The sequence below is a fragment of the Falco biarmicus genome, chromosome 15, assembly GCF_023638135.1.
Source record: "Falco biarmicus isolate bFalBia1 chromosome 15, bFalBia1.pri, whole genome shotgun sequence".
Lineage (NCBI taxonomy): Eukaryota > Metazoa > Chordata > Aves > Falconiformes > Falconidae > Falco > Falco biarmicus.
Genome location: NC_079302.1, coordinates 23,919,884 through 24,046,524, shown reverse-complemented (window position 1 = coordinate 24,046,524; position 126,641 = coordinate 23,919,884). Strand labels below are relative to the sequence as shown.

Here is a 126,641-nt window from a genome sequence, read left to right as displayed (position 1 = left end):
TCCACCAACAGGGCCGGCTGCAGTACCCAATTATATTTCGCTAGATGGCAGCAGCGCTCCACCAACAGGGCCGGCTGCAGTACCCATTTTTATTTCGCTAGGTGGCAGCAGCGATCCACCAACAGGGCCAACTGCAGTACCCAAATATATTTCGCTAGGTGGCAGCAGCGCTCCACCAACAGGGCCGGCTGCAGTACCCAAATATATTTCGCTAGAGGGCAGCAGCGCTCCACCAACAGGGCCGGCTGCAGTACCCATTTATATTTCGCTAGGTGGCAGCAGCGATCCACCAACAGGGCCGGCTGCAGTACCCAAATATATTTCGCTAGAGGGCAGCAGAGATCCACCAACCGGGCCGGCAGCAGTACCCTTTTATATTTCGCTAGATGGCAGCAGCGCTCCACCAACAGGGCCGGCTGCAGTACCCATTTTTATTTCGCTAGGTGGCAGCAGCGATCCACCAACAGGGCCGGCTGCAGTACCCATTTTTATTTCGCTAGGTGGCAGCAGCGCTCCACCAACAGGGCCGGCTGCAGTACCCAATTAAGTTTCGCTAGGTGGCAGCAGCGCTCCACCAACCGGGTGGCTGCAGTACCCAAATGTATTTCGCTAGATGGCAGCAGCGATCCACCCACAGGGCCGGCTGCAGTACCCATTTATATTTCGCTAGGTGGCAGAAGCGATCCACCAACAGGGCCGGCTGCAGTACCCAATTATATTTCGCTAGGTGGCAGCAGCGCTCCACCAACAGGGCCGGCTGCAGTACCCAAATATATTTCGCTAGATGGCAGCAGCGATCCACCAACCGGGCCGGCTGCAGTACCCGTTTTTATTTCGCTAGGTGGCAGCAGCGATCCACCAATCGGGCCGGCTGCAGTACCCAAATATATTTCGCTAGATGGCAGCAGAGATCCACCAACCGGGCCGGCTGCAGTACCCAAATATCTTTCGCTAGATGGCAGCAGCGCTCCACCAACAGGGCCGGCTGCAGTACCCATTTTTATTTCGCTAGGTGGCAGCAGCGCTCCACCAACAGGGCCGGCTGCAGTACCCAAATATATTTCGCTAGGTGGCAGCAGCGCTGCACGAACAGGGCCGGCTGCAGTACCCAATTAAGTTTCGCTAGGTGGCAGCAGCGCTCCACCAACCGGGTGGCTGCAGTACCCAAATATATTTCGCTAGGTGGCAGCAGCGCTCCACCAACAGGGCCGGCTGCAGTACCCATTTTTATTTCGCTAGATGGCAGCAGCGCTGCACCAACAGGGCCGGCTGCAGTACCCAATTAAGTTTCGCTAGGTGGCAGCAGCGCTCCACCAACCGGGCGGCTGCAGTACCCAATTATATTTCGCTAGATGGCAGCAGCGCTCCACCAACAGGGCCGGCTGCAGTACCCATTTATATTTCGCTAGATGGCAGCAGCGCTCCAACTATCGGGCAGCGCATGCGCAGAAACGACGTGACGCCAAAGGGGCGGGGCTTCCGGCCTCGTACGTATGGGCTACGCATACGGCCCCGGAAGGTGGGTTCATTTCCGGCCCGCGCGGCGCGCTGGAGTGGCTGTGGGGGTGCGGAGCCTTCGCCGGGAACCTGGAAGAGTTTCGGGCCGGGACGTGCGGCGGCGCGCTGGGTGAGCGCTCGGGCTGAAGGGCGGCCGGGGGCCGGCGGGCAGCGGCCGAGTCGGGGGGATGTGGCGGCCCGGCGCTCGGCCGCGGCAGGGAGCGCCTGGTGCCGGCGGCGGGCGGGCTGAGGCAGGCGGGCGGCCCGGCCCGGGACCGGCGGGGCTGCCGCCGGTTCTCGTCTCCCCGGCAGGGACGGTGGTCAGCGGGCTCCTCACGGGGCTGCCCTTTTTTGGGTGGTTTTTTTTTTTTTTTTTTTTGTCTCTCGGAGCCGCGCCGCTACCTCGGCGAGGAGCGGCGGCGGGGCGGCCCCGGTGCTCGCTCGTGGCGGCGGCGCCCGGGAGAGGGGTCGGCCCGCGCCGCCCCGCCGCCCCCCCCGCCGCCGCCTGCGGGCTGCCCGGGCAGCCGCCGCAGCCCTGCGCGGGGCTTTGTCTTTCCCCCAGCCGCTGGCCTGAGCCGTGGCAGCCGGCTGGGGCTGCCGGCCCCCGCGGGCCGCAGAGAGGCTGCCTCGGGGCCTGCGGGTAACGCTGTCGCGGGGGGGGGGGTGGTGGGGGGTGGTGGGGGGGGGTGGGGGGGGGGGGGGCGGGTGTGTGTGGCTCAGGAGCCTCTTCCCGCCCCTGCGAGCGGGGCCAGAGCAAGAAAAGGCAGCCGGCAGCGGAATCCCCAGCCGTCGCCCCCGACTGCTGCTTTCTCCGCAAGCCTTTTAACCGCCGGGGAGGGCTGGGAGGCAGCGGCAGCTCAGGTGTCTGGCTGATCTTGTGTCGTGACAGTCAGCTCCGGGGCCGGAGCAGCCGAGGGGAAGAGGCCTTTTGATTTGCTTCCCAGTGAAACGGGGGTCTTTTGTTTTTCCTTTGTCCCTAGGTTCGTCTGGAATTGTACATTGACAAATCAAGGGGAGCGGAACCGAAGGTCAGTCGAGATGTTACTTTTCCCCGTGTGCCTTGTGCTTGTGAGTCGGACTGCTGACTACGGAGGGATAACCTTTGTACTTGCCGAGGGCCCGCGAGGCTCCGTGTGCCCGCTGCTTCCGAGTGCTGCGCTGCGGCTCGGGCAACGGCGGGGAGGCATTGTCGGTCCCTCGTGGTTACGCAGCCAGGCCTGCTAGGCGCTTGAAGCAGCGCGTCCGGTCAGGCAGTATTATTTTTCTAGATTGTAAATGAGCCCGAGGTATAAACCCGCTTACGTTTCTGTATGGCGGTGTACTTTGTCAGAGAGCTCAGATGTACTGATGGAGCTGGCACAGAGTTCCCTTGGGACTCCAGATTTGACCGTCTTGTTGAAAGGCTCCAGAGCCTGCTTTGAAAGTCGCTTGACAAAGCACAGCTTTGCGTGATTTTTATACTGGAATTCCGACTGTAATGCCCATGCCACGTGTTAGCCTTTCTCCAGCAGCTATTAAAAGCAGAATGAGCGTTAAGAATCTGATTGCCTTTTAACTAAATTCAAAACAAAGCTGCGGGGTGAAGCGACTGGAAGCGTCCTGCCAGTCTGACGTGGGTATCGCTGCCGTGCGTGTTTTCTGCCTGTCTGCTGATGGCCCCTGCCTCTTGTTGTGCCCCGGTAATTCCTCTGGGGAAGGCGTTGGGCTCTGACTGCAGCGCACCCCGACTCCCTCCTGACCCCTGCGAGACGTGATCGGTGTTTGCCTTCCTCCCCTTTCACAGGGCCTCGGCTGTTGCGTGCAGAGAAGCTGTCAGCCTTGTGAGAGAGCATGCAGCCGGCAAGCGCATCGTGGTGCTTCGGTACCGAGCTGAGGCCGCAGGCGTCCGTCTTTTGTTTGCGAAAAGGGATCGCGAGGAAAGGTGCTGACATTGGAGGGGGAAAGGTGGCGGGAGAACAGGTAGGAGGCAGCTCTTTCAACCGGTTTTAGGCTTAACTCCTGTGTTCCTGAGCAAGGTTCTGGGCTTCGAGGGGTTTGCTTTTGGCTTTTTGCCTTCAGCGCGTCCTCCGTCACCGCTGTCGGCGTGCGCTGAGCTGCTGCTTAGGGAACTGTGGCGATACAGACCGTGTGCGTGCCAACCGTCCTCCAGGCTATAGCTGTATTCTACCCTAAAAAAAGCTTTCCGTAATACTATGCTTCCGTTAGGACGCAATTTTCTCGAGTTCCCCCCACCTCAGGGTGATTTTCCCACACCCCTAACCCCAACCCCTAAGCCCACCTGCAACACCCCGTTTTCTCCTAGGCTTTTAGGAGTGGCCTGAGAGGTGCTTGCAGGGTATTCCATTTTGCCTTAGACAGCTTAGGAGACCAACCACATGCCTGGAGATCTGTATCTATCCTTAGGCTCCTAGTGGGATTCACACAAAACCAGTATGTGTGGGCACGTTCTCCTAGCAGCTCGGTGTCTTTTTGCTGTTGCAGAGGTGATTTCCAGGCGGAGCTGACCAGTGGGGTTCTCTGGCTGAGGGGAAGACCAGCAGTCAGCTGGTGGATGTGCTTCTGGAAGAAATAGCAACGGGAGCTCTAAGAGAGGGAAATGGCTTCCCTGCATGGGTATGTGGAAGCTTTCTTCACTGCTTGTTTCCACTGAGATTAATTGGTAATAAATACCCATTAGGAAGGTGGGAGAATTACTTTCGTGGCCGGTGTCTTCAAGATTCACCTTCTTCCTAGTGTAAACACTGATAACTTTAAAGCCAGGGAAACTCAGGTGCACTAGAAAAGCTGAAACGGTGAGCATACTGAAGACATAGCTGAAGTAGCCACACTTTACAATGATGCCACGTGAACCACCGGACATGCAGGTATTTCTAGTGGGCTCGAGCCCCTGCTAATGCTGCGCTATACGGCCAAGCCAAAGTAACAGCTTCCTGCTGCTGAAAAGCCTCATCCTCCTCCCCTCTCCCTGCCCCGGTACTGGTGGCCGTGACCGGGAAGTGTCCAGCAGAGCAGTATTTGGGTTTTCCCGGGTTACTTCTCTGCTGACGAGATTAATGCAGACAAGCGCCAGAATGACTAAGTAGCAAGACTACATTGTAAGGAATGACTGCTTCTTGTGGCATGAGGAAGTTCATTCAACTCACAATGTCCCATTGCACCGTACCCCAGCACATGGGGGAAGCAGGCAATGATACAGGGACAAGGAAGCGTTGCAAGAATTCTTCACGTCATACTAAGCACGACTGTATCCAGAGGTTCTCTCTGGGATAGAGTAGCATTTCTTTGATCCTTCGACATCTTTTCCTCAGCCTTTCCAGAAGCTTGAGCCGGTTTCCCTGCCATTCCTGAAAGGTATTTCCAAGGAAGATCTTTCCTTTTCTGGTTTTGTTGGGCAGAACCTCTCAGAGAGTCCCATTTTTTTTCCACCCTGGAGCACTCGAGACAAGTTGCAAAGGTGCTGACAGATGTGTTTTGTAGTACTGCGAGACCCACACAAAAGACCTATCCCTAATATAATCCCTAAATCCCTAAAACAAATGTAATCGTTAATTAAATCTCTAATCCCTAAAACCTAAGTAACGTCAGTTTAATTCTTTGCATAAGGATAAGTTGTCAATGAGGTCTTCAGTGCTGTACCTGCTTGCATCAACTAGTTCTTGGATTGGCTCTTTCCTTTTCAGGAGAATGGGATTAAATTAGGGATTAAATTAGTTTTATAAGACTAGCTAGGTTTATCAGACTAACAAAGCTGGAGTGCCCACCACAAGCTCTAACACCTGAAGGCCCTCTGCAGACAATGGCAGTGCAAGCTTGTGCCTTTTCTGTGATGGGAGTTTTTCCCATATTCTTTCTCTCTATTTCCACTTTTCACGTGGAAATTCCATTTCTCGGAGAGCCGCGTTATTTTCGTGCACGTTGAGAGGCAGCTCCTGTGCAGACCGGAACACATGTTCGGTGCTAACACAGCTGTAATTTCTTTCAGGAGGAGGCGGGGAGCGCTGAAGCTTTCGTGGCCAAGCCCCGGAGCCAGGATGTCAGGGGGAAGCAGGAGTATCTGAGCCAGCTGAAGAACAAGCTGGGAGATCTACTGTAAGTATGGAGGGAAGGGGCTGATGGGGACAGTAGCTCAGGACCGCGCGTGCAGAGGGAACCCCGCAGTGGACGCAGTGTGCGTGGCCAGCGCAGGCCTCCCTGCGCTACAGGGCTGTGCCCGTTGCAGTGAATGCCGAGACCTGGCTGAGCCCGGCTCTGCGGAACACTGCGAGCAGCAGTCCCCGACCCAAAGAACTTTGGCGTGGCAGACAGCGAGCAGAGATCAGTTGTACCACTAATCCCCTTCGGTACAGTGCTCCTCTGTCGCGACGGAGGGAAGACACAGTCAATCAATATGAGTGATCAGCAGACTTCGTTTATTGTGCCTTACAGTCACCTTTTATGCCTTGTTATAATTAGCTCATACGTATTACAAAAGTTAAGCTCATTATTGGTGAGTTGCCTAAATATCAAGCCCACCCCTAGTTTCTCTTCTGTAGTTATCTGTTCCCACCTGCAACATTCTTTTCCCACCGAAATCTTCCTGTTATTGTGTAACAAGAACAGCCAAAGGCAGCGTATTTGTGCTTTACTTCAGATAAGCTGAGAGCGATGCGCATTTTTGTCCAGCCAGCTAGACTATGTTTATGTGAACTTTTCCAGCTAGCCAGTTATCCACACTCCTCAGCTCTCCAAAAATAGCGGTAAAATCCTGTACGTCTTCAGAGACTGGTTCTGAGGAGTGGGAAGAGCAAATAGGACTGACAACGGGTGCAAATCTGAGAAATAATTCCACCTCAAAACAAGAGGCAATTACTGCATTGAAAAAAAGTCTGGTGCCACACCGAGCACCGAGGAGAACGCCAGAGGTGGGCAGGTGCCTGTGAAGTGAAATCCTGTCCAACGTGGGCGCTGGATTAGCGAGAAGTACAGTTCTGTAATAAGGGATATCAATGCACAATAGAGTGAAATTAAGGTCTTCCCAGGTTATCATCAATCTAAGATTTCTTAACTTCCGGTCAGTCTGACGTTTAGCATTCACCAGTCTTTATTGCACATGTGTTTAACAACGGGATGCTAGTAGAGGCAGAGATGACTGTATCAAAAGACATCTCTGCTCTGCATTTCGGGCAACATGGATTCTCAGTGTGACACAAGTAAGTAAATGTTCTTTTCACATACCACAACGTAATGGTGACTGTGTTGTTTTGGAACAGAGGGGGGAAGGCAGATGATCTGAAGACTGCTTTCTGTGCGATTGATCCCGGTATCGACGATCAGACGCTAGATACCTACGTTGACCTGCCGGATCAAGAAGATGTGCCTGTGGAAACTGCACTCGAGAGGCTGCTTGCTGGATATGCGAGACGAGTAGGGCCCTCGCCCAGGGAGGGAAGCACGACAGGCTTTGGAGGGGAGGAAGGAGACTTCCAATAATAAGAATAAATGGACTGCTTGATCTACGGGTTTGGGTGCCAAGCCGAGAGTTGGAGTTACTGCGTTAAATACTTCTTCCCATGGCATATGGAGGTACAGCTCGTAAGAGCTGAGTGGGCGGGCTAGCTTGAGCTATCGGAAGCACTTTCATCTTAAGCAGCACAGCACTCCGAGACAATTTTACAGCCTCTGCAGAGTCATTTTAGCTCAGCAAGACCTGTGGTGGGAGGCTGCCTGATCCCCAGAGAGAGGCTTCACACCCCCGGGGCGCCGAGGCACTTCAGGGTGTCAGGCGCTCTGCTTGGTGACACAAGAGCTGTGCTCCACAGCCATTGCTGGAACCTGAGAAGCCACCGTCAGGCTCCAGGCTGCAGCGTGGCTGCTTTGGCCCTTGGCCCTTACGGTCCCTTGTCTCAAAGAAAGAGGGTTTCAAAGATTCCTTTGCAAAATAAGGTGCCGGTTGCAAGCAAAAGGTGAGGTCAGCCCACACGAAGTCTGCTATCGTGTCTGTCCCCGAGGAGACTTTTGTCTGGGTGTGGCTGCTGTTGTCCAGTATGGAATCACTCAACAGACGTTCAAGTGCTGCCCCACGAGTAGATTTAACCAAACTCTGAGCTGCAAAAGTCATCCAAGCGTAGAAAAACTGAAATCAGTCCCTTGCTGCGAGGAAGGCACCACGGGCCCTTTGGTAACTTTACTCAGTCGTCCCTACTCATAGTGTCCGCTTTGCCCTGCACATAGCCCTCTCTAGGGAGGGGAGGGAGGATTCTGGAAACAAAAAAGACTGTAGGAAAACAGCTCTGCTGTGGTCATGCCTGAATTGCCGAGTAACTGGAGCAAACCTGAGAAGCAAAACCCTTTCTTTTTCTTGCGATGTAGGCATATGAAAAGTAGAAAGGGGTAAGCTGAAATCCAAAGACACCTTCCTGATAAAGCACTAGTTTTGTAAACTTGCCAAAACTGATTGCATTTGTAAAGCAGGAAGGCACCGTAGCTGGTGTGACACAGCATGTACCACCCAGAGGTACGAGGCCCTGGGGCTTTCTGCCTTAATACTCGAACCTGGTGCCAGGCACTTCCAACACAAGTCACAAAATAGCAGGAAAGGACCTCCACCAACCGGGCGGCTGCAGTACCCAATTATATTTCGCTAGATGGCAGCAGCGCTCCACCAACAGGGCCGGCTGCAGTACCTATTTATATTTCGCTAGATGGCAGCAGCGCTCCAACTATCGGGCAGCGCATGCGCAGAAACGACGTGACGCCAAAGGGGCGGGGCTTCCGGCCTCGTACGTATGGGCTACGCATACGGCCCCGGAAGGTGGGTTCATTTCCGGCCCGCGCGGCGCGCTGGAGTGGCTGTGGGGGTGCGGAGCCTTCGCCGGGAACCTGGAAGAGTTTCGGGCCGGGACGTGCGGCGGCGCGCTGGGTGAGCGCTCGGGCTGAAGGGCGGCCGGGGGCCGGCGGGCAGCGGCCGAGTCGGGGGGATGTGGCGGCCCGGCGCTCGGCCGCGGCAGGGAGCGCCTGGTGCCGGCGGCGGGCGGGCTGAGGCAGGCGGGCGGCCCGGCCCGGGACCGGCGGGGCTGCCGCCGGTTCTCGTCTCCCCGGCAGGGACGGTGGTCAGCGGGCTCCTCACGGGGCTGCCCTTTTTTGGGTGGTTTTTTTTTTTTTTTTTTTTGTCTCTCGGAGCCGCGCCGCTACCTCGGCGAGGAGCGGCGGCGGGGCGGCCCCGGTGCTCGCTCGTGGCGGCGGCGCCCGGGAGAGGGGTCGGCCCGCGCCGCCCCGCCGCCCCCCCGCCGCCGCCTGCGGGCTGCCCGGGCAGCCGCCGCAGCCCTGCGCGGGGCTTTGTCTTTCCCCCAGCCGCTGGCCTGAGCCGTGGCAGCCGGGTGGGGCTGCCGGCCCCCGCGGGCCGCAGAGAGGCTGCCTCGGGGCCTGCGGTAACGCTGTCGCGGGGGGGGGGGGTGGTGGGGGGTGGTGGGGGGGGGTGGGGGGGGGGGCGGGTGTGTGTGGCTCAGGAGCCTCTTCCCGCCCCTGCGAGCGGGCCAGAGCAAGAAAAGGCAGCCGGCAGCGGAATCCCCAGCCGTCGCCCCCGACTGCTGCTTTCTCCGCAAGCCTTTTAACCGCCGGGGAGGGCTGGGAGGCAGCGGCAGCTCAGGTGTCTGGCTGATCTTGTGTCGTGACAGTCAGCTCCGGGGCCGGAGCAGCCGAGGGGAAGAGGCCTTTTGATTTGCTTCCCAGTGAAACGGGGGTCTTTTGTTTTTCCTTTGTCCCTAGGTTCGTCTGGAATTGTACATTGACAAATCAAGGGGAGCGGAACCGAAGGTCAGTCGAGATGTTACTTTTCCCCGTGTGCCTTGTGCTTGTGAGTCGGACTGCTGACTACGGAGGGATAACCTTTGTACTTGCCGAGGGCCCGCGAGGCTCCGTGTGCCCGCTGCTTCCGAGTGCTGCGCTGCGGCTCGGGCAACGGCCGGGGAGGCATTGTCGGTCCCTCGTGGTTACGCAGCCAGGCCTGCTAGGCGCTTGAAGCAGCGCGTCCGGTCAGGCAGTATTATTTTTCTAGATTGTAAATGAGCCCGAGGTATAAACCCGCTTACGTTTCTGTATGGCGGTGTACTTTGTCAGAGAGCTCAGATGTACTGATGGAGCTGGCACAGAGTTCCCTTGGGACTCCAGATTTGACCGTCTTGTTGAAAGGCTCCAGAGCCTGCTTTGAAAGTCGCTTGACAAAGCACAGCTTTGCCGTGATTTTTATACTGGAATTCCGACTGTAATGCCCATGCCACGTGTTAGCCTTTCTCCAGCAGCTATTAAAAGCAGAATGAGCGTTAAGAATCTGATTGCCTTTTAACTAAATTCAAAACAAAGCTGCGGGGTGAAGCGACTGGAAGCGTCCTGCCAGTCTGACGTGGGTATCGCTGCCGTGCGTGTTTTCTGCCTGTCTGCTGATGGCCCCTGCCTCTTGTTGTGCCCCGGTAATTCCTCTGGGGAAGGCGTTGGGCTCTGACTGCAGCGCACCCCGACTCCCTCCTGACCCCTGCGAGACGTGATCGGTGTTTGCCTTCCTCCCCTTTCACAGGGCCTCGGCTGTTGCGTGCAGAGAAGCTGTCAGCCTTGTGAGAGAGCATGCAGCCGGCAAGCGCATCGTGGTGCTTCGGTACCGAGCTGAGGCCGCAGGCGTCCGTCTTTTGTTTGCGAAAAGGGATCGCGAGGAAAGGTGCTGACATTGGAGGGGGAAAGGTGGCGGGGAGAACAGGTAGGAGGCAGCTCTTTCAACCGGTTTTAGGCTTAACTCCTGTGTTCCTGAGCAAGGTTCTGGGCTTCGAGGGGTTTGCTTTTGGCTTTTTGCCTTCAGCGCGTCCTCCGTCACCGCTGTCGGCGTGCGCTGAGCTGCTGCTTAGGGAACTGTGGCGATACAGACCGTGTGCGTGCCAACCGTCCTCCAGGCTATAGCTGTATTCTACCCTAAAAAAAGCTTTCCGTAATACTATGCTTCCGTTAGGACGCAATTTTCTCGAGTTCCCCCCACCTCAGGGTGATTTTCCCACACCCCTAACCCCAACCCCTAAGCCCACCTGCAACACCCCGTTTTCTCCTAGGCTTTTAGGAGTGGCCTGAGAGGTGCTTGCAGGGTATTCCATTTTGCCTTAGACAGCTTAGGAGACCAACCACATGCCTGGAGATCTGTATCTATCCTTAGGCTCCTAGTGGGATTCACACAAAACCAGTATGTGTGGGCACGTTCTCCTAGCAGCTCGGTGTCTTTTTGCTGTTGCAGAGGTGATTTCCAGGCGGAGCTGACCAGTGGGGTTCTCTGGCTGAGGGGAAGACCAGCAGTCAGCTGGTGGATGTGCTTCTGGAAGAAATAGCAACGGGAGCTCTAAGAGAGGGAAATGGCTTCCCTGCATGGGTATGTGGAAGCTTTCTTCACTGCTTGTTTCCACTGAGATTAATTGGTAATAAATACCCATTAGGAAGGTGGGAGAATTACTTTCGTGGCCGGTGTCTTCAAGATTCACCTTCTTCCTAGTGTAAACACTGATAACTTTAAAGCCAGGGAAACTCAGGTGCACTAGAAAAGCTGAAACGGTGAGCATACTGAAGACATAGCTGAAGTAGCCACACTTTACAATGATGCCACGTGAACCACCGGACATGCAGGTATTTCTAGTGGGCTCGAGCCCCTGCTAATGCTGCGCTCTACGGCCAAGCCAAAGTAACAGCTTCCTGCTGCTGAAAAGCCTCATCCTCCTCCCCTCTCCCTGCCCCGGTACTGGTGGCCGTGACCGGGAAGTGTCCAGCAGAGCAGTATTTGGGTTTTCCCGGGTTACTTCTCTGCTGACGAGATTAATGCAGACAAGCGCCAGAATGACTAAGTAGCAAGACTACATTGTAAGGAATGACTGCTTCTTGTGGCATGAGGAAGTTCATTCAACTCACAATGTCCCATTGCACCGTACCCCAGCACATGGGGGAAGCAGGCAATGATACAGGGACAAGGAAGCGTTGCAAGAATTCTTCACGTCATACTAAGCACGACTGTATCCAGAGGTTCTCTCTGGGATAGAGTAGCATTTCTTTGATCCTTCGACATCTTTTCCTCAGCCTTTCCAGAAGCTTGAGCCGGTTTCCCTGCCATTCCTGAAAGGTATTTCCAAGGAAGATCTTTCCTTTTCTGGTTTTGTTGGGCAGAACCTCTCAGAGAGTCCCATTTTTTTTCCACCCTGGAGCACTCGAGACAAGTTGCAAAGGTGCTGACAGATGTGTTTTGTAGTACTGCGAGACCCACACAAAAGACCTATCCCTAATATAATCCCTAAATCCCTAAAACAAATGTAATCGTTAATTAAATCTCTAATCCCTAAAACCTAAGTAACGTCAGTTTAATTCTTTGCATAAGGATAAGTTGTCAATGAGGTCTTCAGTGCTGTACCTGCTTGCATCAACTAGTTCTTGGATTGGCTCTTTCCTTTTCAGGAGAATGGGATTAAATTAGGGATTAAATTAGTTTTATAAGACTAGCTAGGTTTATCAGACTAACAAAGCTGGAGTGCCCACCACAAGCTCTAACACCTGAAGGCCCTCTGCAGACAATGGCAGTGCAAGCTTGTGCCTTTTCTGTGATGGGAGTTTTTCCCATATTCTTTCTCTCTATTTCCACTTTTCACGTGGAAATTCCATTTCTCGGAGAGCCGCGTTATTTTCGTGCACGTTGAGAGGCAGCTCCTGTGCAGACCGGAACACATGTTCGGTGCTAACACAGCTGTAATTTCTTTCAGGAGGAGGCGGGGAGCGCTGAAGCTTTCGTGGCCAAGCCCCGGAGCCAGGATGTCAGGGGGAAGCAGGAGTATCTGAGCCAGCTGAAGAACAAGCTGGGAGATCTACTGTAAGTATGGAGGGAAGGGGCTGATGGGGACAGTAGCTCAGGACCGCGCGTGCAGAGGGAACCCCGCAGTGGACGCAGTGTGCGTGGCCAGCGCAGGCCTCCCTGCGCTACAGGGCTGTGCCCGTTGCAGTGAATGCCGAGACCTGGCTGAGCCCGGCTCTGCGGAACACTGCGAGCAGCAGTCCCCGACCCAAAGAACTTTGGCGTGGCAGACAGCGAGCAGAGATCAGTTGTACCACTAATCCCCTTCGGTACAGTGCTCCTCTGTCGCGACGGAGGGAAGACACAGTCAATCAATATGAGTGATCAGCAGACTTCGTTTATTGTGCCTTACAGTCACCTTTTATGCCTTGTTATAATTAGCTCATACGTATTACAAAAGTTAAGCTCATTATTGGTGAGTTGCCTAAATATCAAGCCCACCCCTAGTTTCTCTTCTGTAGTTATCTGTTCCCACCTGCAACATTCTTTTCCCACCGAAATCTTCCTGTTGTTGTGTAACAAGAACAGCCAAAGGCAGCGTATTTGTGCTTTACTTCAGATAAGCTGAGAGCGATGCGCATTTTTGTCCAGCCAGCTAGACTATGTTTATGTGAACTTTTCCAGCTAGCCAGTTATCCACACTCCTCAGCTCTCCAAAAATAGCGGTAAAATCCTGTACGTCTTCAGAGACTGGTTCTGAGGAGTGGGAAGAGCAAATAGGACTGACAACGGGTGCAAATCTGAGAAATAATTCCACCTCAAAACAAGAGGCAATTACTGCATTGAAAAAAAGTCTGGTGCCACACCGAGCACCGAGGAGAACGCCAGAGGTGGGCAGGTGCCTGTGAAGTGAAATCCTGTCCAACGTGGGCGCTGGATTAGCGAGAAGTACAGTTCTGTAATAAGGGATATCAATGCACAATAGAGTGAAATTAAGGTCTTCCCAGGTTATCATCAATCTAAGATTTCTTAACTTCCGGTCAGTCTGACGTTTAGCATTCACCAGTCTTTATTGCACATGTGTTTAACAACGGGATGCTAGTAGAGGCAGAGATGACTGTATCAAAAGACATCTCTGCTCTGCATTTCGGGCAACATGGATTCTCAGTGTGACACAAGTAAGTAAATGTTCTTTTCACATACCACAACGTAATGGTGACTGTGTTGTTTTGGAACAGAGGGGGGAAGGCAGATGATCTGAAGACTGCTTTCTGTGCGATTGATCCCGGTATCGACGATCAGACGCTAGATACCTACGTTGACCTGCCGGATCAAGAAGATGTGCCTGTGGAAACTGCACTCGAGAGGCTGCTTGCTGGATATGCGAGACGAGTAGGGCCCTCGCCCAGGGAGGGAAGCACGACAGGCTTTGGAGGGGAGGAAGGAGACTTCCAATAATAAGAACAAATGGACTGTTTGATCTACGGGTTTGGGTGCCAAGCCGAGAGTTGGAGTTACTGCGTTAAGTACTTCTTCCCATGGCATATGGAGGTACAGCTCGTAAGAGCTGAGTGGGCGGGCTAGCTTGAGCTATCGGAAGCACTTTCATCTTAAGCAGCACAGCACTCCGAGACAATTTTACAGCCTCTGCAGAGTCATTTTAGCTCAGCAAGACCTGTGGTGGGAGGCTGCCTGATCCCCAGAGAGAGGCTTCACACCCCCGGGGCGCCGAGGCACTTCAGGGTGTCAGGCGCTCTGCTTGGTGACACAAGAGCTGTGCTCCACAGCCATTGCTGGAACCTGAGAAGCCACCGTCAGGCTCCAGGCTGCAGCGTGGCTGCTTTGGCCCTTGGCCCTTACGGTCCCTTGTCTCAAAGAAAGAGGGTTTCAAAGATTCCTTTGCAAAATAAGGTGCCGGTTGCAAGCAAAAGGTGAGGTCAGCCCACACGAAGTCTGCTATCGTGTCTGTCCCCGAGGAGACTTTTGTCTGGGTGTGGCTGCTGTTGTCCAGTATGGAATCACTCAACAGACGTTCAAGTGCTGCCCCACGAGTAGATTTAACCAAACTCTGAGCTGCAAAAGTCATCCAAGCGTAGAAAAACTGAAATCAGTCCCTTGCTGCGAGGAAGGCACCACGGGCCCTTTGGTAACTTTACTCAGTCGTCCCTACTCATAGTGTCCGCTTTGCCCTGCACATAGCCCTCTCTAGGGAGGGGAGGGAGGATTCTGGAAACAAAAAAGACTGTAGGAAAACAGCTCTGCTGTGGTCATGCCTGAATTGCCGAGTAACTGGAGCAAACCTGAGAAGCAAAACCCTTTCTTTTTCTTGCGATGTAGGCATATGAAAAGTAGAAAGGGGTAAGCTGAAATCCAAAGACACCTTCCTGATAAAGCACTAGTTTTGTAAACTTGCCAAAACTGATTGCATTTGTAAAGCAGGAAGGCACCGTAGCTGGTGTGACACAGCATGTACCACCCAGAGGTACGAGGCCCTGGGGCTTTCTGCCTTAATACTCGAACCTGGTGCCAGGCACTTCCAACACAAGTCACAAAATAGCAGGAAAGGACCTCCACCAACCGGGCGGCTGCAGTACCCAATTATATTTCGCTAGATGGCAGCAGCGCTCCACCAACAGGGCCGGCTGCAGTACCTATTTATATTTCGCTAGATGGCAGCAGCGCTCCAACTATCGGGCAGCGCATGCGCAGAAACGACGTGACGCCAAAGGGGCGGGGCTTCCGGCCTCGTACGTATGGGCTACGCATACGGCCCCGGAAGGTGGGTTCATTTCCGGCCCGCGCGGCGCGCTGGAGTGGCTGTGGGGGTGCGGAGCCTTCGCCGGGAACCTGGAAGAGTTTCGGGCCGGGACGTGCGGCGGCGCGCTGGGTGAGCGCTCGGGCTGAAGGGCGGCCGGGGGCCGGCGGGCAGCGGCCGAGTCGGGGGGATGTGGCGGCCCGGCGCTCGGCCGCGGCAGGGAGCGCCTGGTGCCGGCGGCGGGCGGGCTGAGGCAGGCGGGCGGCCCGGCCCGGGACCGGCGGGGCTGCCGCCGGTTCTCGTCTCCCCGGCAGGGACGGTGGTCAGCGGGCTCCTCACGGGGCTGCCCTTTTTTGGGTGGTTTTTTTTTTTTTTTTTTTGTCTCTCGGAGCCGCGCCGCTACCTCGGCGAGGAGCGGCGGCGGGGCGGCCCCGGTGCTCGCTCGTGGCGGCGGCGCCCGGGAGAGGGGTCGGCCCGCGCCGCCCCGCCGCCCCCCCGCCGCCGCCTGCGGGCTGCCCGGGCAGCCGCCGCAGCCCTGCGCGGGGCTTTGTCTTTCCCCCAGCCGCTGGCCTGAGCCGTGGCAGCCGGCTGGGGCTGCCGGCCCCCGCGGGCCGCAGAGAGGCTGCCTCGGGGCCTGCGGTAACGCTGTCGCGGGGGGGGGGGGTGGTGGGGGGGGGGTGGGGGGGGGGTGGGGGGGGGGGGCGGGTGTGTGTGGCTCAGGAGCCTCTTCCCGCCCCTGCGAGCGGGCCAGAGCAAGAAAAGGCAGCCGGCAGCGGAATCCCCAGCCGTCGCCCCCGACTGCTGCTTTCTCCGCAAGCCTTTTAACCGCCGGGGAGGGCTGGGAGGCAGCGGCAGCTCAGGTGTCTGGCTGATCTTGTGTCGTGACAGTCAGCTCCGGGGCCGGAGCAGCCGAGGGGAAGAGGCCTTTTGATTTGCTTCCCAGTGAAACGGGGGTCTTTTGTTTTTCCTTTGTCCCTAGGTTCGTCTGGAATTGTACATTGACAAATCAAGGGGAGCGGAACCGAAGGTCAGTCGAGATGTTACTTTTCCCCGTGTGCCTTGTGCTTGTGAGTCGGACTGCTGACTACGGAGGGATAACCTTTGTACTTGCCGAGGGCCCGCGAGGCTCCGTGTGCCCGCTGCTTCCGAGTGCTGCGCTGCGGCTCGGGCAACGGCCGGGGAGGCATTGTCGGTCCCTCGTGGTTACGCAGCCAGGCCTGCTAGGCGCTTGAAGCAGCGCGTCCGGTCAGGCAGTATTATTTTTCTAGATTGTAAATGAGCCCGAGGTATAAACCCGCTTACGTTTCTGTATGGCGGTGTACTTTGTCAGAGAGCTCAGATGTACTGATGGAGCTGGCACAGAGTTCCCTTGGGACTCCAGATTTGACCGTCTTGTTGAAAGGCTCCAGAGCCTGCTTTGAAAGTCGCTTGACAAAGCACAGCTTTGCCGTGATTTTTATACTGGAATTCCGACTGTAATGCCCATGCCACGTGTTAGCCTTTCTCCAGCAGCTATTAAAAGCAGAATGAGCGTTAAGAATCTGATTGCCTTTTAACTAAATTCAAAACAAAGCTGCGGGGTGAAGCAACTGGAAGCGTCCTGCCAGTCTGACGTGGGTATCGCTGCCGTGCGTGTTTTCTGCCTGTCTGCTGATGGCCCCTGCCTCTTGTTGTGCCCCGGTAATTCCTCTGGGGAAGGCGTTGGGCTCTGACTGCAGCGCACCCCGACTCCCTCCTGACCCCTGCGAGACGTGATCGGTGTTTGCCTTCCTCCCCTTTCACAGGGCCTCGGCTGTTGCGTGCAGAGAAGCTGTCAGCCTTGTGAGAGAGCATGCAGCCGGCAAGCGCATCGTGGTGCTTCGGTACCGAGCTGAGGCCGCAGGCGTCCGTCTTTTGTTTGCGAAAAGGGATCGCGAGGAAAGGTGCTGACATTGGAGGGGGAAAGGTGGCGGGAGAACAGGTAGGAGGCAGCTCTTTCAACCGGTTTTAGGCTTAACTCCTGTGTTCCTGAGCAAGGTTCTGGGCTTCGAGGGGTTTGCTTTTGGCTTTTTGCCTTCAGCGCGTCCTCCGTCACCGCTGTCGGCGTGCGCTGAGCTGCTGCTTAGGGAACTGTGGCGATACAGACCGTGTGCGTGCCAACCGTCCTCCAGGCTATAGCTGTATTCTACCCTAAAAAAAGCTTTCCGTAATACTATGCTTCCGTTAGGACGCAATTTTCTCGAGTTCCCCCCACCTCAGGGTGATTTTCCCACACCCCTAACCCCAACCCCTAAGCCCACCTGCAACACCCCGTTTTCTCCTAGGCTTTTAGGAGTGGCCTGAGAGGTGCTTGCAGGGTATTCCATTTTGCCTTAGACAGCTTAGGAGACCAACCACATGCCTGGAGATCTGTATCTATCCTTAGGCTCCTAGTGGGATTCACACAAAACCAGTATGTGTGGGCACGTTCTCCTAGCAGCTCGGTGTCTTTTTGCTGTTGCAGAGGTGATTTCCAGGCGGAGCTGACCAGTGGGGTTCTCTGGCTGAGGGGAAGACCAGCAGTCAGCTGGTGGATGTGCTTCTGGAAGAAATAGCAACGGGAGCTCTAAGAGAGGGAAATGGCTTCCCTGCATGGGTATGTGGAAGCTTTCTTCACTGCTTGTTTCCACTGAGATTAATTGGTAATAAATACCCATTAGGAAGGTGGGAGAATTACTTTCGTGGCCGGTGTCTTCAAGATTCACCTTCTTCCTAGTGTAAACACTGATAACTTTAAAGCCAGGGAAACTCAGGTGCACTAGAAAAGCTGAAACGGTGAGCATACTGAAGACATAGCTGAAGTAGCCACACTTTACAATGATGCCACGTGAACCACCGGACATGCAGGTATTTCTAGTGGGCTCGAGCCCCTGCTAATGCTGCGCTCTACGGCCAAGCCAAAGTAACAGCTTCCTGCTGCTGAAAAGCCTCATCCTCCTCCCCTCTCCCTGCCCCGGTACTGGTGGCCGTGACCGGGAAGTGTCCAGCAGAGCAGTATTTGGGTTTTCCCGGGTTACTTCTCTGCTGACGAGATTAATGCAGACAAGCGCCAGAATGACTAAGTAGCAAGACTACATTGTAAGGAATGACTGCTTCTTGTGGCATGAGGAAGTTCATTCAACTCACAATGTCCCATTGCACCGTACCCCAGCACATGGGGGAAGCAGGCAATGATACAGGGACAAGGAAGCGTTGCAAGAATTCTTCACGTCATACTAAGCACGACTGTATCCAGAGGTTCTCTCTGGGATAGAGTAGCATTTCTTTGATCCTTCGACATCTTTTCCTCAGCCTTTCCAGAAGCTTGAGCCGGTTTCCCTGCCATTCCTGAAAGGTATTTCCAAGGAAGATCTTTCCTTTTCTGGTTTTGTTGGGCAGAACCTCTCAGAGAGTCCCATTTTTTTTCCACCCTGGAGCACTCGAGACAAGTTGCAAAGGTGCTGACAGATGTGTTTTGTAGTACTGCGAGACCCACACAAAAGACCTATCCCTAATATAATCCCTAAATCCCTAAAACAAATGTAATCGTTAATTAAATCTCTAATCCCTAAAACCTAAGTAACGTCAGTTTAATTCTTTGCATAAGGATAAGTTGTCAATGAGGTCTTCAGTGCTGTACCTGCTTGCATCAACTAGTTCTTGGATTGGCTCTTTCCTTTTCAGGAGAATGGGATTAAATTAGGGATTAAATTAGTTTTATAAGACTAGCTAGGTTTATCAGACTAACAAAGCTGGAGTGCCCACCACAAGCTCTAACACCTGAAGGCCCTCTGCAGACAATGGCAGTGCAAGCTTGTGCCTTTTCTGTGATGGGAGTTTTTCCCATATTCTTTCTCTCTATTTCCACTTTTCACGTGGAAATTCCATTTCTCGGAGAGCCGCGTTATTTTCGTGCACGTTGAGAGGCAGCTCCTGTGCAGACCGGAACACATGTTCGGTGCTAACACAGCTGTAATTTCTTTCAGGAGGAGGCGGGGAGCGCTGAAGCTTTCGTGGCCAAGCCCCGGAGCCAGGATGTCAGGGGGAAGCAGGAGTATCTGAGCCAGCTGAAGAACAAGCTGGGAGATCTACTGTAAGTATGGAGGGAAGGGGCTGATGGGGACAGTAGCTCAGGACCGCGCGTGCAGAGGGAACCCCGCAGTGGACGCAGTGTGCGTGGCCAGCGCAGGCCTCCCTGCGCTACAGGGCTGTGCCCGTTGCAGTGAATGCCGAGACCTGGCTGAGCCCGGCTCTGCGGAACACTGCGAGCAGCAGTCCCCGACCCAAAGAACTTTGGCGTGGCAGACAGCGAGCAGAGATCAGTTGTACCACTAATCCCCTTCGGTACAGTGCTCCTCTGTCGCGACGGAGGGAAGACACAGTCAATCAATATGAGTGATCAGCAGACTTCGTTTATTGTGCCTTACAGTCACCTTTTATGCCTTGTTATAATTAGCTCATACGTATTACAAAAGTTAAGCTCATTATTGGTGAGTTGCCTAAATATCAAGCCCACCCCTAGTTTCTCTTCTGTAGTTATCTGTTCCCACCTGCAACATTCTTTTCCCACCGAAATCTTCCTGTTGTTGTGTAACAAGAACAGCCAAAGGCAGCGTATTTGTGCTTTACTTCAGATAAGCTGAGAGCGATGCGCATTTTTGTCCAGCCAGCTAGACTATGTTTATGTGAACTTTTCCAGCTAGCCAGTTATCCACACTCCTCAGCTCTCCAAAAATAGCGGTAAAATCCTGTACGTCTTCAGAGACTGGTTCTGAGGAGTGGGAAGAGCAAATAGGACTGACAACGGGTGCAAATCTGAGAAATAATTCCACCTCAAAACAAGAGGCAATTACTGCATTGAAAAAAAGTCTGGTGCCACACCGAGCACCGAGGAGAACGCCAGAGGTGGGCAGGTGCCTGTGAAGTGAAATCCTGTCCAACGTGGGCGCTGGATTAGCGAGAAGTACAGTTCTGTAATAAGGGATATCAATGCACAATAGAGTGAAATTAAGGTCTTCCCAGGTTATCATCAATCTAAGATTTCTTAACTTCCGGTCAGTCTGACGTTTAGCATTCACCAGTCTTTATTGCACATGTGTTTAACAACGGGATGCTAGTAGAGGCAGAGATGACTGTATCAAAAGACATCTCTGCTCTGCATTTCGGGCAACATGGATTCTCAGTGTGACACAAGTAAGTAAATGTTCTTTTCACATACCACAACGTAATGGTGACTGTGTTGTTTTGGAACAGAGGGGGGAAGGCAGATGATCTGAAGACTGCTTTCTGTGCGATTGATCCCGGTATCGACGATCAGACGCTAGATACCTACGTTGACCTGCCGGATCAAGAAGATGTGCCTGTGGAAACTGCACTCGAGAGGCTGCTTGCTGGATATGCGAGACGAGTAGGGCCCTCGCCCAGGGAGGGAAGCACGACAGGCTTTGGAGGGGAGGAAGGAGACTTCCAATAATAAGAACAAATGGACTGTTTGATCTACGGGTTTGGGTGCCAAGCCGAGAGTTGGAGTTACTGCGTTAAGTACTTCTTCCCATGGCATATGGAGGTACAGCTCGTAAGAGCTGAGTGGGCGGGCTAGCTTGAGCTATCGGAAGCACTTTCATCTTAAGCAGCACAGCACTCCGAGACAATTTTACAGCCTCTGCAGAGTCATTTTAGCTCAGCAAGACCTGTGGTGGGAGGCTGCCTGATCCCCAGAGAGAGGCTTCACACCCCCGGGGCGCCGAGGCACTTCAGGGTGTCAGGCGCTCTGCTTGGTGACACAAGAGCTGTGCTCCACAGCCATTGCTGGAACCTGAGAAGCCACCGTCAGGCTCCAGGCTGCAGCGTGGCTGCTTTGGCCCTTGGCCCTTACGGTCCCTTGTCTCAAAGAAAGAGGGTTTCAAAGATTCCTTTGCAAAATAAGGTGCCGGTTGCAAGCAAAAGGTGAGGTCAGCCCACACGAAGTCTGCTATCGTGTCTGTCCCCGAGGAGACTTTTGTCTGGGTGTGGCTGCTGTTGTCCAGTATGGAATCACTCAACAGACGTTCAAGTGCTGCCCCACGAGTAGATTTAACCAAACTCTGAGCTGCAAAAGTCATCCAAGCGTAGAAAAACTGAAATCAGTCCCTTGCTGCGAGGAAGGCACCACGGGCCCTTTGGTAACTTTACTCAGTCGTCCCTACTCATAGTGTCCGCTTTGCCCTGCACATAGCCCTCTCTAGGGAGGGGAGGGAGGATTCTGGAAACAAAAAAGACTGTAGGAAAACAGCTCTGCTGTGGTCATGCCTGAATTGCCGAGTAACTGGAGCAAACCTGAGAAGCAAAACCCTTTCTTTTTCTTGCGATGTAGGCATATGAAAAGTAGAAAGGGGTAAGCTGAAATCCAAAGACACCTTCCTGATAAAGCACTAGTTTTGTAAACTTGCCAAAACTGATTGCATTTGTAAAGCAGGAAGGCACCGTAGCTGGTGTGACACAGCATGTACCACCCAGAGGTACGAGGCCCTGGGGCTTTCTGCCTTAATACTCGAACCTGGTGCCAGGCACTTCCAACACAAGTCACAAAATAGCAGGAAAGGACCTCCACCAACCGGGCGGCTGCAGTACCCAATTATATTTCGCTAGATGGCAGCAGCGCTCCACCAACAGGGCCGGCTGCAGTACCCATTTATATTTCGCTAGATGGCAGCAGCGCTCCAACAATCGGGCAGCGCATGCGCAGAAACGACGTGACGCCAAAGGGGCGGGGCTTCCGGCCTCGTACGTATGGGCTACGCATACGGCCCCGGAAGGTGGGTTCATTTCCGGCCCGCGCGGCGCGCTGGAGTGGCTGTGGGGGTGCGGAGCCTTCGCCGGGAACCTGGAAGAGTTTCGGGCCGGGACGTGCGGCGGCGCGCTGGGTGAGCGCTCGGGCTGAAGGGCGGCCGGGGGCCGGCGGGCAGCGGCCGAGTCGGGGGGATGTGGCGGCCCGGCGCTCGGCCGCGGCAGGGAGCGCCTGGTGCCGGCGGCGGGCGGGCTGAGGCAGGCGGGCGGCCCGGCCCGGGACCGGCGGGGCTGCCGCCGGTTCTCGTCTCCCCGGCAGGGACGGTGGTCAGCGGGCTCCTCACGGGGCTGCCCTTTTTTGGGTGGTTTTTTTTTTTTTTTTTTTTTGTCTCTCGGAGCCGCGCCGCTACCTCGGCGAGGAGCGGCGGCGGGGCGGCCCCGGTGCTCGCTCGTGGCGGCGGCGCCCGGGAGAGGGGTCGGCCCGCGCCGCCCCGCCGCCCCCCCGCCGCCGCCTGCGGGCTGCCCGGGCAGCCGCCGCAGCCCTGCGCGGGGCTTTGTCTTTCCCCCAGCCGCTGGCCTGAGCCGTGGCAGCCGGCTGGGGCTGCCGGCCCCCGCGGGCCGCAGAGAGGCTGCCTCGGGGCCTGCGGTAACGCTGTCGCGGGGGGTGGGGGGGTGGGGGGCGGTGTGTGTGGCTCAGGAGCCTCTTCCCGCCCCTGCGAGCGGGCCAGAGCAAGAAAAGGCAGCCGGCAGCGGAATCCCCAGCCGTCGCCCCCGACTGCTGCTTTCTCCGCAAGCCTTTTAACTGCCGGGGAGGGCTGGGAGGCAGCGGCAGCTCAGGTGTCTGGCTGATCTTGTGTCGTGACAGTCAGCTCCGGGGCCGGAGCAGCCGAGGGGAAGAGGCCTTTTGGTTTGCTTCCCCGCGAAACCGGGGCCTTTTGTTTTCCCTTTGTCCCTAGGTTCGTCCGGAAGCGTCCGTCGACAAGTCAAGGGGAGCGGAACCGAAGGTCGCTCGAGATGTTACTTCGCCACGCGTGCCTCGTGCTTGCGAGTCGGACTGCTGACTACGGAGGGATCCCTTTTGTAGCCGCCGAGGGCCCGCGAGGCTCCGTGTGCCCGCCGCTTCCGAGTGCTGCGCTGCGGCTCGGGCAACGGCCGGGGAGGAATTGTCGGTCCCTCGTGGTAACGCAGCCGGGCCTGCTAGGCGCTTAGAGCCGCGCGTCCGGCCGGGCAGTATTGTTTTCCGAGGCTGTAAAGGAGCCCGAGGTATAAACCCGCTTGACGTTTCCGTACGGCGGTGCGCTTTGTCGGAGAGCTGGGCCCTACTGACGGAGCTGGCACAGGGTTCCCGCGGGACTCCGGCTTTGCCCGTCTCGTGGAAAGGCTCCAGAGCCTGCTTGGGAAGCCGCTTGACAAGGCACGGCTTTGCCGTGATTTTTACGCCGGAATTCCGACGGTAACGCCAATGCCACGTGTTAGCCTTTCTCCAGCAGCTCCTCAAAGCAGAGTGAGCCTTAAGAATCGGATTGCCTTTTAACGAAATTCGAAACAAAGCGGCGGGGTGAAGCGGCTGGAAGCGTCCTGCCAGTCTGCCGTGGGTATCGCTGCCGTGCGTGTTACCTGCCTGTCTGCCGATCGCTCCTGCCTCTTGTGGTGCCCCGGTAATTCCTCTGGGGAAGGCGTTGGGCTCTGACCGCAGCGCACCCCGACTCCCTCCTGACCCCGGCGAGACGTGATGGGTGTTTGCCTTCCTCCCCTTTCACAGGGCCTCGGCTGTTGCGTGCAGAGAAGCTGTCAGCCTCGTGAGAGAGCACGCCGCCGGCAAGCGCATCGTGGTGCTTCGGTACCGAGCTGAGGCTGCAGGCGTCCGTCTTTTGTTTGCGAAAAGGGATCGCGAGGAAAGGTGCTGGCCTCGGAGGGGGAGAGGTGGCGGGGGAACAGGTAGGAGGCAGCTCTTTCAACCGGTTTTAGGCTTAACTCCCGGGTGCCTGAGCACGGTTCTGGGCTTCGGGGGGGTTGGCTTTCGGCTTTTCGCCTTCAGCGCGTCCTCCGTCACCGCTGTCGGCGCGCGCTGAGCTGCGGCTCAGGGGACTGCGGCGATACAGGCCGTGTGCGTGCCAGCCGTCCTCGAGGCTAGAGCTGTATTCTGCTTGTTACCCTGATGAAAGCGTTTCTTTTTTTCTAGGGGGCGTTCCCACAAGGCAGTGGTGTGGAGCCGAAGGGGACTGCGATGGAACGGTGACGGAGCCGTTTGGACCGAGTCTTGAAGATAGATCGCTCGGGTTTTTGTCCGAGGAAACTTCGTCTCGAGACGGTCCTATCGCTCGCTGGCAACGTGGTAGGAAACTGCTTTGTTGATCTTGACGGCGCAGTGTGTTGGGAGTATTAAGATTCCTCGAGAGATCAGAAGCGAGTAGGTTGTTTCTCTAAGGGAAAGGGGAATAGGCCTGTATCGTTAAAGGAAAGACTCAGAGTGGGTTTTGTTTCTCTCAAGTACAAAGCGCCCCATCTCAAGGGATTGCAAAGTCTGAAACGATGGTTCAAAAGCAGACTTGTGCTGTTTGCAAAGCGTCTGTTGCACTGCTCAAAGACAAAAGACGCTCACCCGAGAAAGTTTTTGGAAACCGATGTCCGATAGGCACGGGGAAAGAGCTGCAGAGGTTTACGTATCGTCTGTCGAATTCTGTTCTCTTTCGTGCCCTTCCATTTTACGATAAAAACTTTCGTGACCCCTTTTCCCGTTCAGGCACTGTTGCTAGTGTTTTTATAAGGGGGGAAAAAAAAGCGTAAGCCTGGTCTCTCGAGTGATTTTTTTTTTTTTTTTTTTTTTTTTTTTTTTTTTTTTTCTTTTTCGCTAGACTAGTGGAATCGAGAATGTTCGCTGCCAGAACTTCATCCACCGAGATGGGACGCCAGGCAACTTCCTAACGGGCCGTGGGCAGAGTTCCCCTCTTGATGCCGTGCCTATATAATAAACTGTGCAGTCCGTTAGCTAGACGGGCTGCAGTACCCAATTTTTTTCGCCAGGAAGGAGCTAGAAAAGGATTGAAAGGGAGATGCATCGTCTGGCTAGAAATCAAATGGCCTAACTGCGGGTATCTCTAGGAGTACTCTGAAAGGAGCAGGTGGAATACAGCACAATTCAGTGTATCTAAAAAGGACAGGGCACTGAACCACCACAGAAGTGTTTGGTAGGTGAACATCAAATCTGCAAAGCTTTTCAAGCAAGCCTGTGATGGGGAGGCAGAGAAGGCAGTGGGCTACGGACAGCAGAGCCACTCGTTCTGCTTCACCCAGAGGACTTTAGATGCCAAAAGTTCACAGCTGTTCACTGTGCAGGCATCTCTTTCTTTTGCCCTTCCAGTTAACGTTAGGACTTGAACAATGTGTCCCTAAAAGTCTTGAGTCTGGTTAATCCTGACTTCAGTGCAGCTAGAAGCTGAACACATCTCGGGAGAAGACAAAGACCAGGTGGGGAGTCTCACCTCCCTCAGCACTCCCAGCTCTCAAAGCCCCTTCGTCCACCTTCATCTGGAAGCCAAGCAGGGCAGGACCCTGGCCACCAACATGTGTCCCAGCAGCACGGCTGCAGGAGGTGGTGGCAACAACGGAGGGAGAAGAGGAAACCAGCAGTTTCCTGGGAAGTTCTCTCCTTAGGAAGCGCAGGTTCTCAGGGTGCTTCAGCGACAGAGAAAAGGAGGTGCAAACTTCATTACTACTTCAGATCAACATTTTCAAACTCAGGCATGCAAAGCCTCGAGGACACACTTGAAATATCCCATAGTATCCAAAAATGTATTTTAAAAAGTACAAATTTTGCAGCATGTTTGTCCCAAACAACAAAGCCATTTCCTTTGGGGAAGGAGGGGGGGGGGGGGGCGGGAATACCCTTTGTTGTGGAATTCTGGTTTTTAAAAAAATACTTGAAAAATGACTGACCTTCGTATTGGTATGGCCTGCCAAAGAGGTTTTAACTGTGTTGGCCATCATTTCCTTCAGTGTTGTGCAAAACCCGCGTAACTTGCAAGTGTTGCTGCCAAGAGCTGGGCTGGATTTCCAGGGGTCCTTATGAACAGCGCCACTTGGCCCTTTGTGCCATCATGGTTTTAGGAACCTGCACCGTGCGCGCAGCTTAGTCCAGAGACAAGTGTCCATATCGTAGTGGGATTTAGGACAGGGCTATGATGGGGAAAAGCAGCAACTGGAGGCTGGCAGGCGTGCTGTGTGACCAGCCGCCCGGCTGCACCGATGGTCCTGCCTCGGAGCCTTGGAAGAGGCAGCAGCAGGATGATGTTTGCGCAGAGCTCCGAGTTACCCCAATGGGGCGTGCCGCCCATGCTCGGCCCTGCTCTGCCTGACCGAGGGAGGCTGCAGAGCTGCAGCCTTGAGCTGTCCCTTCTGCACAGACATCTGGAAATTAATCAATCCATTTGAATTTGAATCCATTTGACTCAAGTCTAAGTCAAATTAATCAATTTAAAGGATCAAGGTTTTTCATCTTCAAGACAAGAGATCGCAAGAATCAGGAGAAAAAATAACATTAATTTTTCTCAGAAATTAAGCATCATGTCTCTCCTTGGAAATAACAGACTAGCTAAATAAAAGGAAACCGCGCTAGTGTGTTAGGCTGCCCCCCCTGGAAAGACAGCAGAGAAAGCACGCCGATGAAGAGCGCGCAAGTGGAGGTCTGATATCTGCATCCGTCCCTCCGAATGTGGAACATGTGATCGTTGTCATTCCTTCCTTACCAGCTTCTGAAGGGTTTTCCAAAGTCACAGTCCTTTGCACCCAAAGTCTTTGCTGTGGCTGACCTTGTTCCTGGCATGGTTTAGGTTCGCTGTAAGCAGTAAAATCACACACAACAATTTTGCTTTAATCATTGCCCTACTTGAGGGACATGAGGGAGCACAGCACGGAGCAGCTCCTCTGTGCAGCAACTGCTGTATGAAAGCGTGGGTGGGAAGCTGAGCGGCACCATGGCTCATGGCGGGCGCAGAGTGGCAGAAACCACCCAGGTGCATCAAATGCACAGAGGGTTCATTTCCACTTGTCACTAGCAGAGTCACTGTGTGGGTCTCACAGCTTTGGATCATGACACGGGACACTACTGCACCCACGGAGTGCAACCAGACCTCGCTTCACAGGGAGCTGGTGGTCACCCGCCGTCTTGGTGGCACCGCCAGGCAGGAGGTGGCTTCCCGGATACATTTCTGTACCTGGAGCTGGGGGCAGCACCAGGGCTGGCAGGAAACAGCTGGGGAAGCCCAAGGTGGTGGTTTAGCCACAGCTGGCGGCCAGTCACCCACCCAGCTGCTCTTGCCCTCCTCAACAGGATGACGGGAAAAAATTAGATGGAAAAATCTTACGGGTTGAGATGAAGGCAGGGAGATCGGTCAGTGGGTATCGTCACAGGCAACATAGGCTTGACTTGGGCATGATCAGTTTAATTTATTGCCAATTAAGAATCAAGTAGGACAGTAAGAAACAAAACTAAAAGGATCTTCCCCCCACCCCTCCTTCCCAGGCTCAGCTCCTCGCTGCCAAGCGGGGCAGAGGGGATGTGGAACCACAGCTGTCAGTCAGCCCCTCGTCTCTGCTGCCCTCTCCTCACACTCTCCCCGTGGGGTCCCTTCCATGGGACACAATCCTTCAGGAGCCATTCCGGCACGGGTCCCCAGGGTCCCTGCCAGCAAACCTGCACAGGCTCCAGCCTCCTACAGGGCAGGTCTGCCTGCTGGCACGGGGTCCTGGTGGGCTGCAGGGAGCCACCCCACTTCCCCACCATGCCACGGGCCACAGCAGGGTCTCCACCCCAGCACCTCCTCCCCGCAGCCTCGGTGCTGCAGGGTTGTTTCTCTCTGTTTTCTCCTGACTCCTCCCTCCGACAGCTGCTATGCAGCATTTTTGCCCTTTCTTAGACAACCCCCCCAACCCACTACCACAGCCTGGGCACAAAACCCAGCACAGTGGCAACTCCAGCTGAGTCAGTCCCTCCCAGTCTGCCTACCACGCGGTACACCAGAGCACTTCATCTCTCAAACAGTTTTAAATTACTGCTTGCTAATTCCCCGTAAGTTTTAGTTACATATATAAATTAAGTATAAAGTGTATTGTGCCGTTTCAGTTTACCTCAGCAAACAGCTGTGGTCACAGGGGGACTATGACCGGCTCCTGGTACAGGAGACCAGACCTATGCAGGGGGCCAAAGCCCCTGCCCTAGAAAAAAACACAGCTGTAACAAGGATCTGCTCCTTTCTGGAAGGTAGCACATAGCTCTTCTTTGAGCAAACAACTAATTGGTACAAAGAGCACCACCACAGCTGAGTGTCTGTTAGGAACACTCTGAACACCACAATGCAGCACCAGGGAATACAGAATTCCTCAGAATATATACAATACTTTATTTATCAGAGCTGTACAAGTATTCAGTGGTAATATAAAAAAAGTCAGGGTGGTCAAAATTACTTGTAATAACGGTTGGTGAGACCCAGCAGGCGGGTGTGAGAGCCACAGCCCAGCCTGCACTGGTTCAAGATGACGTCAACCACTTATCGCCCCACTAGTTACTCGTATGAAACCACCACAGGGAGCAATTCCATGGAATAACCCACAGGCAGCCTTGGCCAGGAGAGTGGCCTCACACCCATGGGGGCCATCCCCACCAGAGGGGCATGTTCATTTGCTGGGGATCACTTTATTTCCACTCGCAGCAACTGGAATCAGGAGCTTCCTGTACTCCAGGGGGAAGTAACGCTCGATCAGCACATGCAGCGGCATCTTGTCTGTCACTAGCCCTTGTCTGGTCATAAAGGGGAGAGCAGAGAACAAACACAGCTGTTAATGAAAAGTGTTTGCACTCAAACTTGCCATCAGGGTAATGTTTTTTGTTTTCTTGCAGGGACATTTTTGCATTTAACAGCTGAAACGCTGTGGCTGCTTGTGACAGAAGAGCTGCAGACTTCTATTTGCAGGCAGCCCCCTTGGGTGACACATTTGGTTCTGTGCGGCGCGGGCACCAGGCTTGCCTACAGGTGAAAGCTGAGCAGGAGGGTTACAGCAGAGCAGCCCCCCACGGAGGCAAGTGCTTATCACAGCGAGAGTCCCCACACCAACCTAGACCAAAGTATATACTCGCTGCTTTTTAAATTCACAAGCCACCTGCCATGGGATACATTTTACCATGTAAAGACACACGCAGAATAATGCAACAGAAGCAAATAGCTCATTACTCGGCAGATTTTTTACATTCACAGTTCAGAGGTGGCTGGCATTATCCAATGCAGTTTTCTAGTACACCATGTAGCTGATGGCCCCGAAAACATCAGCATCTCCTAGCCTTGTAGGGAGACAAAAAAAAAAAAAAAAAAAAAGCAGGACCGATTCATGCTTTCCTCACAGAAGGAACAGAAATACTGTTATTCACAAACCAGCAACAATTACTGATCCCTTTATGAGGCTGTGGAAAGGCATAAGGACATCTAGAAAAAGGTAAAGTGAGCATACAGAATCCTCAGACCCGGCCAACTAAACCATCGTGCCTCTCAGCCTGTTCACACCAACTTCAGCCCACACCTGTCAGGTAGGAAAATGCAAATCTCTGGCTCGAGACAGCAACAGATTCTTAAGCAGCAGCACCAGCTCCACCTACACGAAGCCCATGCAAAACCTGTGCCTTTAATCAGGTGTGCCTGCACAATCCCTCCAATGCCTTTAACATCACACCTGGAACTCTGCCAGTGGAAAGAGACAAGGAGTAACAACCCAGAGCACTGACTCTCAACAAGGAGTGATGAATTTGTTTCAGGCCCCACAGAGTTTTACAGAGGACTCCCAAGCCAAGAACAAATCCCTTGTGTTCTGGTCACGGGCCAAATTAAATTCAGGCACCAGATGGGGCAGCTGAGGGAGCCCACAGGAAAGACCAGCAATGAGAAGACTCTGAGAACAGTTCAGCCAGGCTGCTGGCGAGCAGAAAACCGTTGTTAGAAGCCAGCCCTGGCCTGTCAGGCTGGAGGCTCCTTCTCCTGCTCTGGAGAGGAACTGTCAGCTTGAACCCCAAGTCCCAGCTTCCGCAGAAGCAGGAAGAATATTGCAGGAAGAGTATTTTATTTGGAAGAGTAAGGAATCAAAACAGACCACAAAGCATGTGAAAATGCTCATGCTATTTCAGTTGCAAGTGCTTTTAGCAAAGAGAGATTGCTCCGGGATGCAAATGGTGCAGCCTAGCCTTGTGACCATTACTCTGCTTCTACTGACGCTACTCATTTCCCAGTCATAACTGCTTCACACCTTCCTCTTGGACCTCCACCACCGTCATCATGGAGTATAAAACCCCAAGCCCACAAATGCCCTCCTGCGATAGAAGGCCAAGTGGCATCATGCCAAGTAAATCACAAGACACCACACTTACTGCAGAAGTATTGCTAGTGCACACCCTGACGGCGCATCTTACCAGGCTGTCAATGCCCCACTGGACATTAACTACACAGGTTAATAAAAACCCTCCCTTTACCTTCTCATGAGGACTTCCAGGTCCTCCATCTCCACTGTCTTCCTGCCCGCATGGTGGATGTAAGCTTCCAGATCGTTGCTTAGCTGCATGAAATATTTCTCTGAGCTGAAGGAGGATTGAAGAGGGAAATAAAATCAGACTGTGGAGTGGGCAAACACCAGCTTCTCGCCCGCTTCTGTAGGGCAAGCTGCACTAGAGCTGCTCACTGTGCAGGTCACAGCCTGCCAGCAAAAAACATGGGAGAAGAAACTCCCCAGCCCACAAACAAAGTCTGGCTTCTCAGCCTGGGCTCCCAGGAACTTCACAGTCAAGGCAGCTGTGGAACAGCTGCACAGCTGACAAGCAAAACCTTTCCCAAACTTCCCACACATGCAAGAACAGGGGTTGGCACCAGCAAAAAATCAACACTGAGGCTTAGACTATCGTGACACTGTTCCAACAATCCACGGATTTCACTCGTGAAGGTAACATGGGTCTACAGATTCAGGAGGCTGAGAATCCTGGATTCAGAGGTAACACTGCCCAGCTGGAACACCTGCACCCTGCCCAGCACAACCACCATTCTCCCGAGCCGTCCTGCTCACAGGGAATGCTAGTGATGAGGAGACTGTGAGTGGTGCAATTTGTACTGGCCCGGGAGCACCTAGCATGTTTCTGTCCTAGTTTCAATCAGACCTCCTGTGACTCTCCCCAGCTGAACAGGGAGGGCTGTCAGCTTGCAGCAAGTGCTCCTGACAGGTTTGTTATTTCAGGAGAGAAAAGAAAGGAAAAAAAAGACTAAATAGAGCAGGGAGAATCATAGAATCATAGGAAGAGGAGCAGTTTGTTGCTGCTTACCATTTCTGAACAATTTTGAGGGCATCTCTGGCCACTGGCATTTTCACATAATGGCTAAATATCTTCTTTATCAAACTGCTTGCTATTTCAGGCTCACTTGTTTTCCTCTGTGACACACCCGAGCCCTTTGGAACACGGTTAGCCTGCAGCGGCTGCTGGGGAGACCTTTGAGGAAAAAAATGAAAATTCACACATCAAATGAACGCCCACAAGGAAAGCCAGAGACCACCAGGCTGAATCTGGGCAAACCTTACACCAAATTACAAGAGGCAAGAACTACCTCAAGCTCTAATTCTTTCTCCCTCACAATTCTTCAAAACCCTCACACCTATGAAGTGCAGTCTGCAAACAGTTCACATGGCATCATGGGAGAAGCAATCCAGGCTCGTTTCCTTGAGAGAAGCATGCTAGCTAGCATCACAAGTAGTCAACAAGGTCTAGTTCTCTCCAACACATAAATGGAATTTTCCCTGCATCCCTGTAGTACTTGCTCTCCAGGAGTCCACAGACTTTGAGACATCCACAGGTCACCTCTGTATCTGCAGACAGAAGAGTCTGGTCTGCAGCACAGACTTTTACGCTATTACAAACATTTTGTTTAGCAGGTGTTTTTTGTGGGTTTTGGGTTTTAGTTGGTTGTTTTGTTGGTGAGTTATTGTGGGGTCTTTTTTCCTCAAACAAGACTGTGAGCCTCTGTTTTCCATTCTAAAAAGGGAAAATCATAATATAAAAAAAGGGAAGTGAAAGCCCTGGATTCACTCATAGACAAGTGGAAAATATCTAGAATCTCAGGCCAACGCATGCAAAGCCTACAGAGGGGGTGCATGTATCATTCAGTTCCCCCTGCAGCCCACCTGCATGTTTTCCTGTTAGAACCTCAGGGGCAGGCCAAAGAGGTCAGCCCCAGAGAGGAAGTACGTGTTGCAATGAGACAAAACAATCATGATTTGAGTCATCTTGGCTACAGCTTCTGTGCCTCCCTTTACCTGTTTGTGAATGATTCTATACAGGAATGTTCAGTTTGCAGAATCAGGGCAAAACCTTTGAAGTTTAGCAACTTCAGTGCTGGGCTCCCCAGTTCACGAGAGACAGGGAACTGCTGGAGGGGGGCAGGGGAGGCTACAAAGATGATGAGGGGACAGGAGAATCTCCCTGATGAGGAAAGGCTGAGAGAGCTGGGGCTGTTCAGCCTGGGGAAGAGAAGGCTGAGAGGGGACCTCATCAATGCCTGCAAATATCTCAAGGGCCAGTGTCAGGAGGACGGGGCCAGGCTCTTTTCAGTGGCACCCAGCGACAGGACAAGGGGCAGCGGGCACAAACGGCAACACAAGAAGTTCCTTCTGAATAAGAGGAAGAAGAACTTTACCTTGAGGGTGATGGAGCCCTGGCACAGGCTGCCCAGAGAGGCTGTGCCGTCTCCTTCTCTGGAGATATTCAAACTTGCCTGGATGCAGCTCTGGAGAACTGCTTCAGCAGGGGCTAGGCTGGGGGGGGGGCTCCAGGGGTCCCTTCCAGCCCCCACCATGCTGTGATTCTACGTGACTGTATGAGACTTCGGTGTTTCTAAATGAAAATTTCTGTGGCACTAATCTGGTACAGTTGATCACAGTAGAATTGTACCAGCATAGATTATTTTATAGCAAGATGCCTTAACTGTAGGTCTCTCACAGTTATGGCTCCACTAAATAACCTAGAGTATTCCTTTAACCCAAGTACTGCTATCTCAGGAAGCAAGCAGGCCAAGTCAGAGCCAGACTGTATTCCATAAAGCACTAAAAAACATGGACTTGTGCAATGGCATCCTTTAATTGAGGCTCTGAACCTGTAATTATGACCATCTGTTGCCTCAGCACAGCTTGAAAACCTGAAAAATCTGTCAGTCCAGAAATTCCTGTACAGCGCATGCATCCAAATACATGGACTTCTTTTGCCAACGAGGACTAGCACTCTCTACAGAGCAATTAGTATTCAGACATTCCCTATATATGAAGGGCACATCCCAGTGCAAAATCCCAAAACAAATCCACATTCCCTCAGTTATAACACCGCTCCACTTCGGCAGAGTTATTAGAGACTCCTGTTTCTATTTTATAAATGTATTTTACTATTCATGATGACAGCAATCATCCAGCACCTTCTGTTTACAGCAGTAAAGGGCACAAGAATTTGGTTTTATTGTTTATTCCTTCATCTAGAGTCATGGGCTAGAAAAATTCCTTCTGTTCCCTAGGACCCCCTGTTAGTGGTTCTGACAAAGCTTCACCAAATTTCTAGTTAAGAGGGTGACAACTGTTAATTAATTTGGAATACTGCAGGGGACTGGTTCACTTTCTGCCTCTAGACGAACTTCATTTTATACTCAGCACATGGCAACTGCATACAGCTTTAGGCTTCTAAAATCAGCGCAAATATGCCATTTCGTAAGATCAGTGTAACATAATCCATCAATCCCCCTCTTCCGTGAGGGCCTCTGCATCCCATGCTGCAGTCTATGGGTCCAGAGTAGCTTACCAGTTTAAAAACTCCTAGGAAAAGATTTTGGCCTTCAGCACAAGAAACTATTACAAGAATGCTCATTGGAAAGACTTGAGGCATCACATCTGCTCTGGGAGAGTACTGACATCCACTTGATAGAACTCTTTATTCAGCTGCTAAGGCAGTGAACTAACTAAAGGCTTCAGGGCTGCTTACTGCCCGCTACAGCTGACAAAGCACAAAACAGCCGACAAAGCTGGGCTCGGCTCCCTCCCCTACACTTACACCCCAGGTACGCCACCAGGCCGCTGCTGAAGGTGCCTTACACTTACCTGGCAGCAGCAGGTTTTGCAGGACGTGGAGCTGACAACTTGGGAGCAGCAGGTTTTGCAGGATGTGGAGTTGACAGTAGTGGCTTGTAGGCTACAGCACGGACAAATGTGGGTGTCTTCATGGAATCCCCTAGGGGAAAAAAGAAAGGTACGTGAGGAACTGAGCTCTGTTTTCAGAGTTCTTGCAGCAAGCAGCGCTGTAGCACAGACAGAAGCCCAGCCAGCTTTTTGCATCTGTCTGGTGCCGCAGTGCCGGTGCTCAGGCTGTGGCTCCAAGGCACCCTGAGCCAGCACGACTGCTGGCTGTGCCATCCCACCCTCCACACCTCCTGCCACAATGGCTGGTGGCTTCCCTTGAGCCCTGTGCTGGGCCAGCAGGCTGGGCAGGGTGTAGGAACACACACCCGGGGCCGGGCTGGGGCTGACAGCTGGGTTGACTTAGGCTGCAGCCTCTTTTCCCAGAAAGAACTTCAAAGTCTGCAAGATACCTTATTGCCATCCTGCTAAATCAGTGGCAAATTCTCCTGAACACAGGGACAAGTAGAGCAACAGAATCACAAGACCAGCACCAATCAATGTGCATCTCCCGTATTCACAGATTTTTCATAAACTCCCTCCAGCTAAGGCTCAGGCTCACCTCTTCTCTGCTGTAAACTAACCATAGCAGTTTCCTCCAAGTCTAATCTGCATCTTCTAACTCTACTCTTGAACTTTTAAAGTTCTTAACAAGCGAGTCCAGGAAAGAAAAGAATGTTAACAGAACTGAAATACTGAGCAGCACCCTGTCTAGAAGAGGAGTGGTCATGGAGGGCTTCCTGCCTGCCAGCTTCCCTTGCAAGCCAAGGACAGAGCAAGAACCCAGCATATCTGGTAATGGTGTCAACTTTGCAACCCCCCCCGTAAGAACCAGGCCATCCGCCCTGTTACAGAAGACAAGCCCAGCTACCAGAGGCCTCGGGTACTGAGAGTTAAACTCCACAACTGAGAGGGTCAGGGGTCTCTCAAACAAAGCAGGGCTGGGTGAACTACCATGGTCCCTCGCATTAGCTTCTTCTGAGGAAGCATTTCTGTGCACTGGAGGAACTGGGAGCATGATGCAGGGGAAGAGATTAGTTATGCTGAGGTTTCTGAGATAAGTTTTATGACTTATGAAGAGTGCATAATTTCTCATCTTCCAGCTTTTTCTTCTTCTCTTTGTCCAACAAGACCTGTGAGATGCTACTCTTACTGCTCTACCCTATCAGCAGAGATCTCTTCATCAACATCTTTCCATTTCTTCTTCATACAGCTGTGGTAAAGATAAGCACACTGACACACTACTGTTGACACTATAAGAACACCTACAAATTTCCTCATGGCAAAAGTGTACCAGATCATGTGTCACCTTTCGCCCTTCCACACTGCAGAAATACATACAGGCATTGGTGTTTTCACTACAGGTGAATTTCCCCACAAAGCCTCAAATCCTGGCAACGGGATTCTTTTAGGATGCCCTTAGTTCACCTTTTTATTTCAGGGTGTATCGTACGTCACAGAACTGTTAAGATCAGACCCAAAAGACGCCACTAAAACACACTCCGAGCATTCTCAAATGTGGCCTTGATCAAAGAGAACTCAGTCTGATGTATACATTCTTCCAAAAGGCTTAAGCACTCTTGGGGAAACAGAGCAGACTGATCCAGCATCTGAAGACCTGTTCAGAAACAGACACTTCCTCCTGGCTTTCTGGAAAACCAGCCTATGCTTTTGGTTAACTGGGAAGTTAAGTTTGTAACTACAAAATAGGGGTTCTAAATTAGGTTTCAAGTCTGGAGTCATATACATGGCTGTGTAAAGAGAAGTTAAACGTTAAGACATTAAAAAGTCTGCATGAAGTTAGAAGTCAAGCAGGAAGGAAGAATAAAATGAAGGATATCCCTATGTCACTGCGTAAAAACAGTTTTGCCTATTTGTGTGCTTCCATTACCTTCACCTCAAAAGTATGAGATGATCTAGGTCCCTGAAGCACCTGATGAGCCAGTAAGAATCTGGCCCTAGGAAGTGCAGCCAACAGCTTCCCCTCCACTGACATACTAAATAGTTAACAACATTATTAACCTACATTGTTCCTCAATCAAGATGTAACAGGGAAAAATTTCTCCAACTGCTTTCTGCTACTTCTGCAATAGTTTTCTTACCTTCACTCTCAGGGTCTTCAGCTTCATCCTCAGTGGGCCCTTCTTCCATACCATCCAATTCTATCTTGATAGCCTGGTCCTCTAGCTCATCTGCTTGTTCAACAGCTTCCTTCAATAACTTCATCCCAGATTTTTCAGAGGAGGAAGTGTGGGAATGCCTGTCCAGACTTTCGCCTCCAACACTTTTGGTGATCTCATGTTCTAGATTTCCAAAACAGGACAGACACATCACTGAAACAAGTATCACAGCCAAAGTTTCAGAGCACTCATAAGAAAAAAAACCATCTTTCCATTCCTGGCAACATTGCCACTTATCATATTCCTGTCTTCAAGGATTAGGGTGTCCATACACTAAGCCAGATAAACTAAAGTACTGATGACTTCTCAACTTTTCCCTCTGTTACATCTAGGCATGCAGAGGTCCCACAAAAAAAAAAAAAAAAAAAAAAAAAAAAAGCACTTGGTAGAAGCCCAGGAAGTTTGAGTAAAATGTTTATCTGAGCTCCTTTTAAATGAGCTTCCTTTCATAAGTATTTTTATCTCAAAAGAAGTCTTACCAAAGCCTTATGCAGCATGTTGAACACAGAAGACCTAGCAATTCAGGAAAAGTAACTTAAGAGATGCCAACTCGCCAACATAATCAGAGGGTCTCCAATTTTATCAATTGATAAAATTGGCCAATATTTTATCAACTGCTAAAACTGATTTGATTCTAGAACTTCCATTACTAAATTTTAATTAAAGATGCCTTCTGCAATTATATATTTCTAAACACTACTGCCAATGCAATTTTAGTTTCCGTTTGCACAGAACACAGTCCTTTCAGCTTAATATGCCAAATTTAGTCTGTTTTCCCAGTATTTAGCCCAGATTCCAGAATGCAAAGAGAGTTAACAAGTCCCTCTCCCAGCACTGATGCCAATAATGCAGCTTGAGAGGCCTCTGGCATTAGAGACACTCTGTAGTATTAGAGGTTGTCCTCACCAGCTTTGGGAGAGCCTGGGTGTTCAACACTGCCTTCTGCTATTCCCCCTTCTTCTGAAGAGGACACTTCTGGTTCAGCTCTGGCATCCTGTGCCACAGTTATCTGCAATTCTCCTTTCTCCCTCAGTGTCTTCTCCAAATCTTCAGAATATCCAGCATTTGCATGATGCTCTGCAGCTAAAATAGGAAATTCTATCATCGACCTTAGCTATAAAAAAACCCTCTCAATCAACCACCTGCATACAGTTTAAAAGACGTTGAAACTGACTCATGATAAGCAAATGGCGACAACCATAAGCTATAAGGGAAGCAGATGCAGTTCCCAAAAGTTTACAGCTAAGAAATGCACAACTTCTCCAGCATCTACTCTACAGCCACCTAACTAGCGTGCACATTAGATCCCAGCGCAGGAATTTTACTTTTCAGTAAGCAGAGCTTCTCCAGATCCGTCATCTCTACATCTATTCTCACTCTTGGCAATTGTGCAAAAGAGCAATTTCTTTTCCTTTAGGTCTAGCAATATGCTGAGTTTGTGCTCAGCTTCTCCTCCCCATTTCCTCGGCTTTTCTGAATAAACCATTTTATTCAGCCTTTCTGAATAAACCATGCAGAGATACACTGCAGTATAAAGACGAGAGCGCCCAGCAGTGGTTTTAGCCATCCCAGACAAGCCTCTGGCAGGAAGAATGAGGAGAAATAAATGGATACACAATTTGCATGTCTTTAGATGACTTCAGCTACCAAAGTAGCTACTTACTGAAGAGTACTTCAGTACTCCTTTTCCCTGCGTACTAAGTCTATAGTCTGCATGTCTGTTACCATGTAGCTCAATTCCAGCAGAAACCCACACAGGTAATTATTTGGAGAAATCTTACTGGGAACTCTCATAGTACTGTTGCTTGCTGACAGGTTTGGAAATCTTGGCTGAATCCAGAACCAGAAGCTGTAAAAGTGGATTTTTACCACCCCCTCCAGTGACTGGGAGTTTTCACACTCAAAAGTACAAGTGTCAAAGTCTTGCAAGCCCCAAGCCCCAGTGAAGGGGACAAGGAAGTCTGGCCAAAGGTGGTGCAAAAGATCAGTAATACCAATCTCACTAACCAGAACATAGGGCTCGCTACACCAATGCAGGGCAGTATCTTGCCTAGTTACATGAAATATTAACTAGCTTTGTGAGGGGAAGACAAAAGCTCAACTCAACACTAAGTCTGCCTAAGGCAGACAGGCACCAGTGCTTCTCCCACAATACTGCATCACTGCTGGGATCCAGTACTCCATCAGTAGCATCTGGTACTCCACTGTTACATTCAAGCATGATTTTTACCGATTTCTTTACTTGTTGCTAGTAGCAATACCTCCTGTAGTTTGGTATAACCTGCCAGCCTTTAGTGCCAGTTGCTCCTCTCGAATTTCTGCGCTGACAGACCAGGAAGCTGCTTGGCTGAATCATCTCCTTCAATGCTGCCCATGGCTTTTCTTTTTAAACCTCTTGTATTTCACTACCACTGTCCTTTTTCCGGGCTGAGCAGTTCTTAGCTTTAGTTATCCAAGACTGCAGACACTACTCCACATATTTGATTATTGCTAATGGTAAAACTGTTTTTCTCTGCACCTTCTTTCTCCAGTTCTGTTAAATCTATTTAGAGATGGAGAGGTTAGAACTGCATGCAGTATTCGAAAGGTGAGCATGACAATTATTTCAGCAGTGGCACGGTGACGTTTCATCATCTTCCTTTCATAAGAATTTTTACATGTTACTTGCTTTCCTGACCATCCCCCCCAAGCTCTGAGCTGGTGTTCACAGAACTAACAATACTGAGGTGACTTTCATCAGTCTCAAGAGTCACAGCCCATTTAAACTCCACAGGTGCACCCAAGTAAAACTGTAACAGGACAACAGATTCAAGAAAGATTACAGGATGCCAAGCTTACACAACTGTAAATTTAGAACTGAAGAATATCTGCTGCCTTAATGAACTACTCTCAAAGAACTGTTTAGAACAAAAGGCTGTATCTTCATAATAAAAAAACATAACTAATTTTGCTGATACACCTGGTATGTGCAAGCAATTACTTATGGGCACTGCAAGTATTCAGTTTCAAATTCTAATAACAAAACTGTTGGTGCTACAGTGTGTTCAGTTTCCATACTGACATAAGGTAATTCATACGAAGCTTTAGACATAGTTAAGCCCCAGGCAAGTTAAACTGCATGACAATGGTCTTCTCATTTCCGGACACTGTCAAAGGAACACTGGGAAAGACTTAAAAAGGATCCTAAACTGGAGTCTGGAAAGTGAAATTCAACAAAACACGCAACTTTTGTCCACATATACCCAAAGCTTTATGTAATGACTGGGTAACACCTGCCACCCTCAGCATCCATGCAGAGCTTTTACCATACTTTTCCCTTGCAACACGGAAAGCACTTCTTACCCTCTCTGAAAATCCCCTCCTGTTACGCTTTGTTCATTGCATTAGCCACCTCTTCTTCTGTATTGCTTACATCTAGGTCTTCAGTTATATGGGACACAACTTCCTTCAAAGATAGGCTGAAAGATCTCTCAGGCTTTAGAGTGACTGAGGATCCCAAACATTTACTTCAACTTCTGGACGGCAAAGAGCAGCTCTGGAGAGGACTTGTCAGAAGAGGACTAATCTTTTTCTGTTGATCTCTTCCCTTATCCTTTCCAAACAACTGTTCCCACCAAGCTTGCCACAGACAACACTCTAGAAGCAGAGTATGGTGCAACAGTCCACCAGGCTTTAATTAATTTCAAAGCTTTCTACAGCAAGAACTCTTCTCCTGACCTGAGCAGTACTGAATACACCAACCATTCTTTAAATACAGTTTCTGTGGCCCTTCTGACATAGGATCATATAAAATCCTGAATGAAAAAGAAACAGTAGTTGTTCATACTTCATGGCAAGCATTGGGAGTTTTGATATAAGAACTGCATGAAGCTATTTACTACAGCAGATCCTATCCTGGCTAGCCGCCTCAGGTCACTAAGCAGAAAATTTTAGGGTTACAACTGTGCCTCGGGACCTGGTCTATGCAATATGAAGAAAATGTGATCCTATTTACAGGGAAATAAATGCAGAAGAGAGATACCAGGCACCTGAGAAAAACTGGCAAGTGACAGGGCTTGCAAAGCATTGCTACAGTGACCAGGGACGTGATTAACTCTGTCCAAGGGATTTTTAAAGCCCTGGAGGCAACAAGGCAGTTAGCTGTGAAATATAAATGACCGTATCAGGGTAAAAGTTTAGATTAGTAACCTCCTGACACTCCAAACTGTCAACAATTCCTACATTTTATCTCCTTATCTCACCATATTTGTGACCAATTTACGGCGTCCACTTCTGGGCTCCCCAGTACAAGAGAGAGATGGACGTACTGGAGAGTGTCCAGCAAAGGGCCATGAGAAACTTAAGGGACTGGAGCACCTCTCATAGGAGGAAAGGCTGAAGGAGCCAGACTGTTCAGCCCGGAGAAGAGAAGGCTCAGGGAAGATCTCACCAATATAGGCAGGTACCTGGGGGAAGGGTGTCAAGCAGATGGAGCCAGGCTCTTTTAGTGGTGTCCAGTGCCAGGAGAAGAGGCAACGGGCACAGACTAGAAGACAGGAGGCTCTGTCTGAACATAAGGAAACTCTTTTCACTGTGAGGGTGACTGAGCACTGGCAAAGGTGGCCCAGGGTTTGCAGTCTCCATCCTTGGAGACACGTAAAAGCTGCCTGGATGCAGCCCTGGGGAATCTGCTCCAGGTGGCCCTGCTTGAGCAGAGGGGCTGGAGAAGATGGCCTCCCAAGGTCCTTTCTTACCTCAACCCTTCTGTGATTTCAGGTAATACCTGCTAAGCCCCAAGCCCTAACCCATAGTACTCACTGCCAACTGCCACCTCTTCTGAAACAGAAAGCTGTTTCATTGGGTTACTCTGCTGGGAATGACTGTGCTTATCTTCTTGCTGGTTTGCAGGTGTTCCTGGAGAAAGAGGAGTCATTCTGCCAGCATGCTCATGATCAAGGATTAAGTTCTCAGAATTTCTTGGTGTCCTTCTTGTATCTGTGCCCACCAGCCTTGTTTCCTCTTGAGCAGCATCAGAAATCTTGCTTCTCTGTGCTGAAGTTTTTGAATTCAATAGCTGTGGTTCAAGAACAGAAAGCTTATTTTGGCTCTGATCATCAAACTGAGGCTGAACAAAGAGCTCTGTGTTACTCAGCATGATTTCCACGTCACTGGTCAGCACGGTGGTTTGAATCTCAGATGCTGTTTGTGAGTCCACAAGATACTTCTGTGCTGTTTAGGAAGTTTTAAAACAAATTCTATGTGAAAAACTGTTCAAGGCCACAGGGACACACATTTATTACCAGGACTTGCATAATTCAACCAAATTTTATTCTTCCTCCAGAGATCAAACACTGAAACCGTATCACCACACTTCGGTGCCCCTAACTTTCTCTACAAACCATCTCCCCCATACCCAGTTATGAACACCATCCCAAACGATTCCTGTAGTATAAATCACCAAACTGGGCAGGGCGCACATTTAAGTGCATAGAATCAAAGCAACCACAGATGCAGAACCTCATTCTAATCTTGCATCCCAAATTACACTGGACTTCTGTGAACGTGCTAGTAGCATTCAAATCGTACAATACAGACCACTACTTCTAAAAGCCACCTTATATAAGGCCCACCCTCCCAAAACAGGTAGTAACACAAAAGAAACCTTTTCTTTTCAGCATGTTCTGTTCCACTCCACCTTCAAAAGCTTCTATGTCAATAGCTCTGCGATTTTTTGGCCTCCGGAGCAAGCCTCTCTTTTCAACAGTGTCTGGTGGGATCACGGTACCAAGAGACATGCTAAGAGACCTGTAAAAAAAGAGAAGGAAAGAAATGATTTTCCAAACTTACACACTCCTCTTTTACCCTCAAATTACAGACACAGTGCCACTAACAGACATTTCACAAATCCCTTCACTAGGAGGAATTTCCCAAAAATACCTTTGAAGAATGCATGCCAGTCTACTTTAAACAAATAGTTTAATTTCATGATACCACCTAACATCAGGATATGTATAACAGAGATCAGGAAACAGACATTTTATAGCCTCCTACCTCAAGAGTGCTGCAACAATATCTGTCAAAAGGTTCAGAAATTTTAAACATTTTAAATAGCAAAAAAAGAAAAAGGAAAATAAAACATTTCAGAGTAAAGACATCCTCTAGATGACAGCAGGGTGGTAGGAGGACTTCAGAACAAGTCTAAGAAGCTGCTTAGTATCAGTATTCACAGCAAAGTACAGCTACCAACACCCTGTTAACTTCTTTGAGATGGGAGCTAAGACAGCAACAGGCAAAGTACAGGAAAAAATGTATCTCATTGTATGTATTTTGCATCCTAAAGAGACTGGCCATGCTCAGCTACCTCCTGTCACTCTCCCTAGGCAGTCTGATCAAAAAAGGGGGTTCAAAGGATTCAGGGATAGGAAGTACAGAACGCAGCCCTATGAATCACCTTGCTTGGCACTGCAGGCAAGGGCTGCAGTAAGAAAGGTGAAATAAATTGCTCACCATGGCTAAGATCAATAGCAAATTATACAGGCAACACAGGAAAATAAGTTCTTTGACTTGCTAAAAAACTTTTAAAGTCCAAGAAAGTTGGACTAAAGACTGTGTAGATGCAACTGATGTGATGGGTCAAATAACAGGCAGAGGTAATAGTCTAAGGTATATTGTGTACTGATTTATTGCTGGAAACATTAGAATGAAAGGAAAAAGAGAACAATCCTAGTAAGTAAAGAGGAGCAACAGTAGCGATACCAGCTAGACCAAACTGGGCATACAGAGCCACATTTTCTGAAAACCACAAGGTTTAACATCTTCAAATTCCATCACCAGAGTGGGAGACGATTGCGTTCGTAATAACACAAGTCTTTATCCTGAACCTAGGTATCTGGGTTCTTCACACTACAGAGGTGATGAATCAAGGCAGCTATAGTTAGGACAGCAAGAATTTAAGACGTTTTAGTTCAAACTCACCGAGCCAAAGCGGTGCTGCTGTCCAGCGTTGACCGAGCTAGAAAAAGTTGGTGACGCATTAGCTGAGAACTTACCCTCTACACAGCAGGCGACAACAATACCTCAATGTATCTTCCTCTTTCTAGAATCAGTTATACTACAATCCTCAAAAGTAACATTTTGGTGAGAACAAAATTAAGGTGACAGGTTTGCTTTGCAATTGCTTGTCTGTGTTTCAGAACTGCATATTAGAATTCTAATAAGCGATTTCTGAAAGGGTAATAAAACAGTTATTTCGAAGAAAATTTGATATGGTACATGCCCTCATACTCAGTAATACTAATCTTACCACGTTAATAGCAAGATGCTAGACTAGGGCCTCAGTCACAACCACCCTTCAGCAATCCAAGTCAAACATTAAAGCATCTGGAAGCTTTAGAAGTACAGATAATTGCTCCACAGACTGTTGGTGAAACTGGAACTCAAACCTTGCTTACTCACAAAATCGCAAAAATCCAAAAGCAGATCTGGAGAGCAGGGACATAATCATGCTCATATTAGAAAATACTAGAGCATGCACCTTCTGGTTTTGCAGAGCTGCCCGCAGCTTATCAGAAGATATTCAGATTGGGTACCAGGCTAAAAAAAAGACAAGTTGATTTCTTGACCAGAAGTGAGGCCAGGTGGGATCCAACTCCAGATTAAACCATCCGAACACAGCTGTCTATATTCCCATTAGTCAAGCACAATTAATCCAATGTAGGCATCTGCTTTAGGGTGAGCTGAATCGCCCTCCATACTCCACCAACTAGATCACCCCTGAACTTCAGCAGGACTTCAGTTGCACGTACACACAGACCCAGAGCATCTATAACTCGGAGCTGAGGTACTGGTGTGTGTAATCTGGAGCTGAATCCCACCCTTGAAATGTACTCCAGTTGCTACTGCCAATAGGATATGGAAACCAAGGTGAGGTGTTTTAACTGCCTCTGTTAAACTGCAACTAAAATGAAAGTTGTATTTACCAAATTTGCAAATTTATGTTTAAAGGGAAGACTTACTGCAATACTACATTATTCCTTTCATAAAACTGCAAGACACTTTTTTCCTCAAGCAAGAACTTTATAACTTATTTGATATAATTGCAATGAAAAGTATGCAGCCTGTTGTATTTTCAAGTTTCTGCGATTGAGGGGAAGACAGAGATTGCTTCTTTTGGAGACACTCCAAAACTCAAAGAGTATCAAGTTGCAAAAATATTCCAGAAGGTATATACGGTTAAGGGAGAGCCTGTAACTTGGCTCAAAAAGGCTTATTTTAATTTGATAGGAGGAGCTTTTACCTCCTCCGCTAACGCCTTCACAAAAAACAGTGCAATCTTACTTCCAAACATGCAACTGCCCAGCTGAGAAGCTACTAAGAACTAAACTGCAGCAGATGAAAATTAGTTGACAGCAAACACAGAGCTGAACAAGGTGATTTTTTACTGCAGCCTTGCCTTGGTTCTGGGGAAGCCGTTCATCTGCTGCTCTCTCAAATTCAGAAACGCTGATTTTCCTTCTCTTCTTAGTCATACGGAATGTGGCAATAGATGCATCCTCAGGAACAAGGTCTGGCAGTTGCATTTCCCCCCTACCAATACAAAGCAAGCCTTTAACAAAGGACAGCATTATTCCTTAGCTACCTTTGAAAGGTCCCTGTAACATCACTGAAAAGCAAATTAAAATTATTTGACCTTGCTGCAGCAGAAGTAAGGAACTAATCCGTGATTAGCTCAGCAAAGCAAGAACGTGTGTCATTCCCTCCTACTAAATCAAAGTAAATGCTCAAAAGAGAATCAAAACTTGAGTGGTTATTCAGAACAACAGGGCTGAGAAAGGTCAGACTAAGAGTAAAAGCTTGGACTTCCAAGAAGCTCCATCCATAGCTCTCCTTCTAACACCACACAGGGGCTATTAGGCTTGCCAATCATTACAATGTAAATAAAGTCATCATCACCATGAAACATTACGTACCACCAAGCGCACTGGCACATAGAACAGGCACATAATACCCCAGTCAGGCACCGGGATCAGTATCAGAAAGCGAGTTTCTGAGTTGTTTTCCCCTCACTGAGCACTTCCAAGAATCCCCTCTAATCAACGTCACATTCAGGCAGCAAGCTGCTGCCTGCACGCCACACCACGTCCCACAGAACTAGAGCAGAGCGTCCCTCCCAACAGCCAGGACCTGCATGCAGCAGATGCAGCATTCTGTATCCTTTTGGTACAAACAAGGTGGCTTCAAGATAGCAAGAACTGTAAGGGACTCCCTGTTTACAGGTCTTTTCCCCTTACAAAATAGGTTTTTTACTACTCACAAATGCAGCTAGGTTTTGTTTCTTACCATGAGTATAATGTAAGCCTAAGCATTAGAATTAACTGGCTTGTAATGGGGAACAAATGTAAAGCAGTGGGGAAGGGGAAAAAAAAAAAAATTTGCTCATTTTTTCACATCTGTCCTGGAACATGCTATTACAACCAGGGAAAGCAGTGACTTCCCAAATTCAAGAAAGTTCACGTCAACTAAAAGGCGGCTGTGAGGAAGGTTTTGAAACAAGTCTACACCTGTTTACAGCTAGCTAACGTATGGAATATAAAACCCTGCAAAGACCCAACCGTCTTGTCTTTTCATTTAAGAAAGGTTGATGAGAAGCACAAAAACCTTCAAGAACTACAAAAAGAAAAATCAATAAAGAATTAAAATAACATTACTCATCTAGTCTGAATTAAAAAAACACACAAATAAACAAGCCGCCCCACTTAACAGAAAACTCAGATGTCTACTCCTCTACTAAAAAAAATGTGAAAGACAGAAGTTTGCTTAATATTTTATATGGTCTGTTTAAGGCTACTTACAGTCAATGCAAAAGGTTTAGCTATAAAATCACATTATTTGGAAGTCTATTTTGCAGTACACAAAAACAAGCCCTACCACTTCCTTCTATTTCATAACAAAGTGGAAGTAAATGAACCACACTTCAGCCTCTCCAGTCCAGTCAGGCCTATAAAATATTAATGGCCGCTAAACACAAATAAGAGCATCTGAGCCTCAGGCAAACCTCACCTCTGAGCTACCCTACAGGAAGGAAGTTAAACCACGCACCCCAAAACAAGGACAACCAAGAAGTAGTAATACCATGAAAAGCTGCAGCAGCCTGTGTTTTAAATACAAAACACAGCCATCACTCATTTATGCCCCTGCATTGTCAGTACATGGCCTGTAGCCTTGGGGAAATCCAAGAATTTCTGTCTTAGTCTCTGTCACAGACAGCTAAGAAAAGTATGCTTCCATCAGGAGCCTTACTTTAATCAGCACTTCTGCCACAACAATTTTATTAAAAGCCTGCATTTAAGAAAGGGGACAAGCAAATACTTGCAGTATTTCCTATTTGGTCCCTCAGTCCCAGTGATTCCTATGTGACTTTTAAAGCTGGAAAATTATTTTTGAAAATCCCACCTGACAGAATGTAATTCTGATCACTGAAACAGCAGTAGAGAAATCCTGCTCCCCAATCCCATTGTAGGAACTGCACTGTACCTGGTAGTGTAAAAAACAGGAAGTAAAAATGAAAATTTAAAAAAAGTACTTACATGTTGGAAATCCTCTTAGCTGGGAGTTCCCATACAGGTCCTTCTGTTTCTTCATGTTTAGATATCCTAAGTGCCAGAGGTGAAACTTGTGGCTCTGCCAACAAATGAAAACATTTCCTTTCCACAATTCAATCCAGCAAGAATGCCAAAACGCAGCAGACTGTCAGATCTACGCTACATTTTGTAACTTACATTTACTAATCGGTTAAAATACTGACTTGGTAAAAACTATTTGGGTTCTAACTCCCAGGAAGGCTGGCATGTACAGTGACAAAGCCAGCAGTACAGACAAACGGCAGCACGGCGGTTCCACGAGCCACAGCAGACCTGAGCTGAAGTTCACAACAGCACGTGCCTCTAATTACACTGTCCTTCTGTTCTCTGCTTTCCTGAAAAACAGTACTTACGGGTCTGGATGATTCTCTTGAGCATATTCCGTGGGGTGTCATTGTCAAGATCAGGGAACACAGCTGGTCTCTGCTTCACCAAGGTGCTTCTGCCAGAATTCTTGTCCTTTCCTGAACCAGGTATGTTCTGAAGAGAGAAATCACAGAGACACATAGTTCCAAACTTGTACCTTCCATCATTACAAAGCAACCTTGACATCAAAAGCATTCATCATCTGTCTCCTAATAAAAATCTAAGCTAGCTAACACAAAACATTTTCGAAATACACTTTCTAAAAAGAAATCATGCACGTGCACTGCACACTTTGGTTTTGGACAGAAGACAATTCACAACAGTGTATCGTTGAGGCGGGTTTCAGTGAGCAACTCAGGCAAAAGCCTGAGGGACTTGAAAGCACAGCCCCCAGCCCTGCTGCACCTCACGGCCCTCCAACCCTCACAGCCCCCCGGCCGCCCCCCTCACGGCTCCTCCGGCCCCGTCTAGTCTCCAACCTAAAGCAACCCAAAACTGCGCAACGGAGCCGCCCAGCCGAGGCGCGGGGCGGTAAGGGCCCTGGCTGCGGGGCGAGCACCGAACTGCGCGGTTTGGGCCCACGCCCCGGTTTAACGGCAAACGAGAACAAGGCAGCGTCCGCCGGCTAGCCCCAAGGGCCGCGCCCCGCCGCGGCCCCCCCGCCGCGGAACCGCCGGGCCCTGCCCGCCACCTTGGCCGCTGCCCGCGCCGTGAGGTGGCCACTGCGGCGGGCCCGAGGGGGCCTGTCGGCCATCGCTGGGTAACGGCCGCGCCGTCCGGCCGTGCCACCTCTCGCGAGATCAGGGCGGGGCGGGGCGGGGCGGTGCCTCCGGGAGCGGTGGGCGGCGGGGGCGGGGGCGCAGCGCAGTGTGGGGCGAGTAGTTCCGGCGCCGTGCCGCCGCCGCGGTGCATTGTGGTCCGCGTAGTTCCGGTGCGGCCGCGGCGGGCGGCGTTGGCGGGCGGCGAGAGGCCGCCGTTGGCCTTGTGGGATCTGTAGTTCCGCGGGGGCCCCCCGCGCCCGCTCTCCCCGCCGCCGGGGCTGCCCAGGGGTCCCCCCGGCAGCTCGGGAGGCCGCCCCGCCATGCCGGGCTTCACCTGCTGCGTGCCGGGCTGCTACAACAACTCGCACCGCGACAAGGCGCTGCACTTCTACACCTTCCCCAAGGACGAGGAGCTGCGGCGCCTCTGGCTGAAGAACGTCTCCCGGGCGGGCGTCAGCGGCTGCTTCAGCACCTTCCAGCCCACCACGGGCCACCGCGTCTGCAGCGAGCACTTCCAGGGCGGCCGCAAGTCCTACCTGGTGCGGGTCCCCACCATATTCCCGCTGCGCGGCGTCAACGAGCGCAAGGCGCAGCGGGCCGCCCGCCGCCCCCGCCCCGCCGCCGCTGCTGCTGCCACCGCCGCCCAGGGCCCCGGTGCTGCCGCCCCCACCGAGGCCCCGGCAGGGGGCGCGGCCGAAGATGTGAAGCCCATCGACCTGACGGTGCAGGTGGAGCTCGGGTCCGGGGCGACCGCTGGGCCCGGCCCCGGGAGGCTCCCGGCGGCGGTGGGGGAGGAGGGCCCGGTGGAGGGCGGCCCCCCGGACCACTCGTACTCGCTGTCGTCGGGCACCACGTCGGAGGAGCTGCTGAGGAAGTTGAATGAGCAGCGCGACATCATTGCGCTGCTGGAGGTGAAGATGAAGGAGATGAAGGGCAGCATCCGCCGCCTGCGCCTGGCCGAGGCCCAGCTCCGTGAGGAGATTCGCGAGAAGGACCGGCTGCTCCATGCCGCCAGCGCTGGCACCCGCAAGCGCCACGGCCTCTGAGGGCTGCCGGGGCCCGGCCTGGCCCAGGGCTCCCCACCTCCGAGCCCCTGCCGCCCTCTGCCAGGTTCCCGGACAGAACGGAGATGGGGCCCCTGGCTCGCGCTGCCCGCTCCCTCTTGCCCCATCAAAGCAGCCCACCGCTGGGCCAGCCCGTGCCACTGGATTTCCCTGCCTAGATGGGGCGGCCACTGTCAGCTCAGTGCTGAGCCCCTTTATCAATCCGACGTTACCCCAGAGCTAGTGCTGCTGGCACCCTGTCCCTGCCGGACCTAGCAGCGCTCCCCCCATGCCAGCAGTGGCAGAAAGCGCTTCTCTCAGTGTGGATGGGACCCGTGTCACCACTAAGCGGACGCAGGGTACCGGTTTTCAGCAAGTAAACTTGCTCTGCGTTACATAAAGTAGAGGCAACACTACCCCCTGGAGAAGGCGTGTTGGGAAGCGCAGTTGGCACCGTACCCTTCCTAGGATCGAACAACGATGCCGCACATGGCCTCGCTTAGCAGAGGCACGAGGAAAGCTTTAGAAACCCTCTCAGGGTAATGTGTTTCTTCAGTAAATTACTGATGCCATAAAAGACTGCTGTTTCTAGCGTGAAAGAATCCTCAGATTAAAGTAGTACTTGTACTGTGTAGTTTCTGCTTTCTTCGCAGTACATACGTATTTGTTACAGATGTCTCGATGCTCTCAACACTAGTAAGGATTACAATCTGGTACAAAGAACTCGGTGGCATTTGACAGCTGTAGTTTATCTCATTGGCTTAAGAACTCTCTCTAATGAAACGGAGGCTTTGTAACACGTTGGAATTTAAATCCTTGGCTTTCTTTCAGAGAACTGGGATGAAACAGAAGCGAAGCAAGTTTCTCTGCAGTGGTTGCAAACCCTTGCTGTCTAATCCTAAACTAGTTGGCATGACTAATAATCTGTACATTAGGCAAGACCTTACTGAAACATGTTTGCGTGTTCTAAACCAAGATTTTTAAGAATATTGTAACAAATTATGTGGAATGATTGTGTAGTTTCTATTTCTAGCCAGCATTAGTCCCCTTACTTTTCAGGAACAGGAAACCAAATCAGTGTTGGCTGGAAAGAGGGTTGGAGTGAGGGCAGCAAGGCTACTAATTTGGCTTGAATATGTACTTCCAGGTTAGCCAGTGGAGCAGATACATCCACTTTGGTATCTGGCGCTTTGGAGGAGGAGGAGGAAGAGGAGGGTATCTGGTGCACCTGCATAGTAGCTATATGGCGATGTGTACTTAGCGGGTACAGCTTCAGGAGTGATGGAGGTGGAAAACAAAAGGCAGTTCACCACGATGTGCCCGTAATTACATTCAAGGGAGGAATGCCCAGGTGTCTTCTGGGTCTCTGAGAGCTTTCTCCTGTAATCAGAGTGCGTTGCAGTCAGTAGATCAGGATGTCAGTTTTACTGAATTTTATAGAAGTTATTTTCTAAATGTAGAAAGTATCTTTAGTTTGAAAATAATGTAATCTTTGTAACACTGGCTAATGTAGCTTTACAACTGTAAGTTTCGTACTCTGTATAACGGAACAAAAGGGCACAGCGCAATTTGGTAGCTGCAGGTTTATCGATCTTGTAGCCCGTTCAGCTAAAGGCATTGGTTGTCACAGCCTGCTGTGTGATGCATGGGTCATTTTTCTATTAACGTGTGTACTGAGTTGGATGGTTGACTGTAAGGATACTACAGGTCTATTCATGTACTAAGTATTTCTCATTATTTCATTTTAATTTATTTGCTCCAGTCTAGATACGTAGCTTTTCACTTCAGCTCCATGGTATACTGATTTTCCTGCGAGTCAAGTAAGCAGCAATTTTTTTTTTTCTTGGTTGGTTGGTTGGTTTGATTTTTCTTTTTTTGTAGGGAAGGCAGGTACCTGCTACACCATCTGATTTAACATATGTAATTGGTCCAGCAGATCTATAGGCTCCCATCAAGACAATAGGCAGCACAACATCCCTCCTCACAAATGAGACTGGTTGTGCGTCCTAGCTTCTTGAGAATGTGCGTGTCGTAACAGTCGTGGTACTTTTTCTACCATTGGAATGCACTTCAGGATGTTCAGCCATTTGGCCTGCTGGACTGGTTAACTGCTGGACTGTTCAGCTTCTCCAGGTTACACTGAGGTGCTAACATGCTTAATTTTAATAAAGTATATTTTGTTTTGTTATGTTTCCTGCTTCCGTGCTGTGTATGTGTATATATATTTCTGAAAGGTCAGTGGCTGTAGCTTGTCTTCTCTTTTGCACCATTTGTTTATTCTTCATGAATTCCACAGCTGTAACAGCACAAATATCTTTACATTCCTGTAGGGTGAGGAAGAGAAGTTAGAGTTCTGTTCAGGGTGTTACATTCCTGCCCACACAGGGGTTACACACACAGGAGTTACAGCTGTTCCTATGAGCAAAGGGCTGTTAGGACAGGATTTCTATCTAAATAGCCAGGAGGAATTTGAGCAGTGAAAACCAGGCTTCCCTTCCTTCCGCTGGAGGGACAACAGGACTCTCCCACATTATGTGTAGTGGAGGAAGGAGAAGGGACAGCCTCTGTGAAGCAGCCTAGCGCAGGGAAGAGCTAGCACATAGTATCTCTGAATTTGTAACTCCACTTCTCAGAGTTCCTAATTTCAGATTGTTTTAGAGCTATTAGTCTTGAACAATCGTAAGCAGCAAAAAAATTCAGCTGGGCCTCAAGCATCACATTTTCAGGTTGAACTGGGAATATTACGTGAAGCAGTGTGGCAAAAGCAAACACTTTTTCTCATGCACACTTCCCTGTTTGCCACTAAATTAAGGCAAGCGAGTAATGGTACTGGCAGTGAATTAAGAGGCTAATTCTGTAGGAAAGCTTCTTAGTATGCTAACAGACTGCATTACTGCTCTATGCAAATGCTTTTTCTGCCACTTCAGCTCCTCACCTTTCTGCATCCTGTATTCTAATCTTACCTATATCCTTGCCATATTTTTCTTCTACCAGCTTCAGCTATTGTTGGTTGCCACATTCCTCTGTGTGTATATTATCAAACGTTAGCCCTCCAAGGGGAGTTGAAGAATCTTTAAAATAGCTTTTATGGTTCTAAGGGAAAACCTTGATTTCATGTTTATAACAGTCAATCACTCCTAAAGATTAATAGTAATGTCCTTTCTGGGTTCTGTGCCTATTTTTAATTTTTTCTGTAGTAACAGGGTAGCCTTTAACCTAGAGGGTTAATAATTTTATTTTACTTAAGACGATGCATTCTTGCTCATCGTCCTCAAGCTGTAGGGCTCAAGTGCTAAACAAGTCACATGTTCCCTAAGTAGCCTGTATCCAGTGTCATGATACAAGCTCACCAACCAGTTCAGCTTTCCAGTTACACAAGAAATCTAGAAATATAACTCCATCTATGGCACATTTGGCCACGCACTCCTAAACTCCTGACAGCATGGATGAGGCTAACGCAGGATGCCTATAATGGGGAGAGCTGCTAGTCAGGCTATCAGCTGGCTGATGGCATTTTCGACATCTGTAGAAAGTTTCTGGTTGTTCCTTCCCTGGTTTCCCAAACCAGCTGACAAAATCACACCATGACTGGTTGAAGCTCAGGCTAGACTGAGTAAAAACAGCATTCTAACATTCACAGTCTTCACCTAATGGCTCTATGCATGTATGCAAGCTATGCGATCCAAACGTCCAGATTAAACAGAAGAACTGTTTTTCCAAAGGTGGCGTTACCTCATCACCTGGCTCTACCTGAAGCATTTGCACTTCCAAGGACTAAGGTTTTTGAACTTTAATAAGGTAAAAATCAGACTTTGTGAGAACGGAGGATAAAAAGAGTTTTGGCGATGGGGCCCTGTGAGAGCAAGGTGGTGAGCTGTAGCCTGAGCTCTGTGTTAAGTTCTTCATGATCAGATATGGATGGGAAAGGACAGAGGGGCTCTTATGTGACAAGAAAAGTTAACAAGCTGAACCAAATGGGAGAAAGACAGAGAAGCTTCTCTCCAATGCAAACCACTCTTCTGTAGGTGAAATCCTAACCAATTTCTTTGCACATGCACAAGGCTTGCTCAGTTCACCTTTATTTCAGAGATCAGGATCACTCCCATTACATTTTGGGCAGACAACTATTTTCATGACTTCTAACACAGCATCTTTCGCAGGGTGAGTTTCTCCATGAGGACTATCCTTTGGTGTTCTGCCCAAACTCTTCACCTGCAGTTCTTCTCTGCCATTGTTGGAAGCCATTGTGTTGGAGGTCAGTGTGTTCCCATGCCAGCTCCACCTCTGTCTCCCCATCTTGAATCCTGCCTCCAGCTTCAGAAACTGCCTCCTCTTACAGCCCTTCCCACTGTTCCTACCTTTGCCCAGGGCCCTGATGTGACAGGGCAGAAATTACTGTGCCAGTGAACATCATTATGCAGAGGCTGGGGACTCCTCTGGGAACTAGTGTGCTAGAAAGCATAGACTGATAGACTGGATGGCAGATATCTCTCTGATACAGCCTCAGACCTCTCTGCTCTCTATACAGACAGCAGAAATGCTGAAATTCTGGGCTAAATCAGGGATAAATTGAGACAAACAGTGCCACCAACCCCAACCTTCTGCTCCTTGTTCTTACTTTCCTTCTCTGCATCTCACATGGCCTTTTTTTTACCCTCATTACAAGGGCTGTTGAGGCCCATTCTTGGGGCTGGCTCCCCTCGCTATTCTTGATCAGAGCCCAGGTAGTCTGGTGGGCTCATTGTATCATTCCCAGATCCAGAAAGCAGCAGCTGCTGCCTCCCAGGACCAACAGTAAGGAGGAAGCATCCAAAGCTTTCACATTCCTCCTGAGCAGAACACGGGAGCACTCCCAGGATCCCAGTGTCACAAATTCATCACTATCTAAGGGCTGGGTGAGAACCAGGCAATGAAAATTTGCTCCACTCTGATCAGGATGGATGCTACTGAGCCAAGTGTACACTTCTGTCATGCACTTCATAGCACAGTCCCATCTTCATTGCCTTGATGATTCTATGGTTTTTCGATTGCAAGATTTTTAGGGTAAAAAATGTCTCTCTTGTCCACTTACAGTGACCAGCAAAGCAGGGCTTTGAAGCTGCCTGGGCTCCTAAGTGATACCCCTCTTAATCTCTGCTAAAAAAATAAAGAATCGGCATCATTCAGCTGCTGGCCTATCAGTTCTCACTTCAAAAGGCTGGTTGTTTCCCCACAGAAATACAACAGTTCAGATAGGGGTGCTGGGACAGCCCAGAGACCAGATGGGCAACCACAAGGCACCAGCTGCATCTGTGCCTGTTCCACAACTCATCTGGAAATCACTGTGTGGGAAAAGGAGAAAAATGGCGTGCTCTTGCAGGCAGCGAGGTTACCATCTGCTGACGGACCTTCACCACTTCCCTTCTCTCTGGAAACACACTTTCTGATGGAATATGATTTAGGAACGGCTCTCACACAAGCAAAACATTCCTAAACCCAGCTACCTTCTCCTCAGGATGCTCCATTCAGCCCCCAGCATCTCATTTCTACTTTTCTTCCCAAATCATACAGCAATTCTCCCTCAAAAAATTAAAAACAACACTGCACAGAGCAGAAAGGGGCAACTAGCAATACCTACTGCACTGTAGTGGCAACTACAGGAACAGCAGAAGGAAAATCAACACGATGCTATCCTAAAGCCTGCAAGTTCCAGGCCTGAGTCCTATGTTTGGAACAGACTCTGCAACACATCAGCTAGAAGAAGGGACGCCGGGAGGTCCATATCATGCAAATCCTTCTCATGTCTTTTCATCTGGTCAGGCTGGCCGTGCACAAACTCTGTAAATAACACCTGTGTAAATGTCACTGGCTCTACAATTTAAAAATTTAAAAAAAAGAGTTTGTTCATGATACAAATCCTTGAGCTGAGTCCACAAAGAACTGTGATCAGGACAATGCCAGTCATTCCACCGACATCTTCCCCCCGCTGTGGGAGAGACATCAGTCACAGCCACAAGGTACAGAGCACCTGAACGCATCTCAGACTGGCAGCTGGAGATCTGACAATGCCATGACAAAGGCAATGAAAAAGCTTAGCATTTTCTCCCAGACTTGAACCAGCACCTCAGTCATAAAAAATGTCAGAGAGAAGGGGGGCGGTGGGGGGAAATCACTTATTTCTTGTTCAGCTTCTCTTCACCTGGGCTCAGTGGAGTATCAGCTGCCTGCAGTCTCTGTTTCCAGGCCATGTGGGATAAGAAGCCATGAGATGGTGACCAACAGAGTGTTGGCAATCAGGTTTGCCTTTTTCCAACAGGACAAACTTGTTGGAAGACAGTGCAACATCAAGAGTCCAAGAAGGAGGCTCAGTGTCCACCACCTCCATCTCCTTCCCAGCACTGCTTTCAGCAGCAAGTCTGGGCAGATGCTCTGCCGACCCATCTCTGTGCAGGGCTGCGCAGTGCCAGCGCTCTATGGAGCAGACAGGTACCGCTTGGGTTTGCCAGCAGGACCTGGGGACCTCCCAAGCTGGGCCAAAGCACCAGGACAGGGCAGCTGCTGCCCTTCCAGGCACGGCCCTGTGAGCTAAACCACAAGGAAAGCTGTGGCACCCCAGAGCGCCCGGGGCTGCTGCTGGGGTGGGCGCGCAGGCTTCCAGGAGGCCCAATAATCAGGATTTATCTGAAGGCATTTTTCTACAACCCAACACCTCCAGTGCTAACTTCTTTCACTGCAAACAAGCCAAGCGCGTACTTTAAAAAAAAAAAATAAAATATTTTCTTCCACCCACTGTATAGCTCTTGTTAGGAGAGCTACAGCTCCCTCGGGACGTGGAGTTGTGGCCGCGGCTCGTTGCCCGCTTCCTCGCCCCGGGCCGCTGGGCCGCCGCGGCGGAAGCCCTTCCGGGGGCAGGGGAAGGAGCCCTGCCCAGGGGCAGCCCCTCACCGCCACAGGCCCTAGGCGGGCTGCGTGTCCCCGCAAGCCGCCAAGGCCCTCTTACAGAGCGGCGGCGGCAGCGGTTACCCGCCTGGCACGCAGTACCCCTCTAAAGCGGGGACGCTCGCCTTCCCCGCCCCCGCCCTTCCCTGCTCCGCCACCATCCCACAGTGCTCCGGGACGCCTCCGGCGGGGCCAGCACCGCACGGTCCCTTTTCCCTTCATTCAAATGAGGCGAGGCGGACGGCGGCGCGGGGGACGCCGGGAGGTGTAGTCCTCTTCGCCCCTCCCGGCGCGCTGCGACGGCCGGCGAGAGCTCGCTGTCCCGGCATGCGGCGGGGCGGGCGGGGCGGGGCGGAGAGCGCGGGCGAGTGAGGCTGAGGGGGTTCGCGCCGCGCACGGTGCCGCCGCCGCCATAGTGGGAGCCGCGGGGTGAGTACGCGGGGGCGGGGCGGCGGCGGGAGCGGGCTCGACTGCCCGCCGCTCGGCACATGGCGCCGCTCTACTCCGCGCTCTCTGGCCGCGGGGGACCCCGTGGCGCGGCCCCAGCGCTGCCGCGGGCAGCCGTGGGCTAGGCTTTGGGTGGCAGCCGACGGCCGGAGCCGCCCTGACCTTCCCCGTCTTTGAGGCGCCGGCAGCGCGGGGCCCCCAGGGGCGGCGGCCGTGGCCCGGCGCCCGCACCTACGGGCTGAGGGAGCCGCGGTGCCGCCCGGGGCTGGGGGGGGCCGGGCGGGGCCCCGCCGGCGGGCGGTGGGCTGAGGCGGGTGGGGAGGCCCGCGGGCCGGCCCCTCCGGGCGGGACGCGAGGCCTCTACCGGGACGAGCCCGGGCTGCGGGCTGAGGGAGCGGAGCCCCGCGGCGGGGCCCGGACGGTGAAGGCTGAGCCTCAGCAGCCACCGGCAGTTCCCTGCCGGCCGCCCCGGTGTGCCCGGGCTGGGCCGGCGGCAGCGGGCCGGCCGCCCGTCGCCGCTCCTGCCTGCCTGCCGGCGGCAGGGTTCGATGCCCGGCGGTGGAGGGGGAGCGGCTGGGGGCGGTTCGTGCGGCCTGAGCGCGGCCCCTGGGCCTCGGTGCCCCGCGGTGTCGGTGGCCTGGCTGTGGGGCCGGCTGCCGGCAGGCTGTGCGAGGGACGGGCTTCATCTGGTGTGGTTGAATCACTTTGTCACGTAGAAAACGAAAGGGTCCGCGCTTTCTCGGAGCAAAATGAGCAAAACTGCTTGTGCTCAGCGACCTGCCATAGCCGTCTGTTTTTTTCCTTGGAGTTGCCAGTTTGATTCTACAAGAGATTATTGTTTTCTGCCATCTCTATAGCTGTTGTCGCTTTTCAGCTTTAAAACCGATCAAAACCAGCAAAAAACTGCAGCAGCAAGGAGCATATGTTGCATTTCGTTAATATACAGTAGCTTTCTGAAGACGTTGCGTCCCAAGACCCTGTTCTTGCATTTCAAATATAGCTTCCTGTCGAAGGCGGGCTGTAACAGTGCTTCAGCTGTTCGGTCTCGTTTGAAGCCCATCATTTCCAGTGTGAATGTATCTTCTAGAGCTGGATTTGTGGCATACACGTTGTATTCCAGTTGAACTCAAACAAAACCCAGGTAAATGCTTGAAATTGAATTGGTTGCAGAAGTGTTGCTCAGAAGTCAAATCTGATTCATTAATCAGCTGCCTGCTGAAGTTGATCATCTTGGTTTCACTTTTTTTTCTGGGAGGAGTTGAATTTAGGCAATGCTTTCTGTGTTTGTGTGTGGTGAGTCGTAAGTTTTCTTATAGCAGCAACAAAAGAGAAAGGTGTTTCACAGATCTCTGTGTAGAAGTAGAGGAATTACTGTATATAGTATCATTATCAGTGAAACATGTAATCTAATTTGAAATGCAATGATATTTTGGCTCACTTTTGGGCTGTTAACACTGGGGTCCCAATTGTTACTTCACGTTCTTCTCTAAAAAGGCTGCAAGTTGCCTGGTAGATGGTTTGAAATGTATTTGTTTTTAACACCTGTGTTTGCTCAGTTCTTCATGAAATGCAAATAGCAACAACTTTCTGCAGTTTTCTCTGCTGGGTTTTCTTTTGTCTCTGTCATGAATAATAGTGTTGTCTGGTGGTGTAGAGTATGTCTTGTGTAAGGATTGCAATATATCCTAATAGCTTGCAATGTTGTAAATATAATTTCTTTCAGTTCTAGATATTGTGGCTTCACAGATGGTTTTGATATTCATATTTGTGTGTGACCAGTTTGTGCACTTACATACCATGTTTTTGGACACAGGACTATTGTGTGTTGCAGCGGGGTGGGGGAAGGAAGCAAAACAGGAGGGAAAATGTGTGGGTTTTGGAAGTGTAAGGTTAGTTTGGTAGATACCATAGGAAAGGTTTCGGCGATATTTTTTTTTTCCCCAGGTGTATCTTGGAAATTTGGAGCTCAAGCAAAGACCATGATACCAGTTGTATGGAGGTGAGGTACAACAAGCCTTGCTTACACACATGGAAAGCTTGCAGATCGTAGAGCATGTTGGAGATAATTTTTTATATTTTGAATGCTGCCAATCAATAATAGAGAACGCTGTGGCTAAACCTTAAGTTATGGGGCAGTATACATATATCATTATCTTGGTCCTCTCGCATTTAACCCTGCACTAGTTTAATTTACCTAGAGTTACATTTTCAGGTGTGGCTGCCCTTGTGCTAATTTGGAGCTGTTATTTTCACAATGGCTACTTTGACAAAAGTACAACAGTGGTTGTTTTCAAATGTGCCAAACTTTAGTTGTGAACCACAAGAGAACTTGCAAGGGCTAAGTTGCAGTTGTTGTTGGAAATTCTATTTAGAATAAAAATTATTACTGTATATTCTTTTGCTTCTGAGTTCATGAAGGAACCTGTTTAAGTTTTAAGTAATGATTTGATAGAGAAGAACAGATTATAACAAAAATATGGTGTATTTGCTTCTATAACTTTAAAATTGGCTCCTAATTTTCTTTTAACCTGAAACAGTTGTTGTGATAGTTGGATAGATAGAAATATCTTTTATTCTGCTGTTTCCTGGAGATTAAATGTTATGTTACTGTTCCTGTAAGGTAAAGAAAAATGTGGTGCAGCAGTTCTCCCTTTCAGCTCCCCAGTGCCTCCTCTGTTACTATAAAACTGAGCAGTCTTGGGTTCATCCCGAGGAAAAGAAATGCGACTTAAGCCTTGTGCACTTGAGTTCAGTTTCTGGCTTGCATAAAGAATACTGTGGGAAAAATGGCAGATGTATATAGCATTGTGGCTATTGCTTAACAACAAAACATTATGCCTTCCTCTCCAATTATATGTAACATGTGACTCTCAAATATATAGACAAATATTACCTGGACTAACTTTGTGACTCTGTTGGCTTGCCACGTTGCAGATAGGATGAGCATCAAGCTGTAGGCACAGTGAAAGATTTTCCAGAGTCCTCCCTGTATATTTGGTTTACAAATGGCCTTGTCCTTGCTGACATCTGTAACCAAAAAAATATACTTTGGGTTGGCATAATTCCTGCATTAATTTGGTTTAATGAAGTAGGAGCAGAGGAATAAAAAGACTGAGAAAGGGAAAGTCAATTTATTTTCCATATTTTTCAGAGGGAAACAGTCTGCATCTTGTCATTCATTCCTTCCCTTTCTGGCCTTCCACTGTTTGCATATCTAGACTTAATTATTTTTAGATCTGAAAGTGTCTTTAGAATAATGTAATTTCTCACAGCGTAGCCCTTAGCAATTACGATATGAAGGTCTTTGTTGAATTTTCGGATTGCTAGCCTCTGTGGATCTGTTGGCTACTGTGGAGATGATAGCAAAGATACTGAAGAGAAGCACTTCTTTCAGTCTCTGAATGCATGAATTTGCTCCTCAGCTGGGAATTAATACAGGTTTTTAAATGGGAGAAAGATTGACCACTAAATAGGAGTTTATCAGAAAGAGGTACAGTGTGTTAAGATAAATGATGGATGATATGTGATGTCCCTGAGTAAGTTCCAGTATTTCATCGTCCCTGTGTTCATGTGCATTCTGCCTGGCCAGGGCTTCTTTAGTTCAGAGAAGAGAAGGCTTGAAATGGGGCTTAGTCATAGCCTCTAATGACTGTCAGGCTGTTATCAGGAAAATGGAATGAGGCTTTTCACAGGGGTAGTTGGTAGGAGAACAGGAGACAAGGGGCACAAATTGGAATAGAAGGAATTCTGGTTGGACATGAGAGAGCTGCTCTCTGCATGAGGACAGTCAAGCATTGGAGCAGGTTGCCTGCAGGGGCTACGTAGTCTCCATCATCAGGGCTTTTTGGGATCAAAGTGGATAAAGGTGTGTGCAACCTGATCTGATCTAGCTGACCCTGCTTTGAGCTGGAGGGAGATCCCTTACAACCTGAGTTATTCTGTGATAATTTGTGTAGCTTTTACTGTTGAGAGTGTATGCCTTTGCTGAAGGAAAATGATGTTATCGAGTGATTCTTGGTGTAGCTGAATAGATGATCTGTTTGAAGGAAGATTTAACTGGTCCTGTGATGCTGGTTCCATTGTGTTCCTAGCAAGTGTGCACAGGAGACACTTCTATCTTTCCAAGTTTCAGTGGTAATGGAAAAGAGATTGAAGCAAAAATAGTCTTAAAAGCTGTTTGCTGCTTTAATTTTTTTTACTGCAGTCTGAAGACTAGTCACTTTTTTTTTAATCTGAGCAATCAAAAATACATGCGTGGTAGAAATTGCGTGAATAACAGGAACTGAAAAAAACAAGAGCTCTTCCATTGGCCTTATTTGCTCATGTTAATCAGTAGTGAAGGGTGCAGCAACTGATGGTGTAAATCATGTTTGCCATGGGTTTGCATGTGCCCCTGCACCAGCCAGCACTGATTTAAAGGGAGCCTTGGTGCTCTCTTGTTATGCTGATTTTCATGTCTTCCAGAAAATGTGCTTGAATTCGATCTTAAGAGAGTTTTAACTTCAGTGCAGTGGTGTGTAGGGCCAGCTTTAATGTCCAGGGAGCGTGGTTTATTTATGCTTTGATTTTGTATAGAATAAGTGTAGTCATAACTGGATAATAGATGATGACACACACCCCACACCCCCCAGCATGTTAGAGTGTATTGGTTTGAAGTTTTTCCTTTTTAAATTCAGTGTTTTCTTTCTTGATGTTCCGCAGATCGGAAGGTCTTTACTGAGTTTATTTGCCTGTGATGGTCGTTCATTGATTCTTTGAATACAGCTTGCTTTTTAAAATGTGGCTGTCCCTGGGAGACCACCTTCATTTGCTTTAGCAATTTACATTATAATGTACTGTGCTCATGCTAGGTTTTGTTGACTCTTTCAGAAAATGTAGGATTTTTCTAGAAGTGCAGGTCTGCCATGCTTGAATTCAAAAAGAATTTTGTTCAAGCAGTAAGCTTACATATGTCCAGGTCTGATAATGGAGTAAAAACAACCACTGGTTGAAACAATTATTTGGTCTTTCTCTATGTTGCAGAGTTGTGATGATAGCCCACCTGCTCCAGATGTCACTGGTGCTTACGTGCAGGTGACTCTTTCTACTTTTGCCAAGTAAAAGGGTGGCTTTTCCTCAAGTTACACCTCCAAGTAGCTCCTGGTGATTGTGCTTCAGCAGAAAGATGAACTTTGTGCTGTAGCGTGCTGACACAGAATTGTTTCCACATTGTTTTGTGGTTTCTTGTTTGTTGAAGGAAGCAATGGGAAGAGGTTTCATCCAGACCTTTTGCAGAATTAGGTCTTCTAAGAACTGTGTTCCCTTTTAGGAGTTATAGGCAGTCTTGCTGTGTTCGTGCTGATCTCTCACACTTTGAGTTAAGGCAGAGAAGGAAGAGGGATGAGGGTAGATAGGAACACCTAAGCTGGGACAAGCAGTGGAAAAGATTGTGTGGGTTTGAATTTTGCGGACAGAAGAATCTGCTGCCTGAGGCCAATGTAACCTTAGTCTAATTCAAGGTCACTCATGGCCCACGTGAAGGCTCTGTTCTCTTCGAGTCCTTTTCTCATACCTTGATGCGTCTTCTCTCTTGGTGCTGCTGCTGCTTTCTGGGTCGTGCCGCTTCACATGATATTGGTGCCATCTGCTGCATGCCAAAGCAGGTGAGGGAGAGGCTTAGTTCAGGCAGTTGTCCCCCTCCTGGACTAGCATGGTTGGTGGCACAGGACACAACAAGCCGGAGGAGCCTGTGGGGAAGTGGGGAGAGAGGCTTCAGCGTGCAGTGTTGCCTTGTGTGATTTGGCAAGGTCGACGAGCAACAGAAGCATTGGGCAGTATGTTCTGTGCGGGCTGGGCTGTCGGAGTTGTGGGGCCCTGGGGAAGGCCTGTTGATGTTGGGAGCCTGTGACTGCATGTAGGAACGCCTGGTGGTATGTGGAACTGGGAAGTTCTGCATGGCTTAGGGTATGAATTCCCTCTTGCAAGATGCTGAACATGGGAGCTTTGCTGTGCGTTCAGAGATGCGGTGTACACCAAGGCATTGTGCAGCAGTGGCAGGGCCACGCCAAGGGATGAACATTGGATGAAGATACTGGGGACACCATGGTACCTTGTAAGAAGCTTGGTGAGAGATGTGTAGAGGACTGGAGTTTACACTTGAGGATGTGTCAGTGTGTGGCCTGGCAAAGGTATTGGAAATTTTGATTTAGACTTCACTGTGGAAAAGTCCCCCGTGGAGCAGCAGCGATTCCAGTTCTGCAGCGTCAGCGTATACCTGTTGAAGAGGGAGCTGCTGGCAGCTGCAGTTTTTGTGCACTGTACTAGGTTTTGGCTTGAGCACTGACTGCTGGGTGGTATTTGAGGTGGGCATAAATTCTCTAATATGAGCAGATTCCAAAAAATTTAGTAATGTGGATTAAAGTATTACACTTTTGTGTTGGTAGCTCAGCTTTGCGGCTGTGCTTCTGTGAAGAAGCTGTTAATCGAATGGACTGTGATGATCTTAAGTCAATGTGATGAGGTAGTTTTGGTTTGAAGTGACAAAAGAAAGAAAATTAATTAGGTTAAGGAATTATGTCTCCTTTTCCATGGGGAGTGAAGGTGGAATATCCAGTAATACACTTATACAGTGGTAACTTTCAGCAGCAGTGCCACATCTTATGTGCCTTCTGGCTTATTGAAACTTCTTTTATCTGGCTTAATATTAACTGAATATTCTTGCCTCTGTAATCAAATGTTGAGTGAACCACAGATAGATTTGGCTGGATGGCTCTGAGGTACATCTGTGTTATCCTGGTGTTTGACAACATCAGAGCATATGCATTCTTCCTAGCTTTAGAATAGATCTTAAAAGCCTTTTATATTACATTTATCCCATTAAAACAGCCTGATAAATGTATGAATACAATGTTACATGGATTGTATCTCACTGAAAAGGACTGGGCTTGATGACACAGATAGTTCCTACTTGTTCTTTCTTTAGGTACATCTCTAAGCTTCTTACATCTGTGATGACAGGTGGAGAACATAAGACAGCATGGAGGAAAAGGTGACAAATCAGAAAAGGAAAATAAAAACCTTTCCAGGGAGAGCGAGAGTGTTCAGCAAAACCATATATGAATGGCACAGGAAAAAAAGCAAGGTTGTGACAAACAAAACCAAGGATCATTAATTTCAGCAGCATTTTTTGTTTTGTCTGGTTCTCACTTCTGGCAAAATCAGCATTATAACTGGTCAAATTTACGCTGATTTGTTTGTGTGTAATGGTGTTTTACCTGCCAAAATACAAATATGTTTTTTTAGAAGGAGATAGCAAGCTAGCATACTAATTCTTAGTTTTAGAAACTATACTACTACTTTCTGTATTTAAAATATGAATTCCTTAATTTCTTGCCTCAAAGGCTTTCTCACAGAACAGAAGGCATCTGGTGCTTGAGTGAGGCTGTTGTGCCTTGAGGAGTTGAAAGCCTCTGGGTCTAAACTAGGTGCAGTGGTAGCTAGCATACGGCTTGATCTGGAGTTCATATGATGGTACAGTGAGCTGTTAAAGGTGAATACACGTTGTGTGTGTGTATATATATATAAAAAATAATTTAGCTTCAGGAGAATAAGCTGATGTGGTTTTGCTGTTCACTACTTCATCTTAGTGTTAGGTGTGTGGCGGTTTAACATTGATACCATCAACTAGATTTGCACTTGAATGTTTAGGAAGGATATCAGAGTGATGAGAGTTCATGGGTTGAAGTTGAAGCTATGACAGTCTGTAGAAAGTGACTAGAAGAGATTTTTTCACTTGGACTGATTGTTGGCTCTGCCACAGCTATCCCAAACTACACCTCTAGGTACCTGCAGGTCTGGAGTGGAAACAGCAGACTTCAAAACTAAATATTAGTACTTCTGGTTTTCCAAATAAGATGTGAGAGTGCCCTAACAACCACGGAGTTGGTGTGATGGTTTTAAGGGGGTTTTCTTTCAACGTAAACCCCTTTAATGCAGGCTGAAGTTGTTACATTTCTACATCTGCTCTGGGTTAGGCTGGTATGTGGCAATTGTGGTTTTGCAGTCAATACAACTTTTTCTGTTGTAAAGTAGGTTCGTTGTTCAGGGTGTGCATGTGTTTTGGTTTTTTTAAACCTATTGTACTTGGATGGGTTTTTAATTTGTGATCTGTTTTCCCAGAGGAGTGGCTGCACTGGGTAAAACTTCCTCAGACTGAGTCATATATTGCAAGTATTAGTGGAGCGTGTGATGGTGACTGATGCCAGATAGATGTTTTTTTTTTTGAGCAGTTCAGATATTTATGTGGCAACAAGTCTTTGAATTTCTAGTCTCTGTTGGTGTGCAGGGTTTCTGAGTTTGATGTTGACCATGTTGCGTGGGATATTTCTATGTTAAGTTCATTTTTTATCTCAGCCTTGAATAAAATGCATTTCTAAGATGCACTTGAGAACTAGCATGCAGCCAGCATCAGTTGGATGTCAAAATCCACGGAGTCTGTGGCATGCTTTTGGAGTGCATTATCACAACCAGAACTCTTCCTGCTGAACCTCTCCTTTTTTCACAGGCTGGAAAACATCCCTTTCTCAGCAAGGGAGGGCCACCTTGACAGTTCTCTGGGCTGTCACGTTCTCAGCTCCACAGATGCCAGCCATTTTCTCCCTCAAATAGTCTGGGTGTCTAAGCTCTAGCAGTTGTTCTTGGTTTGTATTTTACTTAGGTAGTTGAAATTACCAGCCTGAAAACCTGTATGTTTGTTACCTCCTGTTATGCCATTGATCTAATAAAAGACAGTTGCTGTTCTGTAAGTCTGGCCGATTTTGTGTAACCTTAAAACTTCTGGGCTAGGGTTTGAACTCATTTCAGTTCCCATTTGTATGAGGAAAACAGCCAAAGGCGTAAAATATGAGAAGAGCTTTCTTGGCTGACTTTGCACACAAAGCTAGGCCTGGTAATAATACTTGCTGTGGAGATCTTGGGGAATATGGTTTTTTGCTTCTCTTAGGAATTTGTCAAACCTTAAAGACGTGTGTGAGTAATTGACATCTAAAGGAAGCCAAAATAACTGTCGTGTCATGTGTTCTAAAATGGAATCTCATGCCTTTCCAGACTAGTGGTGCAGTACAGATCTCTAGTTCCAGGGTTCCTGGTCAGGGATTGCAGAGGGACTAGTAGTAGTCTGACAATTCTTGACATTTAGCAAGTGTAGTTTAGTTTGCTTAAGTAAAATCAGATCTTAAAATGTCATGTAGTGGGTTTTGAGCAAAACATCATGTTTTGAATCTTAGCACAATCCTTTAGCCTTTCAGGTGTCAGGATAAAGTAAAAATGAATTTGCTTTCTTGAAAAATTTAATGACATGGTAAAGCGATCATCGGTAGTGATCATGCACAAGGTGGTTTCTAGACTGGGTCTATCTGGACTGCTGCATGTGCTGTATGTTTGTTTAATCCCCCTAGTTTGGAGGGACTCATGTTCAGAAGCGTGCACTGCCTCTCGAGCTTCCAGTGCCTTCACTGGGAACAGCAGATTCTCACTACTATGAAAAATCACGTTTGTACCTTGAAATTGCTACAGGTTCACAGAGAACATTGTTGAGTGTACTTCAGCCTTAGTGACAGCATAGAAAAGGAAAGTAAGCTTGCATTAAGCAGAGAGCTGGTTAATTAACTCCTGTTGTGTAGCATTGAAAGAAACTTCCTTACACAATGGCCTATGGATGGTGAAATAACTGGGGAGCTGAACAGGTAAATCAGTTGGTGTGAGCCACTTGCAGACACTACATATTAATATGTCAGTTGTTTACAGTAGACAAGATCAAGTTGAAGTAGCAAACACTCACCAACTTTTTCAGTGGTGTAATTTTTGAAATGTTTGAATAGAAGGTGCTAACAACTAATTTTTGTTCTTGTTCTCCGCTTTCATACATGATTTGTGACCACACTGCAATAGCTCTAGAAATCACCCAATACTGTAATAAGAAATTAAACTATATGATTGCTAAGATATTTACTTACAAAAGTCTAGGACACAGAGATGAGACTTGTCCTACTTCTTCCAAAGAAAAATTCTAGCCAGCTGAGAGGATCTGTGTTTACTGATGCTTAATACTCAAGCCAAGTGTTATGCTTAATTGTGTGACCTTTCTAATTATTTTTTTGTTTGCTTTATAGTCACTGGCTTTAGGTGAGGATTCAGAATGGGAGACAAGCCTATCTGGGAGCAGATTGGGTCCAGCTTTGTACAACATTACTACCAGCTTTTTGATGCAGACAGGACTCAGTTAGGAGCAATATATGTAAGTATCTCTAAAAAGGGAGTAACACTCTCTTCTGTTATCTGTCTGGGTTTCCCTGTTTTGATGGGTGGAAGTGCACAGGGTGGGATGGTGGGTTTTATTCAGACTCCAGAATGTCAATCAATGCAATCACACTTACTCAACTTTCGTTTATTGCATTTCTTTTACACTTCACTACTTCTGTTTTGAGCTTTGTCAGCCTTACCTATAGGCGGTTAGACACATAAAAGCCCCAGCTGACTGTAGGCAGTGGCTTGCAGTGGAGGGGGCTGATGATGATCCTGTGACTAAATTCTCTGTAAAAGCAAATATGTTAGCTTTATTTTGCCATTAATTTACAGGTGTGGATTTGCTTGGATCCCTCTTGAAGTGGGATGCAATGTATGCCCTACTCTGTGTTTAGCAGTTCTTGCAGGTGTTTCTTGAATCTCATGCTGTATTAATCCTCAGAACATTAAAATATATTTTAAATCTTGAATCCAGTTTAAATACTTAGAATTTTTAAAATAAATCTAATTTCAGTTTAAATTTCTTCAAAAATCAGATTTTTATTTTTGCCCCTTATTTTGGGCAAAGTAGATTTGGCTTCCAGAGTTAAAGAATGTAGTTAACAAACCCAGGGAACATCAGCTCTTAGTTCTGGGGGAAGGTTCCCACAGAGCATGCAGAGTGCACTGCCTGTGCAGCTGGTTACTGGTGGTGAGGAATGCTGCTGGGTGGCTGAGGCACCTCAGCTAGACACTCAAGTCTTACAAGTCTTCAGCAGCATATCCTGGTTTTCTGTTCTTTTTTCATCTGCTGGATGAGTTGTATGCGGCTTCACCAAGCTCTTGAGGATTGAAACTGTTGCATGATCACCATCTGACACCCCTCCTTATACTGGCACTGATAGCACTTGCGCTTTGGTTTGTTCTGTATTTGCTGTCTACTAGATTGTTGCATTATAATTTCTTGGCCAGAATGTACACAGAGCCTCTAAACCAAGAAAAACAAGCAGCCTGTGTTCAATCCACAGCTCCACATAGGAAGGCACCTAGCAGTTTTTGTCATATTATTACCCAAACGCATTCAGTCTCACACACCTCGGAAGACTGGTGTTAAGTACAGGCTAATTTAAATTCCTGGAAACATGGCCCTCCACACAATGAACTCCTGGCTTTTTTTCCACCCTTAGAGTCTTTCTACCTTTCATCATTCAGTGGAGATGCCTCTGCAAATGTAGTCAGGAAAACTATAATGCAGGTCACTGATACGTGGTGTTCTGTGGAGTTCCAAAACTATGGAGGACTGGGACCCTGTTTTGTGTGGCTGAAATGCACCAAGGTCACAACTTGTCTAAATTAGGGGAGGTTCTGCAGAAATGTGCTTTTGCTGCTGAGTTTTTTGCCTTGAGACACCCTGTGGCAGCAAACATTTCATAGCATGCAGAAATGCAGCAGGGAGCACTTGGATTTGTTTTGCATTCCTGTATCACTGCTTCCACCCAAAGGTTCAGTTTTCTCCTTTAGCAGTGTAATATCCAAGTCAATTGAGCTTTTGTCACTTATTCCAGGTAGGCATCTGGGCCAGTCACTTTTGCCATGAATTGCTTGAGTTACGTGAGTTGGAGTACTAGGTCAAAGACTGGTTTTACAGTTATCCCCCTGCAGCTGTTTTGCAGGAAGATGCTGTAGCGACATTTTTCCTTTGCTTTGAGTGTGTGGCTACTTATAATGAAATACTGTCTTATGCCATTTTTTCATCTGTAGGGCTTTTGGGATAAACGAGGAGTTGCTTTTTGTTCTTGAAGCAATTCCAGATTGTTGATACAGTAAGTGGCTAAGGAACGCAACCTATAGCAGAGAGTCAGGTGGATGCTGATTAGGTACAATGGGAAGTTGTAGTGTGTTCCAGGAAGAGCATATTTCCTCACCAACTTCATCTATGTCCTCTGCTGCACTTTGAAACATCAGGAGGGTCCTACACTACTGTGTGCTCACCTGCTCATTGCTGAAGTGGATTCAGTCAGGCAGGTTCTAGGTCCCCTCTTTTGGGGAAGGCTTTTCTGGCTTTCCATATTTGAAGGTTGTGCTGTGAATACTTGAGAGGATAGCCTCATTCCCTGGTACCATCACTTGGCTTCTCAAGTCACCAGCATCGGGGGTTGATGTCATGCAAGATGCAGGTGGCGTCAGCCAGATGACTTGATATGTGACTTTAGATTACATGATCAAAGGCTGTTTCCTCCTGAAAGAAATGTGTCCAAACTCAAGAGGAGACTGTATTCAGGGGCTCTTCGTGCAGTGTTCAGTTGCATCTGTGACCCTGAAATGCTTTGTGATGTTGCCCTGGTCCCCTTTGTTCTTTTGGCTTTTGCTGCGCTGTGTAGTTCCTTCTGTTGATATGTGGAGGACCAAAAGCTTTTTTTACAGTGGTTGTGACTTCTGCAGGTTTAGCACAGCCTGCGTGGCTGAAGTGGCTTTTTGATGTGTGGGTCAAGCACAAGGCCAGGGAAATCTACCAGAGGGCATACAAATGGAGTTCTTTGGAATCTGCCGTTTTCTGCTGAGACATTCAGAGCTTCGGTGAGAGTTGAAGACTGGATGGGAAAGAGCTGGGAATCATGTTCCTGGTGGTATTTAAACTCAAAAAGGTGGAAGGAATAGCCATCTGTGATAGGGTATGCAGGAACTTGGGCTATCAGGTGTAAGTTGAGCATGCTGTTTGGAGATGGCAGCAGGCAGACTTTGAGCTCTGCGGAAACCAGTTTAAGTGGCCTGTTTGCCAAGGTTTACAACTGGATTTGAGAAGGCAGAGCTATGTCAGCAGTAGGATATTGTGACTGTGGTTTAAACAGAGTATCCTAAGCTGAATAGAAAGTTTCTTGCCTGTTGCTGTTGCACCTGATGTAGCATGCTCAGAACACCCTCCCTTGTATGCTGGAAGTCCTTGTAGGTTGAAGCACCTTAATTACTTCACGCCACACAGAGTGGTCTGTTAGAAAACTTTGAGAGGCACATTCTACTTTTCTGGGCGTGAGTAGGATAAGCATATCAGTACCTGAGAGGAAACAAAAAACAAACTGGTGGCGCAGCTTATTTTGTCAGATTTCTTCATATATTTTTCTGTCTCTGAGTGCTTGACTTCGTGTCCATAGGATTATTTTTTTTTTTATCCTTTAGATTTACTTCTGAAAGCTAACTTTGATCCAGCAGGAAATTTTTTTTTTGATGGTGGAATCATGATAATGAAATTTAGTCTGCTTAATTTCTAGCTGGTTTATTCCAAACATTTCCAGTTGCTCTTTGTGGTTTCTTTCCATCTCCCTTTGAGGTAGTTTCAAAATAGTTGGATTCTAAGGATATATGCCAAGTAAACAAAGTTTCTTACAAGGATTGCTAAAGGGTTACCTAGGCATGTTTATGATTGCTTTTCTTTTCCCCCCAGATTGATGCATCATGCCTTACGTGGGAAGGACAGCAGTTCCAGGGCAAAGCAGCTATTGTTGAAAAACTCTCTGTAAGTCTGTAATCTTTACTGAATGTTTTGGGAAACAGTTCTGAAGAATATAAATTAATTGCTTCTGAAAAATTGAGTTAGACTTCAGCAGTCTAAAAATCTTGAATATGGGACTTGTGCTTCCAACTTCTCATCTTCAGAAAATGTTACTTAAGATTTAATCCTATGTAGTGGGATGTTCCATTGGTGGCTCTAATGGTGGAATGTTAATGGACTCCATTAGTTTGCAAGGTTATATTGTGACTGCAATTGCATTTGATATGATTCCTTTATTTTTTTAGAAAAGTATAGTTCCTAAGATGATCCTGTGATCTAGAGGAATGAAGGATGGGGTTTTGTTATTTTAAAGCATGCCAAGAAAATAGCAATATCAGACCTGTTATTTGGATCTGCCTGTGACACAGAGGCTAAACACGTTATTGCAGGGAACAATTTGTTTTCTGACACACAAGCTGCAAATAAGTTCTGTAGTGGAGAACCTGACTTATTCTCAGTGCAGCATGTGTCGGCTGTTCAGATAGGAGTGTTTACAGTACAGGACTTTGAAACCCGTGTTTCTTTTTGAGAAAATGAGAGGAAAGCAGTTCTTATGCATAGAGACTGAAACACTGTGTTCATTGTTAAACTTGAAGTTTTATCTTTTTGAGTAAATCCATGCTTCTGTTATAAAACCGCATGTACTTACAAGCTGTCATGAGACTAGAAAGTGTGTTTCTCTTGCCAGATATGTGGAGGGCATGCTTTAGGTCCTTGGGCATTCTGCTCAGAGCATGGTATAGCAGGCAGATATGCCATTTTTATTACACATTGAGAAGAAAAATGTTTGCAACTTGGACACTTGTCTTATTGCACAGATACTGCTCCTGTGTTTTGGAATCGCTGCGTTCATCCAGGACATCTTTAACAGTGAAGGGTGAGGTTTGCCCTTGGATCTGTGTTTTAGGTGCCTGCATTGCCTTTGAGAAGGCCATGCAGCTCAGAAATAGCAGTTTGCAACTGCGTGTCTCTAGGTGAGGGGATACTCAAGCTCCAGGGTTGGTTGGTTGTGTACTCGGTGTTCTTTAGACTTCTGGGCTAGCAGCCATTTACATATCCAACCAGCTAAGCAATTGCTTGGCTACAGTGTCTCAGATGGCAGCCTTGGATCTGGCTCAGTGCAGATCAGCCCCTTTCCCACTGGAGCATTACTCATCTTTACCTTCCCTGTCTGTGGTGCAAGTTGAACTTTCTGGATTCATTTGCCTGCTGCACAGTCTTGCTTGCTAAGTGGAGGCGTGCTACGTTGCCTTAGGGAAACTTCTGATTTGTATCAATCTGCCTAAAGTAAGGAAGAAACGCAGTAAAATTATTCCATGCCCTTCCACTGCTATGGCTCATTATGGGGGCTGTATCAACTTACCATGACTCTTAACGTCGTTTCAGCATACCTCTGTAAGCACTGAGCTAGCTGGGCTCTGTTTGCTCTTTCAGCTTAATGTGCTCACCTACTGTTTGTGCTTCTGGAGCTTCCTAGTCAGTTGAGCAGATCACTGGAAGTTTGACACTGAATTTTTTTTGCACTTCTGCAGTCTGGTGTTCTTCAGTGCCTGGCTGATTAATCAAAGTAAGCACCAAAAGGCAAGATTGTAATTTACAGCAAGTTCTCTGCTGTGTAACAACGATATGGCACCTTTTCAGTCTACTCTGTTAGATGATGCTAATACAGGAGGGCAAGGTTGTACAGATGTTGCTTTGCCAGCACTGGGGCACGTGTATCTTTTTACAGAGTGGGAGTTGACACTTGTTCCTTGTGTCTTGGTGTTGGACTTAGGAGTTGTTTCAAATAAGAGTGCCTGTCCTAATCAGGGGGCAGCCTGATTTACATTGAGATTTTGAGATAACCCTGTAGTTCTGCAAGCCTCCTGGACCAAGGAGGAAGCTGGGACAGGGAGCTTGGTTGCTTAGGATTGAGTTTAAGCTACTCTTGCAGAATTGCTCTTACCTGACTTCAAGGAGGATTCCAGTTTTAGTAGTGAAAGCCCAGACAAGTTTTTGGGTCAGAGGACACTAAAAGCCTTGGTGGTTGTGTGGCTTCTTGCTTCTTAGTTGCTTTTGTTGTATTAGATGCTTCTCTCCAGTACAGATGGATGTCCATAAGCAACTGTCCTTTGAGGTGGCTTCTGACTATCCTAAAAATCAGTGATCTTTCCTATCGGCTGACCCAACTCTTTCCAGTTGGGATTTCCCACACTTCATCACCCAAGTAGCTCACTCGGCTGGCCAGCCATTGGGGTCATTTTCTCTGAAGGGGGCAATCAGGTACTTGACACAGGCACTGTCTCACGCAGCCTTGTCTTTGGCTCCTTGTCACCATTTGGCAGAGCTCTTGACTCCAAAGTCTGTCCTTCCTCCCTGTTTTCTCTCCGCAGTCTCACCTCTCATTGGCGTCTTGTCACACTGAAAGCTGGGTTCTGGATACAGACACATTTGTTCCCTTTGATCCCTCTGCCTCTTCAAGAGACTTCTTGTGGAACTTGTTCAACAAGAAGCTGTTTTGCTGAGGTGGGACCAGGCTTTGTAGTACTTTTTTGTCAAAGGAAGGGTGTGCGGTGTCCCAGCCTAAGCTTGTGCAGGCTGTGTGGGTACATTGTACATTTAAGTTTGGGATGGTGACCCTGGAAAATACTTTACTGGTAGTTCAGAAAAGACTGCTCTGGATATTTTTTTGTGTGTGTGTGTGTGTTACTAAATGTCTGTTCCATATTACAAACCATTTGGCTCACTTTGCAGTTCATGGTGGGATTGTTCTCCCAGCCAAGAGGAAACACTGCAGACTTTATTAGAGAGTGTTCTTGAATAGTGTCCCTCTGATTCGAGGGCTGTTCTGTATGCTCCCTTTGCTTCCCCAGGTACTGATCCTCCCACAGTTTGTGTTCTGTAAGGATTTAGCTTCCTGGTATTCTTCCTAGAGCCTTATCCTTGTAGAGCCAGGACTGTACTTCACATCCTTGACAGTACAGCTTGGGTCTCCTGTTCTTGTACCTTGGCCTTCTAGCAGTCTTTCAGGCTCCTTCCACTAGACTGAAATGCAGAACTTGTCAAAAGTAGATGTTTGGGTCTGCCTTAACCTGTTAACAAATCAAGGGAACAGTGCAACAGCATCAAAGTATAACCTAGGGTTTCAATAACCACATACTGCTGTCCTATGTAAGTGCATGGACTCTGGGTGTCAGCCATGTGGTCACTCAGACCTCCATCTATGCTGAACTGCCACTTCTGAAGCATCTAGCATTAATGCAGCTTTAGACAGAACAGTGCCAAAATTGCATTTGTGTGACAGGACTCTGAGAATGCCCTAGATATTTGGTGTTCGCTGCTTGGAATTGTCCATAGTTGGAATGTGAATGTGGTCTAAGTCAAAAGAGGAATTTCTCCACAGTGTCTGGTGTTTCTCAAGGTGTGTTTCTTGCACGCTTAACTCCAGACACCCTTGCCTTGGATACGTGAGCATCAAGGGAACAAAAACCGGGGAAACGTGGGTATGTGGATTTCAAGTCTTGAACACTGGTTCTCGGTCAACCATGTTTATCTTCTATTCATAGCCACTTTAATACAATAAAGAAGAAAATGTTGAGTTGTCTGGTAAACACCAAGTATTAGGTCATACAATCCTTTAACGCTGTTCAGAGCAGAGAAACTTTGTGCCTTTATCACATGAATTTTCGGCTTACAGATGATCTGAAGCTCTTCAGGCAGTGTAATTAGACTATGGAAAGGTACTGTTTGCTGGATATGGTGACATTATTTCATGTCTCACTGCTTGAAAAATAGCTGTTACGATCAACCCAGCCTGAGTAGTGCTGACTTGCAACAACTGTCCATGCAGTGCTACCAAAACAGTCTAACACTTCATAATGTTGGTTTTGCTCAATCATTGTTTTGTAAGTTAAACAATACAATGACTGTACATTTTCTGATTTTGCTTTCCTTTCATTGCAGAGCCTCCCTTTCCAAAAAATACAACACAGCATCACAGCACAAGACCACCAGCCTACACCTGACAGCTGTATACTCAGTATGGTAGTGGGACAGCTTAAGGTAAACTCTTTCCATTACAGTTTAACAAATGCTTATGTCTTAGATTTTTTGCAGGATTCCAAATCTGATTTCTGAAAACATTGAAATGCTCTCTTGGGTGGGGAAGGAACACTGGTAAGCTTGCATTGGGATGGGATTCTTTTGCTGTTCAAGCTGTCAAGAAATTGCTCAGCCCTTCAGATAACTAGGACTAGGTAAACCACCTGTAATTAGACAATCATATGTTCCTGCCAAGCAAAGTATCATGGTTTTTACTGTGTACATAAATGTCATGGGCTCTGGAAGCATCAGTTTCCCTTACTCTGGTGCAGTACAGTTTCAGTATCCTCTGTTGCATTTAAAAGCAGACTTTTTTTTTTGGTTGCTGATAACCCTTCAGTAAGACCATGCCTTATCTTTACTATCATGGGACACAAGAATACAGTCCTGGTGTTAATGCCGTCCAGTACCTCTGTAGTCAAAACTGGTTCAGCCATGGGAGCATTGCCTGTGAGATCAAATGCTTATTGTTGTAACAGCTGCTTCTTGTGAAAAAATCAGATTATTTTTCAGGCTGTAGTATGATTACACTACTGTTTGTTATACCACTGAACTCAAACTCACCCAGCCTCCTGTTCTTTTGAGGAGATGTTCCATCTTAATATACCAGGGCCATAGACTTTTAAATAAACGAGACTACTTATTAATGAAAGAAATTGATCTGGGATCTGCAAAAAATTTCCTTTATATAAAAAGTCAGCTGTAGGCAGAACTTCTCACAGTGGGCAAGTTTTATTTAAAAAGTATGGAATTACATATCAATAGTTAAAACTATCATAGTTTTGTCAGAGTTTGGTCCAGCCAGGCTGCCAAGTCAGGACTCTGACACCATCCAGTCTTTAGAGTAACTTCAGCCCAGTTTTTTTTTAAAAAGAGCTGTTTAGGTTTCCTTTTCCTGTTAACTCTGAATGACACTTCCAGGATCAAAACATTCAAACTTCCACTGACTGTACTGTTAACTAAGCAAACACAGGACTGAAAGTTTGAATCTGCTTGCTTAGCTATTCTCCTTACTTGTTTTGGGCTGGGCAATTGAGAAGAGCAGTTCCCAGTGTATTGCGTCCACTTCTGAGCCTAACGTAGATAGCTTTGGCTTTCATTAAAGTTGCTCCTGCTTCCTAGCTGCGAGTTGGATTCCAGCTTTCTTGTTGCTCAATCCCACCTGCACACACTCCACTGAGGACAGTCACACGTGGCCACGGAAAGCACTGAGTTGCAGGACAGGTATGAAGTCAGACATGCTGATCTCATCTCTATTACTCTTGGGTGTGCACAAAACTCAAATAATGTGGCCAAATTTTTACTCTGTCTTGGGCCGGGCCAGTCACATCTTCACTTTATTTTGCACAGTCATGTTTTTAAGGTTATTGCATAATTATCAAGCAGATCATGGCTTGCAGCAGCGATTGTGTTGAATCCTGTGGCAAGACACCAATTTCTTAAAGATTCTGTAAAGCTTTTGGGGTTTTCTCATCCTTTAGTACTGTAATTAAGGTTGTAGATGCAGTCTAGGAGCTTTCCATAAATACCATGGCTTGGAGCAGTATGTCTTTCTGTGTTTTTATCTGAATAATTTCAGTTTGCAGAAATTATTCAGAATAATTCAGGGACTATGTGTAGGTTGTCTAGGTATTAGGAAAGAATGTGCTGGATTGAAGTATACCTATTGTCATGAGCAAATTCAACTGCTTGTGAATTTTTAGTGGCAGAAGTAACATTTTTCCACTCTTCTTGTGTATGTGTCTCCAGTCTTAGCTTTAAAAAGCATGGTTTAATGCCTGGAAATCTGGCTTCTCACTGAGGAAGTGGCCAGAAAGTCAAAGTCAGCTTAAAACTTTGACTTCTTGGTTCTGCCTTGTGTGATACTTGTACAGGTGGACAAATGAAATAATCACTAATAGTCTGTAGCATGACACAAACATGAGCCTGCCAATATATGTAGAGAATACTTGTGCTAATACATATGTGTTGACTCAGTCCTGTTCTAGTTACAGGACAGTAACTGAGAACAACTGCATTCAGTTAGTGCATTTTAACAAGTGGCTTATCTGTAGCTCCAGTGGAGCAGGCTATGCTTTAACATGCAAACATAGAGCTGCATACTTGGCTTTATTTAAAGGTTGCCTTCTTAATATATATATTATTAAAATATACCAGCTTGTATCTGTTGGTCTTGGGGAAAACTGTAGAGAAATTTGCATAAGGAAGGGCACTTCCAATACCATCAGTAGCAGAATTTGAAGGGAAAAGCCATGCTTCCTGCTTACTATTCAGTTATCCTTTTCATGGGGCTGTGAGCCGAATTCTTCAAAGCCCAGTACAATTAATGCATATGCTTTTGAATCGTCTGTGGTTTTTCAAAACTTGATTTGTTTTATGTAATGGAGGAGCATATGTTATGCATTTAATAGAGCAATCCAAGAAAATAATGCTAAAATACCTGTAACATTCCCTTTCTAATAAGTCATTCTTGGCATGATATTTAAATGGATTTTCTGAGGCCTTAGTTGCTTGAATTGCTAGTCCCGAAAGTTCAGTGGAAACTTGTTCTGAAGTGAGCTAGGCACATCCTGCATTTCTTCCTTAAACCATTATATTTCAATCTTGTTTGCTTTTAGAAAAGCAGAAAACCTTCTGCTCTCCCTGCATATATTGTGGGATGAACTGCTACCAAATTGTCACAAAGGCCTCAGCTCTCTTCACTGCACAAGAATAGTTCTGAAGAAATAATGGGGCCAAGGACTGTTAATGTTAAACTCTGTATTTCCTTTACTAAAGTGTTATGCCTTAAGTAAACTTGCAGGTTTAGGTTGTTTTAAGCCTTTTGGCCTTCCTTGCTGGAAGGGGGTTTAACTGAGGTCAGTTGAAATCGCCACTGCCCTGTGACAAGATCAGCCTCTGTGGTGGTGCACTCTACAGCCCATCGTGCTAATAGCAATGTGAGCTGGGGCGGGGAGGCAGTATCTATGGCAGCAGAACAATCATCTGAACTGAGGGGACCATACAGAATAGCTTCTTGTAAAAGATGTTGGAGAGTAATAGAGTATCTAAGTAGGGTGAATATCACCAGTGAGGACCTAACTTGCAGGCAGAAGCTGTACAGTAGTCGCTTTCATTCAAAAGCATATTTACGAGTAAACATATGAAAGATCCTCTTTAATAGATGTTGGTGTAAGTAGTAATGGGGTTTTTTAACCTTTTGTAGAAGTATAATATACCTCCTCTTATTCTAATTCTATTCTAATTTTTTTATTGCTATTCATTGTCTGGGTGCATGCTTGCTTGCTTCAACTAGGAAGAGTAGGCATCAGTTTAAGTCTGTAGGAGTGAGTTTTGTTTAGTGTGCTGTTACTTTGCCAATATTCATCCAGAATGTCACCCAGTATTTTCAGTGTGCTTCACCTAGTAACATATTTCTCCTGTCGTGCTTAGGCAGATGATGACCAGGTTCTAGGCTTCCACCAAACCTTTTTGTTGAAAAGTTTTCAAGGTGCCTGGGTGTGCACCAACGAAGTCTTCAGGCTAGCTCTCCACAACGTTTAACCCTCTGCCTTACCTCTCTTCCATGCAGTCCTCGCTGTCCTGGTTGAGTAAGGAGTGCTCTCTTCTCGCTTTTCTGTCACTTGGGATCGGCTGAGAAGCATGGCTGTGGCTTGCGCGTTCTCAGAGCAATGTGGCAGATATGTGGCGCTCTCCGGGCGTGTGAATTTTGAAGTGACTGTTGCAGAATTAATTGTGAATAACTAATTGTTATGCAGTGTTTCCTAGTCTTAAAAGGGAAAGGAAATTTGCAATTAAAATCACCGGATGTTTTTTGTAACGCATGCTGAACACTTAAAGCCTTGCTTAAAGCCTGTTAAATGAGGCTTAACATCTGAAAGAGCCTGCTATCTAAAGTAATTAGCCTTCCCTCTGAGGTAAGAGTGGTTGCAACCCTGCAGTTCAATTCAACAGTTGCTGCGGGGTGCTGGTGGAAGAGTAAAACTGTCTGAGCAGGCAAGAGGAGAAAAGTCGTGCAGTTAAACTTGGATTGCAAAGTAGTGTTGCATCAGGTACTCTGACATGACCCACAGGTCTGTGAAGCTGAGGATTTCTACAGATTTGAGCCTCCAGGTCAGAAGGGCCGTAGAAAAACTGGAAGAGATCAAAAAGCTGCCAAGATTGCCAGTGTTCAGAGGCTGTGAAGCTGGCAGAGGAGGCAGCTGAGGGCAATCTGCCTGAAATGTAGGTGGAAAGCAGTTGGGTACTTCTACAACCTGAAAGTAAACTGTTCTTGGTGGTACTAGACAGTAACAAGGGTCAGTGGTTGCAAACCGTAACTTGAGAGGTTCTGATTGGACACAGGGAAGATTTTCACTGGAAGGCTGAAACCCTGGGAAATGGTCCCTGGACACCACCTTGTGAAATACCTGGTTTTGCAGGCTTGGAAAAGCTAGACAAAGCTGTGGTTGACTTAGTGAAAGATGTCCCTGCTCATGGTAGGGGGGTTGGACTAGATGGTCTTTGTAGGTCCCTTCCTACCCAAACCATTCTGTAGTCCATGCTCATGCTGAGCATGAGGCTGGCCTGGAAACTACAGGATCCTTCCAATCTGATTCTGTGACTTGTTATTTTAACTCAAGGTTGTCGTGAAAGAATTTGAACTGCATAAAAGAAGGCTTTGTAGGAAAAAGAAAGCCTCTGTGTTTCAAGCCTGGTCCCACATCTGGAATGCAAATTTTGAGTTGGACATAGCTGAATTTGGAGTGGAAAGTAAGGGTAAAGAATTTCAGTGATGTTATCTGAGCTGTGATGAAGATACAAACCAAAACGGGATAGGATTAGTCTATGCCTTCTAGTAGAGCATCTCAAGTCACTCAACTGTGGGTCTTTGCTATGTGTTAATAGCACATACTCAGAATTTTGGGAATGGACTATAAATTATTTACTTCACCTTAAAAGTAGTCTAGAATTATCCTTGTTTTTAAAGTATACTGCTCCTCTATACTGTGAAGATATTACATGAAAGGAATAAAAAAAAGCAATAATGTATGACTTTGTTGTGGGAATTTGCCATCTGTACAAGAGGAAGTGTTTGGGGAAGGAATTCCCTTTTCTTTTAATCTTTTTTCATGTGTCCCATCCTGAATTGGGCAAGAAAGGAGGAAATTCTCCTCAAGCCAAAGCAGTAAGAGCTGCAGTGCAGCCAGGCTTATCAGAAATTGAGGAAATGTACACTAAAACTAGTCTGGTGGTAAGGGTTTTGTCCAGAGGTATGCTTTTAAAGTGTACTCATGTCAGTAACAACATGCTCAAATTTGGTGTGAAAACTACTTACGCAACTTGTCATAGATGCCTCAGTGACCTAAAAAGAAGAGACTGTAGGGCATCTGAGAGTATTCTAAATGCTTACGAACAGTTGCGATTGGAAATTATTCAAGCTGAAATGATTCTGCCTGGCTGATTTAAACTAAGCCATTAGAAAGCAGCTGACACAAATATTAATTAATTCCAACTTAGACAAAAGGGATAGCATTAAGATGTTTTACAAAGTAGTATGTCCATGTACAGCGCTCTGATACTACTCAGTTTGGTTTTTTTTAACGATTCCTTCATGTCTAGGAACCTACCAACTCTCAAGCAGTAGTGAGACTACGCTAGGATGTAAGTGTTGTATTTGAGACCTAGGAAAAGCTAGAAGAGGTAGAAACCCATGGGTTTCAGTGCACAGGCCACCTCTTCAGCATGGATATGCAAGCATCTTTTCTGGGCAGATGTAACAATGGTAATGCTTAATAGTTACCCTGAAATAATTGGCATCACTAGTATCATGGGCAGATGAACTAGATGGATGGCTGGTCTAATTCTGCATAATTGCTCATGTTCACACTGTGCTGATTACAGCGACTCTGCCTAATCCAAAAGGTGTATACCTATGTGACAAAAAGCTGCCCGGTTCATCAGCCTGTTGGAACAGTGATTTCATTGGCACTTGTCTTGCGCATTTTTCTTTCATTCATCTACTGAACAATTAACTTGTTCATACTTCTGGCCTTACCTGTTGCCTTCTTAATTTCTGCCTGTAGTAGTTTCCTCATACACTTTGTCCTTCATGGTTTTACAGGAATTTATCTTGCCTGTTCTCTCCACCCTGATCACATTTTTGCAAGCTAGAGTCTCATACTCAATTTACAGGAAACAGTCCTGTAGCTTTCTTGTCCTGTTCTGGCCTTTCCTTATTGTATCACTTTTTTAAAATGATAAGAAATGCATGCAGGATTTTATATGTGGGTGCTCTCTGTGCATTTACGTAGTTGCTTACTTATGGGTTTTAGATCTCTGTTCCTTTCCTAATAACTGCTAACGCGGTGCTTGCCTTGATAGTTTCTGGGCTCTCAGCTGGTTTAAAAAAAAAATTAAAAATTTTCCATCGTGACTTCAGTATCACTTTCCTGAGAGGCCACAGCTAATCTAGGACCCTTTTTGGGTTTCCTCTGTGGATTAGCATACACATACTGAAACCACACTTGACCTACACCACTTTATTTCCAAGGCAGTTGTAACTGTGAAATCCTTGCAGTGGTTTTGGATTGGAATGCTGTTTTTACATGCACTTGATCCTACCAGTGCTCCGGCAGACTTGCTGTTTTGTGATATAACTGATGCCCTTAGCAAGTTGCTTCTCAAAGCTGACTTATATCATAGTCAATTTGTCACTTACATGAATATTACTTTCCTAAGTAAACACTTATTTTTTGCTTATTCTGTGGTCTGCTTTGCTCTTCAGCCTTCTCATTTGCTGTTCTTGGTGGGCAGCAGCAGAGCATTGTGAATACATATTCAGCACTTTGACAGTCTGTTTCATGTGCTGCTCTGGCTGCTGCTCTTCAATGCTTTTTTTTTCCTTTCTTTTTTTTTTTTTTTGGTGCATTTCCCCCCCTTTTCTGAAGCTGAATAGTTGTGTACTGAAAGAATAGAGCTTAAAATCCTCCAAAAATGCTGAATTGAATACGCTATGGTCAGTATCAGAAGATTTTGTAGCTTGGTCGTGTGCACTGTTCAGATGGAGTCCTGTTGTGGGATTTCCAGCCAATATGGGAATCACTTGTGTTATTTTGAGGCTTTAATTCCTGCATGATGTCTCTGAGGAGGCTGGTAAACGTTAGGTGGGAGAACTAGTGTCCCTCTAATACTATTTTTCTACTTCTGTAGTAATATAATAAATATTGTGCAGGCACTATACAAGTCCCCCTAGATGAATTGTCAAAGGCAGGAATTGAGGCACTGCTGCAGAGATTCTCTGTGCTTAGGACATCTTGTTGCAGCTATAGCAAATATTGTGCTTCCTTCAAGCTGTCCCCGGACAGTGGAAGTGGGAAGCACTACGTTGCTGGCTAGCTGTACCTGCTCTGGGAAAGCTTTCAAAAACCTATGTCACTACTTGGATCATTCAGGCAATACTGTTGATATCAGCTTCTCCAGAAACTCCCTGCTGTCATCAATCCAAAGTACAGCAGCTAAAAACTAATTTTGAAACGCCTTGTTTTATGCTCATTTCCTGGGGAAGGCCCAGAGAAAACTTGTGATTCAACACTGAGGCAGGTGTGCTCTTATCAATCAACATTGTGAAGCTGCTGGAATGAGACGTCTGCAAGTCTTCCAGAAAACCCCAACTTCAGAGGTTGTTGCAGGATTTCTGTGTCATTGGGCCCTAGGTGTTAGTCTGCAAAGCACCTTGGAACAGAACCTCTGGTTTTATTAGTGTCTCTTAAGGTACTACGCATCTTAAAGCATGTGACATCACTGTTAACATTAGTTTTTAAGTTATCTTATGACAAGTTTTGGAATACATTTCTCAAAAAAGAACTCTTTGAACTATTTTTCCTCTCTTTCTACAGGCTGATGAAGATCCTATCATGGGATTCCACCAGATATTTCTATTAAAGAACATCAACGATGCCTGGGTTTGCACCAATGACATGTTCAGGCTAGCATTGCACAACTTTGGCTGAGCTGGCAACCCCGAGGCACCCATACTTTTTTTTTTTCTCCTCTTCTCTTACTAGTATTATTCACACTCACAGAACATTCCAAATATCATACACAAACCTGCAGCACTGCAGAGCGTGAGCAAGCAAGACCTGTGACCTGCCCTTCTGCTGAGTTTACATTGTCACTAGATGAGTTTCTTGTGCATGATGTTTGGAAGTTAGACTTAGCTGCATTTGACAAGAGAAATTTGTGTTGTACCAGCATGCCTCGGAAAGAATATAATGCAAAAGGTTGTTGTTTATGTACTGACAAGATGCTCTATAACCCAAAGAAATGAAAGAACAGCAGCCTGTACAGCCCAGATACTGATTTGTTCAGATGTTTCAATGCTACATTACACAATAAAATAATGAGATTTTCTTAACAGTTTAAATTGTTTTAATGAGTTGGATATGGAGTATATGATATCGCTTGCTTTGGATATCCTGTGTCTGCTTGGTGGGGAAACGCTTGCGAACTTAAAGCTTGAATGGGATAGTTTTACCAGCGAGGGCAGTGCAGGCATGCCCTCAGCCGTACAACTCCTTTTTCCCTCCCTCTTGGCAGCTTTTACAACAGAGACTTCTAGCTCAGTTTTTAACATTGACAGGTTAGTTCTCAGCTGTTGTGTTTTACCAACACATGCCTCAAATAATACACAAGGATGACCACAGTCACACAGTAGTTAATGTAGTCGTGAAATCTGTTGCATTCACCATCAAAGCTAAACTGGACAGCTGTGTTTTCCTTATAGGCAGATGCACAGGATGTCAGTCTAGCACTGCCCTCCTGGAGTTGGTGTCCAGCTCTAATCCCCTGGCCAGATTTGTGCTCTACATTGCCTTTCTAGCATCACTTCATTATAATTTGAGCTGGTTGGTAGTACTGTGTTTGCTGTGCAGGGTTTTAGTGTGGTTAGCTGTCATGTGTCCTCAGCCCTGGAGGTGGTGGTATTCCACCAGGGGAGGAATTTATTAAATTTCTCTTCCCAGCATATGAGGTGGCACAGGAGCAGAATCACACTTGCTTTACCTTCAGACCTCACTAAGCTATTAGGCCCCAGTTTTCAAGGGATCAGCATGCCTCGCTGAGCTTGCCTTTAAAGTGTATATCAAGGAGAAGTGCTGGGTCCTGCACGTGGGTCACAGCAACCTCATGCAACTCAGGCTTTGGGTAGAGCAGCTGGAAAGCTGCCTGATGGAAAAGAGCCTGGGGGTGTTGGGTGACAGCTGGCTGAACATGAGCCAGCAGTGTGCCAAGATGGCCAACAGCATCCTGGCTTGTGTCTGAAACAGCGCGGCCAGCAGGACCAGCGCAGTGATCATCCCCTTGTATTCACCCCTGGTGGGGCTGTACCTCAAATCCTGTGGGATGTTTTGGGCCCTTCACTAGAAGAGGGACATAGGGGTGCTGGAGCGTGTCCAGAGGTGGGTGAAGGGGCTGGGGCACAAATCTGATGAGGAACTGCTGAGGGAGCTGGGGGGGTTCAGCCTGGAGAGCAGGGGGCTCAGGGGGATCCTTCTCACTCCCTCCAGCTGCCTGCCAGGGGCTGTAGGCAGGGGGGTCGGTCTCTGCTCCCAGGTAACAAGTGACGGGACAAGAGGGAACGGCCTCAGGCTGCACCAGGGGAGGGTTAGGTTGGGTATCGGGAAACGTTTCTTCCCTGGGAGGGAAGAGGTGTTGAAGCACTGGCACAGGCTGCCCAGGGAGGCGGTGGGGCCACCAGCCCTGCGGGTGTTTAAACCACGCCTGGACAGGGTGCCTGGGGCCGTGGGCTAGTGGTGGCCTTGGCAGCACTGGGTTAGCGGGTGGACTCTATGGTCTTGAGGGTCTTTTCCAACCTGAACGATTCTGTGGTTCTCTCTGAACTTGGCACTTCCCTTTCTGAGACTGGCCAGGGAAGCCGCGGGGGCCTCAGGCCGGCCATTTCCCGGAGCCGGCTGCTCTGGCCGCTGAAGTGGGACAGGGCTTGCTGGGAGGCTGAGGTTGGGGCCCTCCCATCGGGTACCGAAGCGTTCCCGTACATCCCCCGCTGGAAACCCAGGGCTGTTCTGGTGCTGCTGGGGAAGTGGCGCTCGGAGCCGATGGCTGGGAGAGAGGAGCAGCGTCCGGAGCCAGAGGTTTACAGGGAGCCAGGCCCGGGCAGGTGCAGGGCTGGCCATCCCTGTGTGGGGCTGCGCAAGCCGGGGGAGCTGCTTTCAAGGGCAGTTTCAAGGGACGGTGCATGTGGCAGGCATAAGTTTAAAAACATCTGAACTGAGATTCTTTCAGGCCGTTAAACGGGACCCGCACGGTTGTCCCCTGAAATTGGTCACCTAGATCTTTCAGGGGCTCTTTTCCCCACCTTTCGCCATGCTCCCACTCCTTGCCGGGAAGACACAAACACCGCATTCCTGTATCAGCATCGGTCAGCAGCTTTGACACCCGCAGGCCACTTCTGTCGCCCCACTCATCTGCTGTCCCAGCTGTCCCCGCACCCGCGGTGAACGCGGGCCTCGGCTGAGCCGCACAGCGCGGGCCCGAGCCCGGCGGCCGGCGTGGGGGAACGGCCGAGACAGGAAAACCGGGGCGCGGGGCCGGCGGCGGTGGGAGGCTGTAACCCTCCGGAACGGCCCGGGGGAAGGAGCAAGGGCTCGCGCGCGCCCTGACGCTGCCGGCCCTGGCGGGACCCCGCGAGGAGGAGGAAGGGGCGGTGGGGAAGAGCTCGCCGCCTCCCACCGCCGCCGGTCCCGGCCCTGCTGCCCGCCCCGGGGCCGGCCCGGCTCCGCCCCCGCTGCGCCCGGAACGCTGCGTCCCGGAGGAGCTTTCCGGCCGGCGCGGCGCGGCCTGGACCGGAGGCGGAAGCGTGGGTGGCGGGCCGGGCTGGGGCAGTGCGGTGGCGGCGGGCCGGGCGGCGGCGGGAAGCGAACTGGGCCCCATGGCCTCCTCCAGCATCGACATCGAGGACGCCACCCAGCACCTGCGGGACATCCTCAAGCTGGACCGGCCGGGAGGTGAGGGGCCGGGTGCGGCGGGCCTGGCCGGGGTGGGGTCACTGCACTGGGCCGGCGACCGCGCCGCCCTGCCCCGGGACTCCCCTCGGTCGCCGCGCCGGGGCCTTGCCGTGTGCCAGGTGGCCGCGTGCCAGGTGGCCGCGCTCCGGGCCCGGCCCGCTTCCCCTCGGGGCGCCGTCGACATCGGCCTCCGCCGGCAGCGTCCCGCCCAGGGTGGGGGGTCCCGCTCGGCCCTGCCGCCCTTCCCGCAGCGCCCGGTGCCGGTGGGGAGCGGTGCCGGTGGCCCGGGCTGAGCCCCCGGCCCGCGGGGAGGGCCGCGGTGGCGGGGCGGAGCGGGACCGCGGGCTGGCGCGGCTGTGGGCCTGCGGGCCCTGCCCCTGGGAGCCCGGCGGCGCTGCCCCCCAGCCGCCCCTCCCCCCCCCCCCCCCCCCCCGGCCGCGGCTCCCGCCGCTGCTGCGGCGCGGTGAGTAACCCGGGGGCTTCGCTGGGCTTGGCGCGGGGGGCTGTCGGGCCCTCCGGGATCGCTGCCATCCTCACCCTTCCCGCAAACTTTTCGCTCTCCCCCTTGAAGGCGAAACGAGATTGCAAACCGCTTTCTAAAGCGCCTGCGAGTCTGCTCCTTTGACCCCGAGCTCCTCGGAGCTCTGCGGGCCCCCTCCTGCCCGCAGTGGGGAGCCGAGCCTTGGGAGCCAGCCTGTTCCTGCTCCCCCGGAGCCCCTCGCTCTCGCCCCCCTCAGAGCTTTTTGACCCTACCGTGGCATTTCCTGCAAACCTGATGAGCTAATGGTCCAAAGGAGGCTGAGACCGTGGATGTTTTGCAAAAAAACCTTAGCTTCTTTGTAGAAGACAGAATTGATGCCCATGTTGCGCTCCTATTGAGGGAAGGGCAGGAATAACAGCTTTTAAGCATCCTGAGAGTTGGTACGAATGTGCTACCTCCAAAGCAACTGTCGTGTGTGCTGCCTTTTGCTTGGCCTAAAGGCTGGACGAAGGGTTGATGTGGCAGAGGTGCAGGGGCATGGGAGCAGATGGGGCAAACCTACAGGAAGTCGCCTTCGTTAATTTTACTGCCCATAGAGAAACTTACCGTTACTGGAAGTAGTCTCTTTTGTTTCTAGAGCGCTTGTGTGTTTCAAGATTACAATTCTTATAAGAAAATACATTTTTCCGTCACAGTGCAGCACTCTGTACTTGAAAGACTGAAAGGCGCAGGGATGGGGAATGCTTGTTTCACAAGCAATTTCTGAAATGAAACAATGCTTTATGGTAATGGTTGGAGTTGTTTCTGTTCTCTCAAGGTGAGAGCAGCTTTCCCCTGAAGCAGCTTCTCTTGCTGGTTGAAGCAAAGGAGTTAGTTATTTATTATTAGTTATTTATTGTTGTTTTTCTTCTCTTACTCACTCCCTTTATACCTGCTCCGTCAGCTCTAGTGCACAAGAAGGTGCTTGTTGAGAAGAAAAGGAGTAAATGGACAGTAAGTCAAGCAGTAAGGAACCTGTGGTGGTTGTTCACAGAAATCACTGCTTGGGTAAGAGCAAATAGACTTGAAGGAACTGGGCATGATAAAGTGAACAGCAAGAGTACGCATACGTTAACTGAAAGCCTCTGAAAATCCTGTTAGGATGTCAGAGGAAGGGGAAACTGGGATCCTTCAAGGCTTTTGAAAGAGAATATAAGCAGCCTCATGAAATGTATGTGTAGGTCTAGTCTTGTCTGGCACAAAGTTGCTGTGGTCAAGGTCCTCTTTAGTTCTAGTTTCTATTATACCCTGGCTTTTACTTGCAGATTTTAATACCCAGAAGAGACCAGCATGGCTTCTTTCCAACGCTATTGCCACAAAGAAGATTTTGCAGTACTAGGTGCCCATAGCTATGAGCAGCATTACATTAGTCTGGGTGCTGTCCAGGCAGGGGACAAGAAACACTCCCTGCTCTGAGGAGTTTGCAACTGTCACAATACTTTTTTAGTTGTGCTGGGTTTGGTGATAGTGGAAATGCGATCCACTGCCCTAGTCTCTCTGAACACTGTTTTCTCCCAGTTTCAGCAAACATCCATTGCTCTGTTAGCCCTTGCCATTTTTTTTTTTTTAATGCCATGTCCTCGGCAAGGTGGAGCTGCATGATCAAACTCTGGGGCACGTAGACAGACCATCAGTGCCAGCATGCTATGGAGTCCCTGCTGGGGTTGTGGGCAGGACCCAGGTTTTAACATGGGCTCACTGTTCAGTACAGAGTAGCATCCTCTGGTGCAGGTGACAGCAGGAGCAGGAAGAGTTCAGTATCTCAGCTCTGACTGCTCCTGCTTTCCTTCTCTTTGAAAAGATAATTAATACGACCTCATTTCTTTCCCTTTGAGGCCTAGATCTACCAGTCTAGGTTAACATTTTGGTTTTGTTCGTGTACCTACTAAACACTGAGCTATTTCCCTTCTTTTATACCTTCAGGATTGTGCACAGGCAGCTTGTCTGTGCTTGTCTGGCTCTCCCTAAGACAGAGTGATGGGCTAAGCCCATTCCTGAGCTTCGGTGTACTGTTCTTGTGCCCATCAGCCTCTGGGGTGTGTTTTCCTCCTTCCCTTTCCCATGGCGCAAACGTCACTGTCCTGTTGTCCATAAAAGAGAGAGATGTGAAGCATTCCTGTTGCTGCAAATAGGGAAAAGAGTGTATCACCTTTCTCTGGCAGCCTGGATGCTTTTTCTGTAGTGGATATTTTCCTGCTCTTGGTTGCAAAGGATAAATTGCAGTTGATGGAAGGAGCTGCAACTGGACAAGCACCCACCATATGCTATAGGAGTAAGGGGTGCATCTTAATGCTGCAGTAGCAAGCACAGCACAAATGTTAGGTGGTTACACAGGATCGCGTTTGCTGGCCTTGAAGTTTCTTCATGCTGTGTGAGTGCTGCTTTCTTCATGCAGTGCAGGTAAACTGAGGTGAGTGCCCAGATGGTCTCTGCGTCAGGATACCCTGTTGCTGCACAGGCTTTTTGTGGCCATAGCATAGTCGCTGATTTAATGGCTGTTCATAAACAGGCAAGTTTTAAATATAGTTGCAGTTATTTCTGTAGGCGGCAGCACTCATCCTGGTACACTAAAGCCTGTTTGGTAACTGAAAGCTTGCCTTGCGTTCAAAGGACATACCTCTTGCCCCCAGTTACATTTGGGTTTGTTACATGTGAGAGTAGTAGTGGAGCTTCTGGTCCTGGGAGCAGCCATTTTGCAATGGCAACAGCTCCACAGCAGTTGTTACCTGGCAACAGTATATGAAATTTCAGTTTTCAAAACCAGTGAAAATTTCAAGCGAGGATTTTGTTGAGACACGAGGCTTTGACTTCACTGTGCTGATGTGTAAGTGCAGATGGAGTGGGCTTGTGCTCTATGTACCTTGCTAGTGAAACAGAGGAGTCTCCTTCACCACCTCTTGCATCTGGTCCTTCTAAAAGCCTTCAGAATGTATGGAGGCCACCAGGCAACTTGTGCTAGGCCAAATATATGAAGTCAGGGCACGTGCATCCTCAAAGCACAGCTGAAACTCTGAACGAATAGTTGCTTTATGTAGAACTTGAGTGCTGTAAACTTCTATGTCACTAATCAACCAAGGGAAAAATGCAGGAATCGCCTAGGGACAGCTGCATAGTTCCATAGCCAGTGGACTTTGAGGTCAGGTCTCGCACTCAGAAGCCAGTTTTGGAGTAACAAATTTAGCATTTCCAGCCAACCCCAAGTGTTGCAACGAGCCGCTGTGTTGCTGGACTTCGGAGATCTCTCTGCAGATGTGAGGGTTAGAAATGACCTTTCAGGAACCTTTTGATCTGGTACTTGATTCAGGAAATCTGAATTACCAGCTTAGTCTTTCAGATCCAAGACTATTTGATCCTCCTCGAAGCTGGTCAGTTCCTTGTACCTGTTCTTGGGTGTTTTTCTGGTCTGCTGGGATTGCTTGTGCAAGAACAGAGCTGTGACTTCACTTGTTTGTGTTTCTTACATGGGAGGTCTCTCACGCATCGTTTTTGGAGAATACTTTTCCCAACTAATTCAGTGTATTCTGCCTGGCAGACCAGTAGAACCTGACAGAACAGCCTGGAGGGAGTGTATTTCACTCAGTGCTATTTCTTTTAAATAGATGTTGTGCACAGTTGGCCATGCTTTTCCCTAGGTTCGGTGAATGAGAACCGGAGACCGTCAAATTCCTATAACGGAGACCTGAATGGACTGCTGGTGCCTGATCCCATTGCAGCTGGAGATGGACCTTCTTTGGCTAAGCCGGCGCATCGCAGCATTTCTCTGGGAGCCCTGCAGGAGAAACAAGTCATGTAAGTTTTGTCGAAGAAAGGCTGAGTGTGAATAGGAAAATGATCGAAAATGAGTTCTGGTTAGCCTGGACAAGCACGCTGGGAATCTGAAGAGTTTTACATCGAGTTCAGGTGACAGCTGTGAGTCAGTGCTGCTGGTCAGAGCTTTTGTAGTTTTTGTGAGGCTGGTGTGTGGAGCCTGCCATCCTTCTGCTTAGGAAGTGCAGAATATTGGCAGAGCTGTTTGGAGAGAAGGGGAGCAGAACTAGTCGCATGGCAGACATTGTAAATAAGGTTGGAGGTAAATTAGCAGGGCTCTGGGTGAAACGGCATTCTCAGTAGACCTCCAGCTGGACTCCTTCAGGGACCCAAGGTACCTGAGGGTAACTTTTACCAGTTCGCAGTATGGTAGACCTTGTGCTTGTCGAAGTATTGCTGTCCGCATGACATAAAGCAGGACAAATGATCCTGAGCTGGATTTCTGTCTAACTCTTTGCTGAGTTGTGCATACACGTCAATGCATTTTGGCCAATACTTGTGCTTTTACTGCTTATATGCAAGAGAACATATGCATATAGAATACTTTGGATTTGTCATGGGAGTAATAACACAAATCCACATCAGTCTAATTAGTATAATGCTTGGCTTCATGTGCTGACTCTTAACATTAGAGCTCGTGTAAATAGCTTTTGTTTGGGTTCTCTGGTCATAGTTTTGTGAGAGGCTGCTGTGAGAACCATGAGCAGCATGCACTGTGGTTGATGAGGTTCAACTGACTGACTTTGGTCTCTTTGCACCTTCCAGTGTTGGGTCGTAGTCAAGGCTACTTTAACCAAATGTAGGTCTGTGCTCAAGTCATATGGACTGGAGGATTTTAAGCTGAAGAAACTGGGTGCTTGGCACTGACAAACCTGTGACACATGGAGAAAGGAGGGTCTTGACTGAAAGTAGATTCTCTTTTCAGTTGTTCAGCTCAGACTTCCTGGATGCACAGATACTCCTGCATTGGTGTTAAAATTACGAATAGCAAATATCTGACCTCTTTTCTCTTCCTGTGACTCCTGTCTGATGGTGAATTTTTTTTACCTCCCCCTTTTGTTTTTCTTAAAAGCTGCCTTTCAGGTGATGACAGCTCCACTTGCATAGTGATATCAGCAAAAGATGTGGAGATAGTGGCCAGCAGTGATTCCAGCATCACCAGTAAGGCCAGAGGGAGTAACAAGGTAAGGAGCAAGAGGAAAGCGTAGTTCTGTGGTTTTGGGGATTTTTTTGGGTCATGTGAGCTCATGCTTGAATATTTTTAAACAGCAATTACTGTCCCTTTTCCTGTGTTATAGGAGCTTTAAATTAAGTAGAAGTTTGTCAAAGAGCTTAAAGAGGGGCAAAAATTTGGAGTGGTGTCTTGTCAGTGGTTGTTACTCTTATTTCAGAATCTGGCCAAGTTATCCTCTAATTTTCAGGAATAAGTCCATGACCTAAGCTGTAGATTCACGGGAAGGTGTCATTCCTTCACAAGCAAGCTTTTCCTGCTGTTGTTTCTTCACTGGAAGGTCTTCACAGTGGGGGGCGTTTGGGAGAACCGAAACAAAAATTCTTCATGGTTTGCTAGCTTCAGTCCTGCTGAGGGCTCCACCCAGCAGATCCAACATGCAGAAGAACCAATATGCTGATACCAGAACTAGTGCTGTAGCAGAATACTAAGACATGCTCAGAAGAAATGCTAGGCATTAGGAGAGAACGCTCTGGTCTTCATCTTCTTGGCCCTTTTCCATACTATATCATTTTTTTCCTTAATGTGCAGTGAATTAAGGGACCACAGAGATAGTAAATAAATACTGTACCATGTTAATGTACTGTACACTGTTTTTTGTAGAAAATTCTGAAGATAAAAATGACAGGGAGGATCACTGCTGTAATTTCCATAGTATTTCTTAATTCTTTGCTCAGAGATACCAAATAAGACCAGACTCTCAGTTTCTTGGAAAGCAGTATTAAAACTATGCAAGTGCCTATGCAGCAAATATGTTTCTGTATTTCAAAAAAAGTTTCTAAGAATGGGAATCCTGACACTAATGCTAATGAAGAGATAAGGGCTGCTTTGCTGTAGTTGCAGGGTAGCGTGGTGTTCTGCAGCATGACAAATCCATTGCAAGAAGGCATGCGCTCCATGAAAGGAGACATTCATCAGCCTCCAGAAGTTTGAATGTTCAGGGCTCTGCTACCTGGCATTCAAGTGCAATTCTCCTTACCAACTGGTGCTTCTAACAGTTCCCTATTAAACATTACAGATCTTCCCTGGAGGAAATTGTATATTTGGCAGGTTTATTGCAGGAAAAAGTTAATTCCAGACATTTCTCATGTTTTGTTTTCTTTCTCCTGAGCAGGTGAAAATACAGCCTGTTGCTAGATATGACTGGGAGCAGAAATATTATTATGGCAATCTGATAGCTGTTTCAAACTCTTACCTGGCTTATGCCATTAGAGGTGAGATACCTTCTCTGTCTTGGATGTGATTTGTATTATTTTGCTCTGTGTATCTCTAAAAGAGGCAAAGTTTGCATCAGAAGAAGGTAAATGTCAGTAATTGAAGCACATCTTGCAATACTCGGAGTGCTGTTGACTATATTGGTTTTGCTGGACAGTAAGCTGATGTTCCGATTAGTCCTCTAATTAAATATTTCTGCTGCAAACAAGCTTCTCTGTAGCTAAGCACAGAAACAGCCCTGCCTGTGGTAATTTGAGCAGATAAATGTTTGCGATGGATTTGCTTGCATAAATTTAGAGTTGAGTTTAAGGCTAAATATAGAGGAGCCAAAGAGCAATGCATATGCAGTGTATTTTGCAATAGAAAGGGAGAGAAGAGCAGAACAATGCAGGGAAATACTGTTTCATAACATATATGAAACAAATGAACACTTAGTCATCTGCAATGTCTCTGTTCTGATATAAGCACATAGTGTTTAGAGCTCAGTCAGCTCTTTCCTTTCTTCTCAGTTCTAGCCCCCTTTCAGTTTGTCTGGCCTTTTATGAAATCTACAACTCTGCTACTGTGTTTTTTTTCCTAGCTGAGATTATTTTAGAGCAGCTTTAGGGTGTCTCACCCTTTTAAAAAGTATTAAAGCTTGGGTGCAGTAACACTCTGGAAAGCTGAGTGGTCTGCTAGGGCTGGCGTGGGCATCAAGAAGTGGAAGCAATATGGTCTCCAGAAGATTGCCTGTGCCACAGTGACGTTTGTCTGAAATGGGGAAGCTTTGCTTGGGGTGTGTGTGCTCTAAAGCATGTTCTTTTCAGTAATGCAAGCCAAAAGCAGTGCTTTTTGCCAGGTGAATGTTTATGATTTTTACATTCCCCTTACAGAACATGTATTTGAGCTAGCTGCCTCTCAGTGACTCTTTTTCTCCGGTTACTGCAAATGAAAATGCAGTTAAAACTAATTCACTGTCACTGAAGGTCAGCCTTGGAGGTTTGGAAGCTTTATCATGAGCTTGGGCTAAAGATTTAGGCCTTACATTAGTGAAGGCATCTTTCATGAGGCTAACCCTGGGTATTATGGGAAGTCAATTTCTGTTGCGTTCTTTTCAAGTAGAACAACTTAGAATTTGTGGTGCTTGAGAAACAGAAGATAAGGGGAATTAAGCTTCCCTTAAATACACTGCCCCTTATAGGGGCAGGCAAAGTCCTCCTTGATGCTGCCGTTCCAGTCTTTGCGCCAAATCTGAGAAGTGCAGTGAATATTTGTGCCTGTGTTGAAAGTGCTTGTTAACGTGGTACCTGTTGATATGGGTTTTCAGAGTGCTGCCTGTGGCAGCTGACGGCAGGATGGGCGCTAGAAATGCTGACGGTTGGGAGCAAAGGCAGTCCTGCGGGGAACCACACAGATCAACGGTGACTTCTCCCTCTGTCTTTTCTGCAGCTGCCAGTAATGGCTCCGCTATGGTGCGGGTGTTGAGCATCAGCACTGCTGAGCGGACCTTGCTGAAAGGATTCACAGGTGGTGTGGCAGACCTGGCTTTTGCTCATCTCAACTCCAACCAGCTGGCATGCCTGGATGAGGCTGGCAACCTTTTTGTCTGGCGCCTGGCCATGGATAAAGAAAAGATCCAGTATCTTGTCAGAAGATATGCTCATATGCGTCTTTGTGTGGTAGTTAATGTGAATACAACCTCCAAACTGCAACTTATTTGTAGCCTTTCCAGAATAGCAGCTTGCAGGGGGAAGGTCAATAGTTCTGCCCCTTCCAGAGTATCAGTCACCCTGTGCCTGTATTCAGCCCAGTTATTACTTGAAATGGCATGTAACTTGAAATTCTAGGGCTGACGTGTTGGTGTTCCTTTCTGGTCCAAGCAAAAACAGAAGTGTCAGTCTGTGTTAGCTGGCCTTGCAGATGGGTGGTGTTACCTCAACTGTGCGATGGTTTTTTACTCACATTTGTCTAGCTCTTTTCTTAGTTACTTTTCTGGGGAAGAGGACGTAATAGTTCCTTCCCACTCACTATCTTCCTTCCAAACCTTCTTCTGGTGGTTCTGAAATTTCAGTGTTTCATTCATTGCCCTAAATCTTTGCCTTTTAATTGCTAGGAGTGACTGCTTAGTACTTTTGGGAAGCATGTCAGTCTGTGGGATATGTCATTGTAGGTTGTGGCTTCTGAATTTTAATTGTATACCATCACTTCAAAAGCAACTGGAGCAAAGGCAGTAGTAGTTGTTTAAGGTCTGATCTGTAGGGGTGGACTAGAGCACTCAGCCTGGGGCAGTGTGTTAGCTTTCCTGTCTTTCTGTGGTAGTGTTGTGACACTAGCTGAAATCAGTTAATCTATCCACCAGCAGTTGCATGGATTGCACATTCAGATGTGGCTGTGTGCCCCTGTTGTGCTTACCCTGTCTGCAGCCTGCAAGAGAAAATTATGAGACTTAACCTTTGGAAGCTTAACCTCTTCTGCCAGCAGAGAAACGGTAGCTTGTCTGCTTTCTTAGCAGAATCCTTTTACCTAGTTTCATTTGAATCAGTGAGCCAAAAAATCTTGAGGTTTTACAGTATTTAAGAGGGCCAAGCCTGAATAGGTTATTGCTGAGCATTAATAACACAGCCAGAATGTTACATTTCTTAACCATGGTGATCAGAGAGGAGATCTTGGTTAACATCAAGCGACCTGAGAATACACCCTTGAACACCTCTCGACGAATCATCTGGTGCCCTTTCATTCCGGATGATAATGAGGAGAGTGGTGAAGAGGGAAGTCAGACGTTGGCATTGTTGCATGAGGACAGGGTAAGGAAACCCTATTCTTGAAACATTGTCCCTTATTACCATTAGCAGGAGAGAATCTAATGAAGGAAAGAGCTCATATGGTTAGGGTTGTAAAGGCTCCTGTCTAGTCCATGTTGAGGATCCTCCCTAATATGAGATGTGGGATTCTTCTCCTCTGAGGAGAGGTCATACTGATCTTTCTTTGGGCCTCAGGAAGATGGAAAGTGATCATTTCTGCTCGCCATCAAATAGCCAGGACCACTAGAAACAATGTGGAGGGCCAGAGGCATTGCTCTTCTGTTGAGGCTGAGCCAGTATGTAGGGGAGGGAGGGGGCTTGGAGCAGCAGCCACAATTGCCAAGAGCAATTCCCTGCATTTATGTATGGCTGGATGCCAGGAATCTAATGGCCAAATTGGGTGAAAATGGGAAGGTTTATGTCACGTACTTGCCGTTGGGCTGGTATGTCAGGATATGAGATAGTGGATCTAAAAAAATCTCCACTGGATCAGACCAGTAGTTGTGGAAATAAACCTGTGTGCCTGCATGTTTGTTTTCCAGGCAGAGGTGTGGGATTTGGACCTTATCCGAACGAACAACAGCTCCTGGCCGGTGGAGGTGCCTAGCATCAAAGAAGGCTTCATCGTAGTGAAAGGCCACAGCACGGTAGTAAAGCTTTTTTTTTTTTCTTCTTTTTTTCTTCACTGCCATCACACAGGTCATCGCTGAGGTTTTCTTTGTGTCCTGGTGTCTCAGGAGCTCTAGTTCTTAGGATGGTTGGCTGTAAAAAAACCAACCCAGTTTCTTACTCACCCACACTATCACCCACAACCTACTGGCTCTGTGCACATGCTGTTGGTAAGTAACCTCTGTTTAAGGAGCTGAGGTGAATGTGTAGTCATTTGCTTTGAAAATGGCTCTTGGAAAATCTTACCTGTGTTTCCAAGGGCCTGTTTGACAGCCTGGGCTGTATTTCAACTGTCTTGTTGTATCTCCTGGTAAATGGCACACTTAACAATGCTGTTGTTTACTGCTGGATAGGAAGGAGATAATTAAGCCCGGTGTCAACTTTAGTTTTTCTATGATTTCTCCAGTGACTGTAGTTCTAGATGTGAATGCAGTGGACCAGGACTGCAGCTGAGTATCCAGTAGGCAATATTTTGAATATAAAAGAAACAACTGGAAAGAGTCCAGTTTTGCTTCTTGAACAGGATGATGACAAACTATTTTTATCGCTTAGATGAAACAATAATGATTGTGAAAAGCCACAAGATCCTAAAAGAAAATGAACTGCGTTCATAACATGAGTAACTGTAGGAACAGTAGCAGCACAATCTGTTGTACTTAAACTTGCTGTCCGGAAAAGGTGATTGTTATTATTACCAAAAAAAAAAAAAAAAAAAAAGTCCTGTCAGTTCTTCTGTGAAGGGTTAAGCTGTCTAGTGATGTGTCTGTCGGAAATCGTTCTGATCTCCTGCACTATTGGACTGTTAGTCAAATTCCTGTTTGAAGAGAGTAGTCTGTCTTCCTGTGAAATAAAAAAAGCTATATAATGACTTTTCTGTGTCTTCCCTCTCCCCCTACCCCTCTGTGTAGTGCCTCAGTGAGGGAGCACTTTCTCCGGATGGAACTGTGTTGGCCACAGCAAGTCATGATGGTTTTGTCAAATTCTGGCAGATCTATATTGAGGGGCAAGATGAGCCAAGGTAACTGGAGAATTAGAAAATGAAGGATCTTGGAACTGAGAGCAGCAATTTATCTGTGAGAATTTCGTTGTTACAGAATCTTCTGTGATGTTAATTCTCAGGACATTATAAAGATACAGGGTGAATGTTTGTAAAGTACTTTGTTGCTGAAGAGCTGTATCGATGACTTTCGCACAAGGTTTGGTGAGCTTAGGGAAAAAGCAAAGAGCTGTGTCTGGAAACCAGAGTTCTGTGCTTTGCACAGGCTGTAGCCAGACTCTTTTGCACTGTCTCTGTAAATGCAGAAAGCTACTCTGAGCTGTTCCTCTCGATGCTGACTTCTTTTATGTATTGCACCCTGGTTAAAACACCAAACCAAATGGCAACATGTGATTATATTTATTTTTTAATCACAATTTATGTCTGCATGGGCTATGATGTCCTTATTTTATATAAGCCTGTAAACAGCTACAAGTTGGTAACACTTGGTGGCTGCTGACTTAATGCTGCCTTTGGACAAGGAATAATGTGTTCAGTGCCCACCTCTTGTCTTCCTCATTTACCACTCCCTGCACACTTGGATGTTTTCTCCGATTCTTTCCCAGGTGTCTTCATGAGTGGAAACCCCATGATGGTAGGCCTCTTTCCTGCCTGCTGTTTTGTGACAACCATAAAAAACAAGACCCAGAGTAAGTTCCAAATCCAGTACTTGAAGTATCAAAGTTTGGTAGTGTCTTCTAACTCTACCTTTGGAGGGTTCCTTGTAACCGCATGGTACTTGTAAAAGTTTAGCTTTGTGGCAGGAGCAAGTCCTGTTCCCTTTGTAGTCAATTTTCTAGGGATGGAGAAATAAATAAGGCTCTGGAGCACAGCCTAAAGTGACCTTAATCTTAGTGTCAAGTCCATGAATAAATTGATGAGTCCTTTCAGATGTGTGGTATGGTCGGTTTGAACCAGCCTGCTACCCTCCAAATTCAACTGCAGTTGGTTAAAAGAATAGCTTTTTATTTTTATTCTTTCTTCAGTCAGTTGTGGCCTTAAGGTTCTTGAGAGCTGTAGTGGTTTCTAATCTCCCTCGGAAGCAGAAGTTTTCTGCAAACTTTAGGATGCAGTTGGGCAAAATCAGCTATGGGCAGCTTGTGAGGAACTTTTCTGTGAAATGTCCATATCGGAAGGACCATATCTTTAAGAGAACTTGTGTCTGTTGTGCTTGCAGGGTTCCCTTCTGGAGATTTCTCATTACAGGAGCAGATCAGAACAGAGAACTGAAGATGTGGTGCACTGTGTCTTGGACCTGTCTGCAAACTGTCCGGTAGGTGTTGGTGTGCCAGCTCCTGTGAAGGGTTGGGCTTACTTCGAGCAGTGGATTGTAACAAAGGTCTCAAATTCCAGGTATACTTAATTTACAAAGGTGGTCCTTGATCTCCGAAGGAGTCTACTCTAGCCCCAGGTAGAGGCACCTCCTGTGCCAGCCTGACCTGTGTTGAAAGCTGTCAGGGCTGTGGCAGACTGTAAGGTCGACCTTCAGCGAGGCCGGGGAGGTTGATACTTCATACAGTCTCCTTGGTGTTACTGAGACCTGTTGGTTTTGCTTTGTTCCATAGAGTATAGACATACCTGCAGCATGAGGAGAGGCATTCCAAAACTGCACACCTTGAGTGCTTTCTTCTGTAAAAATAGTAGATATTCAATGAGCAGTCTAGGATCTTTTCCTATTACTGCTTTTTCTGATTTAAATTATGAGGAGCTGTTATGTTGACAGAGCTGAAGCAATTGTACAGGGATTATTTGCTGAGCCGTATAGGTCCAGAAATTCAAATTCTGCTTTAGTCCATTTCTTCACTCAGCTTATGTTCCCTAATTTTAGGTTTCTGCTGGTGGGTCATGGCCTGTCTGATGACATGAATGCTTAAGGCCATATCTGAATTGTCCTCTTAAAGCAAGAAGAATATGGCATACAGCCGAGTGCTGCTTTTTCTGCCTCATACTACAGAAGGTCAAAAACCTGTAGAAGAGTTATTTTGTTTTGGTGGATTTTTGTTTTTAAATCTGTAGCATTGGCTTTTGTCCTCCTATGAATGTGGGACATGTCATCTTTCATATAAATGTTCAGAATCCATAACTTAATCCTATTGTGTGATCTCTCTGCTGGTCTCTCAGCTGAAGTCAGCACTGATTTCTGCAATGATGTTTTAGTTCTAGTGGGTGGTTGCACTGTAATATGGCTGTAAACTTTTGAAGATACATATTTTTTTAAATGCAGATTCATAGCAGTTGTTCTAGTTGTGCTAATCTACCTTGCTTTCTTCACCTCCCGTCCCTCTTATTTATGGATCTAGCTTTTCTCCTGACATCTTCAGCTCCATGAGTATTCTTCCCAGCCTGAAAGTCTGCCTGGATCTCTCTGCTGAATATCTGATACTGAGCGATGTCCAGAGAAAAGTAGGTGGTTCATTTTGTTGCTGGCTGTGTGGGTGATGGTAACAGGAGAAACGGCCTTCTGTGTGGCTGGTTCTGCTGCCTAGGTCTAGGATTTGCATGTTAATAGCTAAAAATGTAGAGATTGGCCTCAGCTATTTCACCATAAGATGACAAATGTAACAATTCATCTGATTAATCCTGAGGAGCCTTGAGCAGTGTCTCTCACCCTTAAGTAAAGCTCTCATTTGGAGACACCTGTGTCTGGCACAGTAGGATTGAGTTCCTGATCAACATTGGCTCAGATGGGAGTGTGCTTATTGTGGTTCTCTTGGGTGTTCTGTTTCAAATTCAAATGGCCCAGACTTTGTTCCTCGTATTATTTCCGTTGTCCCAAACCTAGTTCAGGGGCTAGGCTTTGTAGCCCACACACACATATACATGGTCTGCTCTGAAAGTCTGAAAGTCTGAAAGACTTACTGTTTCTGATCCTTCCAGGTTTTGTATGTGATGGAGCTGATGCAGAACCAAGAGGAGGGCAAGGCTTACTTCAGCTCCATCTCAGAGTTCCTCCTCACCCACCCAGTCCTCAGCTTTGGCATCCAGGCAGTGAGCCGCTGTCGGTTAAGGCACACTGAAGTGCTCCCAGCAGAAGAGGAAAATGACAACTTGAGTGTGGGTAGGTGATGAAGAGAATTGGGCTGCTGTGAGGTCAGGATTTCTTTCTTTGATGGTTCTGGCTTTCCTAAGAAAGGCCGGTCTCTTCTCCCAAGTAACAAGCGGTAGGGCACTGATACGGGTAGCAAGTCAGGAGCAGACTGCGACTGAAACTTCAGGTCCCTGATTGGTGCTCATGTGGTTAGGACAATTTGCATAGGAATGCCAATTAATTTTTTTGTGGGGAGTGACGTTTATCTTTTCTTGTTGGCCTGCTTAGCTTTGGTGAGACTGGTACAGGGTACTGAGTGAATGTTGTCAGTGTTGGCTGATGGGAAGTCATCGCAGAGTTCTTCATAACTATAGTTGTCTACAACCGGGAAGGATGTTTGAGCCCTGTTCCGAACTTCTGTTTGATATAAGCTAGTGTGTCTCCAAATATATCCAACTGGTCACTGCAACAGCCAGTCGAGGCAGTTCCAGACCTCAGCTTCTTCCTTTTTACCTAGTGAAGTATCTTTTATTCTCAAGCCCCTCTTCCTTGAGGCTTATTTGGCTGGATTACAGCAAATGTGATTGTTGTCACACTGAAAAGTAAAGGGAGTGTAGGATATGTTTTTTCCTTATCAGGGCAAATTCGCCTCTGAAGTGGAGAAGTTACAAAGCTGTATCATGCTGGTTCTCTGCTAGTTCATTTGCTATGATGGTTTTCTAGTACTTTGCAGTTCCCTTCCAACTTCATGTTTTACTTTTGTCTCGCTTCCAGAAGGTGCTCAGGGAGCTGGGGCTGTTGAATCAGCAGCAGGCGTGCTGATAAAACTCTTCTGTGTGCACACCAAGTAAGTACGTGTAGTAGCTACCATGGGCAGCTGTCCATGGCTGTCCTAATCCTGCACTGACCTGTAGAAACTTAACTTACAGGTTCCTTTTGCTTGTAACAAAAATTACTTGGACCCATAGAAACTTGTAGCTGTGGTGTGTTCAGTGTTGCCATACCAGGAAGTAGCCTTGCATGGTGCTGTGGCAAGCTAGTAGTATTTTTGTTGCCATGAGTAAGCAGTGACTTAAGAGTTGTGCTCGTGCTTAAGTGCTGAGGAAGCATCTTTCTAATACCCTGGGTGCCAGAACTGGGAGATGCAGCTGAATGAGTATCAGCTTCTCCGCTTCTGTTTCAGGCAGTAAACACTAAAGCATATTCCAAGAGAATTGGTTCTGTGAAATCTGAGTCTTAGAGTTCTTTCGGTGATTCATAAGCTAATCAGAGATGCCTGTTTTTTTGCAGAGCCCTACAGGATGTGCAGATTAGATTCCAGCCTCTTCATAGCCCTGACATGAGTGCCTCCATGCCTTCCCATGGCTCTCATGAGGAGTTTGGTGAGCATTTGTGTTAAATTGATCTTCAGTGTTGCTGAGCCTTTAAAGGTTGTTGCGGGGGTAGCAGGAGGGCAGCTGTAGGTGCCTCTTTGTAATAGAGTGGTGTCATTGCATAAAGAGTTCTGAATATGGACTGGCTACGAGGCAGGCCACCTGACTAGAGCCTGGTATAAGTATGGAGCATGGGGACATGTTAGGCTAGCAGTGCTAATGCTTTGTGCACGCTTGAGTTCACCTTCCTAGGTGATTTGGCACTTGTGCCAGGAACTTGATGTTTGCCTCTTGTCAGGTGGAAGAGATGAGAGTGACAGCAGAGCTTTGGGAGCAGAGCGGACTGGGCTGCATGTAGTGTGCTTTTTCAGTTTATTCACCATTCTGGGATGTGGCTGTTAACTGGCCTTGCGTTTAGGGAAAAAAGGAAGCTTGGATCACTTATTATCAAAGCCTGATAAAATCTACTCTTTAGCCTACAAGAGTAAGCATAACACAGGATTTGCTTTCTCCTAAGCTTTGACTAGGATGTTGCAGTGGTTTTGCTTGGTCTTTTTGGAATCAAGTATGGCTGGCAATGGCCTAAGTTTGTATACCTTGTGGAATTAAATCTTCAGCTTTTGGGGAAGATGCTGTAAATCTTTTGTATTTCTCCTTTGAAAGCCTTTCCAGACCACATGGCTGATCTGAGCACAGAAGGGCTGGGATCTGAAAAAGGATCGGTGCATGGCTCTCAACCAGACCTGCGGCGCATTGCTGATCTGCCTGTACCAGCAGACTTCCTTTCTCTCTCAAATGATGCCAAACCTAAGCTGATGACTCCAGATGCATTCATGACACCAAGTACATCTCTTCAACAGGTAACCAGAGATCAGCACTGATATTGGTGGTACCAGGGGTGGGTTTGGATTTTGATACTTTTGGGAACTTTTTCTAGGCCATAGTAGCTGATAGGCTATGCTAGCTGAATGCAGAGCAGACAGGAAACACTGTGCATGTGACCAAACTTAGTAAAGACACGCTGGCAAATCTGAAATGCTAGGCTGACCTAAGCTTGTGTTGCAAGTGCTGTGTGTTGCTGCAAAACTGCTGATGTAGCTGTGTTGTGTAGAAATACAGGTTTGCTAAATAACTGCGTTTACGCTTGGAGACTGCTCTTACTGGTTTACCTGTGGTGTTTGGGGTTTTGATAGTAACTACAGTGGAAGACAATATGCCATCTCTGCACATCCTGTCTGATGGGATCTTGTGGGGAATGCATGCCAGAAATGATCAGGTAGGTGGAAGGGACTGTAACATCTTCTGCATGAGATCTGCAAATTGTTAATCCAGAAGCTTGGTGGGTTTTTTCCGAATCTAACACAGCAGACCTTAACTTGTACAGAAAGCTCAGGGGTTTTGGTATCAGGAAGCATGTGAACCATTCCTTAAGATTTGGAGATCTCTGCAAAGGATAACAGCATGTCTTGGTGAAGATTCATAAGCATTTAGTCCTCAGTGGAGCTCTGATAGAGCAGTCAGAAAACATATAATTCGTCTTAATGCTCCATCATGTGTGTGGCCAGCACTGCTGGGCATTTCCAGACACTGTCTGGCACTGACACTGTGCATCTGTCTAACTCAGTGCAGGTTTCTGCTCCCCTTCTTGGCTATGCCAACAAGCAGAAGTGCAGGAGCTTGCTGTTTCTTGGCCACTCTGCATCCCAGTGTCATAATAGTTTGTCTTAAACCCACTCAGATATTGTTGCTTTGTAGCCTGCTTCTGTGCCTTTGTACTGAATCGCTGTACTGGATTTGTAACTCTGTAGTTTTCTCCATGTGCTTTTAGAATGGGAGTAGACATAAATTAAAAAGTATTATTTAAAGTGCATCCTTTCAGAAAAGTGATCTGCAACTTAATGACAGGGTGTGTATTCCAGTGGTGAGAAGCTATGTTGTTTGTTTTCTTTGCCTCCCTGTGAGAAATTAACTGTCAGCAGTTATTTGCTGTGCTGATACAGTTCTTAGAGGCAAGGAGGAGAGTGTGAGCAGCACTCCACGTACACATCATAGGGCAGGGCTTCCCCCTCCAACGCATGGTTGTCACCACAGCTTGAGCATGTACTGGAGGAGCCTGGATGAGGATAGACAGCAGAGGAAGATGTGCAGAAATGGAGTTTATGCTGACTTGACTAATGAGAGTGAGCCACCCTGGTGACAACTTGGAGAACAAAGAATAAATTAAAATCCTCCTAACGGTTTTAATGTTGCTGGCAAAGTTGCTACATGCAGGAGTTATTTTTGTGCCTGAGGGTGGGTAGCCTTCCCAATGCAAAGATGTCCCAAAGGAGCAGAAAGATGGTTGCACATACTGTTTGCTACAAGGAGCACCTTATTCTGTAGTTTAAGCTGTTTAGTTTAAACCTGGCACTTCACTGCTACCTGCTTCATGGCAGGCTTTTTCCTGCTGGACCCAGGACCTGGGAGCACTGTAGGGTGGACATCGCCCTGAGTTCACTCTCTGCTGTAAGCACTGTCAAGTGTAAGAAGCCTGGCCACACTGGCTTTCCCAGCTGAGCACTTGTGTGTTTATCTTGGTGTTCTCTGTAGGTGTTTTTTGGTAGCCAGAAGCAGTAGTGGGGGCCAGCATATCCCATGTGCTCTACACTGCTAGCCAGCTAAGCTAGAGGCATGATACCTCTTCCTGTGCATTGGAGCATTCTACTTCCATGCATCAGTCCAGCAGTGCAGGACCTAAACCCTATACAGACTCTGGCCTCACAAGTGGCAACAGACCTTGACCAGAGCAGTCAAGGTCAAAGAACGAAGTGGGGACCTAGTGCAGAGCCCTGCAGAGTGCCACTTTGTTTTGGGAGAGCAATTCCTCAATAAAAGTAGTCATGGTCCACGTGATGAGGATGTATTGGGGTTTGCCTTTGACCAGCGTCTAAACACCCTAGCAGTACAACTTGACCTATATTTTTTTTTTTCTATTCCTCTTCACCGAAGACTCTTCAGCAGTTCTTTTGGAGCCAGCATTCTCAGGTGACGTTCTGCTGTTGGACTCTTCTGTCACATCCCGACAAAAAACTGTGTGTTTTCTTGCAGATCGCTGTATCTCCAGGCAGCAGTGTTAGTTCCCTGACTGCAGTCACAGCCATGAGTAGCACTTCTGTCGCAGACGCCTCCATGCCCAGGTAAATAGCATGTATGTTAAAGAATATATCTGCAACTGAGCTGATACAGCCCTTCAGGGTGGCGTGGAGCTGTAGTGTATCTTGTAGGAGAGGAGACTGTAACCAGAGTTAGAAACTGGCCTGAGTCCCAAAGTCCCTACACAGGCAACTGTTTGCATCTCTAATGCAGCTTTTGGAGCGTGCCTGTTGTCATTCAAGGGGCCAACAATAGTGTTTCATTTGTGCCTCAAAGGGTTTCTCTTACTGCATCTCAGTTTTGTTGCTTTACATGCTTCTCCCAAAGGGCTGTCATTGTTTACAGGTAAGAGAACACTGCAGCCACCAAGGACAGGGAGATAATTGGGACTGTTAGGAAAAATCTTACTAGTGTCACTAGTGGGTTGGGCTGCCTAACCAGTGAAAACTTCACTTTGGGGGGCTGGGAAAAGGACAGAGACCTATCCTGTAGTGTCCTCGTTCTCCCTAAACTCTGTACAGTGTGCACTGAAAGTATAACCGGTCCCTTCTCTCACTGACGCTTGGAATTCCAAGAGATTGCGATGCCCCTCTCTTTTTGTGTTTTTTGATTTGGTGGGTGGGTTGTTTTTTTTTGTTTCCACCTGGTATCTCTTTGGGCTGGATGGGGACTAGGAGATGCAGGTGTTAGTTGACAGGGAGTAGCTGACTGTGGTGGAAAAAGCAAGGGCTTGAAGAACACTAGTGAAGTTTGGGTTGGGCTCCTCCTTTGATCCCGTCTCCTCACCTCAAGTGTTTGCTGCAGGTCTGTATCACTGGGTTGGCCTGCTTGATTTTTTTGTCTATCTGTTTCTTGCAGGCCATCAGAAGACTTGACCGTGAGCCCCAAGATGCAGCTAGACACCAGCCTCACGCTGAGTAGCAGCAGCAGCAGCCTCCAAACTAGTCCTAGGAGCCATTCAGTTATTATCCCAGGCCTCCCCGACAAGCTAACACCAAAGGCGCCTGTTCCAGTAAGGCTCCAAATGCTGTTCCCTTCCTCCTCCTTGTGGGCCAAGGGACCTCTCTCTGTGGGCCTATACAAGCTGAAATTAGCCTTACTTAGATGATATTAACAGGGCTAGCGCCTGCCCTTTGGAAAACACAGATGCTGGCACTGATCTGCAGCCAGGTTTACCCATGTTAATGGAACTTGACCGTGTGTAAAACAGTTGCTGAAGACTAGACAGCTCTAGCTTGTGCTGTCGTTGTCACTGGTTGAACATGGTCAGCCTTTGTGTTAGGAGACAGTGCTACCTCGAAAGGTTTCTTCCTCCTTGTTGGTCTGACGAGTCTGAAACAATCATTTCCCATTCCTCAATTTTTCTTTCCAGGTGTAATGTAAAACAGGTTATGACCAAAGCTTGAAATTGAAATAAACTTTTCAGTCCAGGAGGTACTCAGTGTTAAACGTAACATTTTTCCCTCAAAGAGAAGGGATCCTGAAGCAGAGCAGGGAGGTAGAACTGGTGTTACATTTTCTCTTGGAAGTGTGTTCAAACTAGCATCAGCTGAAGTGTGTTGTTAGCACAGGGGTCACAGGAGGAAAGGATATGGCTGGCTGTTTCCAGAGGTGGTTGGTGTAAGATACCAGGGATTCTTGGGATGTCTCCACGTTACCCTGAAGGCTCTTATTTGATTTTTGTATTCAGGTCACACCAGGAAACCCCTCTTTAGCACTGGAACTGCAGGAGGTGGAGCCCTTGGTGGTCCCCCAGGCGTCTCCCACCCGTGAGCGCTCGCCAGACGTCATTTCCTCTGCTTCCACAGCTATGTCCCAAGATATCCCAGAGATTGCTTCCGAGACCTTGCAACGTAGCTTTGCAGCAGCTCCGTCTGGGCTCCCTGCAGAGGTGCTGGAGCCCAGTCACCATGCAGACAGTATGGCATCTGCTGCCTCAGCCTTGCATTTGCTGTCTCCGAGGAACCGGCACAATTCAGAGCACAGCCACCACTCTTTGGACATGCCTCCAGTGGAGGTGGACAGACTGAATGCTCCATCGTTACTGGAGACTGCTTTAACTCAGGAAAATGCATCTTCTGACAGTGTTGTGAGTCAGCCATGGCCAGCAGCTCCTGACATAACCAGAGAAACTAGGAACAGCATGGCAGACAGGTAGGTAATCACTTGGGTTTGTCTTGCTTAGGGCAATTTCTTTGCACTTGCCAAACTGATAGCTTGGTGAAAAGCTCTTGAGGTGTGATTAAACCAGAGCAGTCCTCCATCCCTCCTTTCCTTGGAGGATCTGGTGATTCAGCCTTCCTGCGTGCTTGGTCTGCGTATGCTGTGTCCTGAACTTCCTAGGCCAGCTCTAACAATTTCTGCTCTCTCATATCCCTTGCAGCATAAAGGATCTCTGTTAAGAAGGTGAAAAGTCTGCTTTATTGACCTTCTTGTTCACCTGGGAATGGACAGTTGAGATGGGATTTTTTTATTTTTTTTTTTGTACTCTGGAAATAAAAGCAGTACAAGCTAAAATCTGCCCCAGGGTGATGCGTTCCTGCATGTTTTTGATGAAAGGAGTCAATTGGCACATAATTGACAGGTTAATTATAGCTTAATTGTATATCTCTCTTCTAGGATTGGCTCTGTGCAGCTAGCTTTTTAAATAAAGTGCTTTAAAAGTCGGAAAATGAATGGCAATATCGCTTTGGAGTAAGCATGCAGAACAGTGCAACATCACATAGGCCTGCTTACCAGGAGCAAACTATTACACTGGAGCAGTGCTAGGATTCATCACAGAATTGGTGTCCCTGTCCTGTAGTGGGACAGGAACAGCGAGATACATCTGGCGTCTCCAGAGTCTGTCCGGGCCAGCACTGTATGCACCATGACAGCCTGCAGATACCTTCCTTTTCAACAGGACTAGCAGGCTGAGAGAGTTTGAGGGACAACAATGATGACCCAGGGCTGTTCTCTCACATCAGAATTGCAAGAGAAAGGCCTCACCTTGTGCCTCCACACCTGAGGATGCTGCTTTAGGAAATGGTCTCAATTCTGATGGCTCTGGGGAGGGCACCGAGGCTCTGTCTCTAAGCAGTGTTTTTGCTTTTGCTCATAATTTGAAGTTGAGAAAATGCTTTTATAGGAGTTCGCAACTCCCCTCAATCCCGCTCTGTCTTTGAATTCTTCAGGACTTCTCATAGCAGAATAATCAGGTTTGATATCTCTGGATCTGAGAGGGGTTTGGGCTGTTTTTTGTGGGGTTTTTTTACATTCCAGCTCAATCAAGCCATCAGCCTAGGTGAAAGTAACAAGTACTCACTTCTGTCTAAAGATCTTCCTGCAAGCTGAGTTCAGATACACCTAGTTTACAGCTTGGAAGCACATGCAATTTGCTTTCAAATTTGCACGCTTCCTCAGACACTTGAAAGAACTGAGAAGCACTGATGACTTTTGCCCCAGTGATCAGTATTACTTGAGGAAAAACAAACTGGAGATGAATGCTATTCACTGAAGTATGCTGTACTGCCCATTTTGAGTAGTGGCTTACCTGTCTTGCATGAATGTCTGCTTGGGGATTGTTCTTGGTTATGCATAAAGCATGGCTGAGCTGCTTCTCCCTTCTTAAGGCTCCTGGGAAAACACATGGAAAACTTTTGAATGTTTAGCACTTCTAAGCAACACTTGCTGCTTTCTGGATCCATGCAGATAGTTGTGAGTTTGTTTGGTTTAGACCTTCTATCAGGATCCCTCATGAGAAGTGGAGTGAACAAACATCCAAGCCAAATGATACTTTCATGACGGTATTTTCTGGGCTTTTTTCCCCTCCTCTAGCCCAAGGGATGAAGTTGAAGAAAAGCACAAGAGCTCTTCCTATCATCGACACAGCTACCACCTGCTGCAGCATGACAGCCAGGATGCTAGTGCAGAACAAAGGTACCAGAGTGCTCAGCCCCCTCTCTCGCCCTGCATGGACTCAGTTCAGGCTGCATTCGTGCTTCTGCCCCCAGCAAGCCTTCACGTGTGGGGTGAATGTCTTTGCTTTGTCTCCTGACTTCATGTGTTTATGCAGTCCAGCTTCTTCCGTAATGTTCTGATGACTTCAGCTGATCATGAGATTGGCCTCTGAGCACTGTCAGATTTACTTTCTGTAGGGAAGGGTTTAACTGTGCTGTTCCTAAGAGTGGATCAAGCTTGGTTTATTTGCCAGTGAAAACCTATTAAGGGATAAGTTTCCAAATACCGTGCCTTAAATAAGGTAGTGAGGGTATCTAAGGAGTTAGCTGCTTGCTTTTGACACCTTTGCTCCCTCACAAGCCATCCTAAAGTTCTTGTGGGCACATTCTGTGTGCCTGGCAAGCTCAGCTCTGTTTGACAGCTGTGGGTTCGTTCATAATCCACACTTAAATTCAGACTGAAACGTGCAGTCTATGTTGGATGGCTGGTCAGCAGCTGAAAGACTCCAAGGTACCAAGGATCACGTACTTCCTAGGCTCAGCCTGAACTCTGTTCCCATAATACTTGCTGCATTAAGTGCTTTCTGTCTGTAAAGCTGTAGGGAGATGCTATGCTCGAGTTCCCTGCTGGGTCAGCATCACGTCCTAGGGCTTATGTGCAAGTGTGTGTATGCAGTAAGAGCAGGCATCATTCCACTGCACTGCCTGAGCCATAGTTGTCCCTAATGCAGAGACCCTTCCAGTCTTGTTACGCAGTGCTTGAGCTCAGCCTGAGCAGACCTGGATGAAAACAGAGCAGCATGTGCTGAGCTCTGTGGAGGTCTCTGTGTTAAAGATCAATGTGGCAGGTGTCCTTAGCTGTGTGACTGGCCACGTGTGGATGAAGAGCAGAATGTGAACTCCCTCCCTTCAGTGAAGGCTAACACTGTCCAGTATTGCAAGTGATGTCTCTCCCCTGCTGTTCCTTCGTAGTGATCATGATGATGAAGTCGCAAGCTTGGCTTCTACGTCAGGCGGATTTGGTGCCAAAGCGTCTACGCAGAGGCTGCCTGTGAAGGACTGGAAAGCCAAGGCATCACCCCGGGCTTCCCCAAAACTAAAGCGGAAGGGCAAGAAAGATGACGGGTATGCCGGGCTGGCCAGAGTACAGGTGGCTGTGGGACCAGCTGTGCAGGGTCACAACCTCACATAGCCATTAGCAGTGAGACCAGGGTCTGAGGTTGGGCAACAGCCAAGTGCTCCCAACCCTCACCTTGTTTTGCAAATGGCAGTAACCCCACACTAAGTGTTACTGGTTACTCGGACTCTGACTGCCACTTGGGGATGTGGGAGTAGGTTCTGCACTATGTTTCCAGCTGGGAATCAAAATCCAAAATACAGCCTGGGCTTCGGAAGAATGTGTGGCAGGTAAATTGCACATTGTGGGGGGACACTGGATCCATTTGTTGGTTTCAGTGAAGGCTCCATTGGAACTGTGATGCTGTGAGTATAGCTTAACATGGCCTCCATTTCTAATTGGCTTCTGAACGCTGGCACAGTGCCCTTGTTTGACAATATGTATCATTTGTTACCTGCTTGCTGCCTTTGCTGTTTCTAAACGTGCCCATATGCATGTCTTATAACTGAAAACTGATGACTGGGAAGGTCTGCCCAGAGCAAGTTAGACCAACCTGTCTGCATTAATGTGAGGAGAGCAGCACAGCTGCACAGGGCACTCTCTTCTTGTGTTCCTGTAGCTTCGTGATTTGGATCTCTAGCTGTGCAGATTACAGCAAAGATGGCCTATGGCATTACGTTTCTTGTTGTGGTCCTGTACTATGGCGCCCAGAAGCTCTTAGCCTCTGAAATGACTTTCATTTTTCCTGCCTCAGTCCTTTTTAAGTTGCTGAATGGATGCTGTCTGGGAACAACAAGCATTTACTTTCCTTCTCGTAGCATTTGAGTATTCACATATCTGTGACTTTGATGGAAACGTGCGATATTAGTGGATCAGTTCAGTGTTTTTCTTTATTCTGCTATATATGCTGGAGTGCATAGTTTCTTCACCTTGAGAACTGGAATCATTCTAGATGATTTGAAGCTCATTAATTCTATATTTATTGAATGGGCACTTGGTTTTTCTTTGTGAAGTATTGGGAGACCTTCAAAAGCTGTTTGGCAAAGCCTTCTCTGGCTTTGAATGTGGACAAAACTGAAAAATCGGTGTGCACTGTTCTTTGTAAGGGTCCTCATTAAGACTTGGTTCAAGTCTCCTCCCTACCAAGGGACCAGTCTATAAGGACCTTCAGGGCCTGGGGATAGTGCAGTTGATGGAGTCACAATGCTGCAAGGGCTGGGATTTCAACACCTCCCCATCGCTCTTCGTGTTATACAAGGCAAAACAGAAGTATGAGCTGGAGTGTAAAATCTGAAGCAACTGTAAAATGTGTGATGTGTTTTAGCAGAAGACTTGGGTAATAAGAGCAGTTAATTGACATAATCGAGTTACTACTATTTTTATTTGCAGGGATGTGAACCAGTCACCAAGATCATCTAACAACCAGGTGAGTCAGAGCTGCTCTACAATCCATCCCAAGGGCATGATGCTTCAGCTCTGTTTACTGTCTGACTAAAGACCTGAGAGAAAATTCATCCCAGTTCCTTGAAGCCCCTGCTGTGCCCAAGCAGGAGCAGGCAGAGGTGCGGCTGTGCTGGGGCTTGGCATTACTCTGTTCTCTGACTCACACAGCAGAGAAGGAGCTGCTCCGTGCTGTCCAGACTGATGCTTCCTTCTCACCTTTGCATATCGATGTGCATTTCTGTGTTCTCACAAGCCCTATATCTAAGATGCTACCACTCATTTCCTCTTCCCTGCCAAGATGACTCGCATATGTCGGCAGCAGGGTAAACTGTTCCCAGCAAAGTAAGGGTCAGAGTGGGACTGGCTTGTTGGCATTCCGTGTCTCTGTTGATAGTAACTTCATATCTGGCAGAAAATGCTCTCAGCTGCGTTGCATACACTTCTTAAACTGTCCTTGATATGTGTGTGCCTCCTTCAGATACTTTGAGCAGGTGAAGAGACAACAGTTATAGATGTATACTTCTCCGGTTGTTTGGTTGTTCATAAGTAAGTGGAAAGAGCTGAAAAAGTGTTCTAGGAAACCTCCTTCTTACTCTACTGATTGTACAGCTCTTTCATAAGTGTTTGAGGTAGTTATTTACATTTGCAGGCCTAAACATACTCTTCTCAGTACCTGGCCAAAAGTGAACAGGATCTTTGAAGGGGGTCTTGAATCTAAGCAGTTAATATTTTAAGCAACCATTTATGAATTGCATGTAGAAACTTCATGTACCTTGCTTTATCAGTGTATTTCTTGGGACAAAAGTCTTAGAAATAGAAAATGAGGCCAGCTTAATGCCTGTTTTGTGTATTATGCTTCAGTGCTAGGCACAGGGGTTGACTTAATGCCCTGCAGAAAGCTTGACTGACCTCCGATCCTGTTAGACATGAATGCCTGTCCTCTCCACACATAGGTGACACCAGAGTTCCAGGACGAGCTGATGTGCATATTGAGGAGCCAACAGCGGGAGCTCTCTGACCTGCGTCAGAACCAGATGGAGCTGCTGCAGAGACTCACGGATCACCTTGATGCTATTCAGAGCTCCCTTATGGGCCACGTGGAGAGGGTGATTGACTCCCAGCAGGAGCAGGAGCGTATCCTTGTTGGCAAACATTGTGTGGCAGTTGAGGAGTGGAAGGCTGCAAGGCAGACTAGAGACATGAGGAAGGCTAAGAAAGTTCAAGGATCTTGGCAGAGTCGACTATAGGTGCAGTAAAACTGTCTGGCTGTGATATAACTATTTCAGTTCCTCTCAGTCCCTTTCTAAGGGCAAGAAACTCAGAACAGAGAAGAACTGACACTTTCCTCCATGCCACTAAATCTTCTAGTTACCCATTAAGATGCTAAGTGCCACAATGCTGGAGTAGACTAGAGGTGCACCAAATACGTTATCCTGTCAGTCAGTGGCCAGTTGCACAAAAGTAATTATGGGATGATCCTTTCCTTCCTTTCCTCCTTAAGGCAAGTCAGTACTTGCACCAGAAATAGCATCTGACTGCCATACTGCATAGCTGAATATAGAATTATCTTGTCTGTACCCATATATACATCGTGTGGTCCACAGGTTCCTTATGTACTGTCTGAAAATTACTTTCTTTTGGTGTTTTCAAACCTGCTATTCAATTATTCTTATTGGATTGTGAGTAGCTGGTTCCTGTACATCTTTTGCAGCACTGCATTTGGTCATGTTCCCCAAACTGAGCAGCTCTAGCCTGTTTCATGTCTGAAAGCACTCAGCTTCTGTGACATGACAATGATTTCTGTTTTCTCTGTTAATTGGTCTTGGGTTTTCCTTTTCGACCATCAGGCTGATGTGTTCATAGGCAATTCCGGTAGCTTTCTTCTGAAGTTTGGAGTCTAGAGCTATATTGTAATATTAGAATAACTTTTCCCTATCTGCACAGTTTTGTATCTGCGCTGAATTTTGTCAGCAGCTGAATTGTCCTTTCACTGTTTGTTTTGCTGGGGTTTTTTGGTCTTGTTTTTAAGATGCACGTGCATCTCAGTGTTTGTGTGTCAGCTCCTTCAAGGAGCCTGGTTGCTTCATGAGGTATGACTAGCTTTTATTAAGCCTGGGTTTGCTCCCATGCGCTGTATCGCTATGTTCACCAATTCCATCCTGTAGAAGCTTTTTTTACCAATTTGCTTTTTATGGATATTGAGCTTCCTGGTTTCTGTAGGGTCCTGATTTGGGCTGGGAAGAGGTTAATTTTCTTCATGGCAGCTCATAGGGTGGTACATTTTGGATTTGTGACCAAAACAAGTTTGATAACTCCCTGATGTTTTTTGCTGTTGCTAAACCCTGTCCAGGCCTTGTCTGTTTCTCACATTGCTTCACCAGCGAGCAGGCTGGGGTTGAGCAAGAAGTAGGGAGAAGGCACAGCTGGGACAGCTGACCCCGACTGGCCAAAGGGGTGTCCTGAACCATATAACATTGTGCTCAGCAGTAAAAGCTGGGAGAAAGGAGGAGGAAGAGGGGATGTTTGGAGCAATGGCGTTTGTCTTCCCGAATCACCGTTACATGTGATGGAGCCCTGCTTTCCTGGGGAAGACTGAACACCTGCCCATTGATGGGAAGTAGTAAATGAATTCCTTATTTTCCTTGGCTTGCAGCTTTTGCTTTACCTGTTAAACTGTCTTTATCTCAACCTGTGAGCTTTCTCACTTTTACCTTTCCTGTTCTCTTCCCCCATCCTGCTGCAAAGTGAGTGACTGGCTGTGTGGGGCTGAGCTGCCTATGGAGGCAGTTAACCCACAATACATAGGGAACACTACTGCTGAGCTTCTTTTAGCTGTTTGGCTTTTCTGCCCCAACTTCCAGAGCTCTTCTCTCACCCTGATCACTTGTTTAGGAGCATGCTGTTCTTTACAGGAATGCATCAGCAATGTCATTAGACCTCTCTTTCACCAGAGCTGCAAACTTGCTCTTAACTCAGCTGTTGGAGGCGAGGGTAGCATCCGTCTTTGTGGACAGGAGTGTTGAGAATAGAGAGGAAATCTGTTGTTTGTGCTCCTTAACGTGCCTTCTCATTAGAGAGAAGACTAGACCGAGCACTGACAGAAGGACAGCAGCGCAATGGGCAGCTCCAGGAGCATCTGTCTCAGCAGCTCTCTCAGTCCCTTTCCACTGCTGTGTGCAACCGCCTGGAGAGGACCATTCGCGAGGAGATGAAGAAGACCGTACCCCAGTGTGAGTGTTGCTGCCTAGGTTTTGAAGGTGGTTCCCTACAGCTAGCCCCGTCAGGATTGTAAGCGTGCTGTGTAAAAGTGTTGGCACTATATAAAGTAGGAGTTAGGTTACGTGAAGTCTAGTTACTGCACTTTAAATTGTTGTGGGCCCCACTGTAATCTGAGGAGTTCTGGTTTGGACAGAGTATGAGGCTCCCACGGGGGATGCCCTTCCAGAGACCATGGGTCTGACCTTCCAGTATAACCTGTAAAGTTGCTAGTTTCTGTTCAGTGCAGAAAAGCAGAAGAGGCTAATGAGTTTGGAAATGCTGAGACTCATCTGGAGCAAACTTAAACTTGTCTTTGCCCTTCCTTGACATACTGGCAACAGTCCATGTAAGGAAACATTCAAAGAAATGCTGGTGGGAAAGCCTTCTGCAGCCATTCATGTCCACCCTTCTGCTTGAAGCAGGGCTGCTCACTATTATAGATCAGGTCAGCTGTGACTTTGTTGGGGCAAGTCTTGAAAACCTTCAAGGCTGGAGATGCCATAGCCTCTCCAGTGACTTCCACAGCTGTACCACTTTCCCAGCAAAAAGTTTTTCCTGATGTCCAACCTTGGCTTCCCAGGGCAGAGCTTGTGACCATTGCCCCTTGCTGTGTCATATTCAAGAAGAGTTTGACTTTTTTTTTTTTTTTTTTTCTTCTTCTTTTGGGGTGTTGAAGTGGGACTCTAGGCTTAAAGGTGCAGCTTTTGACATGTCCATGTTGTGCCTAGGCATTTCCAAGAGCATGGACCCTGTCGCTGGCCAGCTAAGTAACACTATTGCTGCCAAGCTCACGACTGTTGAGGGGACCCTGAAAGAAAGTATCACCAAGCTAGTGAAATCAAAGGTAAGGAGAACCAGACTGTAACTTTTCCTGGGGACATTGGGTTGTCATCTGTCATCTGGGTAGCAATTCCTTACACCTCTTCCCCTCACCTGTATCTCCTGGTAAGGTTAGAGCCAGTGGTCAAAGCTTTTTCCTGGTCTCATCAGGAGAACAAACTTGTTGGATACTCCCCTGCCCACTTTGCTTCATTAGCCCTTTCTTTCATTTACCAAGTTGTTAATTTTCTACTAGAGAAGAGTTTCTCACTACAGCCAGGGCTTTTAGGGCCAACTCCTTCAGCCAGGTTGTGAAAGTTTGAGCTCCCCGCTCCATTCTGCATTCGTACTTTATTTAAGGGAGCAGAAGCTGGTTATGTACTTTTGCAGGGAATGGTGGATTGCAGGAGGGAAGCAGGGGAAGGGGAAAGGAGCCATGCCTGACTGTGCCACCTTCGGGAAATGGTGACGCTCTCAGGCAGCCGCTCAGCAAGCAGATGTTCTGCCTGCTGTGGTCATGGTGCAGCCCAGTCAGTGGAAAGAGCTGAGGGAATACACACTTGTGACACCGGGCTGTCCTTATCTGCTGTGGGTGTGTTGCAGGGACCAACAGTGTTTGTTCACATCTTTAGTCTGCAGCAGGCTGTTGTTAATTTCCTGGAATCTCTTCTGTGTGCGCTTGTAAGAACCTTACAGATACCGTGGTGAGGGCAACAGCCGATACCCTGCAGGGGCCGATCCAGTCAGCTTACAAGGAAGCGTTTCAGAGCGTTGTGTTGCCAGCCTTCGAGAAGAGCTGCCAGTCCATGTTTCAGCAAATCAATGACACCTTTAAGCAGGGCACACAGGAATGTGAGTAGGTTTTCTTTTGAGTTTTCTCTGCACAGCTTATTTGCATTAGTGGCTGACAACAAGTTGGCCTTAGGTCTTTGCCTTTCAGAGTTTCACCGGTAACTCTTTTTAACCTCTTAGCCTGTCTGCGTGCTCTGTTTCACACTTGGGCAACGGAAGCAGAAGTGAGGATATTTTTGTGGGTGGTGCTGCAAGAACAGGGCTTCATCTCTGGTCTTCATTGTCCATGCAGCAAAACATTTGGCCTCATGCTGTGAATCTGTGACTTCATTTGTTGAGTAGTGAAGCCCAGCTGTAGCATTACCCCATCCCTACATCAGGAAGATGACTGATGGAGAGGGTAGCACTTCTACAGCTAGGCACTCAGCTCGGAGGGGTGATGAGTTGGGGAAGGTTTAGAGAAGGGTATGGGGGTGATCGGAGGTTAAATAGTGGCTGAATGGCATAGGCCTGGTCAGGCTGGAAAGAAAAAAAATAAAGAAAATTGTACACCGATGCACTGGAGAAGATCTTTCCTGTTCTCAGGCTTGGGATCCAGTTCCTTGGCCTTCTGGGAGGCCAGGCAGGTGTTACTCTGCAGAGCTGGTTTCCCAGGGGGGCTGAAGTTGGCTAGTGCTAGCCCAGTGAGTTCTGTTGTCCATAGATCTGCAGTGTTTCCAGCTGTTGTTTATTTTGCACCCTTCCTCTTCCTCATAAGTCTTCCACAAGTACATATAGCTCACATTCTTCTCCCTTTCGATCAGACCAATTCATAAAATATTTTAAAATGCAGCTTTTTGATGTCTGCAGACGCCTTGTTCAAGGGTTTGGGGTATTTTTTGCATCAGAAGTATTCCTCCTTTTTCTTCATTGGCATTGAACTCCATCACTAACGCGGATCACAGTTCACACTGTGTATGAAATAAAATAACCTCACTCCCCCCTTTATCTTGCCTTGAACAAAGAATGCCTCTAAAGGTCTGTCATAAGAGGACTCGTGGCTTTGTTGCTGGGTCAGGTAATCCTGCATAATGGGGAAGCTGGAAGCATGGTTTCTAGGTTAGTGTAATGCAGCCCAAAACAAGGCTTGTGTGTTCACCAGGCTCTCCGGCACTCGTACGCTGGGTCAGTAATTGTTTCTGCTGGAGAATGTGTACAGCCTGGCAGCTGGATTTCTGCAAGTACCAGCAGCACAAATGTCTTCCTCTCTGCTTGTTGCAGATATCCAGCAGCTTGAGACTCACTTGAAGAACAGGAAGGTACGAGAGCAGGAGGCCCGGGACCCGCTGCTGAACCAACTCCGACAGCTCATCACCACCTTCCAGAGCACCACGGAGCAGTTGGCTTCCACTGTCGCAGCCAGCGTCCATGCTGAGGTGCAGCATCAGCTGCATATTATCGTGGGCAAGTAAGTTGACAGCTGGGCTTGTGGAAAGAGATGTCAGAGGTATATATGTGTTTGTTAACACAAACCTCACCCTGCTTAGTTGTGGCAAATGGCTTGTTTCCATGAGTACGGCGGGGCTGCTTGTTGGCTCCATGCAGTGTCACTGAGCACGTGAGCGGGTGCGCCCAGTGCTGTGTAGAGCACCACACGGAGACTGCGGAAGGTTTCTAACAACCAGCTGTATCGCTGCTGCATCTGGGAGCTCAGGACCTGCTTCTCTTAGGGTCCCGCGTGTGTGCTGGAGGACAGAAGGACCTAAGGCAGCCCATAAGCACACTCGGGTCTGAACGCTTCCTGAAGATCATTTTGGAACAGGCCTTCTGAAGGCTTTTCTTCTTGACTCTGTGTCCTTAGGCGTACCAACAGTTTTTGCAGGTTACTCTGTCCTCCCAACTGCTCTTGCAGCAAGTCGTGCTTGGCCATCCCAGTGGTGCCTTCAGCACATACACGCTGTGAGGCTGGTGGCAGGTTGCCAGGCACTAAGATTGGCTGGTGGTCACCTGGGGGCAGAATGCCCCTGTCTATTTTAAGCCACTAGAGCATATGTCAGAGCATATTGGGGTCTTCCATGCAGATTAGACTTGCCAGGGAAGGCTACCAGAGTAAATTCTGGTCTTGCTGCATGGGCTGTGCTTGTTCCCAGGGAAGTCCTGATATTCTACCTGCAGAAGAGCAGGTTTGATGCTTGGCACCCTGTGTAAGAGGGGAGGATCTGGGCCTTGGTGGGAGAGGTGTAACATGCAGCAGCAGAGCCTGCACTGTGAACTGGTCTTCTGTGGAAAAGTCACAGGCTCGGTTAAAATGTGTTCTCATTCTGAAGGTGTCATCTGCAGGCTAGGATTCTGCAGTCAACAGATCGGATGTAGGAAGCTGGGCTTGTTTGGGGATAAACCTACAGCTTTAGCCTTGCTTGTAAGCCAGAGACATTAAAGATTTAAAATGCTATATAATGAGAGACTTAGTTCCCTGAAACACCACTTTCCCGCACAGAATCCTAGCATCTTCTGCATGCACCCTGGGACATTGTGGTGTTGGCCACAGAGCTGCCTTGTGCAGCATGTTTCCAGTGCCTCAGAACCATTTGTGTTAACCCTTTGGGAGCCACACTACAATAAGCAAGCAAGCCTGTGTTTTCTTGCTGGTACAAGCTTTGTGCAATGTTGTCCCTCAGCTCTTCATTTTCAGAGTTGCCTTGGGCTTTTTTTTTGTTTTTAGCATGCAGGAGTCTATTTTGGCCCAGGTGCAGAGAGTCATTAAAGGAGAAGTGAGCCTGGCTATGAAGGAGCAGCAGGCAGCTGTCACCTCAAGCATCGTCCAGGCAATGCGCTCAGCAGCCGGGACTCCGATCCCCTCTGCTCACTTGGATTTCCAGTCTCAGCAGACTCACATCCTTCAGCTGCTCCAGCAGGGACACCTCAACCAAGCTTTCCAGCAGGTACCTAAGTTTCCAGCAGTGGGCATTGCTGCCTGTTGGGGGACGGAGTGGGGGGAGAGGGGCTTCTTGAGGTAGAGACGTAAACCTACAACAACTTCTGCAGGAGCTGACTGAAAAGACCTGTGGCAGCGGACTGTTTGAGGGGTGCTGTTGCACTCATGCAGGTCAAGCCATGGAAGTTCCATGTTTCAGTGGTGGTGCAGTTTCTTCTTCCCTGCCCATGCCCTGTCAGGACAGTGTCAGTGCTCCAGTAAGCCAGAGTGTTTTGCGATCAGCAGTGGCACATGGGGCACGCCTGAAGAGCAACAGCTTCATAAGCCTCTCTGGGCAGATCTACCAGCTGGGGCCTGACCTTGCCTTTGCCTTTGAATATGTAGGCAGATCCATTTGAGCTGCTGCAGACAGACTCCTCTGGGAATGGTAGCAATGCCATGCCAGTGGGCTGGCACGGGATGTAGATGTGGCCCTGCTCTGTGCTGCCAACTGTAACCTGCTCCCTGCTGCCTGGTTGTGGTCTGTTCAGCTTAGAACAGACGCAGGTGTCCTCAGAGTGTAGACTGGGAGAGGGTTTGCAGAGAATTCTGCTCCCAGAGGAGGCTGGCAAGCCATGAAGCTGTCCCAAGACAGAGGGCTGTCTCTGCTCTGTCCTGTCTCCCTCACCTGCCTGTTGTTTCCTCTGCATTTCTAGCTGTATCTTCCTTGCAGGCTCTAACAGCGGCTGACCTCAACTTGGTTTTGTACGTCTGTGAGACTGTGGATACTCAGCAAGTATTTGGCCAGCATCCATGCCCACTGTCCCAGCCTGTGCTGCTCTCTCTCATTCAGCAGCTCTCCTCGGATTTGGGTACTCGTACAGAACTGAAGTTGAAGTGAGTATGATCAGAGTGCTGGGTCTGAACCTATGCAGACCAAGGAACAATTCCCCTGTGGAGGCAAAAGGAGGGATAGTGCCACGTTTCCTGGGCAGTTTAATATCCAGAGTGACTTCTCCCTGTCCTCAGTTCTTAACCCATCACTGGACCTTGCGTCAGCAGTTTCTGGTTGTGACTGCCACAGGTTTGGTGGGACGTGGCAGCAGGAGCTACTGGAAGTCATGTCTTGTTAGATGTTCCAAGCAAAGTTTGTGTGACAGAATAGTGACTGTGCTGATACTTGCCATGAACATTTTTAGTGAGCGCGTCAAAACCCTGTTCTCTGCCCTAAAAAACTTAACTTGTTACAGTCAAAACCCGCAGGTACCTTGGCCTCTATGGAAAAGTGACTTGGAGTTTTTTAATGCAAGTTAACAATAGGGATAAAGCAAGCTAGAAAACCAGAAAAGGAGCTTTACAGACGAGCTGCTAATTAGAGTTAAATTTGCTGCTGTGAAGTTCAAACTGGTCTGTTAGTGAAAACCTAACCTAATTGCAGTGACCACATTGCTTTACTTGGGTTGTGGTTTCAAAGTTTATGGCTCCTCTGAACTTCAGAATGGCTTGTTGGTAAAATTCTTGCTCTTCCCACACCCCTTTCTGGGTAAGACATTGGAAGAAGGCCTTAAATACATCCCTATGTGAAATTAGCCTCACTGGTGAGGATTTTTACTTCCAATAAGTGATTAATTCTGCTAAAAAGACATCAAAGAAAATATCTAGTGCTGTGACCAGGCATGGCCTGTGGCCAAGTGCCACCTCCAGCACTGCAGGGTGTTCTGGCTTGCCATTGTGCCTGGTTTAGGCAGCCAGCTTGTGCTGCACATCCTGCAGGCTGAAAGCTATAGGCTGCCCTTATGTGTTGAAGAAGAGATAAGTGAACTCTGCTGTGAGTCAGTAGCATTTATTTTCTGATGGCTAAACATACTGCATTGAGTTTGGGTGGATGGTGGAGCAGAAATGCGCATCTTCCTTGCTGAAATGAACTGAATCGGAATGGGATTGTGTGTTGGGCTTGGTTCTAACCCTGATCTCTCCTCCTTTAGTTACTTGGAGGAAGCAGTGATGCACCTGGACCACAGTGACCCCATCACCCGAGACCACATGGGGTCGGTCATGAACCAGGTGCGGCAGAAGCTCTTCCAGTTCCTCCAGGTGGAACCCCACAACACGCTGAGCAAGCCTGCCCGTCGTCTCATGATCATGCTTCAGGGCCTGGTCACCCCTGGCATGACCTAGGAGTTCCTGGCTACCTTGTGGGCTGCTCCGTGGAAGCCCACCAGCAGCTCCAGTAGTTACTAACCACGTATGGCTTGTGTTAAGAGCTCTTGCCAGGAAATCTATCAACGTGTGTGTGATGTCTCTAAGGCAAGCGCCATCTGTGTATAGTCCCAAATAGTCACTGAACGCTCACTTGGCTTATTTTTCCTAAATAGCCTCTTTTTGACAGAGTTAAGTCTCTTCTTCACCTGCCCATCCGTCCCCGAGGCCTGGCTGGCAGTCCAAGTCGCATTCGGTAGAAGCTGGTGGATGTCTGAGCCCTCTAGTTTGGCATCTGCCAAGGGCAGTGGGGGCCGAGTGCTGAGCCAGGGGGGCTGCCGTGCTGGCCACAAACCAGCACCCGGTCCTTGGTCGGGGACTCGAGCTGTGCCTCCCTCCTGGGTGACGGGCTGCGGGGCAGGAGGGGGGTCACACCCTGGGCTCTGCGCGGCTGCCATGGGGGCTCCCCAAGCAGGTGTGGGCAAGGGGGGGCTGTATGTGCCCCCCCGGAGCCGCTGGGGTGGTGCTGGGGGTCAGGCCAGCCGGGCAGCAGCCCCTTGTGACCATCAGTTCTGTTGTGTGTTGGAGCATGTCCATGGTTCAGGCGTTGGTTTTGATTTTACACCAAGGTTTTTCTTTTTGTCTAAATTTTGAAATTTTGGGTTTTTTTGAAATAACATTAAAAACAGTTCAATAAACAACTTTTTGAGAAAAAAAAAAAAAAAAAGCAACACCTCCCCTGGGTCCCTGCTTCTGTTGTGCCACCCGGGGGTCAGGAGGAGGTGGGACCGGGTAGGGCGCGGGCTCCGTCTCTCGGAGGGCGCAGACAGGAGCCGCCCGTTCCGCTCCCCGCGGCGCAGCCCCCTGCCCCTGCCCGCTCGGGGGGGTGGGGCGGGCCGGGGCGGGCCGGGGGCGGTGCGGCGGGGCCGGGGCTGCCGGCGGCGGCGGAGCGGGGAACACACGGCGGCGGTGGCGGCGGAGTCCGCACCATGGACCGCGGCTGGTGGCGGCTGCTGGGGGTCGTGTGCTCGTTGTTGCTGCACCTCGGTGAGTGCCGGGGGCGGGTGGGAGCGGGACTTCCGGCCGCGGGGCCCCCGCGCCGCCTCAGCCCACTCGCCCCGGGGCTCCGCGATCCGGGGCTGGGCTGTTGGGACCGGGGCAGCGCCCCGAGCCGGCCCTGGCTGCTGACCCCAGGCTGCTGCCAGCTGCCCTCGCCCGGGGAGCACCCAGCAGCCCTGGCACCGGCGTGTCCCTTCCACGCTGCCCCGGTGCTCCCAGAGCCGAGGAGGGACACGGGGGGCTCCAGGCACGGCGCGGGTACCCCGCGGCATCCCTGCCGGAGGAGGGGTGGGGGCCCGGGGGTGCCCCGGGGCCGGCGCTGAGCGGGGGACGAGAACCGCCCGGCCGGGGCGGTTTCCAGGCTCGGAGAGTGGGTGATGGCTCAGAGCCGTCCCCAGGCGCGGGGCGGCTGCGTCGGCACTGGCTCGGCTGCGGGGGCAGCGGGGGGCTGCAGCGCGCTGGGGGCTCCCTGTGTGCCTCTCCCTGGGCTCCCTCCCCGGCCGAGCCGGGGCAGGTTTTTCCTCGTGGTTTGGCCACGGGGTAGCGGAGGCGATTTGCCCTCCTGGCTTCTCCTTCCCGGCTGCCTTGTGCCGAGGGACCGGGGCGGAGGGGAGGGTCGTGCCGGGCGTTAGGGGAGCCCGGGGGGCCGAACCGCAGCCTGTGTCGGGGACCAGCCCCGAGGGAAGGCACCTGCCGGCCGCGGCCGGTGTGTCCCTGCGCTGGGGAAGATGCGCTTGTAGCCCAACTGGGTCAGAAGAGGAACAATGGATCTCCCTTCGGTGCTACCTGCGACATTTGTGACCCACATGGCTGGTGTCACCCCGAGACCTTCCTTGGCGATATGCTCGGGGAGGGGGGTGTCTCGTCGTGAGCACCCGCTGAGCTCCGTGACGGGCTGGGGTTCAGGCTCGCCCCGCTGTTAGTCTCGGCCACGGCCCCTTTGCTCGGGGCCTGGTTCCAGGGGCACCGGCGTGGGATGCCAGCGACACGGCACACGGCTCCCTGGAGACATCCTGGCTGCCTCAGCAGCCACCGGGCAACTTTCGCCTGCTTCTGGGGTCACCTTCCCACAGGGATCCCTCCGGGACTGTCCTCGCCTCGCGCCTTTTAAGCATCCTCAGCTTAGAGACCTCCCAGATGCACACCCCCGCGCTTCCAAAAGTCTCCCAACCCCTGTGACTTGGCACAGGAAACCCACCAGCCCTGCGGGACCCCAGGGGCAGAGCCGAGGACTGCGCGGTGTTTCCCTGTCACCCAGCCACACACCAGCTCTTTCTGGGCGTCCCCCGGCCATGGATGCACTCGCAGTCATCCCCAGCACATCCCGTCACCAACTGTCCTGTGGCCAGCACGGGGGTGTGGCCAGTTCCCGTGGTGAATCCTTGCGGAGCAGAGCAGGGAGCTGGGGCTTCACAGAGTGAAACAGCCAGAGTTGCGCTTGTGCCTCTTCCTTTTGTTCTTTCCCTTTTCCCCCTTTCCATTTTTCCCCTTTCCATGTTTCCCCCTTCCCCCTGCACCTTTTTCCCCTTTTCCCCCTCCCCGTTCTCTCCCACTGCAGAAGGAGCAGGTACTCCAGCTTGACAAGCCTTTGCTTTTGGGTTTTTGTTTTTTTTTTTTTTTTTTCTGTTGTAGTCACAAATTAATCTTTGCTGTTAGGGGATAAAAGCCGGGACAGATGGCTCTGGGGAGAGCCCGGGAGGCCGCGGCGGAGCGGCCAGCGTGCCGCGCTCCCCTGCAGCTGATGGCAGCATCGCTGTGGGGTAATTGCATCGTGCCACGTTGGGCTCCTGGGCCAGGAGCAAAGGCTCACCCCAAGTGCCTGGGGAGAAGGATGCCAGGAGTCTGGTGGGATGCGGAAGGGGGTGCCAGCCCCTCACCAGATTTTGGAGCCCGGTGACAGTGGTGCACCCCTGAGCCGGGCAGGTGATGGCCATGGGGGAGTCCATGAGGGCTCAGCTCTGTCTCTCGCCTGCAGCCACCAGCCAGGAGCCCATCAGCATGGCGGGGAAGTGCGACACCATCTACAAGGGCTTTGCTGGCTGCCTCATCAGCCTGGGGGACAGCATGGCCCAGAGTGTTCGGCAGCAGCAGGAGGAGGGCGGGGAGGAGGCACAGGAGCTGGACACCATTTGCAAGTGAGAGTCCCCATCCCTGTTCTGATGGGAGCTGCTGGGATGGCTGGTGACCTGCCACCAGCGGTCCCAGCCACTCCTGCCCATCTCCCCAGGTCCTGGGACGACTTCCACACCTGTGCCAGCGAGGTGCTGTCAAGCTGCCCTGAGGAAGCAGCCGCCATCTGGGAGTCGCTGCGCCAGGAGTCCCGCAAGATCCAGTTCCAGGGGAACCTGCAGGAGCTGTGCAGCACCCAGAGAGGCCTGGCCAGTGCCCGCGGCTCACCAGCTGCTGAGACCAACCACGCCACGCTGCGGGGCTCAGCCACCCCCCTGCGCCCCCACCTGCTGGCCCTGCTGCTGCTGGTGCCCCGGCTCTAGCCCTGCATGCCCGCGGGGTGCCCAGGTGATGCTCCGGGTCGGTTCCCCAGTGCTGGCCGGGCACAGACACCTGTGTTCCCCGCCGAGCCCATCTGCCCCTCAGGCATCCCTCGCAGGGCACAGTCCTCTCCTGCAGCCCTTCAGATGGATTTATATTTATATTAAAAAGACGCTTTTACATTTCTCCCGTCTCTCTGCCATGGGATGCCCCTCACGCCCTTCCCAAGCTCCAGATTTTCTCTGGGGATTGGAGAGGAGATGCTGCCTGGACCAGCCCCCAGGGGGGTCGCCATGGGTCTCTGTGGCTCTGTCACCCAGGCACATTGCCTGTGGCTGTGCTGGGCCCCAGGGAGAGCTGTACCGGGGATTCCCACGGCTCTGCTGCTCCCTGACAGCAGCTTTCAGGGCTAGGCATGAAGGATATTCCCTTTAGAGGTCAGTCAAGTGGTTTCTTTATTTTAAAGGGCATCTTAGAAAAACATGGTGCATGTATTTCTCTTTTCTTTTTGACAGCCAACAGCTTGTCTGATGGGCAACTCCAGTGGCATCAGACAATTTTCTGAAAAAAATCCTATTTTCCATCCCTTTTATTTTGGTCCTGCTGTATTCAGTCTTACTAATGGTCATGAAGGAGATGGGGGTTTGCAGAGAAAAGAGGTGTTTTTGTAGCTGAGATGATATAGGTGAAAAAAACAGGGAACTGAAGCGCTCATCCAGGTCCAAGGGGGACTTGGTGAAGTTAAACCAAGTTGATGTGCTGGAGCTTAACTTGGTTCAGTTTGTGACTATCAGCAGAAGACGCTGTTATTCCCATCTCTGTTGCTGTCATGCGAAAACTTCAGATTTTTTTTTCCTAGCACACTAAAACCCATGGTGGCAAACCAGTACCCCTGCATGTGGGCAAGGTGGCCTCCCCACCCTCTGGGGAGCAGCCTCTCCCCTGACCCACCACCTAAGGGGATATTAAAACTGCTAATGGGCCACCCCATCTATTGCACAGACCAATGGCTGGCTCCCAGCAGTGGGTGGATCTGGCTGGCACGTGGGAAACTGTCCTGCTCTGTAAAGGCAACAGCACCCTGACTGCCAAAATCCTCCGGCCAGTGCCAGTGCCACCATGCCATGGATGGCACGAGGCTCAGCTGCGAGCAGGAGCGATGAGAAAAGCAGCTACATGCCGTGAGTAGCGAGTTGCTGCAGTTTCTTTGATCTCCGGGGTGACTTCAAGGCCGTCCCAGGAACGCTGCCGTGGCTGGTCCCGGCACAGTTGTGGTTTTGCTCCAGGGAAGCCTTTGTGCGCTGGGTGGTGACCGAGAGCCTTTGGTGGGTGAGCAAGAAAATTGTTGCTGTTCTTGTTGAGCCAGGGAAAATTATTGCTTGTTTCATTGCAAAACCTCTTCCTGCAAGGTCCGGTCACTTAAACGTGTGATCCCCAAACCTCTGGGATGTCACCCCGGCTGTGCCGGTCCCCTGCCAGCCTCCGGGGCCAGGAAATGCTGCCTCTGGACTGTTGTGTTGTGGTGCATCCCGGGGGGCTAAGCGATGGCTGCCGCTCCCTCAGCTTTGCAGGGGGACCCCATATTTATTTCATATTATTTATGTCATTAACCAGCCTGGAGCTGGCTTGGGGGGGTGTCAAAACCAGGACTAGAGGGACACAAAGCATCCCACGGGGAGGAGCGAGGACAAGCTGCCGGCAGCCTTTGCTGAGGGACGGTACCGAGCCCAGGGCCAGGTGCCCTGCGGGACATGGGGCAAAACGCCGTCCCTGCTCTCCTTGGCCAGCAGCTGCCGCTCCCCGTGTTTAACGCCAGCGCCGGGGAGATAATCTGCTGATTCTTTTCTTTCCAGTTCCTGACAATCCTGTGTTTAAGGGTGAATTAATGCCGGATCCCCGCAGGGTGGCTAAGAGGATAAACGCTGGCCGGGCGCTGGCCATGCACCGCACAGCACCCGTCGCTCCGATGGCACCTCCGTGGGGCCAGGAGCAATGGGATCCCTGCTTCCCTGCTGCTGGCTGCTCCCCGGTGTCCTGCAGCAGGGTGGTGGGAGGTGGCCAGCAAGCTGGAGGGCCACTGAGACGGTGCTCTGCCAGGCCATCACCACAATGGTGACACTGGTGTGCACCAAACCATGCTGCTCCGATCAGGCCGGGAGTGTGTGCATGCCTGGCAAGACCCGCAGGCACCCGTCAAGTCCTCAGAGTGTTTGATCCTGCACTCAGAGAGACACGCCACACACATCCCATGCCCTGAAAGATGTCACTGCATGTGTCCCACACCTTTGGCTATGTCACCATGTGTCCTGATGCCAGCACATGTCACCACACATGGCCCACACCCTTGGCTATGCCACCGCACATGTCCTGCAGCTGGAAGGTATCACCATATGTGACACTAAAATATGTCACCACACATCCTGCGGGCACCGATGGCTCTGGGGGGCTGGGGCTGGAATTTGGGGATGCTGGGCTAGGACAGGCTGGTGGGTCACTGCTGCTTGGTGACCCTCACGGTGCAAGGGTCCATAGCAAAGCATCACCCTAAACCCACTGTCACTGTCTCACCCTAACCGTCCCTCAAGGAGGTGCCTGCGAG

General features: G+C 48.6%; 4 protein-coding genes and 4 long non-coding RNA genes across 20 annotated transcripts; 6 read left to right on the top strand and 2 right to left on the bottom strand.

The window, feature by feature from the left end:
* The first annotated feature begins 1,548 nt into the window (after window positions 1-1,548).
* On the top strand, window positions 1,549-6,981 carry LOC130159495 (uncharacterized). 3 transcript variants are annotated; one of them, XR_008825763.1, is made up of 3 exons: window positions 1,549-1,627; window positions 3,979-4,110; window positions 5,480-6,187. It is a non-coding gene; the product is annotated as an uncharacterized LOC130159495 (long non-coding RNA). The 3 variants fall into 3 exon arrangements; XR_008825762.1 differs by lacking the exon at window positions 1,549-1,627 and having other exon boundaries at window positions 3,486-4,110; window positions 5,480-5,586; window positions 5,717-5,734; XR_008825761.1 differs by lacking the exon at window positions 1,549-1,627 and adding an exon at window positions 6,747-6,981 and having other exon boundaries at window positions 3,487-4,110; window positions 5,480-5,586.
* Window positions 6,982-8,316: 1,335 nt separating this feature from the next.
* On the top strand, window positions 8,317-13,759 carry LOC130159494 (uncharacterized). 3 transcript variants are annotated; one of them, XR_008825760.1, is made up of 3 exons: window positions 8,317-8,395; window positions 10,745-10,876; window positions 12,246-12,840. It is a non-coding gene; the product is annotated as an uncharacterized LOC130159494 (long non-coding RNA). The 3 variants fall into 3 exon arrangements; XR_008825758.1 differs by lacking the exon at window positions 8,317-8,395 and adding an exon at window positions 13,513-13,759 and having other exon boundaries at window positions 10,249-10,876; window positions 12,246-12,352; XR_008825759.1 differs by lacking the exon at window positions 8,317-8,395 and having other exon boundaries at window positions 10,249-10,876; window positions 12,246-12,352; window positions 12,483-12,849.
* Window positions 13,760-15,082: 1,323 nt separating this feature from the next.
* LOC130159496 (uncharacterized) lies at window positions 15,083-20,525 on the top strand. 3 transcript variants are annotated; one of them, XR_008825767.1, is made up of 3 exons: window positions 15,083-15,161; window positions 17,512-17,643; window positions 19,013-19,608. It is a non-coding gene; the product is annotated as an uncharacterized LOC130159496 (long non-coding RNA). The 3 variants fall into 3 exon arrangements; XR_008825764.1 differs by lacking the exon at window positions 15,083-15,161 and adding an exon at window positions 20,280-20,525 and having other exon boundaries at window positions 17,018-17,643; window positions 19,013-19,119; XR_008825766.1 differs by lacking the exon at window positions 15,083-15,161 and having other exon boundaries at window positions 17,018-17,643; window positions 19,013-19,119; window positions 19,250-19,617.
* A 7,640-nt stretch (window positions 20,526-28,165) lies between these two features.
* Window positions 28,166-49,073, bottom strand: CENPT (centromere protein T). 3 transcript variants are annotated; one of them, XM_056361023.1, is made up of 13 exons: window positions 48,482-49,073; window positions 47,172-47,298; window positions 46,765-46,858; window positions 44,631-44,764; window positions 43,154-43,190; window positions 41,841-41,983; window positions 40,997-41,407; window positions 37,106-37,282; window positions 36,122-36,322; window positions 33,945-34,074; window positions 31,138-31,302; window positions 30,301-30,405; window positions 28,166-28,587 (listed from the first exon to the last, which is right to left on the bottom strand). In XM_056361023.1, the coding sequence occupies exons 1-13, from the start codon at window positions 48,950-48,952 to the stop codon at window positions 28,464-28,466; spliced, it is 2,319 nt and encodes a 772-aa protein (XP_056216998.1). In that variant the 5' UTR covers window positions 48,953-49,073; the 3' UTR covers window positions 28,166-28,463. The 3 variants fall into 3 exon arrangements, with proteins under 3 accessions (XP_056216998.1, XP_056216999.1, XP_056217000.1); XM_056361024.1 differs by having other exon boundaries at window positions 33,984-34,074; XM_056361025.1 differs by lacking the exon at window positions 48,482-49,073 and adding an exon at window positions 47,876-48,273.
* Window positions 49,074-50,834: 1,761 nt separating this feature from the next.
* On the bottom strand, window positions 50,835-56,046 carry LOC130159415 (uncharacterized). Its single transcript, XR_008825732.1, has 2 exons — window positions 55,758-56,046; window positions 50,835-51,312 (listed from the first exon to the last, which is right to left on the bottom strand). It is a non-coding gene; the product is annotated as an uncharacterized LOC130159415 (long non-coding RNA).
* Window positions 56,047-56,193: 147 nt separating this feature from the next.
* On the top strand, window positions 56,194-82,637 carry NUTF2 (nuclear transport factor 2). Of its 5 annotated transcripts, none has more exons than XM_056361030.1 (6): window positions 56,271-56,335; window positions 58,298-58,352; window positions 66,502-66,626; window positions 70,053-70,124; window positions 74,103-74,201; window positions 82,118-82,637. In XM_056361030.1, exons 3-6 carry the CDS (start codon window positions 66,528-66,530, stop codon window positions 82,229-82,231), a joined length of 384 nt encoding a protein of 127 aa, XP_056217005.1. In that variant the 5' UTR covers window positions 56,271-56,335; window positions 58,298-58,352; window positions 66,502-66,527; the 3' UTR covers window positions 82,232-82,637. The 5 variants fall into 5 exon arrangements, with proteins under 5 accessions (XP_056217002.1, XP_056217005.1, XP_056217003.1 ...); XM_056361028.1 differs by lacking the exon at window positions 56,271-56,335 and adding an exon at window positions 57,354-57,494; XM_056361027.1 differs by lacking the exon at window positions 58,298-58,352 and having other exon boundaries at window positions 56,194-56,335.
* Window positions 82,638-85,088: 2,451 nt separating this feature from the next.
* Window positions 85,089-121,220, top strand: EDC4 (enhancer of mRNA decapping 4). Its single transcript, XM_056360800.1, has 29 exons — window positions 85,089-85,243; window positions 89,396-89,552; window positions 90,643-90,754; window positions 91,916-92,015; window positions 93,445-93,634; window positions 94,652-94,799; window positions 95,339-95,443; window positions 96,374-96,483; window positions 97,068-97,151; window positions 97,679-97,774; window positions 98,802-98,904; window positions 99,379-99,559; window positions 100,304-100,376; window positions 100,820-100,911; window positions 101,566-101,762; window positions 103,990-104,078; window positions 104,893-105,046; window positions 105,725-106,188; window positions 107,851-107,952; window positions 108,945-109,097; window positions 110,479-110,515; window positions 111,486-111,666; window positions 113,607-113,762; window positions 114,519-114,634; window positions 115,296-115,461; window positions 116,662-116,848; window positions 118,103-118,322; window positions 119,028-119,191; window positions 120,280-121,220. The coding sequence occupies exons 1-29, from the start codon at window positions 85,168-85,170 to the stop codon at window positions 120,470-120,472; spliced, it is 4,206 nt and encodes a 1,401-aa protein (XP_056216775.1). The 5' UTR covers window positions 85,089-85,167; the 3' UTR covers window positions 120,473-121,220.
* Window positions 121,221-121,411: 191 nt separating this feature from the next.
* On the top strand, window positions 121,412-124,630 carry NRN1L (neuritin 1 like). Its single transcript, XM_056360230.1, has 3 exons — window positions 121,412-121,540; window positions 123,528-123,687; window positions 123,780-124,630. Exons 1-3 carry the CDS (start codon window positions 121,483-121,485, stop codon window positions 124,042-124,044), a joined length of 483 nt encoding a protein of 160 aa, XP_056216205.1. The 5' UTR covers window positions 121,412-121,482; the 3' UTR covers window positions 124,045-124,630.
* The last annotated feature ends 2,011 nt before the right edge of the window (window positions 124,631-126,641 follow it).

Excerpts from the sequence above, each read along its gene's own strand:
- NUTF2 (XM_056361026.1), top strand. The coding sequence starts at position 70,057 with ATGCATCATGCCTTACGTGGGAAGGACAGCAGTTCCAGGGCAAAGCAG. Across the intron at positions 70,125-72,532 it reads CTATTGTTGAAAAACTCTCT|TCTCACCTCTCATTGGCGTC; the intron begins GTAAGTCTGTAA and ends TTCTCTCCGCAG. Across the intron at positions 72,666-74,102 it reads CAAGAAGCTGTTTTGCTGAG|AGCCTCCCTTTCCAAAAAAT; the intron begins GTGGGACCAGGC and ends CTTTCATTGCAG.
- NRN1L (XM_056360230.1), top strand. The coding sequence starts at position 121,483 with ATGGACCGCGGCTGGTGGCGGCTGCTGGGGGTCGTGTGCTCGTTGTTG. Across the intron at positions 121,541-123,527 it reads CTCGTTGTTGCTGCACCTCG|CCACCAGCCAGGAGCCCATC; the intron begins GTGAGTGCCGGG and ends TCTCGCCTGCAG. Across the intron at positions 123,688-123,779 it reads GAGCTGGACACCATTTGCAA|GTCCTGGGACGACTTCCACA; the intron begins GTGAGAGTCCCC and ends CCATCTCCCCAG.
- CENPT (XM_056361023.1), bottom strand. The coding sequence starts at position 48,952 with ATGGAGCAGCCGGTCCTTCTCGCGAATCTCCTCACGGAGCTGGGCCTC. Across the intron at positions 46,859-47,171 it reads CAAGAGAATCATCCAGACCC|AGCCACAAGTTTCACCTCTG; the intron begins GTAAGTACTGTT and ends ATTTGTTGGCAG. Across the intron at positions 41,408-41,840 it reads GAACATGCTGAAAAGAAAAG|CACAGAAGTATCTTGTGGAC; the intron begins GTTTCTTTTGTG and ends CTTCCTAAACAG.
- EDC4 (XM_056360800.1), top strand. The coding sequence starts at position 85,168 with ATGGCCTCCTCCAGCATCGACATCGAGGACGCCACCCAGCACCTGCGG. Across the intron at positions 99,560-100,303 it reads AAATGACAACTTGAGTGTGG|AAGGTGCTCAGGGAGCTGGG; the intron begins GTAGGTGATGAA and ends TCTCGCTTCCAG. Across the intron at positions 107,953-108,944 it reads GATGCTAGTGCAGAACAAAG|TGATCATGATGATGAAGTCG; the intron begins GTACCAGAGTGC and ends GTTCCTTCGTAG.